The sequence below is a fragment of the Lepus europaeus genome, unplaced genomic scaffold (assembly GCF_033115175.1).
Source record: "Lepus europaeus isolate LE1 unplaced genomic scaffold, mLepTim1.pri SCAFFOLD_28, whole genome shotgun sequence".
NCBI classification, from domain to species: domain Eukaryota; kingdom Metazoa; phylum Chordata; class Mammalia; order Lagomorpha; family Leporidae; genus Lepus; species Lepus europaeus.
In genome coordinates this window covers 4902808-5028590 of record NW_026909158.1, presented here as the reverse complement: position 1 = coordinate 5028590, position 125783 = coordinate 4902808, and the positions used below count along the sequence as shown (strand labels likewise).

The window sequence follows — 125783 nt, the reverse complement described above, 5'->3', positions numbered from 1 at the left end:
TTTCTCCTCCCTCTCTTATTCCCACTCTTATTTTCTTACTGAGATCCATCCTCAATTGACTTTTTTTTTATTTGAGAGATAGAGTTACTGAGAGAGAGAGAGAGAGATAAAGGTCTTCCTTCCATTGGTTCACCCCCCAAATGGCCACCATGCCCGGCGCTGCGCTGATCTGAAGGCAGGAGCCAGGTGCTTCCTCCTGGTCTCCCATGCGGGTGCAGGGGCCAAAGCACTTGGGCCATCCTCCACTGCCTTTCCGGGCCACAGCAGAGAGCTGGACTGGAAAAGGAGCAACCGGGATTAGAACCTGGCATCCATATGGGATGCCTGCACCACAGGCGGAGGATTAACCAAGTGAGCCATGGCACTGGCTCCCTCCCATAAGTTTTGATACACTGTATTGTTGTCTTCATTTGTTTCCAGAAATTTTTTTATTTCTCTTTTGATTTCTTCTGTGACCCACTGTTAATTCAGGAGCGTGTTGTTTAGTCTCCATGTGTTTGTATATATTCCATAGATTCCTGAGTTGCTGATTTCCAGCTTCATTCCATTGTCTGAGAAGATACATAGTATGGCTTTGATTTTTTTGAATTTGTTGAGATTTGCTTTATGGCTTAGCATGTGGTGGATCCTAGAAAAAGTTCCATGCAATGGTGAAAAGAATGTGTATTTTGCAACTTTAGAATGAAAAGTTCTGTTGGTATCCGCTAGGTCCATTTGGTCTATAGTTTTATTAACTCTGCTATTTCCTTGCTAATTTTCTGTCTGATTGATTTGTCCATTGCTGAAAGTGGGGTATTGAAGTCCTCCATTACTATTGTATTGGAGTCTATGTCTCCCTTTAGATTCCTTAACATTTATTTTAAATAGCCAGTTGCCCTGTAATTAGTTGCATGTATGTTATAGTTACATCATGGGGACTGGTGCTGTGGTGTAGCAGGTGAAGCCACCGCCTGCAGTGCTGGCATCCCAAATGGGCACCAGTTCGAGTCCTGGCTACTCCACTTCTGATCCAGTTCTTTGCCATGGCCTGGGAGAGCAGTAGAAGATGGCTTAAGTGCTTGGGTTCCTGTACCCATGTGGGAGACCTGGAAGAAACTCCTGGCTCCTGGCTTTGGATTAGCTCGCGCTCTGGCCATTGTGGACAGTTGGGGAGTGGGCCAGTGGATGGAAGCCCTCTCTCTCTCTCTCTGTTTTTGTCTCTCCTCTTTCTGTGTAACTCTGACTTTCAGATGAATAAATAAATCTTTTAAAGCAATAAAATAATAGTTACATCTTCCTGTTGAATTGATCCCTTAATCATTACATAGTGCCCTTCTTTGTCTCTTTTAACAGTTTGGTGTTAACGTCTATTTTGTCTGATATTAGGATGGCTACATTAGTTTTTTTTTTTTTTTGGTTTCTGTTGGCATGGAATATCCTTTTTTGGTTTCTGTTTGCATGGAATGCCACCCTTTCACTTTCAGTCTGCATGTGTCTTTGTTGGTGGGTGTGGACACAAGCTGGCACAGCTGTTCCATATGTCCAAAATGGTGCTGGCTATATCAGCTTGTTACAGGGTGCTGTTGTAAGGTGACTGGAGAAAGAGAGAAGCATGTCCCTCCTTTTTTTTCTCCTCTAGTTTGGCATGTGCACTATCCCCCATGGGGCTCCAAGCTGGGTTCCCTCTAGGCTCTTCCTGCAGCTTTATTGTCAGTGGCTTGGGCTGCTGCAGTCTGGTCTCACCTCACTCTCCAGTGCTGGTGTGTAGGCTCTTAGCTGCTGGAGTCCTGAGTTGTGGGTGTCCATGCCCTCCATGTAGGTCCACTGTGTCCTTCTAATTTATTTAGTTTCCTTTGCTATTTTCTTCCTAAATTTTCCCTGAGACTGCATTCTCCACTTTTTAAAAACTATCTTCTCCTAGACTAGAGCAGTAAGTTCCTTCCTTACTCTGCCATCTTGGAAGCTCTCCCAGAAGTCTTTTAAGACTTTGAATATATCAACCCACTCTCTTCTGGCCTGTAGGGTTTCTGCTGAGAAATCTGATGTTAATCTAATTGATTTTCCTTCACATGTAACTTTACAAATATTTTTAAGTTATGCAAGTTTCATGTATTTCATATATACAGATTTAGGAACATAGTGATACTTCCCACACTATCCTCCCTCCTGCCCATGCTGCAACCCTTCTTCCTTCCTCTCCCATTCCCACTATTAATTTTTACAAAGATCTATTTTCAGTTTATTTAATAATTATAAAATTAACCCTAAACTAAGTAAAAGAATTCAACAAATAGTATGAAGAAAAAAAAAAAAACATTGTTCCTCAATGGAGAAGACAAGAACTGTAAACAATCATTGAATCTCAAAATATCCATTTCACTCAAACACATTACATTTTAGGTACTTTGTTAGTTACCTCAGATCAGGAAAAACATAGGGGCCAGCGCTGTGGCACAGTGGGCAAAGCCACTGCCTGCAGTGCCGACATCCCATATTGGTGCTGGTTCGAGTCCAGGATGTTCCACTTCTGATCCAGTACTATGCTATGACCTGGGAAAGGAGCAGAAGATGGCCCAAGTCCTTTGGGCCCTGCACCCATGTGGGAGACTTGAAAGAAGCTCCTGGCTCTTGGCTTTGGATGGGCCAGCTCCAGCTGTTGCGGCCACTTGGGGAGTGAACCAGTGGTTGGAAGACCTCTCTCTCTCTGCCTCTCTGTAACTCTGCCTTTCAAATAAATAAATCTTTAAAATATGGTATTTGTTTTTTTGGACCAGCTTATTTCGCTTAGCATAATGGTTTCCAGTTGGATTCATTTTGTTGCAAATGACAGGATTTCATTTTTTTACAGCTGAGTAGTATTCCATAGTGTATATATACCAAAATTTCTTTATCCAGTCAACAATTGATGGACATCTGTGTTGATACCATATCTTAGCTATTGTGAATTGTGCTACAATGAACATGAGGGTACAGATAACTCTTTCAGATGCTGATTTATTTTGGTTTGGGTAAATTTCCAGGAGTGGAATGGCTGGATCATGTTGTAGGCCTTTTTTTTTTTAAGATTTATTTATTTATTTGAAAGTCAGAGTTACATAGAGAGAGGAGAGGGAGAGGGAGAAGGGTCTTCCATCCGATGGTTCACTCCCCAATTGGCCGCAATGGTCAGAGCTGTGCTGATCTTAAGCCAGGAGCCAAGAGCTTCTTTCAGGTCTCCCATGCAGGTGCAGGGGTCCAAGGACTTGAACCATCTTATACTGCTTTTCCAGGCCATGGCAGAGAGCTGGATCAGAACTGGAGCAGCCAGGTCTCAAACCAGAGCCCATATGGGATGTCGGTGCTTCAGCGCCAGCCCCCATATGGTAGGTCTTTATATGTAACTTGATGCTTTTATCTTACTTTCTTTAGGATTCTCTCCTTTAACTTTTGACAATTTGATGACAATATGCCCTAGAGAAGACTTTTTTTGGTTGAGTCTGCTTGGGGTTCTTTGAGTTTCTTGTATTTGGATGCCCATGTCTCTTTCAAGACCTGGGAAATTTGCAACTACTATTTCATTTTGTAGGTTCTCAATGCCATATTTCTTTTATTTTCCTTCAGGAATACCTATAATACAAATATTTAGTCATTTAATCATATCCCATATTTTGTGCAGAATTTCTTCATTCTTTTTATTTTTGCCTGATTGGGTTATTTCAAGTGTTGTCCTTGAGTTCAGAAATTCATTCCTTTACTTGGCCTATTTTGTTAAAGCTCTCAAATTTTTTTTATTTCACTGATTGAAGATTCCATCTCCAAAACTCTTATTTCATTCTTCTTAGTGAGTTCTATCTCCTTTTGTAATATTTTCATTCATATCACTCATTGATTTCCTCATTTCTTTTCTTTTTTAAAAAGATTTATTTATTTGCTTGAAAGTTAGAGAGAGGTCTTCCATGTACTGGTTCACTCTGCAGATGGCTGCAATGACCAGAGCTGTGCCGATCCAAAGCCTGGAGCCAGGAGCTTCCCCTGGGTCTCCCACATGGGTGCAGGGCCCCAAGAACTTGGGCCATCTTCTGTTTTCCCAGGCCATAGCAGAGAGCTGGATCAGAAGTGGAACAGCTGGGACTCTAACCGGCACCCATATGGGATGCTGACACTGCAGGCAGTGGCTTTACCCACTATACCACAGTGCTCGCCCCATTTGATCATTTTTGATTTGATGCCTGACATAATTAATTTTACTTAGCTGTGTGCTGTGTTTGTAGTATCATATATTGTTGAGGTTTGTTGTAGAATGGAGTTACCTGGAAAAAATTTGTTCCTCTCAGGTCTTGCTGGCAAGATTTTTCAAGTCTCAACTAGGGGTGACTTTGTACCATCAACTTAGTGGGAAAATTTGGAACATTTTTGTGGTCAGAACTGGGGAGAAGGTTCTGACAATGTAGCAAGTTAAGGCCAGGGATGCTGGCAAGGTCCTACAATGCATAGGACAGCCCAAAATGGTAAAGAATATCTGGTTCAAAATGCTGACAGTGTCAAGATTGGGAAACCCTGTCTATGGCTATTTATTTATTTATTTATTTTTGACAGGCAGAGTGGACAGTGAGAGAGAGAGAGAGACAGAGAGAAAGGTCTTCCTTTACCATTGGTTCACCCTCCAATGGCCGCTGTGGCTGGCATGCTGCGGTATGGCTATTTATTTTAAACTACTGAGGTAAGTCTATTCTGGGTTACTCTACCAAATACTCTGAATCATGAAGCTTTCCAACATGCTTGAATCTGGTTGTGAGTGCAGGAGTGGCTTAACCTCTATGCCACAGCACTGGCCCCCATCCAACCATTCTTATAGAAAGGTCTAGGTTGTGCCACTATTTGATCTGAGATAGAAGTCCTTTTTGGACTGGTTAGAAAGTATATACTTCAGTTGAAATCTGGATAAGGCCTGGGGAGAACTTAAATAGGCTGTTTTTGTTACTCTAGCCTGTATAAAAACATTCTGCAATACTTAAGTCGCTTAGGATCAGAGGTCACAAGTGACTAATAATGTTTGTTGTGCCCTTGCTTTTTGTATATTTCCTCTTTGTTCCTTTTCTGCTTAACCTTGTCTGCTGCAATGCACGTTCTCTTCCATTTTGCCTTCTTTTGATCCATGTCCTTCAGAATCATTCAATTTTTAGAGAGGAAGATTTTTTTCAGAATTCTGATAAATTGGATGACAATCCTTAGAGTTTTTTTTTTCTCTGTTCTGATTAAACAATGGGTTGAGGATGACAGTTGTGGAGGCTGTGTGGTCATTTCAGGATCTTTCATTGGTTTTGGCATGGGAATTCAGACAGTCCTTCTGTCTTTTGGTTTTGAAGAAATTCTACACAGCTCAGACTATGTTATAAATCTTCACTGAAAGGATCCAGGAAACACTTCTTGGTATGTTTCCAGCGTAAGTAAAATTCCTTTATTCTATATACTTTGGCAAAATGTCATCAGAAGAAATTAGATTACAGAAAGAACTTGTAGAACAAGAAACTTGTTGTATTACTCTTAAATTTTATTAATGTTTTCAGTTTGTGCATCATTTACAACAAGACATGTGCTTTAAAAAGCATTATTATACATAAATAGACCAAGGAACAGTTAAGTAATTGACTCTTAAAACATGCACTTCAATTTTGCTCAGGTGTGTATAAGAAAGGGCAATAACCTTTAAGCCTTTGTCTTTAGACTAAAAATATTTGGAAATTATTACTTAGGAATGCCAAATGCCTTTCTAGAACAAATGTATTTTCCACAAGGAAAATGTTGATGGAGTTAAAAGGCATTAGTGTTAATAAGGATGGGAAATACTTGTGCTATGCAAGATCCACAAGGAAAGAGTTCCTGTGGTTGTAAAACAAGTGTCAAAAATGAATAAGGAAGCATGAATTTAAAGGTTAAGATGGAAGAACAGGAACCATGAACCAGATTATGGGACACATATATATTCAAGGCACATGACTAGGCTAAACAGGTGGCTAGGTTATATAGACTTACTGGTTCTCTCATTGGGATAAGAGTAACTTGTAATATAATTTCCATTTAATGGCACTTATTGATAGATAAATGCAATCAGATTCAGGACAGCAAATGTCTTCCTTTCAGATACACACCAACTACTAGATAACAGATGCCAGAGTAGCTAAGCAGTATGACCACAGTCAAATTTTCTTACACTGAAGTAGAATGGATGCTAAACTGTTTTATATGTTTATATACATCATACTGTCTATTTTCTTTCAGGTTTCACAAAATAACTCTTCAAAATTTAGGCAGATTAAAAAATTTATTAAACCGTAGAGGATGCTCAAACTATGCAACAGGAGTCAAACACAAACTCTGGAGTTGATTGCTGACGGTATTCAGTTTGGGCTTTTCCCACACTACCTCCTTTTGACTGCTAAAATGCTAGCATATCCACTGGGGTTCCCTTCTGTTTCTTTGGTGAATCTGAGGAATTTCCTTCCCTACTCTCTCTATGCCTTCGAATAACAACACAATTACCCTAAATATCCACAGAAGTAAAAGACACACACACACACACACACACACACACCTTACAACCTTCAGCAATTCTCAAATCAACTGCAATAGGGAAGTAGAGAATATCGAGCTATACACGGTATTGTGAATGATCAGCACACTTTATTCCTGAAAGTGAATACGAGAAGGACAAGGATAATTCTCTGTGCCACTAATGGGCTAGCAAAATATTCCTCATCTGACTGAAAGGAAAATGTTTAATACTTTACCTGTCTGGGCTCCTAGAAATAAGCAGCACCAACAATTTAATTATGATCCCCAAATAACAACTATTCTCCATTACATTGTTTTGAAGCACCTAAAACTCTTCAATATCACAAGACATTAAGATGAGATATTAGCAATACTATGTCTTAAATGCTTTTGAGTACACATATAAAGTTCCTTCATAATTCTATTAGACAGTTCTTAAGACTGGTGGTTTCCACCTTGGTGATAGCTTTGTGCAATTACAAACAAAAATATTTCTCTAAGTAGATGACACTAGTTAACAAACAAAAGCAGCACAAAAAAAGCCTTTTTAAGGCTACTGCTGCAATGAATGATTTAATCTGAAGTCCACTGGAATAAATTAGTTGATAGAACAAAGATAAATCTGGAGGAATAGAACAAGATTTAAAAAAAAGTGAAAAGAGGGTTGAAGAGACTGGCAGACACCATCTGTCAGTAGTGAAAGGCTTGAGTTACATGGATTGCTTTTAACTTCTTGTTCTTACACATCCTTGGTTACTGGTAATTTGTTCTTTCTTATTTCTTCACACAGTTTGGCCATGTAAATCCACCACAGAGAGTTGACACAATGATATAGATGAACACCTGGGAGAGGAAGAAGGTAATTTTATTTTCTTGAATCTATCATACACTCCTAAATAATATATAAAGGAAAATAAATCTGTATTAAGTAATTCTGATTCCATTACAATAACATTTCTATACAAACTCATCACACTGTCAAATATTTTCAAAGGCATCAATGGAATTTAAAATTTCCTTTCTCATATAACTCTAGCCTATTTGAATTCCACCATGTTTTCTTCCACGGGACAGAAAGCAGTGGGGTTCCTGATCATCACTACTAACTAGGCTGAATTAGTGCTAAAAGCAGCTCTTACTGATGCATCGTTAACAAGTCATAAAGATCACAAATAATCATAATTCTCTTGAAATCTGATTGTCATTAACTATATTTTTTATTTTATATGTAGATGTCATTTTTCATTATTAGGATGAGAATATATGAAAAAAGTATGAGAAAAGATTTCACATCTATATAAACTATGAGCAAGAATGTTGATATAAACTGTTTAGATGGCACAAACATGATTACCAAATAAAAAGATGATGGTATAAATAAAGCTATAAAAATGCCAATTGTATTATAGATGTGTTATATCTTTAATTCTAGTACTGTAATTTTAAATTAAGATATTTTCTAAAAACACTAGGCAATTTTTCATGCTATTATATTTCAAAAAATAGATTGTGGCGCAGTACGTTAATCCTCTGCCTGTGGTACCAGCATCCCATATGGCCGCCGGTTCTAGTACCAGCTGCTCCTCTTCCAGTCCAGCTCTCTGCTGTGGCCTGGGAAAGCAGAAGAAGATGGCTCAAGTTCTTGGGCCCCTGCACCTGTGTGGGAGATCGGAAGAAGCTCCTGGCTTTTGGCTTCAGATCGGCGCAGCTCCGGCCATTGTGGCCATTTGGGGAGTGAACCAGCAGATGGAAGACTTTTCTCTGTTTCTCCCTCTCATTGTCTGTAACTCTCTCTCTCTCAAATACATAAATAAAATCTTAAGAAATAGATTTAAACATTAGGTTTACTTCATTAAAGTAGTCACCTTATTGGCTTTAAGTAACAACTTTGAGATATCGAAGTAATTTATTTACTTACTCACATGCTTACAAAAAATGCTTTAATGAGTTACATGCCCACAACCCCCCTAACTAGCAAAGTGTTTTGTTTTCCCTACAAATATTGCAGGAGCAGGGGGTAGGTTATTAATAAATAGGTTAAAGTAATCACACCATATTCACACATAAACAATACTCATACATACATATATTCCCCAAATGCAAAGTTTACTAACTTGATATAAAGTTGACAATTTGCCATAGCTATAATATAGGAATTTGCCAAGCTACAGTACAGTATGTTAGGTGACAACACCTTTTTACAAAGATTGGTACCACATTTAGAGCAATACTCTGCATGTAATATAGGTAATTTATAAATATAATCCAAGTTTAACAATAGTTCAGTCACAGACATCAATTGAGATCTCCAAACCGAAGAATAAGAAAGAAGTCAGGCTCAGGAGTCTTGACTATGCCACTTGATGAACCTGAGCAAGGAAGCACTCAAGTTCATGGCAACTATTTCCATTACAAAATCTACAAAGCTATGATTGCTTGTCTTCTGTTAGATAGGTTCAGCTATTTAAAGTGGAGAAGCCTCAAGCAGAGGTCATAGAGAAGTGTAGCAGAACTTGGAGATATTTGGGGCTTCTGAAAATGACTGGAGGAAAGAGAGGACAGGCAGCTTTAACCAGCCATGAACTACCCCAGGATAAAGCACTCCCTCACCTTTAGCAGTAGCTGCCAAACTACTGTCAAACTACAAAATGGGTTCAGGACCTCATTACACTCTTAAAAATTAATGAGAACTCCAAATAACTCTTATTTAGGTTGATTATAAACATCAACAATTTACCATATTGGAAATTAAAACTTGGGGCTGGTGTTGTGGAATAGCAGGTAAAGCTGCCACCTGTGACACCAGCATTATGTGTGGGCACCAGTTTGAGTCCTGGATGCTCCACTTACAATCCACCTCCCTGTTAATGATCTGGGAAAACCAGAGGAAGATGGTCCCTACCACCCATGTGGAAGACCTGGAGGAAGCTGGCTCCTGGCTTGACCCGGCCCAGCCTTGGCCATTGTGACCATCTGGGGAGTGAACCAGTGGATGGAAGATCTCTCTGTCTCTATCTCCCACTCTCTCTGTAACATTTTCAAATAAACAATATTTTTTAAAGAAATTAAAACTTGAAAAATACATATATGAAGTAAACATTTGGTACAGTGGTTAAGTCATTGCTTGGGATGCCTGCATCCCATATCAGAGTCCCTGGATTTGAGTCTTGGCTCTGCTTCTGATTCAGCTTCCCATTAATGGAAATCCTGTGAGGCAGCTGGTAATAGAAAAGTACTTAAGTCCCTGCCACTCATGTAGGAGACCTGGAGTGAGTGCCAGGATCCTGGCTTAGGCCTGGACCAGTCCTAGCCCTTGCAGGCATTTGGGGAGTGAACCAGAGTATGGTTCCTTTCCAAAATAAATAAAATAAAAATATATTTAATTTAAAAATAATAAATGTATTAAGATGAAAATTATATTTTTATTAAAATATCTATTTCTATGAATTTAGTTTTGTATATTTAATTATATATAAAATTCTCAATAGGGAGGAAGGGCTTAAGTGGAGATAATATATATATATTTTTAAAGATTTTAATTATTTGTTTGAAAGGCAGAGTTGAGGGGGGAGAGAGACAGAGAGAGAGAGAGAGAGAGAGAAAGAGAGATATCTTTCATCTGTTGATTCATTTCCCAAATAGCTGTAACAGACAGGGCTGGGGCAGGCTGAAGCAGGAGCCAGGAACTCAACCCAGGTCTCTCACATGGGTTGCAGGGACCCAAGTACTTGAGCCATCATCTGCTACCTCCCAGTGTGCACATTAGCAGGTAGCTGGATAAGAACCAGAGCAGCCAGGATATGATCTGGTACCCATATGGGATGCTGGTATTGTAGATGGCAACTTAGCCCTCTATGCCACAACACTAGCCCCAAGATAATATTTCATAATGACTTCATAGGAAAGTAATTGCTTGGTCATGTGTTTAATCAATAAAAGACATAAATAGCCCATTTTAGATTCTTAATCACTGAGAAAAAATCCCAGCACCTACTTTCTTACAGACTGAAAAAAAGAATCATACACTAGAAGACAAAAACTTACAATTGACACAATGATGATGATGATAGTAAGCTTGAGATTCTTCATACACATGGCTCTGGCAAGATTTCTGCTGGTAGTTTTGAAGGTGACAGACTACGAAAAAAGTAGTAATTGTTTAATCTCTGCCAGTGACTACATGAATGACTTATAACAATCTACAAAATTTTACTTTCAACAATTCTGTTTAAGTACCAATGTTCTTTACCCCTTCCCTCTCTTTACAGGTAGAGACTAGCCATTCATAATCACTAGTTCCCAAAGCAGGGTCCTACCCACTGGAAAGGCTTACCTTGTTTTTCTTCTCTACAGTAGCAAAGTACATGATATTAAGCACCTGAAGTGTTTCTCTCTAGTATTACAAAAACATTTCCTCTTTATGTTTCCAATATGAAAGGCTCTTTCTAGGCCAGTTGGATGAAAGCACATTTACCTATTCTGCCCATTATAATCCTGGGATTTTGAGACATAAAAATCTAATTTTTCCATAGGATTATGTGCATTTACTTGCCAAAAGTCATAGAATTCCATCCCTTCAGTTATCCATTCATTTCTGCATCATTAGTTTCCCAATTTCTATGGAACCATTCCAAACAAGACACAGTTTGAAACAAACAACAGAACTCCTGAATGACCCAATAATTCTACTCCTAGGTATATCCCCAACAAAGATGTATGCACAAATTCACTGAGAGACATATATACTGACATTTCTAATGCCACTACCTTTCATACCTCAAACTGGAACTACCCAAATGTCCAACTGTACAATGCATAAATACATTATGGTAGGGGCACACAATGGAATGTAATAAACCAATGACAATTAACAATCTATATGGGATCGATCAACCTCATAAACACAATTTGGAAGAAAAGAAATCTGACATGTAGTAAATACTGTATTTCATTAATCTATGCAGAGAAGTTGGGGCAGTGATCATCTATAGAGGGGAGTAGTAAATAGAAGAGTAGAAGAAGGCAAGAAAGGGGCTTCTGAGATGCTAGTTATGCTCTAGTTCTTAATCTGGGAGTTGGTTCCACAGGCGTGTTCACTTTGTGAAAACATAACAAGCTGTACCCTTAATGGTTCATAGAATTTTCTATATGTAAGTTATACTTCAATAAATTGGTTTTTAAAAAAGATTTATTTATTTGTTTGAAAGTCAGAGTTACGCACACAGAGAGAAAAGAGGGAGGGAGGGAGGGAGGGAGGGAGGGAGGGAGGGAGAGGGAGAGAGAGAGAGAGAGAGAGAGAGAGGTCTTCCAACTGCTGGTTCAGTCCCTAATTAATTGCAATGGCCGGAGCTGCGCCAATCCAAAGACAGGAGCCAGGAGCTTCCTCCAGGTCTCCCACTTGGGTACAGGGGTCCAAGGACTTGAGCCATCTTCCACTGCTTCCCCAGGCCATAGCAGAGAGCTGAATTGGAAGTGGAGCAGCCGGGTCTCGAACCAGCACCCATATGGGATGCTGACGCTTCAGGCCAGGGGATTAACCCGCTGTGCCACAGTGCCGGCCCCAATAAACTGGTTTTTAAAAGCCTACGCCCTTAATCCTTACATTTACCTCCAGCCAAGTATTTCACAAAGTATCTCTTGTATAGCAGCTGACAAGGGCACCAACCTCTAGGTTTCATTTTAGTACAAAGTTGGCAAAGACCCAGCTGCTAAGTGACTAGACACTAAATACCAAAACTGATTGCACCTAGCCCTAAATACATACATTGAATAGAATATACTACATTAACTAGGGTACATGAGAAGCAGTGGTTAAATGAGAAAACAGAAAGCTATGCAATCAAAATACATAGTCCATGTAGTCACATTTGTTTATTTTTTGCTGCTGTAGTCTGAGCTTTTAGTGTCATACCTAAAAAAAAATTAATGCCCAGAACAATGTCAAAAAGATTTTCCCAGATTTCAAGATGGCTGAAGAGGGAAGACATTCTGTTTTTGGTAAGGAAGGGGAAAATAGCAAAAGAAAAGCTGAGGAAGTACATTCCCAGGGGAGAGTTGGAGAGAAGTTTGCAGTAGAAATTCTACAGGGGAAAGAGAGATTCCGTGGGGCAGCGTGGAAGGTGTGGACATATAGCAGTGAGCACAGAGACGACACATGATCCTCACAGAAAGGAGCTAGAGGAAATGCCAGCTTTGGAGAGCAAGGTAAAAACAGACTGTGTCAGGATGTGGTGATACTGCCTGAGGGAGAGCCTTGTGGACCACATTTTCTTTAAGTCCAGCCTGGAGCTCTAACTGGGGGTAGGGTACCTGCCTAATCCAGTGAAAGAAAAGCATGTTTCTTTCTCCCATCCCTCCACAAGAGTATCCAGCAATTTGTGGGGAGAAGGCATCATTTTGACACCAGTATAGGCTGTGGAGGCTCTTGCTCATTCCTATTACCAGGAGATTTTGCCAGAGGGGAAAAATCCATGTTTTTCACTGATTTTGAATCTGGCTGGGAGGGTTGACAGGGAACTGGGCACCCACTAAGGACTGTGAAGTGCCTCTACCTCAACATATCATAGGCTCTGGGGCTCAAACTGCCAAGGTAGAGCACCAACAGGCAGTTGGTTCTAGGAATGTCTCTGCTATCCATGGATGAGGCAGGCTCTTAGGGTGGAGTAGATCCTCTGCACCCCACGACTATGAGAGCCTTGGGTGCTGTGACAGTGGGGATTCTGTGACTGGACAATAGGGCATGGGGTACAGCTAGATTTCTGGGCAATCACTGCAGCTGGTATCAGAGGCTCAGAGATCTCATGGGCTGGGGTGTGTCACTGCAGAGGGTTCCTTGCTCTCACTGAGATGTACCCTTTGTTCAGCATGGATGGGGGTTGTACCCATTGTGGACTAACCCCAGTTACTGATCACCTTGGAAGAGAGGAGGTGAGGTTAAGATTATGTCAACAGGCATGATCATATCCTCTCTCCTGCTAACAATAGAGATCTACCATGCCCAACTTGGGTGTCACCCTGGATTCTCACCCCACCCTGGAGAACTGACTAGTGCTCCTGGCCACACCCAGCACATGCCTCTGGGTAGTCACTGAAAGAGCAGACACTCCACTAAGCCACAGAGGCATAGTTCAAAGATGAAATCCATTAGAGGAGAAACCCACAAATGTCTAAAAATAAATGGAAAAATTCAATAAACAACAATAAGGAAGACAACATGACTCCCCCAAAGGAACACAACAATACTTCTATATTAAATTGTGAAGATGAAGGGATTGATGAAATGCCCAAAAAGGAATTCAACAGAATGATCATAGGATTACTCAGAAGCAATGAGAAGCCAAATTCCTGAGTTAAAAAATCCGTACATGATATGGATGAAAAATTTTCCCATGAGATTGAGACTCTGAAGAGAAATCAAACTGAAATATTAGAAATGAAGAATCTAATATGTCAAATAAAAATACAGGGGAAAGCCTTAACAACAGAATTGGTGAGGCAGAAGAAACAACATTCAACCTAGAAGACAAATCTTTGGAAATATCTCAGTCAGACCAACAAAAAAAGGAGAAGGAGTTAGAAACAGTAAAAACAGTGTTTGAGATTTATGCGATACTATCAAATGACCCAACATACAGGTTGAAGGTGTGGAAGGAGAGACTGGGTCAGAAGGCCTTTTCAGTGAAATAATAACAGAAAACTTCCCTAATTTGGAGAAAGGGACATCAAGTACAGGAAGCACACAGAACTCCTAATAGACATGACCAGAAAAGACCTTCACCATAACACATTGAAGTCAAACTTTCAACAGAAAATTCTAAAGAAAAGATTCTAAAATGTTCATGAGAGAAATGCCAGATTTTTTCAGAGGATCTCCAATTATACTCTCAGCTGATTTCTCATCAGAAACCCTACAGGCTAGGAGAAAATGGAGAGACATAGCCTAATTTTTTTTTAAATTGTCAACCCAGAATGCCATACCCTGCAAAGCTCTCATTTATGAGTGAATGTGAAGTAAAGGCCTTCCTTAACAAACAGAAATTGAGAGATTTTTGTCACCACTTGTCCATCCTAACAAAAGATACTTAAAGATGTGCTACATACAAAGAATGTGAAGGCAAAAAATCTCCTAGTAAAAGTACAAAGAAAATCAATGTAGGCAATAGGAATATTTATGAAAAATCTGCAGAGCCAAGTCATTACTTATCAACAATAACCATGAATGTAAATGGAATAAATTCTCCAATTAAAAGATATAGACTAGCTGAATGGATTAAAAAACAAGACCCATCTATTTGCTGCCTGCAAGAAACACATCTCATCGACAAAGATATATCTATACTGAAGGTGAAAGGATGGAAAAAATATTCCATGCTAACAGAAAGCAAAAATGCACAGGTGTAGCCATCCCAATATCAGACAAAATAGACTTTAACATAAAAACTGTTAAAAGAGACAGAAAAGGGCATTAAGTAATGATTAAGAAATCAATGCAACAGGACAATGTGACTATAATAAATGTATATGCACTCAATGCCAGGATGGCTGGCTATTTAAAGCAAATGTTAATAGATCTAAAGGAGACACAGACTCCAATATAATGGTAATAGGGGTCTTCAACATCCCACTTTCATTTTTTTTTATTTGACAGATAGATAGTGAGAGAGAAAGACAGAGATAAAGGTTTCCCTTCCATTGGTTCACCCCCCAAATGGCTGCCACAGCTGGAGCTACACCAATCCGAAGCCAGGAGCCAGGTGCTTCCTCCTGGTCTCCCATATGGGTGCAGGGGCCCAAGGACTTTGGCCATCCTCCACTGCCTTCCTGGGCCACAGCAGAGAGATGGACTGGAAGAGGAGCAACCAGGACTAGAATCTGGCGCCCATATGGGATGCCGGTGCAGCAGGCAGAGGAGTAACATAGTGAGCCACGGCGCCAGCCCTTAACATCCCACTTTCACCAATGGGCAGATCAACCACACAGGAAATCAACAGAACTAATCTAAACTATGGATCAAATAGACCTAATTGATATATACAGAACATTTCATCCCATAGCTAAACAAAACACATTCTTTTCATCAGTGCATGTAACTTTCTCTAGGATAGACCATATGCTAGGCCATAAAGCTAGTCTCAGCAAATGCAAAAAAAATGAAATCAAACCATGCATCTTTTCTGACCACAATGGAATGAAGCTGGGAATTAACAACCTAAGAATCTCTAGAAAATATGCAAACACATAGAGACTGAACAGCATGCTCCTGAATGAACAGTGGGTCATGGAAGAAATCAGAAGAGGAACCAAAAAAACTCCTGGAAATGAATGAAGACGAAAATACAACATATCAAACTTAAGAGATATAGGAAAAGCAGTGCTAAGAGGGAAGTTCATAGCAATTAGTGCCTACATCAAGAAATTTGAAAGGGATCAAATAAATGAGCTATCAATGCACCTAAAGGACCTAGAAAAACAACAACAAAACAAACCCAAAGTTAATAGGCGGAAAGATGATTAAAATTAGAGAAGAAATAGACAGAATTGAAACAAAAATACTAAAGAACAGTGAAATAAAGATCTGTTTTTTTTTTGAAAGAAATAAACAAAGTTGATACACATTCGTCCAACTAATCAAAAAAGAGGGAGAAGACTTAAATTAATAAAATCAGAGATGAAAAAGGAGATGTAACAATGGATACCACAGAAATGAAAAGAATCATCAAGAAATACTATAGCTATATGCCAACAAGTTGGAAAGTCCAGGAGAAATTGATAGATTCCTAGACACATGCAATCTATCATGAAGACATGCAAAACCTAAACAGACCAATAACCAAGATGGAGGTTGAATCAGTAATAAAGACCCTCCCAACAAAGAAAAGCCCGGGACTGGATGGCCTTACCACTGAATTATACCAAGCCTTTAAAGAGGAACTAATTCCAATTCTTCTCAAGCTAATCAAAACAAGTGAAAGGAAGGCAATACTCCCAAGCTCTTTTTTTAAAAATTTATTTGAAATACAGAGTTACAGAGAGAGAGAGAGAGAGAGAGAGAGAGAGAGAGGTCTTCCATTTGATGGTTCACTCCCCAGATGACCACAATGGCCAGAGCTGACCTGATCCTAAGCCAGAAGCCAGGAGCTTCTTCTAGGTCTCCCATGTGGGTGCAGGGACCCAAGGACTTGAACCATCTTCCACTGCTTTCCTAGGCCATAGCAGAGAGGCAGATCGGAAGTGGAGCAGCCGAGACTCAAACCGGCACCCGTATGGGATGCTCCGTGCTGCAGGCTGGGGCTTTAACCTACTGCGCCACAGTGCTGGTCCCCTCAAGCTCTTTCTATGAGGCCAGGATCACCTTAACTCCAAAATCAGAAAAAAAGATACAACATGGCCGGTGCCACGGCTCACTTGGCTAATCCTCCGCCTGCAGTGCCAGCACCCTGGGTTCTAGTCCCAGTTGGGGTGCCAGATTCTGTCCCGGTTGCTCCTCTTCCAGTCCAGCTCTCTGCTGTGGCCCGGGAAGGCAGTGGAGGATGGCCTAAGTGCTTGGGCCCTGCACCTGCATGGGAGAGCAGGAGGAAGCACCTGGCTCCTGGCTTTAGATTGGCGCAGCGCGCCAGCTGGAGCAGCCATTTGGGGAGTGAACCAATGGAAGGAAGACCTTTCTCTCTGTCTCTAACTGCTTGTCAAAAAAAAAAAAAAGATACAACAAAGAAAGAGAACTACAGGCCAATATCCCTAACAAACATAGAATTAAAAATTCTCAATAGCACATTAGAAAGATCATTCACCTGGACCAGGTATGATTTATCCTTGGTATGCAGAGATGGTTCAATATATGTAAATCAATAAATGTGATATATCACATTAACAAACTGAAGAAGAAAAACCATATGATTATTTCAATAGATGCAGAGAAAGTATATGATAAAATACAACACCCTGGCCGGTGCTGTGGCTCACTAGGCTAATCCTCTGCCTGCAGCACCGGCATCCCAGGTTCTAGTCCCGGTTGGGGTGCCAGATTCTGTCCCGGTTGCTCCTCTTCCAGTCCAGTTCTCTGCTGTGGCCCAGGAAGGCAGTGAAGGATGACCCAAGTGCTTGGGCCCTGCACCTGCATGGGAGACCAGGAGGAAGCACCTGGCTCCTGGCTTCGGATCGGTGCAGCTTGCCGGCCGTGGCAGCCATTTGGGAGGGTGAACCAATGGAAAAGGAAGACCTCTCTCTCTCTCTCTCTCACTGTCTAACTCTGCCTGTCAAAAAAAAAATACAACACCCTTTCATGATGAAAACGTTAAGCAAATTTGGTATAGAAAGAATATCTACCAATACAATCAAAACAATTTATGACAAACCCACAGCCAGCATCATACTGAGTGGGGAAAAGTTGGAAGCATGTCCACTAAGATCCAGAACCAGACAAGGATGCCTACTTTCAGCATTGCTATTCACTATAATCCTGTAAGTTTTAGCCATAGCCATCAGGCAAGAAAAAGAAATCAAAGGCACACAAATTGGAAATGAGGAAGTCAAATTATCTGCAGATGACATGATTCTATATATAGGGGGACCAAAAGACTACACTAAGAGACCTCTAGAACTCTTAAGAGAGTTTGGTAAAGTTGCAGGATATAGTATGAATGTACAAACATCAACGACAGGCAATGCAATGGCTGAAAAAGAACTTCTAAGATCAGTCCTATTCTCAATAGCTACAAAGAAATTTAAATAACTTAGAATAAATTTAGCCAAGGAAGTGAAACATTTCTATGATGAAAATTACAAAACATTACATAAAGAAATAGAAGAAGGCACAAAAAAGTGGAAAAATCTTTCACATTTGTGGATTAGGAGAATTAATTTCATCAAAATGTTCATACTATCAAAAGTAATTTATAGATTCCATGCAACCCCCATCAAAATACCAACAATATTGTTCTCAGATTTAGAAAAAACAATGATACAATTCATATGGAAACACAAGAGACCCTGCATAGCTAAAGCAATCTTATACAACAAAAACAAAACCAAAGCTGGAGGCATACCAAAACCAGACTTGGAGACATATTACAGGGCAGTTGTAATCAAAACAGCCTGGTACTGGCACAAAAATTGAAATGCAGACCTATGGAACAGAAAAGAAACCCCAGAAATCAACCTATGCCTCTACAACTAACTAATCTTTGACAAAGGAGCTAAAATCAATCCCTGGAGAAAGGACAGTCTCTTCAACAAATGATGCTGGGAAAATTTGATATTCACAGGCATAAGTATGAAGCATAAAAAAGTCAACTCTAAATGATCAAGGATCTAAACCTATGATCTGATATCAAAATTACTAGAGGAGAATATTGGGGAAACTCTGTAAGACATTGGCATAGGCAAACACTTCTTGGAAAAACCCCAGCAAAACAGGCAATCAAAGTCACAATAGACAAATGAGATTACATCAAGCTGAGAAGCCTCTGTACTGCAAATGAAACACTCAGCAAAGTGAAGAGGCAATTGATAGAATGGGGAAAAACATTTGCAAACTATGCAACTGATAAAGGGTTAATATGCAGAATCTATTAAGAGCTCAAGAAACTAAACAACAACAAAACACACAATCCAGTTAAGAAATGGGCAAAGGACTTGAACAGGCATTTTTCAAAAGAGGAAATTCAAATGGACAGGGAAATGCAAATCAAACCACAATGAGGTTTCACCTCTCCCCAATTAGAATGGCTCTCATACATAAATCAACAAACAATAAATGCTGGCAAGGATGTGGGGAAAAAGGTAGCCTAATCTACTGTTGGTGCCAATGTAAACTAGTACAGTCATTGTGGAAGACAGTATGGTGATACCTCAGAAAGCTGAAAGTAGATATACCATATGATCCAGCCATCTCACTCCTGGGTATTTACCCAAAATTACTTCAGCATATGAAAAGAGTTATCTGTTCTCCCATATTTATTGCAGCTCAACTCATAACAGCTAAGATATAGAGTTAACTCAGAAGTTCATCACCTGATGACTGGGTAAAGGAATTATTTTATATATATATATATATATATATATATATATATATATATATATATGAGAGAGAGAGAGAGAGACAATGAGAATGAGAATGAATATGGAATACTATCCAGCCTCGAAAAAGAACAAAATCCTATCTGTAGTAACAAAATGGATGCAACTGGAAACCATTATACTTAGTGAAATAAGTCAGTCCCAAAATGACAGATACCATATGGTTTCCCTGATTTGTGGTAACTAATACAATACCTAAAATGTAAAGTATTATAGTGAAATTGACATTTGGAGATCTGATGATTGTTTACAGCCTCTGTCTCTACTGTGGGGAAACAGTGTTTGTTTCCTTTATACTATTTGTTGAACTCTTGGTAGAAGGTTAATCTTATGAATATAAAATTAAACAGAAAATAGATCTTTGTAAAAAGTAAGAGTGGGAATGGGAGAGGGAGGCAGAAGAAGGGTGGGAGCATGGGATTGGAAGAATCACTACGTTCCTAAATCTGGTTATATGAAATAAATGAAATTTGTTCAGCTTAAAATAATTTAAAAATTAAAAACAAAAAACAGATTTTCCCCTATGCTTTCTTCTAGGATTTTACAGTTTCAAGTCTTATGTTTAATCTTTAATCCATTCTAAGTAGATTTTTGTATATGGTGTAAGGGTCTAATTTTATTTCTTTGCATATGGATATACAGTTTTCCCCAAATCATTTATTGTAGAGACCATTCTTTCTCTATTGCATGTTCTTGGCATCCTGTCAAAGATTATTTTGTTATATATGCATGGGTTTATTTCTGGGCTCTCTAATCTGTAACATTAATTATGTCTCTATTTTTTAAGATTATTTATTTATTTGAGAGGCAAGGTTAGAGAGAGGGAGAGACAGAGAGAGAGGTCTTCCATCTGCTGGGTTCACTCCTCAAATGGCTGCAAAGGCCAGAGCTGGGCCGATCTGAGAGGAGCCAGGAGCTTCTTCCAGGTCTTCCACGTGGGTACAGGGGCCCAAGCACTTGGGCCATCTTCCACTGCTTTCCCAGGCCATCAGCAGGGAGCTGGATCAGAAGAGCAGCAGCTGGGACAGAAACCAGTGCCCATATGGGATGCCAGCATAGCAGGTCAAGGCTTAATCTACTATACCACAGTGTCGACCCCTATGTCTCAATTTTTATGCCAGTACCATATTACCATATTGCTTTAATTGGGCTTGGTAATATAACTTGAAATAAAAGTGTGATAGTTCCAACTTTTTTCTTCTTTATCAAATTATTTTGGCTATTTGGGGTCTTTGTTGGTCTAGATCAGTTTTACTGTTTTCTCTAGTCTGTGGAAAATCTCATTGGAATTTTGATAAGGGACTGCATTGAATTCATAGTTTACTTCATATGGATATTTTCACAATACTGATTGCTCTAATCCATGAACACAGGATATCTTTCCATTTGTGTCATCTTCAATTTCATTAATATTTTATAGTTTTCATTACAGAGATCTTCCCCTCTTTGATTAAGTTTATTCAGAGATATTTCATTTCATGATTATTGTAATTACAATTGTTTTCTTGATTTTTTTCTGATAGTTCACTATTGGCATATACTCACTATTGGCATGAATCTTAAATTTTCTTGCAAAGAAAAATAAACATTTTTTTAAAAAAAGATTTATCTATTTGAAAGGCAGAATTTCAGGGAGACAAATACAGAGATCTTCCTTCTGCTAGTTCAATCCCCAAGTGGTCAAAATGGTTAGGGCTGTGTCAGGTGAAGCCAGGAACTTCTTATGGGTCTCACACGTAGGCACAGGGATCCAGGGACTTGGGCCATCTTCTGTTGCTTTCCCAGGCATATTAGCAGGGAGCTGGATTGGAAGTAGAGCAGCTGGAACTCAAACCAGCTCCCTTAGGAGATGCCGACACTGTAGGCCAGGGCTTAACCTGCTGTGCCACAGTACTGGCCCCTAAACTTATCTTTTAATTATATTTTCCATGAACTTTTGAAAGTTCCCTCATAGAAACACATACTGATTTGCATGTTGGTGATTTTGTACAACTTGACTGATTTTTTAATTAGCTCTAACACTCTCTCTCGTGTGTGTGTGTGTAATCTTTAGGGTTTTTATATATAAGATCATATTGTCTACAAGTGGGGATAATTTGACTTCCTCCTTTCCAATTCAGATTCCCTTTATAGCTTCCTTTTGCCTAATTGCTCTGGCAGAGACTTCTTTTGGAAATGTTAGTCATTTTCTGTGTATAGGTTTTTTACCTCCTTAGTTAAATTTATTCCTAAACGGTTTTTTATGTGGGTTTTCTTGGTGCTGTTGTAAGGAAAATTTTGTAAGGGAGAGGGAGGGAGATAGAGGAGAAATTTGTAAGGGAGAGGGAGAGGGAGAGGGAGAGGGAGAGAGGGAGGGGGAGGGGGAGGAGGAGGGAGGGGGAAGGAGAGGGAGAGGGAGAGGGAGAGGGAGAGGGAGAGGGAGAGGGAGAGGGAGAGGGAGAGGGAGAATCTTCCATCCACTGGTTCACTCCCCAAATGGGCACAACAGCTGGGGCTGGGCCAGGCTGAAGGAAGGAGCCTGGAACTCCTTCCAGGTCTCCAATGCCAGTGCAGGGGCCCAAATACTTGGGTCATCTTCTGCTTCTTTCCCAGGAGCATTAGCAGGAAGCTGGATTGGAGTGGAGCAGTTGAGACTTGAGCCAGCACTCATATGTGGATGGTGGCTTAACCCACTGTCCCACAGTGTTGGCTCTGCTATTGATTTTTGTATGTTGATTATATACCTTGCCACTTTACTGAATTCATTTATTATTTCTCAGGGTTTTTTTGTGGTTATATGTATGTTTTCTACATAAATGATTGAGTCATCTGAAAACAAGATAATTTTACCTTTTCCACGTTTTATTTTTCTTGCCTACTTGTCATGACTAGTACTTTAGTACTATGTTGAACAGATGTGGCAACAGATGGCATCTTTGCCTTGTTCCAGATCTTAGAGGAAAACTTTTCAACTTTTCACTGTTCAGTGTGATGCTACCTATAGGTTTTTCATAATATTGTCTTTATTATGTTGAGATAATTCCATTCCTAGTTTGTTGAGAATTTTTATCATGAAGGGGTGCTGACATTTTAAAATGTTTTCTCCATCTATTCGTATTATAATATAATTTTTATCCTTCATTATGTTAATATAGTATGTTACATTATCTGATTTGTGCATAATGAATCAACCTTGCTTCCTTGCATTTCTGGGATAATTCCCACTTGGTCAAGATGTATGAATCTTTTAATGCACTGTTGCATTAGGCTTGATTGTACTTTATTGGAGGATTTGTGCATCTATATCCATCTGAAATACTGGTCTACAGTTTTCTTGTAGTATCTTTGTCTAACTTTGGTGATGTTAGCCTCAAAAATGAGTTTGGCAGTGTTTACTTTTTAATTTGTTTGGGAGAGCTTAAGAAGGTCTGGTGTTTTACTCAGGGCAGGGTTAACTATACGATCATTAAGTGTCCTGAAAATAGATCATTGTAAAAATTAAGAGGGAGGGAGGGAGAGGAAGGGATGGATAGTGGGTAGGAGTGGGGGGAAGTGCCACTATGTTCCTAAAATGTTATAAACATATATAAATATATAGAAGGGCTGGTGCTAATTCTTTAAATTTTTTAGTAAAACTCGTCAATGAAGCCATCTGGTCCAGGGCTTTTCTTTCTTAGAATTTTTTGACTACTGATTCAATCTCCTTATTCCATATTAGTCTATTCAGGTTTTGTATTTCTTCATGATTCAGTCTTGGTAGGTTGTATGTTGCTAGGAATTTATCCATTTATTTAGGTTAGCCAGTTTCTTGGCATATAGGTTGGCCAAGTAGATAAAACAAACAAGACACAAGTATATGATGCCTACAAGAAATGCATTTCACAGATAAAGACATAGGCTGAAAGTGAAGCGTTGGAAAAAGATAATCCATGCAAATGGAAAGCAAAAGACACCAGGAAAAGCTATACTCATACCTGATAAAACAGCAAGATTTCAGCAAGACGACATAACAACATAAATATACACACACCCAATACCAGATCACACAAATACATACAGCAAATATTATGGGATCTAAGGGATAGACTCCAATGCAATAATACCTGGGGATACCCCACTGTCATCAATGGACTGATCATCAAGATAGACAATAAACAAAGACAAGTCAGAATTGAGCTGTACTATTGTGAAATGGATCTAATAGACATTTAGAGAACATTTCATTTAACAGCTACAGAATTATACATTCTTCTTATTAGCACATGGAACATTTTCCAGGATAGACCATGTATTAGGCTACATTCTAAGTCTCAAGATTTTTAAAAATTTGAAATAATACCATGTATCTTCTCAGATCTCAATGAAATAAAACTAGAAATCAACAAAAGGAATAATAGAAAATTAAAAATATATATGGAAATTGAACATGCTCCTGAATGATCACTGGATAATTGAAGAAATTAAAAAGTAAATAAAAAATTTCCCTGAAACAAATGAAACTGAAAAACAAACACATAAAAACATGTGGGATACATAAAAATCTGTATTAACAGGGAAGTTTATAACAGTAAGTACACACATCAAAGAAATTCAAAGATTTCAAATAAGCAGTCTAACAATGCACCTTAAGGATTTAAAAAAGCAAGCAAACCAACCCTGTTAACAGGACAAGAAATAAGAACCAGAGAAGAAATTATTGACATTGAAAATTTAAAAAATACAAAAGATCAACAAAATGAAAAGCTGGCTTTTAAAAATCAGATAAACCTTTAAGCCAGAGTAACAAAGGAAAATGGGACTAATCCAAATATATACAATTGGAAATGGAAAAGGAGATATTTCAACTAATATCAGAGATATATAAAGGGTCATAAAAAACAATTATGAACAACTACATACTAACAAATTGGGAAATCCTGAAGACACAGATATGCTTCTGGACACATCAAAGTTACCAATATTAAAGCAAAAGGATATAGAAAATTTAAACAGACCAGTAACAAGTAATAAGATTACAGCAATAATTAAAAATCTCCTATCAAAGAAAAGGGCAAGAACTGATGACTTTATAAGTAAATTGTACAAAATATTTAAAGAAGAACTAATACCAATACTTCTAAAATTATTCCAAGAAATCAGAAAGGATGGAACTCTGTCACACTCTTTATAAGGCCAGCATTACTCTGATATCAAAACCAAATAGACAACACAAAAAGAAAACTACAGACCAATATCTTTAATGAGCTATATGTAAAACTTTTCAACAAAATATTAACAAACCAAACCGAACACTACATCAAAAAGATCACACATGATACACAAGTGGGATTTATCTCAAAGATGCAAGGATGGTTCAACAGTTGCAAATCAATGAATGTAATAAATAATATCATAAGAATGAATAATAAAAACCTTATTATCATCTCAGCATTGCAGAAAAAGCGTTTAATGTTAAAATTCCTTTATGATAAAAACTGTCCACAACTTAGGAACAGCACAAAACCACAGCCAATATCAATTTAAATGGGAAAAACCTAAAGTGTTTCCCTCAAGACATGGAACAAGACAAGGATGTACATTTTCACCAACTCTTATTCAGTATAGTACTGGAAGTATTAGCAAGAACAATTAGGAAAGAGAAAAATAAAGAGCATCCAAATTGGAAAGGAAGAAGTCAAAATATCCATGTTTCGGAGCCGCGCTGACCCGCACTGAGCTGTGCCGCGAACACGGGAGCCGCGAGAGTTGGAAAAACAGCGAGCCCAGCCACAGAAGCCCAGCCGCAGAATTTGAGCCCCGGCGCTGGAAGGAAAGGTACATTGGCAGGGAAGGTTAGAACGTGGTCTGAACACACGCGGGTGGGGGGGGGGGGCGGGAAATTACACCAGGCTGACTGGAGGAGAGGAAAAAAAAAGGGGGAACCAGCAGGGACACTAGCCTCTCTCTGCACTCTCCTTACAAAGCCCAGAAAGACAAAGAGCAGGGACCGCTTTACATATGTAAAACAAACTCCTTAGCCTAGGCAACCCTGAAGAACCAAACAGAGCTCTTTGGCCACACCTCCAAGATGCCAAACAAACGTAGAAACCAAGGTAACAAGAGCAAGGAAGTCACTATAATGCCCCCAAATGAAAAAGACACCCCAATTCAAGATTATGAAGATGATGAGATAGAAGAAATGCAAGAAGCGGATCTCAAATTAAGAAGCTCTCAAAAACAAATTATTGAACTACAGAAATCCTTAATGGACAAGATAGAAAATCTCTCTCGCGAAAATGAAATATTAAGGAGGAATCAAAATGAAATGAAACAACTAGTAGAACATGAAACTGTGATAGTGACGAGAAACCATAATGAAATGAAGAACACAATAGATCAAATGACAAACACATTAGAGAGCCTTAAAAACAGAATGGGCGAAGCAGAAGAGAGAATAGCGGACTTAGAAGACAGAGAACAGGAAAGGAAACAGGCAAACCAAAGAAAAGAAGAGGAAATTAGAAATCTAAAAAATATTGTCGGGAATCTACAGGATACTATTAAAAAACCCAACATTCAGGTCCTAGGAGTTCCTGAAGGCATGGAGAGGGAGAAAGGATTAGAAGGCCTTGTCAGTGAGATACTAGCAGAAAATTTCCCAGGTTTGGAGAAGGACAGAGGCATCTTAGTACAGGAAGCTCATAGAACCCCTAATAAACATGACCAAAAGAGATCCTCACCACGACACATTGTAATTAAACTCACCACAGTGAAACATAAAGAAAAGATTCTAAAAAGTGCAAGAGAGAAACAACAGACCACTCTCAGAGGATCCTCAATTAGACTCACAGCTGACTTCTCATCAGAAACCCTACAAGCGAGGAGGGAATGGCAAGATATAGCCAGGTACTAAGAGAGAAAAACTGCCAGCCCAGAATATTATATCCTGCAAAGCTCTCATTTGTGAATAAAGGTGAAAGAAAGACCTTTCACAGCAAACAGAAATTGAAAGAATTCATCACCACTCGTCCAGCCCTGCAAAAGATGCTTAAAGATGTGATACACGCAGAAACACAGAAACAAGGTCACCAATATGAAAGAAGGTAAAGGAAGGAAACCTCACAGCAAAAGATCACAGGAAACTCAAAAATGATAAGGCAAAGTTACTACTTATCGATAGTCACATTAAACGTTAAAGGCCTGAACAATCCAGTTAAAAGACACCGATTGGCTGATTGGGTTAAGGAACAAAACCCATCTATCTGCTGCTTACAAGAAACACATCTTTCTAACAAAGATGCACACAGACTGAAAGTGAAAGGCTGGAAAAAGATATACCATGCCAACAGAAATGAAAAAAGAGCGGGCGTAGCCATCTTAATATTGGACAACATAAATTTTACCACAAAAACTATTAGGAGAGACAAAGAGGGGCACTATATAATGATTAAGGGATCCATTCAACAGGAAGATATAATGATTATCAATGTATATGCACCTAATTACAGAGCACCAGTTTATTTAAAAGACTTGTTAAGGGAATTATAGGGAGACTTAGACACCAATACAATAGTACTGGGGGACTTCAATACTCCACTCTCAGAGATAGACAGATCAACAGGACAGAAGACCAACAAGGAGACAGCAGATTTAAACGACACTATAGCTCAAATGGACCTAACAGATATCTACAGAACTTTTTATCCTACACATAAAGAATTTACATTCTTCTCAGCAGTACATGGAACCTTCTCTCGGATTGACCACATACTAGGCCATAAAGCAAGTCTCAGCAAATTCAAAAGAATTAGAATCATACCATGCAGCTTCTCAGACCATAAAGGAATGAAGTTGGAAATTAGCAACTCGAGAATTCCTAGAGCACGTACAAACACATGGAGACTGAACAACATGCTCCTGAATGAACAACGGGTCATAGAAGAAATTAAAAGAGAAATCAAAAATTTTCTGGAAGTAAATGAGGATAACAGCACATCATACCCAAAACCTATGGGATACAGCAAAAGCAGTGTTAAGAGGAAAGTTTCTATCAATAGGTGCCAACATCAAGAAATTGGAAAGGTACCAAATAGATTAGCTTTCAAGTCATCTCAAGGATATAGAAAATCAGCAGCAAACCAGACCCAAAGCTAGTAGGAGAAGAGAAATAATTAAAATCAGAGAAGAAATCAACAGGATTGAATCTAAAAAAAATTACAAAAAATCAGCCAAACGAGGAACTGTTTTTTTGAAAAAAGTAAACATAATTGACACCCCATTGGCCCAACTAACTAAAAAAAGAAAAGACTCAAATCAATACAATCAGAGATGAAAAAGGAAATGTAACAATAGACACCACAGAAATAAAAAGAATCATCAGAAATTACTACAAGGACTTGTATGCCAGCAAACAGGGAAATCTATCTGAAATGGACAGATTCCTGGACACATACAACCTACCTAAATTGAGCCAGGAAGACACAGAAAACCTAAACAGACCCATAACAGAGACAGAAATTGAAACAGTAATAAAGGCCCTCCCAACAAAGAAAAGCCCAGGACCAGATGGATTCACGGCTGAATTCTACCAGACATTTAAAGAAGAATTAGCCCCAATTCTCTCAAACTATTCAGGGCAATAGAAAAAGAGGGAATCCTCCCAAATTCTTTCTATGAAGCCAGCATCACCTTAATTCCTAAACCTGAAAAAGATGCAGCATTGAAAGAGAATTACAGACCAATATCCCTGATGAACATAGATGCAAAAATACTCAATAAAATTCTAGCCAATAGAATGCAACAACACATCAGCAAGATCATCCACCCAGATCAAGTGGGATTTATCCCTGGTATGCAGGGATGGTTCAATGTTCGCAAAACAATCAACGTGATACACCACATTAACAGACTGCAGAAGAAAAACCATATGATTCTCTCAATAGACGCAGAGAAAGCATTTGATAAAATACAACACCCTTTCATGATGAAAACCCTAAGCAAACTGGGTATAAAAGGAACATTCCTCAATACAATCAAAGCAATTTATGAAAAACCTACGGCCAGTATCCTATTGAACAGAGAAAAGTTGGAAGCATTTCCGCTGAGATCTGGTAGCAGACAGGGATGCCCACTCTCACCACTGCTATTCAATATAGTTCTGGAAGTCTTAGCCAGAGCTATTAGGCAAGAAAAAGAAATTAAAGGGATACAAATTGGGAAGGAAGAGCTCAAACTATCCCTCTTTGCAGATGATATGATTCTTTATTTAGGGAACCCAAAGAACTCTACTAAGAGACTGCTGGAACTCATCGAAGAGTTTGGCAAAGTAGCAGGATACAAAATCAATGCACAAAAATCAACAGCCTTTGTATATACAGACAATGCCGCGGCTGAGGAAGAACTTCTAAGATCAATCCCATTCACAATAGCTACAAAAACAATCAAATACCTTGGAATAAACTTAACCAAGGACATTAAAGATCTCTACGATGAAAACTACAAAACCTTAAAGAAAGAAATAGAAGAGGATACCAAAAAATGGAGGAATCTTCCACGCTCATGGATTGGAAGAATCAACATCATCAAAATGTCCATTCTCCCAAAAGCAATTTATAGATTCAATGAAATGCCAATCAAAATACTAAAGGCATTCTTCTCAGATCTGAAAAAAATGATGCTGAAATTCATATGGAGACACAGGAGACCTCGAAGAGCAGAACTGTAAATTTCTAGTTAGAGATGCCCCCTGCCTTTACCTGGCCAGCTCTCCTCCCAGGCCAGCCAAGTAATGAAAGTCAACAGAGTGCCTTCCCCTAGGAGGTTCACACCTCCCTTAGGATATACCCCATGTGAAGAGATAGATAGGTCTGGGCCTCTGAATTTACAAGGCCGAAAGCCCACCCGATTATTATCAAGCCCCTTCTATCAGGTTCTATTTGCCTCTCAATCAGAAAAATTACTTGTAGCTTAGACAACACCTTTCTTAGCTCCTCTAATAATGACTCTGTCCTTTGTTCTAGGCCCTGTCTAGTGCACTTGGGCCTCATTCCTTTGTAATCATAACCTCTACTCTACCACCAATGGCTCTACTCCCAACCTGTGTGTACTGATGGTCCTCTTCCCCACTTAATGCTGTATAATTGTTCAAACCTGGTAAATGCCACTCTTAGGATCATTGGTTACTATCCTCACTCTGTCTTTTATGATCTTGTCTAAATATGATCAGAGTTGGTAAACTTGGAAGGCTTCCATAGCCTTGGCAACTCATGACGACAGCCTAGGATGGTTACTGGCGCCATAAACTAGAGTGTCAATTTGTTGGGTCAACAACAGGAGCCACTGTGCACTTGCTCCTCATGTGGGATCTCTGTCCTTAATGTGCTGTACATTGTGATTTAATGCTATAACTAGTACTCAAATAGTATGTTTCACTTTGTGTTTCTATGTGGGTGCAAACTGTTGAAATCTTTATACTAAATTGATCTTCTGTATATAAAGAGAATTGAAAATGAATCTTGATGCAAATGGAAGGGGAGAGGGAGTGGGAGAGGGGAGGGTTGCGGGTTGGAGGGAAGTTATGGGAGGGGGAAGCCACTGTAATCCATAAGCTGTACTCTGGAAATTTATATTCATTAAATAAAAGTTAAAAAAAAATACCAAAGGCATTCTTCTCAGATCTGAAAAAAATGATGCTGAAATTCATATGGAGACACAGGAGACCTCGAATAGCTAAAACAATCTTGTACAAAAAAAACAAAGCCGGAGGCATCACAATACCAGATTTCAGGACATACTACAGGGCAGTTGTTATCAAAACAGCATGGTACTGGTACAGAAACAGATGGATAGACCAATGGAACAGAATAGAAACACCAGAAATCAATCCAAACGTCTACAGCCAACTTATATTTGATCAAGGATCCAAAACCAATCCCTGGAGTAAGGACAGTCTATTCAATAAATGTTGCTGGGAAAACTGGATTTCCACGTGCAGAATCATGAAGCAAGATCCCTACCTTTCACCTTACACAAAAGTTCACTCAACATGGATCAAAAACTTAAATCTACGACCAGACACCATCAAATTATTAGAGAGCATTGGAGAAACCCTGCAAGATATAGGTACAGGTAAAGACTTCTTGGAAAAGACCCCGGAGACACAGGCAGTCAAAGCCAAAATTAACTATTGGGATTGCATCAAACTGAGAAGTTTCTGTACTGCAAAAGAAACAGTCAGGAAAGTGAATAGGAAACCAACAGAATGGGAAAAAAATATTGCAAATTATGCAACAGATAAAGGGTTGATAACCAGAATCTACAAAGAAATCATGAAACTCCAAACATCAAAACAAACAACCCACTTAAGAGATGGCCAAAGACCTCAACAGACACCTTTCCAAAGAGGAAATCCAAATGGCCAACAGACTCATGAAAAAATGTTCAAGATCACTAGCAATCAGGGAAATGCAAATCAAAACCACAATGTTTCACCTCACCCCGGTTAGAATGGCTCACATTCAGAAATCTACCAACAATAGATGCTGGAGTGGATGTGGGGAAAAAGGGACACTAACCCACTGTTGGTGGGAATGCAAACTGGTTAAGCCACTATGGAAGTCAGCCTGGAGACTCCTCAGAAACCTGAATATAACCCTACCATTCAACCCAGCCATCCCACTCCTTGGAATTTACCCAAAGGAAATTAAATTGGCAAACAAAAAAGCCATCTGTTCATTAATGTTTATTGCAGCTCAACTCACAATAGCTAAGACCTGGAACCAACCCAAATGCCCATCAACAGTAGACTGGATAAAGAAACTATGGGACATGTATTCTATGGAATAGTATACAGCAGTCAAAAACAATGAAACCCAGTCATTTGCAACACGATGGAGCAATCTGGAAAGCATCATGCTGAGTGAATTAAGCCAGTCCCAAAGAGACAAATATTTGTTTTCCCTGATCGGTGACAACTAACTGAGCACCAAAGGGTAACCTGTGGAAGTGTAATAGACACTATGAGAAATAGTGACTTGATCAGCTCTTGTGCTGACTATTGATGTACAATGCAATACTTTATCCATTTTAGTATTTTTTTTGTGAACTCTGTAATTAACACACAGTTATTCTTAGGTGTCTAAATCTTAAATGAAAAGTGATCCTGGTTAAATATAAGAATGAGAAAAAGAGAGGGAGGAGATGTACAATTGGGGACATGCTCAATTGGACTTGCCCCAAATGATGGAGTTAGAAAAGTGCCAAGGGACTCCAATACTATCCCATCAAGGTGGCATGTACCAATGCTATCTCACCAGTCCAGGTGATCAATATCAGTTCACAACTGATCACACTGATAGATCTAAGAGTCAAAGGGATCACACAAACAAGATTAATGCCTGCTAATACTAACTGATAAAACCAAAAAAAGGGAGAGAAGGATCCAACATGGGAAGGGGTAGACACAGCAGACTCATAGAATGACGGATGTCCTAAATAGCACTCTGGCCTTAGAATCAGCCCTTAAGGCAGTCGGATCTGGCTGAAGAGCCTATAAGAGTATTTTAGGCATGAAAAGCCAAGACACTCTGGGAAAAAAAAGATGAAGAAGAAGAAGAAGACCTAAATGAAGGATCTCAGCGAGTGTGATCCCAGTGGAAAGAATGGGGCCATCAATGTAGGAGGTACCTTTGTCTGAAGGGAGGAGAGAACTTCCACTTTGACTATGGCTCTGTCAGAATAGGATTGAAGTTGGCGAACCCTAAAGGCTTCCATAGCCTCAGAAACTCATGGCTAGAGCCTAGGGAGATTACTGACGCCATAAACAAGAGTGTCAAATTGTTAAATCAACATCAGGAGTCACTGTGTACTTACGTCCCATGTGGGATCTGTCCTTAATAGGTTGTCCAAGGTGAAGTAATGATATAGCTAGTACTGAAACAGTGTTTTTACACTTTGTGGTTATGTGTGGGTGCAAACTGATGAAATCTTTACTTAGTATATACTGAATCGATCTTCTGTATATAAAGATAATTGAAAATGAAAAAAAAAAAACCCTCGGTGTTAAATTGGAAATTACATAGAAAAGTAATCAATCTTTTTAAAAAAATATCATGCAGGATTTCTGTCATTAATGTGATGTACACTGTTATTTAATGCTATAACTAGTACTCCAACAGTGTTTTTTCACTTTGTTTGCTATTTGAGGGCAAACTGTTGAAATCTTTATATATACTAAACTGATTTTCTGTATATAAAGAGAATTGAAAATGAATCTTGATGGGAATGGAAGGGGAGAGCGAGTGGGAAAGGGGAGGGTGGCGGGTGGGGGGGAAGTTGTGGGGGGGGGAGCCGTTGTAATTCATAAGCTGTACTTTGGAAATTTATATTCATTAAATAAAAAAAAGAAAAGGAAGAGTGAGAAGTAAACTGATTTAGGGCACTTTCAGATTGTTCCTGAATGAAATCCGATGACATCTACACAGGAATGATCACTGCAGTTGCAGCTGGAAAAAGAGGTGAGACCAAAAACATTTGCAGAAGCACACAAGCAGCATCTGACACAAGTGTAGGTAAACTGCAGAATTTGAACTGAGTAAGAATGATGAATTTTTCCTGGAGGGAGAGGGATCAGGAGAAGTATCACAGGCAGTTCCTCAGAAAAATCCTTAAAAGTAACATAAATATCAAATGGCCAAAGGGGATGAGTATTCTAGACAGAAGGAACAATATGTATAAGACACAGTAGTTTAAAATACCAGAATGCATTTGAAGAACTAAAAGAAAAACATTAGTCCTGGAGTTGAAGTGCAGTTGATGAATTAAGAGATGTGGACAAGCTCAAAACATAACAGATAGGATAAGCTATCAGGAACTCAAATTTAGTGCCAGATTTAATGGAGAGTCATTTGAGTGGTTTCGAATAACAACAACAAAAGTAGATTTGAGAGAGGGTGTAAATGAAATTATACTGGTTAACCTTATATTTCTGAAATGATAAGATATGTTGAGGGGCTGGCGCTGTGGTGCAGTAGGTTAATGCCCTAGCCTGAAGTACCCGCCTCCCATATGGGCGCCCATTCGAGACCCAGTTGCTCCACTTCCAATCCAGCTCTCTGCTGTGGCCTGGGAAAGCAGTAGAGGATGGCCCAAGCCCCTGTACCCCTGCACCCCTGCACCTGCATGGGAGACCTGGAAGAAGCTCCTGGCTCCTGGCTTCAGATCAGCATAACTCCGGCCATGGCAGCCAATTGGAGAGTGAGCCAGCAGATGGAAAACATTTCTCTCTCTCTCTGTAATTGTGAATTTCAAGTAAAATAAATAAATCTTTAAAAAAAAATCCATGTTTCCAGATGACATGATGTTGTACATGGAAAAACTTAAACACTCCACCAAAAAGCTATTAGAACTGACAAAAACAATTTAGTAACGTTGCAGAATACAAAAATCAGACTACAAAAGTTAGCATTTTTACACATCAGTAATAATCTTGCTGAAAGGGAAGTCAAGAAAGCAATCCTATTCACAATGGCTGTGAAAAAATATTTAGGAACAGGCCGGCACCGTGGCTCACTTGGCTAATCCTCTGCCTGCGGCGCTGGCACCCCGGGTTCTAGTCCCAGTTGGGGCGCCGGATTCTGTCCCCGTTGCTCCTCTTCCAGTCCAGCTCTCTGCTGTGGCCCGGGGAAGGCAGTGGAGGATGTTCCAAGTGCTTTGGCCCCTGCACCCGCATGGGAGACCAGGAGGAAGCACCTAGCTCCTGGCTTCGGATCGGTGCGGTGCGCTGGCCATAGCGGCCATTTGGGGAGTGAACCAATGGAAAGGAAGACCTTTCTCTCTGTCTCTCTCTCTCTCACTGTCTAACTCTGCCTGTCAAAAAAAAATATTTAGGAACAAACTTAAATTGAAGAAATAAAAGGTTTCTATAATGAAAATGATAAAAGACTGATGAAAGAAATCATAAAGGACACAAAAGATATTAAATATTAAATTAATATTGTTAAAATGTTCATGATTCTCAAATCAGTCTACAGATTCAACACGATCTTTACCAAGATAATAATAACATTCTTTATAATAGTAGAAAAATAATCCTAAAATGTATATGGAACCACAGAAGACCCAAAATAGCAAATTCAAAGTATACTACAACCCTACAGTAATTAAAACAGCATGGTACTGGCATAAAAGCTGACATATACATCAATGGAACAGAACAGAGAACCCAGGAATTAATCCATGTACAGTAGTATGTCAAACTAAGATGCTTCTGCAACAAAGTAAGCAATCAACAGAGTGAAGGGACAAATGAAAGAATGAGAAAATAGCTGTAAGCTATTTATCCAAGAAGAGATCAATATCCAGAATATATAAGAAACTCAAAAATGCCAATAACAAAAATAAAAGTCAATGCAGTTAAGAAACGGGCAAAGAACACAAATAGACATTTCTCAAAAGGGGAGATATGACCAACAAATATAAGAGAATATACTCAATATCACTAGCCATCAAAGACATACAAATGGCTATTGTCAAAAAGAGCTGGCAATGATTTGGTAAAAGGGGAACTTTTACTTATGCATTAGTAGTAGGAATGTAAAGTGGAATCAACTAGTATTCATCAAAAAAATGAATGGATAAGGAAAATGTGGTATATAAACACAACAGAATAGTATTCAGCCAAAAAAATAATGAAATCCTGGCATTTGCAACAAAATTGATGGAATTACTAGACATTATGCTAAGTGAAATAAGCCAGACACAGAAAGACAAATACTATATATTCTTCATCATATGTGAAATTTAAGAAAAAACCTTCAATCTGAACAAAGAATAGTGCGTCCTAGAGGTTGGGGGAAGGTAAGGTGAAATGAGTTTGGATAACAGGTACCAAATTGTAGTTAGTTAGAAGGGATAAATTCTTAGTATTACACAGCACAGAAGACTGTAGTTCACAATAAACTAGTATATATTTTATAAGCAAATAAAGGAGAGGAACTATAAGGCTCTAATGTAAAAGTAATGACTAGGAGGGGGAAATTTTGATCGCCCTGATTTGATCAGTACACAGTGTATATATGTACTGAAATGTCACCTGAACCCCATAAATCTATAAAATTATTAATAAATTTTTTCCTGGTGTTTTAAAAAGTAGATAAAAAAATCACAATCTCTCTCTCACACACAGATACACACACACACACACACACATACACACACACACCCTATGTTGGCTAGGGAGAGACTACCAGTCCAAGGACCAGCCAATTCTTTGTTTTTTTAAAAAGATTTACTTATCTGAAAGGCAGACTGAGAAAGAGGGAGAGGCAGAGCTATCTTCCATCCCCTGGTTTACTTCAAAATGGCTGCAAGAGCTGAGGCTGGGCCAAGCTGAAGCCAGGAGCCTGGAACTCCATCCAGGTATCCCATGTGGGTGGCAGTGACCCAAGTACTTGATTTCTCAGGCTGCTTTCTCAGGCTCATTAGCAGGGAGCTGTATCAGAAGCAAAGTACATGGGACTTGAACAAGTGCTCCTATACGGAATGTCAGCATAGTAGGCGGCAGTTAACCTGCTGTGCCAGCTTCAAGACCAGCTAATTTTTAGACAGCAAAGGGCCCAGCAGGGAGTATTCCTCTGATACGTAAACTAAGCAATTCACAGCTGTACCTAACTCATTTGGCCCATAAATCTGCAAAAGGAAATAAATACTTCTCTGCCTTATACCAGGGCCAGGTACCAGGCAATTAGAGACCAATCCTATAGCTTACAGCCCACTGAAATTATTCAAACTAACCAACCCTAAACTATTTCACTCTGCTCTGTCTTGTCTTTCTTACAGAAACCCCAATCAAGTCTCTAGTCTCAGCCTTCATTTTCTCTTGACCCTTCTGTCCCTGACCACCCTGGTGTTTTCTCCTATGACCATGGTGTGGCATGTGGAGACCCTTTCTCTGGGACTTGTAAAGATAATAAATTTCTTCCTTCCAAGACTCATTCTCATCTCCTTCTGTGCTCTATCAACCTTACCATATACAACATCCAACATGTATATTCTTAGGACATTAGTCATTAGGGAAATACAAATCAAAACCATAATGAGGTACTACTTTATATCCATCAGAACAGCTATAATAAAAAATGGAAAATACAATCCCATCAAGGTTGCATGTACCAATGCCATCTCACTAGTCCAAGTGATCAATTTCAGTTCACAATTGATCACACTGATAGGGCTAAGAGTCAAAGGGATCACATAAACAAGACTAGTGTCTGCTAATACTAACTGATAGAATCAAAAAGGGAAAGAATGATCCAATATGGGAAGCAGGATACACAGCAGACTCATAGAATGGCAGATGTCCTAAACAGCACTCTGGCCTTAGAATCAGCCCTTAAGGCAGTCGGATCTGGCTGAAGAGCCCATGAGAGTATTTTAGGCATGAAAAGCCAAGATACTCTGGCAAAAAAAAAGATGAAGAAGAAGAAGACCTAAATGAAGGATCGCAGTGAGTGTGATCCCAGTGGAAAGAATGGGGCCATCAACGTAGGAGGTACCTTTGTCTGAAGGGAGGAGAGAACTTCCACTTTGACTATGACCCTGTCTGAATAAGATCGAAATCGGCAAACTCAAAAGGCTTCCATAGCCTTGGCAACTCATGACTAGAGCCTAGGGAGATTACTGACGCCATAAACAAGAGTGTCAAATTGTTAAGTCAACAACAGGAGTCACTGTGTACTTACGTCCCATGTGGGATCTGTCCTTAATAGGTTGTCCAATGTGAAGTAATGCTATAACTAGTACTGAAACAGTATTTTACACCTTGTGTTTCTGTGTGGGTGCAAACTGATGAAATCTTTACTTAATATATACTAAATCAATCTTCTGTATATAAAGATAATTGAAAACGAATCTTGATGTGAATGGAATGGGAGAGGGAGTGGGAGATTGGAGGGGTATGAGTGGGAGGGAAGTTATGGGGGGGGGAAGCCATTGTAATCCATAAACTGTACTTTGGAAATTTATATTTACTAAATAAAAGTTAAAAAAAAACACTTTGAAAGAGGAAAAAAAATGGAAAATAAGTGTTAGCAAAAATGTGGAGAAACTGGCAACCTTGTACATTGTTGGCAGAAATGCAAACTGGTAGAGCTGCTATGGAAGAGAATTTGACAGTTCCTCAAAAAGCTAAACCTAGAATTCCTTTATGACTCAGAAATTCTATGCTTAGGTACAGACCCAAAGGAACTGAAAATAGGGGTTTAAAGAGACACTATTCATAAATGTTCATTTTAGTATCATTCACAATAGCTGAAAGGTGGAAACAACTCAAGCGTCTATCAACAGATGACTGGACAAACAAAATGTGATATATACATACAGTGGAATATTATTCAGCCTTAGGAAGAAATAAGGTTCTGACACAAGCTACAATATGAATGAACCTTGAAAACATTACAGTTAATGAAGCAAGCCAGACACAAAAGGGTAAATGTTGTATGATTCTACTTATATGCAATATCTAGAACAAATTCATAGAGACAAAAGCAGATTCAAGGTTACCAGGGGTTCAGGATGAGGGGAATGAGAAGTTATTGCTTAATGGTTACAGAGTTTCTGTGATAAAAGTTTTTGAAATAGGTAGTAGTGATGGTTGTATAACACTATGGAGATAATTAATGCCACTTAAAAACTTAAAGTGGCAAAATTTATGCTATCTATATTGTTTCCATGATCTAAAAATAATGTAACAAACCAAAATCTACCAATCTGTATGCTTTAAACAGTTGATTTGTATGGTCTGTGAATTCTTTTCTTTTCTTTTTTCTTTTTTTTTTTTTTTTAAGGGAAAGAGTTTATCGGGGGAAACCCAACAGACTGGAGGGAAGGGGCAAAGAAGGAAAATAGGCAGAAGGAGAGCATAGGAGAGACAGAGATAGAGACAGAGATCAGGAGAGAAAGAGAGAGAGATTGTGAATTCTTTTCAATAAAAGTGTTTAAAAAATAGAGATAAATGAAACAATTTAAAAATACTTGAGGCCGGCGCCGTGGCTTAACAGGCTAATCCTCCGCTTTGTGGCGCCGGCATACCAGGTTCTGGTCCCGGTTGGGGTGCCGGATTCTGTCCTGGTTGCCCCTCTTCCAGGCCAGCTCTCTGTTGTGGCCCAGGAAGGCAGTGGAGGATGGCCCAAGTCCTTGGGCCCTGCACCCGCATGGGAGACTGGGAGAAGCACCTGGCTCCTGGCTTCGGATCGGCACAATGCGCCGGCCGCAGCGGCCATTGGAGGGTGAACCAACGGCAAAAAGGAAGACCTTTCTCTCTCTCTCTCTCTCTCTCTCTCTCTCTCTCTCTCTCACTATCCACTCTGCCTGTCAAAAAATAAAAAAAAAACTTGAGCAATCAAAATTTTAAAAAGACAAAAAAGCAGGGAATAAAAAACCAAAGAGCAAAATGGTTTACTTAAATCTAACTCTATCAATATTTACATTACATGTAAGTGAAATACACACTTCAAATATAAGTATATTTCATATATTCAGGAAAGCATGTACACATTAAGGAGATACATGGAATATAAAAATATCTAAACCATACTTGGAGAGATGAAAAATACACAAGGTGAGATTAACAGCAAATTTCAAGTTACAGAATATAAGTAAACTTGAAAACAGAGTAATACAAACTATTCTAAATGAAATAGAGTCCAAAAAGTGAAAACTTCAAGTGGCTTAATAAACATGTAACTAGAGTTCTACAGAGTTGAATATTTTCATAATTTGATGAAAAGTATAAATCCAAAGTTCAACAAACCTATAACTTAAGACACATTAAGAAGACTACATCAAGGCACATCATAATCAACTTTTTTAAAACCAATGATAAAGAGAAAATCTTAAAACATCCCAAGGGAAAAAAAGAACACATCATATACATCTATTTTGGTGTAAAAATTTTTGAAAATCATTGTATGGTTATTTATAATACACATTTTCATGAACTTTTCAAAGATTCCTCATTAAGCATGGATTTTAAAATTTGCACCAAAATATTTATCTTTTAATTCCATTTTTCTATGAATTTTTTAAAGTACTCATGTATGTAAGGATGACAGAAAAATTCTTATCAGAAACAATGTAATACACAGTGATGAAACACCTTTAAAGCATTGAAAGGAAAAACTTTTTTTCTGAAATTTAAAGAAAAAAATTATTGAAGATCTGAAAAACAAAATGAAAAACTACTGGCTTGGAGTCTATACTTGGCAAAAATATCTTCCAATAAAGCAAGGAAAATAGACTTTTTAGACAAACAAAAGGTGAAAGAACTCATTTCCAGCAGACCTGAACTACGTAAATATGAAAGGAAGTCCTATACACAAAGAAAAATGACACTAGCTGGAAATTCAGATCTACAAAAAAGAATGAAGAACATCGAAATGGTAACTACATGACTTTTTTTTCATATTATTTAAAACTCCTTAAAAGGCAGTCATTTAAACATAAATAGTAACAATATATTGTGAGGTTATTAATAAAAACTATGTTTAAATATGTGTTTAAAAACAATAGCATAAAGGTCAGGAAGCAAAAAGTGAAAGTATACTTTTAAGGTTCTTAATTCATGAAGGGGAATAATACCACTTGATGGTAGATTATGATAAGTTAAAGAGTTATACTATAAACTCTAAAGCAATCAGAGAATAACAAAACAAAGAATTATACCTAATAAGCTAACAAGAGGTAAAATGGAACAAAAAAGTATCAATCCAATGAAAACAAGAAAAAGACGGAGAAGGGAATGAAGAACAGATGGGAAAAACAGAAAACAAATGCAATATGATATATTTATAATCTTCCTACACAGAAAACTCTAAGCCCAGATTGCTTCATTGGCATACATTTTCTATATATCTAAGGAATAGGTAATATCAGAAGTAACTAAACTCTTTCAGAGAATAGAAAGACAATGCTTCCAACTTGTTTCAAGAGCCCAGCATATCTCTGATACTGAAACACTAAAAGAAAAATAGATTGCAGACCAATATCCCTTACGAGCACACACGCGAAACTCCCAAACAAAAGCAAATCCAAAAAAAAGCAAATCCAATAAAGTGTTATACAAAATGTAATGATTTTGTAGGAATGCAAAGTTGGTTTAACATTCAAAAATGAATAGAATTTGGGGCTGGTGTTGTGGTACGAAGGCAGGTTAAGCTATCACTTAAGACACTGGCATCCCATATAAGCACTGGTTTCAGTACCAGCTGCTCTGCTTCTGATCCAGCTCCCTGCTAACGTGCCTGGTAAAGTAGTGGAAGATGGGCCAAGTGTTTGGGGTCCTGCCACCCATGTGGGGGACTTGGATGGAGTTCCTGTGCTGCTGGCTTTGGCCTGGATTAACCCCAGCCATTGAGGCTGTTTGGAGAGTGAACCAGTAGATGGAAATAGTCCTCCTAAGACCTGCTGTTACTAGATGTGCCTATAAAATTAACAACAAACATTTAAATACCGCTAACTAGGTACCAGATTCTATGTTAGGTACTCTGTATGCATTATCGGTTTGAATCCTCAAAACGCTAGGTAGGTATATCTTCACTTTACAGATGATGACAACTGAGGTACAGAGAGGTTAATAAGTAACTTGCTTAAGGTCCTAGAACTAGTAAATGGCAGAGGTCAGATTCAAACCCAGGCAGCCTGACACTAGATTGTACTCTTAACCATTGCAATCTTATTGCCAATAACAGTGAACATGATCAATCACTGACCTATTTCAAGGTATAAACTTCTACTCTACTTTTAAGTTTGGAATTATAGAGATCCAAATTGCAACTGATCTCTGCCCTCCTTCTGTTCTCCTATCCTTTCTCTAAACTTTCATCCTTAACCACATGGAAAATGTAAAGAAACACATAACTACCATAATTGGCTCACAGGGACACAAGATCTCCTTTAATGCTTACTGGTCCTTCACAATCCATGCCTCTTGCTTGATACAGCAAAGCTCAAGCTATCACTATAAATAAGAAAGTAAACTGTCCAGTTTTCAGGATTCATAATGGGTCACAACTAGTCTGCATATTTGTTTCACTTTTTATAAATTTGTAGAGAACAGACTAGTACATACAGCCGGGGTGGTAAATCATGTTGGCATCAATTCAAAGTCTCAGAAGATTATTTTTGTATAGTATGTTTTCCAAACGAAAGTCTCCTTAATGGCTTTTTCTCCTATGCTTCATTGCTACCCTCAATATCACAATGTAATGTAATCACATAGTGGAGACAAGAAAGGAAAAAAAACTAAAAGTACTGAATTTAAGGCATTTCCTTATTGTTAGTCATCATTTGTAGTCTCTCTATATCATGAAAAATTATAATATTCCATACTTACTGAATCCACAAGATTTTCTGTTTTGTCTATCAATAATTCCAGTCTTTCTCCTCGCTGAGCTACTAGATCTGCATAGGAAAAACAGAAAAGATTATGTTTTATATTAAAAATTTGCTGTTTTTATCTTTGTCTTAATGAAAATCTTAAAAATTAATTATAATTATTATTACTGACAGCTCATATTTATTACAGAAAAGTTTAACTTTTAAAAAATACAAGGTTCCAGGTAAAGCCTTATCAACTAAATTAGAGAGTAGCAGTCTTTTATGTAAAGAGGCAGATACTAAACATTTTAGGCTTTGTGGGCCATACAGTCTCTGGTGCAAGTACTCAACTCTGTCAAATATAGAGAACATGTAAATGAATGGGCAATGGTTGTGCTCCAATGAAACTTTATGAAGAAAAACAGGCAGCTGGTCAGACTTGACTCAAGGGTAATAGTTTGCAAAAACCCCTGAATTAAGAGTGTGATTTGAAAGTAAAAAAAAATTGAATTACAAAATGAGTGAGAGTCAGACACTTGCAGAATTGCAGCACGAGAAGCTCCTCAGATATTCCCCACAAGCAACCAACCACCAAACAACCATTTAAAGTCTGTAGAAAATGTGTATTTCCAAAGGGCATACAGTAAATGGAGAAACATGTATACAAAAAAATGAACTCATTATAATAAGAACTGTGAGATTCAGTTCAGTGAGATGGAAACTCTACTCTTTTTTTAAAAAGATTTATTTATTTGAAGGCAGAGTTACAGAGAGGCACAGCCAGAGAGAGAGAGAGAGAGAGAGAGAGAGGTCTTCCACCCACTGGTTCACTCCCTCAGATGGCTGCAATGGCTGGAGCTGTGCGGATCTGAAGCCAGGAGACAGGAGCTTCTTCTGCGTCTCCCATGTAGGTGCAGAGGGACACCTACATGGGCATCTTCTACTGCTTTTCCCAGGCCATAGCAGAGAGTTGGATCGAACTGGTGCTCATAGGTATGCTGGCACTGCAGGAGGCAGTTTTACCTACTATGCCACGGTGCCAGCCCTGAAGCTCTACTCTTGACACTCTGGGTAGTCATCAGCTTTTCTCATTCCACCCCACAGCTCTGTGTTGCAGAATCTGATAGGTTTGGTGTTTCCTTCTTCCACTCAGTCCCCATTTATAGACTAGAACCTCTACCTCAGTTGGAAGGCCAAGAATAGCAGGCCCTGATTGCTCCTGCCTCAACTCATGCACACAGTAGAGTTCGCATGCTGGGAGAGCCAGGTTAAGAACAATAAGGTTACCCAGAACCTCACTGTTAAAGCAAGGCCATCACTTCAAGAGAAATAGTCCACTGTCAATACTAACAGCTCCAGAGCACTGGCTCTGATATTTTTCCCAGAGGGGAAAATTTTAACAGCTAATCATGCACCAAATCACCCTCACAAGCTTTGGAGGTCAGGTGAGACCACAGTGCTTGGTTTTAGTATAATGATTAACAAAAGGAAAGAGTTGTCTGCATAAACCAAACACATTAATAGTAGGAGACTTTAACAACTCACTCTTAGAAATATTGTCTAGACAGAAAATCAACAAACAAAGAGCAAAGTTAAATTACACCCTAGATAAACTGAACCTAACAGACATCTATAGAATGTTCCATTCAATAGCTGCATTCTTTTAACAGTACATGGAACACTCGCCAGGATAGATCATATGGTAGATCTCAAAACAGGTGTCAACAAATTTAAAAATGGAAGTTGCATTAAATATCTTTCTGACCATAATGCAATGAATGTAGAAATCAATAACCACAAAAACTTTGGAAATTACATAAATGGAGATTAAAAAACTTACTCCTGAACAACCAATGTATCAAGGAAGACACTAATACAGAAATTTTTAAAATTTCTTGAAATGAACAAACATGGAAATACAACACATCAAAACCTATGGGAGGGGCTGGCGCTGTGACACAGCAGGTAAAAGCTGCGCCTGCAGTGCCGGCATCCCATATGGATGCCAGTTTGTGTCTGCTCCACTTCCAATCCAGCTCTCTGCTATGGCCTGGGAAAGCAGTGGAAGATGGCCCAAGTGCTAGGATCCCTGCACCCGCGGGACAGAGTTACTCAGAGAAGGAGAGGCAGAGAGAGAGAGAGAGGTCTTCCATCCACTGGTTCACTCCCCAGTTGGCCACAGCAGCAGGAGCTGTGCCGATCCAAAGCCAGGAGACAGGAGCTTCCTCTGGGTCTTCCCCGCAGGTGCAGGGACCCTAGCACTTGAGCCATCTTCCACTGCTTTCCCAGGCCATAGCAGAGAGCTGGATTGGAAGTGGAGCAGACACAAACTGGCATCCATATGGGATGCCGGCACTGCAGGCGCAGCTTTTACCTGCTATGTCACAGCGCCAGCCCCTCCCATAGGTTTTGATGTGTTGTATCTCCATGTTTGTTCATTTCAAGAAATTTTAAAAATTTCTGTATTACTATCTTCCTTGATACATTGGTTGTTCAGGAGTAAGTTTTTTAATCTCCATTTATGTAATTTCCAAAGTTTTTGTGGTTATTGATTTCTATATTCAATCTTTTTTAAAAAAAATATCTTGTAGGATCTCTGTCATTAATGTGATGTACACTGTTATTTAATGCTATAACTAGTACTCCAACAGTATTTTTTCACTTTGTGTTGCTATGTGAGGGCAAACTGTTGAAATCTTTATATATACTAAACTGATTTTCTGTATATAAAGAGAATTGAAAATGAATCTTGATGGGAATGGAAGGGGAGAGCGAGTGGGAAAGGGGAGGGTTGCGGGTGGGGGGGAAGTTGTGGGGGGGGAAGCCATTGTAATCCATAAGCTGTACTTTGGAAATTTATATTCATTAAATAAATAAAAAAAAAGACAAAGAGAAGAATAGCACTCCCTACCAAAATAAATAAATAAATCTTTTTTAAAAAAAAACCCATGGGACACCAAAATAATACTAAGAGGGAAGTTTATAGAAATCAATGTCTACAACTTCATTTTAAGGAATTCAAAACAAGAATAAATCAAACCCTAAACTAGTAGGGAAAGAAATAATAAATTTTGGTACAACGCTGTCACAGAGAATTAAAAAATGTGCAACCTATCAATGAAAAAAAGAGCTAGAGTTTTTTGATAAAATTCACAAATCCTTAGCTAGACTAAGAAAAAAGAGAAAATTCAAATAAACAAAATCAGTTGACATCACAGAAATACAAATGATTATTATGAACAATTACATGGCAACAAACTTGAAAAACCAGAAGAAATGGACAAAATCCTGGACACACAAACACCTTGCCAATATTGACTTATAAAAACACAGAATACTCAACAGGCCAATAACGAGTAGTGATATTGAATCAGTAATTAAACTTCTAAAAACCCAGGATGAGAATACTTCACTGTTGAGTTCTACCATTTAAAGAAGAATTAAACTACTTCAAAAAAACAGAAGAAGGAGGAATTCTTCCTAACTCATTCTAGGAGGCCAGTTACCTTGATACCAAAACCAGAAAGGGCATGACAAAAAAAGGAAGCTGAAGGCCAATATCCTTGATGAATATAGATGCAAAAATCCTGTACAAAATACTAGCAAAGCAAACTCAACAACACATTAAAGAGATTATTCACCAGGACAAATAGGAATCATTCCAGGGATACAAGAATGGTTTAACATATGGGAATCAATAAACATGATATACCATAGTAAACAGAATGAAGGAAAACAGTTGTATCATTTCAATAAATGCAGAAAGGGCATTTGATACAATCCAACATCCCTTTATGCTAAAACTTCACGATCTATATAGAGAAGGAACATAGGTCAACATAATAAAGGTCATATATAGCAAGTCAACAGCTGACATTATACTGAATGGGGAAAAGTGGAATGGTTTCTAAGACTAGGACATGACAAGGATGCCAACTTTTACCACTTTCATTCACCATACTACTGGAAATCCTAGTCAGATCAATTAGAAAGACAAAGAAATGAAGTGTATCCAAATCGGAATGGGAGAAGTCATATTGTCACTCTGCGGGTGTCATAATCTGTTATATAGAAAATCCAAAAAATTCCAATAAAAGTATTAGAACTAATAACCAAATTTATCAAAGTGGTAGGATACAAAGTCAATATTCAAAATCAGTACTGTTATTATACAATAAAAGTGAATTATCTGAAAAAGAAACCAGGAAATTAATCTTATTTCCAATAGCTACAAATGTACCTAAGAATAAATTAAAACACAGAGGTGGAAGATCTCTGCAATGAAAGCTATAAAAGCACCGATGAAAGAAATTGAAGATGATACAAATAAATGGGAAGACATCCCATGTTCATGGATTGGAAGAATCAGTAAAGTGCCCATGCTACCCAATTGAAAATTTACATGGTACCTCATAAATATGTACAATTTCTATGTGTCAGTTAAAAGTTGTAAAAGGCCGGCGCCGTGGCTCAACAGGCTAATCCTCCGCCTTGCGGCGCCGGCACACCGGGTTCTAGTCCCGGTCGGGGCACCGATTCTGTCCCGGTTGCCCCTCTTCCAGGCCAGCTCTCTGCTGTGGCCAGGGAGTGCAGTGGAGGATGGCCCAAGTGTTTGGGCTCTGCACCCCATGGGAGACCAGGAGAAGCACCTGGCTCCTGCCATCGGAACAGCGCGGTGCGCCGGCCGCAGCGCGCTACCGCGGCGGCCATTAGAGGGTGAACCAACGGCAAAGGAAGACCTTTCTCTCTGTCTCTCTCTCTCTCTCACTGTCCACTCTGCCTGTCAAAAAAAAAAAAAGTTGTAAAAACTTATTCTTAAATAAAGGTGCTTTTTTTCTTCATACTATTTGGTGAACTCTCTACTTAGTGTAGGGTTAATCTTATGAGAATAAAATTAACTGAAAATAGATCTTTGTAAAAAATAAGAATGGGAATGGGAGAGGGAGGAGGAAGAAGGGTGGGAGTATGGGTGGGAAGGAGGTAGGGTGGAACAATCACCATGTTCCCAAATTTGTATTATGAAATGCATGAAATTTGTATTCATTGAATAAAATTTTTTAAAAAGGTCACTGATCACAAACAATGGCAGCCAGAAGATGATGAGATGACATATTCTAAGTGCTGAAAGAAAAAATTCTTTCAACCAAGAATCATATACCACCAAAAAACTATCCTTATAGAATGAAGATGAAATGAAGACTTTCCCAGATGAACAAGAACTGAGAATTCATTGCTAGCAGGCCCTCCTTGTGAGAAATATAAAAGAAACCAGATTGAAATTCGAATTTATATGCATGTGTGTGCATGCACAGTGTTGGTAAAGGTAGTTATGTAGTTACAAAAGGCAGCTTAAAATGCATATTCCTTTTTTCTCCTAATTCATTTAAAAAGCAATTGTAGAAAAAACAGTATCTAATTTTATTCTTGGTCATATAATATATAGATGTAATAAAATTTACAATAACAGCATAAAGGAGATAGATGTTTACAAACCTGTACTAGTGTAAGAAAACAATACTAGATGATAATTGGAAACCACAAAAACAAATAGAAATGGTAAGAAAGCTACTATAGCCAATTTGTTGGGTTTTTAACACTTATAGATAAATTATGTATAGGAATAATAGCACAAAAATGAGGAAGAGTGAATAGAGCTATATAGGAGTAATATTTCTATAATCATTGGAATGAAGTCCACATAAATGTGAAATAGATTATGATAAGTGAAGATGCATGCTAGAAGCCTGGGGAAACCACTGGGTAAATGAGTAAAAAGTACATGGTAAAAAATCATTAAAAGACTTAAAAATGTTCCTCTAGAAAAATGGTCACTGACTGCAAAAGAATCTAGTAGAAGAGAAACAGGAATGAAATAGGTATAAACTATATAGACAATAGCAAAACAGCAGATATAAATTAAACTGTATTGATATAACATTAAATATGAATACATTAAGCAGTCTAATAAAGATGGAGATTGTCAGACTGGATAAAAGTAAAATATGACTATATATGAGGTTTTCAAAAAGTTCACAGAAGATGCATTATGATGAAAATTATGGATCTCTAAATGTTTTTGCTCCCAAGTATCTTTTTTTATTTTAAAGATTTACTTGTTTATTTGAAAGGTAGAGTTACACAGAGAGAGAAGGAGAGGCAGAGAGAGAGAGAGAGATCTTCCATCTGCTGGTTCACTCCCCAATTGATTACAACAGCTGGAGTCACACTGATCTGAAGCCAGGAGCCAGGAGCTTCCTCTGGGTCTTCCCATGCAGGTGCAGGGGCCCAAGGACTTAGGCCATCTTCTACTGTTTTCCCAGGCCATATTAGAGAGCTGGATCAGAAGTAGAGCAGCCAGGACTTAAATTGGCACCCATATGGGATACTGGTATTGCAGGCAGCAGCTTAACTCAATGTGCCATAATGCCAGCACCTCCATGAACTTTTTGAAGTACTTTCATATGGTTTTCTAAAATGATTTTATTTATTTATCTGAGAGGCAGAGTTACAGAGAGAGAAAGAGACAGAAAGGTGTTCATCTGCTGGTTCACTCCCCAAATGGCCTCAACGCTGGTGTGTGCCAGGCCGAAGCCAGGAGTCAGGAGTTTCTTTTGGGTCTCCCACATGGGTTCAGGGGCCCAAGGACTTGGGTCATCTTCTACTGCTTTTCCAGGCCACAGCAGAGAGCTGGATTGGAAGAGGAGAACCCGAGACATGAACCAGTGCCTATATGGGATGCCAGCACCACAGGCAGAGGCTCAGACTACCATGTCACAGTGCTGGCTCTCCTTTCATATGTTTGTTAGAGGAGATATGTTTTAGATTCAAAGGCAAAAGAAAAGAAACCAGAAGAAAGCAGAGAACACAAGAGAGCTGGAATAGGCCTAACAATAGCAGACAAAATAGAATTAAAAACTTAAAAGAAGTCAGAGGTGAAAATGGACATTTTGTAAACATAAAAAGGTCCATCAAGAATCCTACAGCCAATCAAACACAAATGCACCTAAAAATGTGCTTCAAAATATATGAAGCTGGGGTGAGTGTTTGGCATAGGGTTTAGGACACTGCTTGGGATACCTGGGTTTGAGTCTTGCCTCTGTTTCCAATCTAGCTATCTGTTAATGTACACCTTGGGAAGCAGTAGATGATGGCTCAAGTATTTGTGTACCTGCCACTCATGTGGGAGACCCAGATGGAGTCCTGAGCTCCTGGCTTTGGTCTAGCTCAGCCTTGGATGTTGTAGGCATTTAGGGGTGAATCAGAATATCTGTCCATCTCTGTCTCTCTGCCTTTCAAATAAATAAAAATCTTAAAAAATAGATATGAAGCAAAAAACTAAAAGTAAAAATAGAAATAGATAATTCAACAATAGTTAAAAGCTTCAATAAAATATCAATAAAGTGTAGAACTAGATAGAAGATAAACAGACAACTTAAACAATTCGTTAAATCAACCAGATCCTAAAAGGTATCTAGAACATTCCACCAGCAAAACTAGAACAAATATTCTTCACAAGTGTATACAGAATATTCTGATAAACAATATACTTGGTCATAAAACAAGTCTCAATAAATTTAAAAGGAATGAAATTTAAAGATTATTCTCCCCAACCATAATGAGATACAATTAGAAATCTATAACAAAAAGAAATTCAGGAAATTCACAAATATGTGGAAATCAAAAATCACAAGGGAAACTAGAAAACAGTCTGAGATGAATGAAAATAAAAAATACACTGGTTTATGGGATGAAGTGAAAGCAGTGTATAAAAGAAAATTTATAGCAGTATACAGAAAGGTGCTATAGATTGAATTGTACTCCCCTGAAAGTCCTTTATTGAAGCCCTAACACCCACTATGATGGTATTTAGAGATGGAGCCTTTGGGTAATAATTTTTTTTTTGATTTTTTTTTAACTTTTATTTAATGAATATAAATTTCCAGTATACAGCTTATGGATTACAATGGCTTCCCCTTCCCATAACTTCCCTCCCACCCGCAACCCTCCCCTCTCCCGCTCCCTCTCCCCTTCCATTCACATCAAGATTCATTTTCAATTCTATTTATATACAGAAGATCAATTTAGTATAAAATACTTCAACAGTTTGCACCCACATAGCAACACAAAGTGAAACATACTGTTTGAGTACTAGTTATAGCATTAAATCAAAATGTACAGTACATCAAGGACAGAGATCCCACATCAGGAGCAAGCGCACAGTGGCTCCTGTTGTTGACCCAACAAATTGACACTCTAGTTTATGGCGCCAGTAACCACCCTAGGCTGTCGTCATGAGTTGCCAAGGCTATGGAAGCCTTCCAAGTTCCCCGACTCTGATCATATTTAGACAAGGTCGTAAAAGACAGGGTGAGGATAGTAACCAATGATCCTAAGAGTGGCCTTAACCAGGTCTGAACAATTATACAGCATTAAGTGGGGAAGAGGACCATCAGTACACACAGGTTGGGAGTAGAGCCATTGGTGGTAGAGTAGAGGTTATGATTACAAAGGAATGAGGCTCAAGTGCACTAGACAGGGTCTAGAACAAAGGACAGAGTCATTATTAGAGGAGCTAAGAAAGGTGCTGTCTAAGCTACAAGTAATTTTTCTGATTGAGAGGCAAATAGAACCTGATAGAAGGGGCTTGATAATAATCTGGTGGGCTTTAGGCCTTGTAAATTCAGAGGTCCAGACCTATCTATCTCTTCACATGGGGTATATCCTAAGGGAGGTGTGAACCTCCTAGGGGAAGGCACTCTGTTGACTTTCATTACTTGGCTGGCCTGGGAGGAGAGCTGGCCAGGTAAAGGCAGGGGGCATCTCTAACAAGAAATTTACAGTTCTGCCTGCAATGTTGCTGACCCTACTTGACCATCCCCTCAGCTGCAGTGGTCACTTTGGAAGTTGGGCTGAGTGAAGGGCTTTTCAGCTTGGAGCCAATAAGATCTGTGGCTCTGACCTGGGCATCCTTCGATTCCAGGGCAGGTCCATTTCCAGTGATCTAACTCTTGGCAGAGCTGCCAGGGCTCTTCACAAGCTGACTTCTGCTGAAGCCCAGGCTTACCACATTGAAAGCCACTGCAGTGGACTGGCCTGTTGGGTCTCCTTGAGGGCAGATCACTGCACAGATCAGCCATTAATAGGCCTGCCACCCATTGCTTCTGATGCCTAGCTTTCTTTTCCTCCTGATTTGTGTTAAAGCAGACCAGAGGATGCAAGTCAAGGGAGTGCCCGTGTCCCATGAAGATGATCTCTTTAACTAGTGAGATGGCACTGGTACATGCCACCTTGATGGGATTGTATTAGAATCCCCTGGCACATTTCTAACTCCACCATTTGGGGCAAGTCCGATTGAGCATGTCCCAAATTGTACGTAAATAAATCTTTTTTTTTTTTTTTTTTTTTTAGAGACGGTTTGGCTGTTTCTTTCTTTTTTTTTTTTTAACTTTCATTTAATGAATATAAATTTCCAGTGTACAGCTTATGGATTACAATGGCTTCCCCCCCCCAATAACTTCCCTCCCACCCGCAACCCTCCCCCCTCCTGCTCCCTCTCCCCTTCCATTTGCATCAAGATTCATTTTCAATTCTCTTTATATACAGAAGATCAATTTAGTATAAAGATTTCAACAGTTTGCACCCACATAGAAACACAAAGTGAAACATACTGTTTGAGTACTAGTTATAGCATTAAATCACAATGTACAGCACATTAAGGACAGAGATCCCACATGAGGAGCAAGTGCACAGTGGCTCCTGTTGTTGACCCAACAAATTGACACTCTAGTTTATGGCGCCAGTAACCATCCTAGGCTGTCGTCATGAGTTGCCAAGGCTATGGAAGCCTTCCAAGTTTGCCGACTCTGCTCATATTTAGACAAGGTCATAAAAGACAGAGTGAGGATAGTAACCAATGATCCTAAGAGTGGCATTTACCAGGTTTGAACAATTATACAGCATTCAGTGGGGAAGAGGACCATCAGTACACACATGTTGGGAGTAGAGCCATTGGTGGTAGAGTAGAGGTTATGATTACAAAGGAATGAGGCCCAAGTGCACTAGACAGGGCCTAGAACAAAGGACAGAGTCATTATTAGAGGAGCTAAGAAAGGTGCTGTCTAAGCTACAATTAAGTTTTCTGATTGAGAGGCAAATAGAACCTGATAGAAGGGGCTTGATAATAATCTGGTGGGCTTTAGGCCTTGTAAATTCAGAGGCCCAGACCTATCTATCTCTTCACATGGGGTATATCCTAAGGGAGGTGTGAACCTCCTAGGGGAAGGCACTCTGTTGACTTTCATTACTTGGCTGGCCTGGGAGGAGAGCTGGCCAGGTAAAGGCAGGTGGCATCTCTAACAAGAAATTTACAGTTCTGCCTGCAGTGTTGCTGACCCTACTTGACCATCCCCTCAGCTGCAGTGGTCACTTTGGAAGTTGGGCTGAGTGAAGGGCTTTTCAGCTTAGAGCCAATAAGATCTGTGGCTCTGACCTGGGCATCCTTCGACTCCAGGGCAGGTCCATTACCAGTGATCCAACTCTTGGCAGAGCTGCCAGGGCTCTTCACAAGCTGACTTCTGCTGAAGCCCAGGCTTACCACATTGAAAGCCACTGCAGTGGACTGGCCTGTTGGGTCTCCTTGAGGGCAGATCACTGCACAGATCAGCCATTAATAGGCCTGCCACCCATTGCTTCTGATGCCTAGCTTTCTTTTCCTCCTGGTTTGTGTTAAAGCAGACCAGAGGATGCAAGTCAAGGGAGTGCCCAAGTCCTATCTCTAATCTTCGGTGGCCTGAACTACAAGTCTATAGTCACAGGCATGTTCTGTAGTAGTTTTTCTAAGGTAGACAATGCCCATGAGGAAAATTATATTCTCACTTTAAAACTTTCTTTCCCTTTGGTCTGAAAGGGAGGTTTTTTCTACTTACTGTATACTTCGCTGATGGCGAAGTGAATCTAGCTATGAGATTATTATTTGAGTTCTTATTTTGGCTATGCTATTGCAGAAAAATGTTAGCCATCTCTTTTATAAGGTCTAAAGATTAAATTGTGCATCCTACAGATTCCTTCATAATAGAATTAGTTTCCTACCTTGAAGAGAATAGAGAAATGAAAGAACAAGTTGGGCTTCGAATAGAGAAATGAGGGAGCAAGTCCTAGATCGCTTGCTGACAATAGCAATATCACATGAATACTTAGCAAACCGTTTCAACCATTAGATAACAACTTAAGAAAACATTTACCAGAAGGTCCAATGCCTTCTATAAATTTTAAGAATCATGTATTTGAAAACACCTCTTAAATATCTAACATGGTGTAGTTTGTTTAGCCAGTAAACTTAAGCACAACCATCTAAAATGTTTTTAGTTTCTTTCTACCAACAAGTCTAAAACATATGATACACAGATTCAGGTCCCACAAATTAAAATGTATCTTTGATTGATTTTAGCAGCTTAAATTTATGGACAATCTTATCTATAAGCCATTTAAAATAAAACTCTTAATAAAATTTCCCCATGTGGACATACAATATGTACACACATATAATATAGCATAATAGACCAATACATCAATTTTAATAATAGCTTTTAAAATCTTTAACTCTTTTTGTAGATTACCAATTGATTTGAATTGCTTTTTCTTTTTAGTAACCTCAGTTAACCATACTTTCTCTCAGTTGGTACTGTTAATACATTATTGGCTTCATCTGTTTACAGAGCCATCCCAAAGTACTGAATACAATAAAAGTGGCTGGAAAAAGTCGATAGGAACCTGTAGGAGGACAGCTAAACACAGAACCAACAACGCTTTAGTTTTTGAGCAGCAGATATTCAAATTTTTGAAAAAAGCACATATTTAAATAACCCATTGCTCTTAATAAAAATTCAGCTGTTTTTGAACAATTAGAATTTAACAGACATCAAGAGAACATAATAGATTACTTTAACACATTGCTTTAACAGAGCATCAGAGTTTAATTCTATGTCAAAGAGAAATTGAGCTTCCTGTGATCTTTTGCTGTGAGGTTTCCTTCCTTTACCTTCTTTCATATTGGTGACCATGTTTCTGTGTTTCTGTGTGTAACACATCTTTAAGCATCTTTTGCAGGGCAGGATGAGTGGCAACAAATTCTTTCAGTTTCTGTTTGCTGTGAAAAGTCTTAATTTCACCTTCATTCACAAATGAGAGCTTTGCAGGATATAGTATTCTGGGCTGGCAGTTTTTCTCTCTTAGTACCTGGGCTATGTCTCGCCATTCCCTTCTAGCTTGTAGGGTTTCTGATGAGAAGTCTGCTGTGAGTCTAATTGGAGATCCTCTAAGAGTGATCCGACGTTTCTCTCTTGCACCTTTTAGGATCTTTTCTTTATGTTTTACTGTGGTGAGTTTGATTACAACATGTCGTGGTGAGGATCTCTTTTGATCATGTTTATTAGGGGTTCTATAAGCTTCCTGTACTAAGATGCCTCTGTCCTTCTCCAAACCTGGGAAATTTTCTGCTAGTATCTCACTGAAAATGCCTTCTAATCCTTTCTCCCTCTCCATGCCTTCAGGAACTCCTAGAACCCGAATGTTGGGTTTTTTAATAGTATCCTGTAAATTCCTGACAATATTTTTTAGATTTCTAATTTCTTCTTCTTTTCTTTGGTTTGCCTGTTTCCTTTCCTGTTCTCTGTCTTCTAAGTCTGATATTCTCTCTTCTGCTTCGCCCATTCTGTTTTTAAGGCTCTCTAATGTGTTTGTCATTTGATCTATTGAACTCTTCATTTCATTATGATTTCTAGTCACTATCAGAGTTTCTTGTTCCACTAGTTGTTTCATTTCATTTTGATTCCTCCTTAATATTTCACTTTCACGAGAGAGATTTTCTATCTTGTCCATGAAGGATTTCTGTAGTTCAAGAATTTGTTTTTGAGAACTTCTTAATGTTCTTATCAATTTTTTGAGATCTGCTTCTTGCATTTCTTCGATCTTATCATCTTCATAATCTTGAATTGGGGTGTCTTTTTCATTTGGGGGCGTCATAGTTTCTTCCTTGTTCTTGTTAGCTTGGTTTTTGCGTTTGTTGTTTGGCATGTTGGAGATATTTGGTTTCTTCACTGTGGTGTTTTTTCTTGTTACACTATGGCTCTATATTAAGTGGACTGTCTGCTTTCAGTGGAGCCTTAGAGGCTTGAGATGAGTGTGGACTGAGAGCTGTGTTTGGTTCCTCAGGGTTGAGGGTGTGTCAAGGATGACACTCCCAGGTTAGGTGTGGTAAATCTCTCTTTCTTTTTTTGATTTAAAAGGGAAGTAATTCCGCACAGCTGAACGTAATTGGAGGTAGTTAGCAGGCAAATGATATACCCACAGGAGCCAGAGATCAGAAGCTCTTTCCCAAGGACCACACAGGGAATCTCTGCTGCCCTCAGTGTGGGCTCCAATTCTCCTGCAGTCTCCCACTGGGTTGCCAAGTTAGATGCTAATCTCCTGTTATTTCACCCCTCCCCACAGAGTCAGGTTTTTCTGCTAGGCTCAGGGCTGGTGCAGACCTGAGGTCGCCCTGCTTATGATGTATGTCCAAAATGGCGCCTGCTCTGTCTTGCTCGCCTTTGAGAGGTGAGCGGAGAGAGAGAAACTTGTGTCCGTATCAGTCACTTTTTTTATTTTTTTTTTCTCTCTCTTCTAGTTAGCCTGGTGAACTTTTCCCCACGGAGTTTCAAGCCTCGTTCCCTCTAGCCTCCTCTTTCCGCTTGCCTGCTGGTATCTCGGGCTATGGAGGTTCGGCTCACCTCGCGTTCCAGCGCTGGCGCGTTGAGTCTGCTGCTGGTGTCCCGAACTTGGGCTCCCACGCTCTCCACGCAGGTCCACTGTGAATCACTAGTTCCGGAAGGGTTTCCTCTGCTGTTTCATCCCCTACTCTTCCTTGACACTGCAGTATCTCCACTTATATTAAACTTTCTCTCCCCCTTGACTAAGTGTGCTTCCTGCCTATTCCGCCATCTTGCCGCCTCTCACCTTTGGGTAATAATTAAGTTTAGATGAGGCCACCAGGGTGGGGCCCTCTTGATGGGATTAGTGCCCTTGTAAGAAGAGACACCAGACAGCTAGCCCTCTTTCTCCCTGGCATATAAAGACACAGGGAGATGTCCTCTACAAGCCAAAAAATCATCATCAGACTTAACCATGCTGGCACCCTGATCTTGGAATTCCAGCCTCTAGAATGTGGGAAAATAAACTTTGTTGTCTAAACAACCCTGTCTACGGTATTTTGTCATGGCAGCCCTGAGCTAAGACAAATTATTTCAAATAAATAACCTCACTTTCCATTTTATGGAATAGGAAACAAGAGGAAACTAAATCCAAAGCTAGCAACAGGAAGGAAATAAAGATTAGCATGGACTAGGGCTGGTGTTGTGGTATAGTGGATAAAGCTGCCACCTGCAGTACCAGCATCCCATATGGGTGCCAGTTTGCGTTCCAGCAGCTCCTCTTCTGATCCAGCTCTCTGCTATGGCCTAGGAAAGCAGTAGAAGATGGCCCAAGTCCTTGGGCTCCTGCACCTTTGTGAGAGATCCGGAAGAAGCTCCTGGCTCCTAGCTTCAGATTGGCCCAGCTCCAGCCATTGTGGCCAGCTGGGGAGTGACCCAGCGGATGGAAGACCTCTTTCTCTCTGCCTCTGCCTCTCTGTAACTCTGCTTTTCAAATAAATAAATAAATCTGCAAATAAACATTAGCATGGAAAAATTAGAGAAAAGAAAAAGAATTGGGAAAAACCAATGAAACCAAAAGTTGGTCATTTGAAAAGTAACAAAATTAACAAATCTCTACATAGAACGACCAAGAAAAAATTACTAAAATCAGGAATAAAAGAGGAGACATCACTACCCACTTCATAGACATGAAAAGGATCCTAAGGAAATACTATGAACAAGAGTATGTCAACATCATATATAACTTAGATGAAATGGACAAATTCCTAGAAAAATACAAACCACCATAACAAATTCTTGGAAAAAAAGTAGGATAACTGAACAGAGATACAACAAGAGTTTGAAGTGGTAATTTTAAAACTTTGCACCAAGAAAAGCCCAGGCCCAGATGGCTTCTAAAGTGAATTCTATCAAACATTTCAAGAAGATTTAATGCCAATTTTTCACAAACCCTTCCATAAATGGAAGAAATGGGAACACTTTTCAACTCTTTCTATGAGGTCAGTATTATCCTAGTATCAAAACCAAAAGCACACATCACAAGAAAACATAGATCAATATCTTTTATGAACAAAGACATTAACAAATCCTCAGTAAAATACTAGCAGGATGTTTCTAGAAATATAAATAAAAAGAATTATACACTAGGATAAAGTGGGATTTATTTCAAAAGCAAGGTTGGTTTACTTTCTGAAAATAAATTATCATATTAATAAAGAACAAAAATACAAAAACCACATGATCATTTCAAAAGATGGCAAAATGATAAAACCATTTTAATGATAAAATCAATTAGCAATCAGGAAATAGAAGAGAACTTCATCAGCCCGATAAAGGGCATCTAAGAAAAATCCATAGCTTGGGCTGGTGCTGTGGCTCACTTGGCTAATCCTCCACCAGCATCCCAGTGGGCACCGGGTTCTATTCCTGGCTACTCCTCTTCCAGTCCAGCTCTCTGCTATGGCACGGGAAGGCAGTGGAGGATGGTCCAAGTGCTTGGGCGCCTGCACCCGCATGGGAGACCAGGAGGAAGCACCTGGCTCCTGGCTTCGGATTGGCACAGTGTCGGCTGTAGCGGCCATTTTGAGGGTGAACCAACGGAAGGAAGACCTTTCTCTCTCTGTCTAACTCTATCTGTCAAATTAAAAAAAAAATCCATAGCTACCCTTGTGAAAGACTCCTCAAAATCTCTCTAAGAGATTCTCTCAATTAAAAACCAGAGACTGTCTAAAGAGGTCAAACAGTTATATTTTAATGATCTATGGATAATATCATCTATCTGGTTATAACTAGCCCAAACTAACCAAATTATTCTAAATTGCTAAACTATCATAAAGTTCTAGGAATTAGTCATTTTAAGCAAACTAACAAATTTAGAGTGAAGAACTATCATAAATATTAAGAAACCATTCATATAATCAATATCAAAGGAAGGTAACCTCCATATTGTATATCTGCTGACAATTAACTTCCAACAGTAAGAATAAGTAAGTGCTATTTCAGCCTCTCTGGAATAATTTGAACCCAAGTAAGTAATCCGTTATAATTTTTGCCCACATGCATGAAATTATATCACTGAAACTTACCTATGTTTCGGACCATGATTCCTTTCAGTTCATCCACTTGGGCTTGAGTCTCCATCACTTTGTCTAGGCCCTTATTCTCAGAGTGATGTTTCTATAAGAAAATACATTTTAATTTATGGTACCTAGACATTATTTAAAATATGAAAACAACAAGAGGAATGACAATTTACTCTGAAAATGCTACAGAATTATATCTCTACTGATATAAAAAATAATGCCACTTCACTGGAAAAATGTTATTACACCTAAGGGAAAATATGGGCAAATTTTTTTATGGGCTTCATTTAGAATCTAGAATCCAGGACATTGATGGTAATATATATTTTGAAATTATATATATCTAACAATATGGAGTCATCACAACATTCCAGTTGCTTAATACACAATATTTCGGTTACTTCACTGTGTTACATGTTTCAAACAGGGGATATTATTTAATCCACCTAAAAATTCTGTGATAAAGATGCCATTTATAGATGAAGAAACCAGTACAGATTTGCTCAGTCATACACAGATCTGAAGCTAACAACAGACTATCTGATTTGAATATTTTGCTGCCAGTTGACCCTATGTACTTTTTAAAAATTAATTAATTTTTAATTTGGAAATCAGAGTTACACAGAGAGAGAAGGAGAAGCAGAGAGAGAGAGAGAGAGAGAGAGAGACAGAGAGGTCTTCTATCCACTGGTTCACTCCTCAACTGGCTGCAATGGCCGGAGATGTGCCGATCCAAAGTCAGGAGCCAGGAACTTCTTCCAGGTCTCCCACGTGGGTGCAAGGGCCCAAGGACTTGGGCCATCTTATACTGCTTTCCCAGGACATAGCAGAGAGCTGGATCGGAAGTGGAGCGCCGGGACTTGAATCAGCACCCATATGGGATGGTGGCACCACAGGCGGCGGCTTTACCTGCTGTGCCACAGCGCTGGCCCTGACCCCATGTACTTTTAATTGTATATTGGTATACTTTTTGGTTGGTGAGGTTTTGTAGAGTTTCACATTTTCTAGTGAGGAATATAAAATGAAAAATTTGCACAACCAAAGTTTAAAGGTAACTAACTTGAAGTAACTTCATTCCCAGAGGAATATACACACATACATACATAATACATACGTGCGTATATATGTACATATATATCTAGAAGTATAATACTAAAAAAGTGCTATAAAGAATATTTACAGGAGAAATGAAAAGCATAAGGAGACTTCAAAATGTTTGTGGAAATTGAATTCAAAAATAAATTTATTATGGTGCAAAAATTTTAAAATCTACACATAATTTTTCATAACATATTTTTCATGAACTTTTTTGAAGACCCTTCATATTCAATTTTAGTACATCTATCTGTTTCATCATCCACAACAAAATCATATCTAGAGCTTATGTCTTTGTACTCAAATAGTTTCATGGATAAAAGGTAAGCATCTCTAGTCATTATGAAAATATACATGAAAACCACAATGAGGTGCCACTCCATACCCACTAGAATGGCTAAATTAAAGAATAAGTGTTGATAAGGATGCAAAAACACTGAAACTGTGGGTAAGAATATAAAATGGTAAATTACTTTGGAAAAAGTGATTTTTAAAAAACATTACATATCTCTCTTTCTCTCTCACTACCTCTGCCTGTCAAAAAAAAAATTACATATCACTTACCATATGACCCAGCAATTTCATTCCTAGTTATTTACCAAATAAAAACATATCCACATAAAGACTTGTATGTGGTGGTTCATAGTAGCTTTATTCATAATAGTTGAACACTGGAAGCAACCCAAATATCTAGCAATAGGGCAATGGATAAATAAATTGTAGCACAGGAATATAGTACAACTAAACAAAAAAAGGAAACAAACTATTGATTTGCACAACACAGATGAGTATCAAAAAAAGATTTACACTGAGTAAAATAAGTAAGACACAACAGAGTATATGCCGTATGATTTCATTTATAGGCAATTCTAGAAAAGACAAATTAAATGATAATGACAGAAAACAAGAGCAGTGGTTGCCTGGGGCAGAATATTGGGGAGGGAACTGACTAGGAAAGGACATGAGAAAAATTATGGAGTGATAGAAATGCTTTCTTTCTTGACTATAGGAGTACTTCAAAGGAATATAGAAAAGGACTTCAAAAAGTCTGCAGAACATGGAATTAAAAGATGTTTATTTTGGTACCAAAAAAATTCTGAAATCTATGTATATTTCTGTTAATTTTTTGAAGGCTCCTGGTATATATGTAAAGCTTCATTAAGTTAACAATCAGTTAACATACAGATGAATAGACTTTCCAATGATTAATTTGAGTTGCTCAAAAATGAAATTTGACTCATGGGAAGGTAGGAAAGTTTACGTACATGTTAAAAGGTCATTTGGTATATTGAGTGGATTTAAGCCTTAGAAGAGTAGTTGAACTAGATGACCTCCAATGTTATTCCCAATCCTGATACTCTGACCACTATTAATTCCGATTATGGGCTTTCTACCTTAACATGCCCCACCACTTTTTAATACGAACTTTTACTACATTGGATTATAGTAATTCAAGCCAAAAAGTGTATTGCAGGTCAGAGCTTCCTATATGCATGGTGGTTTAAGGTAATAAAGAACAAGGTATGACTCACAACACTTCATCCTCAGAAAGATCTTACCAGTTGTGCAGCCAAGACACTTGAGAACTCGCTATTCATGGCATATGGAAGGGCTGTCTGTGCTCTTGAACCATAAGTAGTTTGAAATCTCTTCTTTACCTCATTCAGAAAATTAAAGGCTCGGGACCGTTCAAAATCCTGAAAAGAGAACAAGGCAGAGTTCACTCTTAGAAAGTAAAAAAATATGATGTGGATGACTAACAATAATATTAAAAACAGCTAAAATTTACTGGGCATTGACTCTATGAGGAGGAACAAGCACTGTTTCCAATTTACAGAGAAAGAAACAAAGGTCTTGAAAAGGTAATTAACTTGTCAAAGATCAAACAAGTAGTAAATTAAAGAGCTGAGAGTTAAATCCAGATATATCTGATTATTGCCAACAGAAGAACAGTCTGTTATCAACTTCCTGAGATCAAGAATTGGGTTTTACTTCTATATTTTTCATAGGATCTACCAAAAGGTTCAGACACAAAGATGTTCAATAAATCTATTTTAATAATAATCTTCCACACATAAAAATAATGCTACTCACATAAACTTTGTTTTTCAAGAATGGCGGTACATTTGAAAAGATCAAGTGACATACCTTGTCTAGTCCTAGACAGTCAAAAAGTATGTGTATGTGTTTATGTGTGTAAGTGTGTACGTTTCAAATTACAGCTCAAGAAATATAAGGTTCAATTCTCCATTCCAGATTTCATATTTTTCACCTATTCCCAGCTCTTTCATATCAGTCACTTCATGACACAGCTGGATTTGTTTCTAATTTTAGAAAGTACTCTGAAATCAAGGATGAAAATCATTGTGATATTCAATGCCACTCACAGCCATTTCCACCTGCATCCAAGATGTTTAATCTAAGACAAAGATTTTTATATTGGGATCAATGGTAAAAAGTCAAGAAGCACTTGTATTTAGGAAATAAATTATATTGCTACTTTCACCAATCTTTAATTTAAATTTCAGTTGTGAATATAGATAATAAACCAGAATAGTATCAAACGGCATCTGTAATTTTCTAACTAATATATTTCTGTTTCATATGAAATAGCATAAGTTCGGAATTATAAATTAGATCCATGACTAGATCTTGTTAATGAGTTCAAAAGGAGCACATACCTTAATATATTAAACATCTTTTAATATTTATATGTATTTCAGTATTATTTATGTTTAGAATCATGTGCATATTATTTTGTACATTTAAACAGTCTGAAAGGAGCTCAAGGGTGACAAAGAGGTCTGTGACACAATAAAAATTAGGAACCCTCATCTATGGCAATCATGCCAGTTCCATGTCTCCTGTCAGTGAGCAATTTAAACAAGCATGCAGCCCAGAAATCTTTTTCTGCCAGGGGCCATTTGGATATTTAAAAAATCATTCACAGGCCATACAAAATTATTAACTTAAAAATTAGCCTGCTATAAATTTACTGAATTTCCAGTCCCACCTGCAGCCGGCTTGGCAGGGCCAGACCAAATGATTTTGCAAGCCTCATGTGGCCTGTGGGCCACACGTTCCCTATCCTGCAATAAATGAAGTTCACTTTGAAAATGAGGGGGGAGAAGGTATGCTCTGGTAAAAATTTCTTCATTAGTACAACAAGAGAATCAAAAAGGTAGTCCATCTCTTTTGTACATGAATAAATAAGTATGTAGCTCCATATAGCCATAGTGGGGAACCTGTCCAGGAAGAAGTCAACACGGAGGAAAGCAGAGGAGAGAAAGGATTGTGATGACATCATTAACTTATTCAATGTTTTGGGCCTAGAGTCTATAAATATTAAAAAGCAAAACAAAACAAAACCAACTTAACCAATATAAACTAGTATACACTTGATTGTAATATGCTATGATATTGTTTTTCCAAAGTATGTACATCTAAAATTAGAGAAATGAAATAATCTATTTAACATTCTAGTTAAACAATTTTTGGGAGGATTTGATACCAAAGAATCATAATTATGATCACCAATTCTCACCACACAATAGGACAAACATAGAAGTAGCAATAAGTTAATACTTTACTAAGACCAACCAGGTATTGTGTTTTCATGTCATGTGCTGCTCTATATGACAAATGCAAAGTTTCAGAACATTTCTAAGAAAGTTCCCATCATCTTTACTTACCATAGGTACAGATAATTAAAAACTGTATTAACCATGTACATAAATAGCATTATGTCTTCAAATTACTTACATCGTCAGTGATACAAAGATACACAATTCTGTCTTGGCAGATGTAATGAAACAAATAACTGTAGAATAAAAGATATAAAACTAGTTATAAATAACATCTTTCATCTCTACCTTCTAAGTATAAGTAAGCTTAGTACTGTCAATATCACCCTATTATTTAGATAAGTCTATTCTTCCTCTCTCTGCCTCCTTGCTCCATACATCTGTTTCTCTCATGTCAAACTAAAAGGAGTACATAAGAAATTAAAAGAACTCTCTACTCCAGTGACACAGTGCAACAGTATGTTTATTGCCTATTAGAATGATAGCTGCAAATACATAACTGGGCCTGAATAAGAGATGACAGTTTAGGAGGGATACACAATTAAGATTAAATCCCAATGGGTGCATATATTCTTCCTTGCTTTTTCCGAAGATCTCAAAGCAAATGTGCTTTCTACCAAGTATTCTACACTAACATGTTTGCATATCTACATTGAGCCAGTTACTGTGCTGGATGCTGAGTTACACGGAAACAAAACTATCAGTCCCTGCCTTCATGGGGATCAAAGTGCAGGGAATTACAGTGCAGCATGGCAATTAGGATGATGAGGAAATTAAAGGCAGTACATGGTACTCTGGGGACAAAGAGGAGGCCATAAGAGACTTGCCAAAGTGTAACAGTAAAGAATTCCTGAAAAAAATCGATGCCTGATTTGAGACTCAAAGAATATGAAGAGATGGAAATTCAGAGTTAGCAAAGGGTATTTTAGAGTGAGGAACCAATAAGTATAAGAGCCTGGAGATAAAAAGGGCACATATTGGATACAGGAAAGTAAAACTGGATAGAATGTAAGGGGAAAAAAAAAAAACAAACTGGTTGGAAAAATGAGGCTGAATAAGTAACAAATACAAGGTTTTGCAAGACTTTATAAACCATTCTATGCATAAAACCTAAGGACAATGAACAAGCATCAAAAGGTTTTAGCCTTGGAAGAATGTGATCACATTTGCACTTTAAAAAGGATGCTTTGTCCCTGCTGTGAATTTACCCAAAGGAAATGAAATCATCATATGAAAGAGTGATCTGTACCCCTACATTTATGGCAGCTCAATTCTCAACAGCTAAGATATGGAATCAACCCAGATGTCCATCAACTGATGACTGTATAAAAGAAAATGTGGTATATATACACTATGGGATACTACTCAGCTATTAAAAAAGAATGAAATTCTGTCTTGCAACAAGGTGGATGCAACTGGAAACCATTACGCTAAGTGAAATAAACCAGTCCCCAAAAGACAAATGCCATATGTTTTCACTGATTTGTGGCAATTAATATACAAAACACAAAAACATGTAATGTATATGAGCAAAATTGACATTCTGAGATTTGATTATTGTTTACAGCCTTTGTCTATATTCTTGAGGAACAGTGGTTTTTCTACTTACTACTTGCTTAATTCTTTATTTGGTGGAGGGTTAAGCTTGTTATTGTAAAATAAACTGAAAGTATGTCACTGTAAAAATCAAGAGAAAAATAAGAATGGAAGGATGAGGGAGGGTGGGAGTGTGGGTGGTAGGGAGGATGAGAAGTATCATTATGCTCAAATCCATACATATGAAATTTGTTTATTTTATATAAGTAAAAACAAAACAAAACAAAACAAAAAAAGGATGCTTTGGCAAGAATGTGAAGAATTGACTCAGGGGCCAGCAATGTGGAGCAGTAGGCTAAGCCTCTGCCTGCAGCACTGGCATCCCATATGGGTCCTGATTTGTGTCCCAGCTGCTCCACTTCTGATCCAGCTCCCTGCTGATGGCCTGGGAAGATGGTGGAAGATGGCCCAAGTCCTTGGGTCCCTGTACCAGCATGGGAGACCTGGAAGAAACTCCTGGCTCCTGGCTTTGGATGGATCCAGCTCCAGCCACTGAGGCCATTTGGGGAGTGAACCAGCAGATGAAAGACCTCTCTCTGTCTCTCCCTCTCTGTCTATATAACTCTACCTCTCAAATAAATAAATAAACTCTTAAAAAAGAAGTGACTCAAAGGAGCACCTAACCAGGTAAGAAATGATAAAGGAAATGAAAGTAGTATGGGCAATGAAGAAGAATGGAGAGTAAAGAGAAAGAGGAAGCAACATTTACAGAACTTGGTGACTGGCTACTTGGAATGAGACAGAAAGATAACTAAATTTTGCCTCCCAAATTTCAACCTTGGGCAAGTGGGTAGACAGGAGTACCTATTGAATTATATTATTAATGCTCACACAGAGGCCTGATAAGAATTATACAGAAGTATGGGAAAATACCTTTCTCCACAAATCTGAAACTGTTCATATCAATCCCATCAATGACCTCCACACTACCATATCCAGTGGCTCTCAGTGAAGACCACTTCCTTATTCTAGAAAGTGTTTTCTCTCTACTAGAATTCTTGATACCAGTTTTGCCTGGTACTCTGAACTAAATTGTGCCATTCCAAACTTCCTGTGTTGAAGCCATTACATCCAGTGTGCTGGTATTCAGAGATGGGGCTTTTGGGAGTTAAATCAGGGTTAGATTATGAGGATGGGGATCTCATGATGGAAGAACTGCTTCAAAGAGAGAGATCTGGGGCCAGCAATGTGGCGTAGCGGGTGAAGCCACTGCCTGCAGTGCCGGCATCCCATATGGGCACGGGTTTGAGTTCTGGCTGCTCCATTTCTGATCCAGTTCTCTGCTATGGCTTGGGAAAGCAGCAGAGGATGGTCCAAGTCCTTGGGCCCCTGCACCCATTTGGGAGACCAAGAAGAAGCTCCTGGCACCTACCAACTGGCTTTGGCCTGGCCCAGCCCTGACTGGGGAGTGAATCAGTGAATGGAAGATCTCTTTCTCTCTCTGTCTCTCTCTGCCTCTCCTTCTCTGTAACTCTGACTTTCAAATAAATAAATAAATCTTTAAAAAAGAGAGAGATAATTCTTTTTCTACCATGTGAGAACACAGCAAAAAGGCAGCCATTTGCAAGCCAGGAAAAGGGCCCTCTCCAGGAATCAAATTGGCTGGCACCTTGCCCAGTTTCCAGAACTATGAGAAATAAATGCCTGTTGTTTAAGCTACCCAGTCTATGGTATTATTATAGCAGCCCAAGACGACTAATATATCTGGTTTTTATTACAGTCTCTTTCTATACTTAATGTTTTTTAGCATCCTCAGACCCCTGCTTTTCTCACACACTCTCCCTGAAGAGTAACATCCATCTCATATTTTGTTGTTGATGTCTGTTTTCAGCCATCACAATTAAGGTGACGATTACCAAATCCAGCATCTCCTGAGTTCCAAGCCTATATACAGTACTGTTTACTTGATATATCCAACTAGACATACCATAGAGAAATTAAACACAATGTCAAAAATGGAAGTAATCACTTTCTCTGGATGTTTTCAGACCACAAAAGATAACACAGTATAATCCCCATATCAAGGAGCCTATGGCCAGGGGACAGAGATAAAAACTCAGGATTGCAATTATAATATAGTGTGATGAGTGATAATATGAATGAGCATTAGATGCTATATAGAAACACAAAAAGGAAGTACCTGACCTGCTTTGAAGTTCAGAGATTTTCAGAAGAGGACACATCTAAATTCAGGAAGACAGAATCAGATTTTTTAAATAAGTATGATAAATATTTCCATTAAAAGGTCACAGCTATTGCAAAGATTAAGAAGAGAAAAAGAATCCAGCACTGAAGTCTAAATAGCTAAATGTGGCTAGAAAACAAAACTGAGGGCCGGCACCATGGCTCAACAGGCTAATCCTCCGCCTTGTGGCGCCGGCACCCCAGGTTCTAGTCCCGGTTGGGGCGCCGGATTCTGTCCCGGTTGCCCCTCTTCCAGGCCAGCTCTCTACTATGGCCCCGGAGTGCAGTGGAGGATGGCCCAATTGCTTAGGCCCTGCACCCCATGGGAGACCAGGAGAAGCACCTGGCTCCTGCCTTTGGATCAGCGCGGTTCGCCATCCGAGCGCACCGGCCACTGCGGCCGTTGGAGGGTGAACCAACAGCAAAGGAAGACCTGTCTCTGTCTCTGTCTCTCTCACTATCCACTCTGCCTGTCCAAAAAAAAAAAAAAAAAAAAACTGAGGGCAAAAGTAAGTGAGAGATGGGACCAGAAAAGGGAACAGGGTGTGATCTTGAAGAATCTTCTAAATCATATTAAGGAATTTTACCCTGAAAGCAGAAGAGTACTTGCTGAAGGGAGGGATATGATCAGAAATGCCCTTTTAGAGGAATTAAAATAAAAATTAAGCAAAGTATTTCATTTGAGACCTGCAAAATGAGCAAAAGTTTACCAGGGATCTAGGAGAAAGGTATTAGAAATGAGAAACAATGAAGGCCTGAACTACACTGTGATAGTAGGGGACAGCAGAGAAGGAATGGATTGAAATACTTCTTGTAAGAATATGGCAAGAATCTGAAGAAGAAATCAAATGTGATTCTGAAGTTTCAGGTTTAGCCAACTGAGTGTTTGGTGATGCCGTTAAAGAAGAAAGGAATAACACGAGGAAGAACAGATTTTAGGTGAAGTGTTTAACATACAGTAAAATTTATTTTTGTTCTTTTTGGTATATAGTAATAAAATGTTTACTGGGATGATGGAATATCATTGTAGGAAAGAAACTAAGGCAGCAGGTTAAAAAGAAATCTCAATAATGTAACTTCACCCCAGAAGACACAGATGACTACATCAGGACACAGGTAAGGGAGACACAGTAGACAGACAACATCTCCTCCTACAAACATATTTTAATTAGATTACATGTTCTAACCTCCCTTGTAGCTAGATATGGCTACGTTACTAAATTCTGGCTCATAAAATGTGAGAAGATATATGTCCTATTTCCCCGTCTTGCCCAAAAGGGATTGTATTTCCCTTCCCTGGACATTTTCCTGGGAATTGACCAGAAACACATATATTATAAGCTTAATAAATTTTTGAAGAAACTGCAAAGTCATACTTCTATGAGGCTGAGATTATTTAACTCAACAGCAATCTCTGGGCTCACAAACCTACTGGCAGGAGGCAGACTACAAAATATTTACAGTTCTAAAATGACGTACTCCTTGACACCCATTTTAGATGTGGCCAGAATGGATAATGGACCAGGAAGAATCTCCTGGAAAGCAGAGTCATGAGTCATGGAGAAAAGAGGTAGTTTCTCCAAGAAGCAGATCCCTAACCACCCCTTAACCAGAGCAGGGAGTCTCTGAAATTGCCGTGATTTAGTTACTTGATCACTGCTAGGAAGCAGTGACCTCTATTTTCTAATCTTTCCTTTTCCAAATAGGCGTTTTCAACTCTCACTTTGGTGATCCTATTCTTATTCCACCATTACCTATTGAAGTGGGCTGGGGAAGCAGGGGAAACATATGGTTTATTTTTTAATTGATAGTGAGCCCAAAAGCCACTCCTAAGCCAAATGGAGAGGACTATCTATTACCCATACACTCTGGACTTAGACCTAGCTAGATACAGAGCTACTTTCCTCAGGGTAGAAGTATGTTCTTTGCTTGGAAAGAAGAGTTCATTCATATATTTCAGTGGCCAGACAGTAAAATGGAATACTGCAAGTCATCTCCTGATATCCTATAATTTTCTCTATGGCAACAGAGTTATAGCTGAGTCTATGACTGAACAGCCAGAGATGACATGTTCTGGAAATAATGGGCAAGAACTCAGCTATTACTTTGGCCAGAGGTGGAAGGTACTTGGCCAAACCACCTCATCACCCACAAACTGCTCATCTTTAGACTATCTCATTTTAATTCACATTACATCTTGGACTCTCTCTCTCTCCCAGTGGTTTAGACTAGATCCTAAACTGTATACAAGATAAGCCCTGGAAAATGATAAGGACCTTCTTTTGAGACAAGAATTAAGGAGGGGCCGGTGCCATGGCACAGTGTAGGTTAGTCCTCTGCTTGCAGCACCAGCATCCCATATGGGCGCTGGGTTCTAGTCCCAGCTGTCCCTCTTCCAATTCAGCTCCTTGCTATGGCCTGGGAAAGCAGTAGAAGACGGCCCAAGTCCTTGGGCCCCTGCACCCACATGGAAGACCAGGAGGAAGCACCTGGCTCCTGGCTTCGGATAGGCGCAGCTCCGGCCGTTGCGGCCATCTGGGGAATGAACCAACAGAAGGAAGACCTTTCTCTCTGACCTTCCCTCTCACTGTCTGTAACTCTACCTCTCAAATAAATAAATAAACTCTTTAAAAAAAAAGAATTAAGGAAATAGATATGAGTTAAGTGGTAAAAGTACTGATGAGGAAGGTTGAGGCCCTTTTTATCTGATTATTCAGATTTCCCACCTATGTTATCTCCCTTAAGCCACCAAAGTGATCTTTCTAAAGCAAAACCTGACATGTCAAACCATGGCTGAAAACCTCCAACGCCTCCTATTGCTCATAGGGTAACATCTAACTTCTTAGGAACCTACAGTTCTCTAAATATGCCCTATGGTTTCACGCTTTCATATTTCTCTACCTGCTGTTTCTTCTACCTGGAACATCATCCCCTTACCTACTACCTTCCCTCCTCTACTATATCTAAGGATGAGACTGTCTCCCTCATTAAACTATAACCTCTATGAGGGCAAATACCATGTTTCTTATTGTATCCCCAGCACCAAAGTGCCCAGCAATAATTAAGTACTCAGTAAATATTTACTGAAAGAATGAACAAAGGAATATTATGTATCTTAGCTGTATCATTTCACAGAGTCCCATAACAGTCATTTTTATATCTAACATTTCCATATCTTTAAAATAAAAGATCACTTCAATAATAGAGTAAAACAATTTACAACAAATCATAGAATAAAATATAAGTAATTTATAAGTAATAAAACCAGATATTTTCTAAGCTGCTGAAGGTTACTGTTCTGTCATCTTATTCAAAGTATCCATGTAGAAACTTATTTTCTAGCTTTCCACAATTCTGATTACAATAAGAGAATCCTTTTCCTTCACCCTCTACTACAGGCAGAGTAGAACTCACTTGCCGTGTGAGTAAGTTAGTTTATTATTTTCAGAAGGTATCTTGGCCAGAATCTGCTCTGTAACCTCCAGGAAGTTTCCTCCACACCAAGCATGTTTGGCAAGGATAGTGGTTCCCCTGGCAACAACAGCAAAAAGAATGGCCATGGCTTCAATCTATCAAAAGGAAAAAAAGATACAGATTTAGAGTATTTCCCTGACATGATTTATCAAAATAAACTTACTATCACTTATCAACATCTACCTGGAGATAGTAAACTTAAAGTCATAGTCTTCTACATGCTTACATATAAAGAGACATACAAAGTTGTGTGAATACAGCCTGTTGAAATCCTTGCTTAGTATATACTAAGTTGATCTTCAGTATATGAAGGTAATTGAAAATGAAGCTCGATAAAGGGCAGGATGGGAGAGGGAGAGGGGAGGGCCACGGGAGGGAGGGTGGTTGGGGGGGGGGAAGCCACAACAATACAAAAGTTGCACTTTGTAAATTCACATTTATGAAATAAAAACCAAATAAATAAATATCATTGTTCAAAAAGTAAAAAAAAAAGAGAGACATACAAAGTACACACATACACACACACGTCATTAACAGGTACATTTAAAAACTATTCATCACAAACTGAAAAGCAATGACCATAGATAGCAAATGGACATAAAGACACAATAATCATTGAATGTAATAAACCCATCCTGAAAAATTATCCTAGAGAAATAGGTCAACAGAAATTAGATTGTACATATACAAGATAGTTATTAACAGTAATAGCCCATATTAAGTGCTTACTATGTACCAGGCACCATTTTAAGTATTTTGCAATTATTAGTTCATTTAATCCTCACAACTCAATGAGATCATACACTTTTAAAAAGATTTATGTATTTATTTTTGAAAGTCAGAGTTACACCGAGAGAGAAGGAGAGGCAGAGAGAGAGAGAGAGAGGTCTTCCATCCGCTGGTTCAGTCTCCAATTGGCCACAACGGCTGGAGCTGCGCTGATACGAAGTCAGGAGCCAGGAGCTTCTTCCGGGTCTCCTATGTGGGTGCAGGGGCCCAAGGACTTGGACTATCTTCTACTGTTTTCCCAGGCCATAGCAGAGAGCTGGACTGGAAGTGGAGCATCTGGGACTAGAACCGTCACCTATATGGGATGCCAGTACTGCTGGCGGCTTTACCTGCTATGCCACAGTGCCAGCCCTAATTATACATTATTTTGATACTCTTATTATAAATGTAGAAACTGAAGTATAGATAACTTAAGTAATTTGTCCAAAATCATAGAATTAGTGATAGAGTTGTGATTTAAACCAAGCAAATATGATTCTCAAAATAATCTTATCTCTAAACAGTACAGTGTCTTTAGTATGAAGGAATTATCCATCATAGAAAAAGAAAATAATTCAAACCTTTCAAGAGAAGCATGGTTTTGCAAATTTATAGTAAGATATTTCCTAAACAAAATATTATTAAAACAGCATAATAGGAGTTTAAGATAATTTCCTTATGTTTAGCTATTAATAAGTGCTGTTTTTTCCTACACATTGGCACATTTTCTCCCATTTGAGGGCATAAACATAAAAAAAAGAGATGAAAAATACCTTATTTATCTTCAATTAACTCTTCAACTTAATGTTGTATGTTTAGCTTTATTCAATAGACCACTGGTTCTCAAATTGGACTAAGAATATGAATCTTAGGTAGCAGAATGATAGTTGCTAAAAGTTCAAATTCTTGGCATCATCCTCTAAAATTCTGATTCTGTAGGCCTGAGGTGGTACTCTGGAATCTGTATTTAAAGGTTTATTTATTTTTTATTTGAAAGGCAGAGTCAAAGCAAGAGAGAGAGAGAGAGAGAGAGAGAGATCAATCTTCCATTCACTGGTTCACTTCCCAAATGGCCATAACAGCTGGAGCTGGGACAGGCTGAAACCAGGAGTCTGGAACTCCGTGCGGGTCCTCCATGTGGGCGGCAGGGGCACAAGCACTTGGGCCATATTCTGTTGGTTTCCCATACACATTAGCAGGGAGCTGGGTCAGAAGTGGAACAGCAGGGAATGGAACTGGTGCCCATATGGGGTGTTGGAGCTACAGCTGGTGGCTTAACCTGCTGCAACACAGTACTGCCCACTGAAATCTGTATTCAAAACAAGATTGTCGGCCGGCACCATGGCTCAATAGGCTAATCCTCCGCCTTGCAGCACCAGCACACCGGGTTCTAGTCCCGGTCGGGGCACCGGATTCTGTCCCGGTTGCCCCTCTTCCAGGCCAGCTCTCTGCTATGGCCTAGGAGTGCAGTGGAAGATGGCCCAAGTCCTTGGGCCCTGCACCTGTATGGGAGACCAGGAGAAGCACCTGGCTCCTGGCTTCGGATTAGTGTGATGCGCCGGCCGCAGTGCGCCGGCCATGGCGGCCATTGGAGGGTAAACCAACGGCAAAAGGAAGACCTTTCTCTCTGTCTCTCTCTCTCTCTCTCTCTCTCTCTCACTGTCCACTCTGCCTGTCAAAAAAGAAAAAAAAAACAAGATTGTCTGGATGCAAGTGATTCACACAACTATATTTTGTGTGAAACACAGCAGCAGACTCTAAAGTGTTTAAGGTCAGGGAACCTGCTGAGTCCTGATTGGAATCCCAGCACCAAAGGACAGCACACAGAACAAAGGGAAGTAATCTGTTTCTTGGGCTCAACTCCTCTTGCAGTCTTTTGTTCATTCTTGCTCTAGAAATGAGGCTGCTCCCAGGGTGATGTCTTCAGTCAATCTCTTTTTAGAATTCTCCTTACACATATGTAGCAAATTCTAGTTTCCAAATTACTGCCTCATACTTTATCTCCCTTGATTATGTAACATGTTTCAAAAATTGTTCTATTTCTTAAAATAATTGTCTACACATTGTGTCTGCTGCTCTTCCTCCTTTTAACTCTTCAACTTACTATAATCTGGCTTTCACCTTCAACACTCCAGAAAACTGTGGTTTCTGAGACCATCAACAGCCTGTGCTACAAAATGCAGCAGTCACTTCTCTATTCTCACCTTAGTTGACCTCTCAGGAATAATCAACATCACTGACAAATCCTTCTTGAAATACTCCTTAGGCCGGCGCCGAGGCTCACTAGGCTAATTCTCCGCCTTACGGTGCCAGCACACCGGGTTCTAGTCCCGGTCGGGGCGCTGGATTCTGTCCCGGTTGCCCCTCTTCCAGGCCAGCTCTCTGCTATGGCCCAGGAGTGCAGTGGAGGATGGCCCAAGTGCTTGGGCCCTGCACCCCATGATAGACCAGGAGAAGCACCTGGCTCCTGCCTTCGGATGGGCACAGTGCGCTGGCTGCAGCGCGCCAGCCGCGACGGCCATTGGAGGGTGAACCAGCGGCAAAAGGAAGACCTTTCTCTCTGTCTCTCTCTCTCACTGTCCATTCTGCCTGTCAAAAAAAAAAAAAAAAAAAAGAAATACTCCTATGTCTCTAGCTGCATTTTGTCTTGGCTGATTCTTCTTTCGCTACCTGACCTCCCTCGGGAATTCATTCTGCATCCTTTTAACCTCAAATGAGCTCATCTAAACCTGCCATTTTAAACATGATTTATTTGAAGACGCACTGCATACAGACAAAAAAATACTGTTAGATATAAAACACAAGTCATAACCAAAAGTTGAAGAAAAGACAGATGAATAAGGACCCACAAAGATGACTGAGGAAAACCAACTGGGAAAGTGAGAAAAGTCAGAAGAGTGTGGGAGCCCAAAAACCAAAGGGGAAAAACGCCTCAACAAAGAACAGACGTCTGCTCCTAGATGTGGTCACTCACACAGAGAATGAAGACTGTAAAAACAATAACTGAAATTTTATAAGTAAGTAGGTCACTGCTTAAGGTCAGAGACATAAAGTGGAGTGAAACAAAAATACAAAGAGGAACAGATAAGAAATATGGCCTCTTGAACAGATGAAAAAGTAGCAACCTCAGTCCCTGCCAAGCTCAAGTAGAAAACTGAACTTGGGAACAATTAGCATAAAAAGATCTAGCTGTTCTAGTGGACTGTAAATTCATTATAAACCAACCACCTGGGGTAATCCGTTACAATTTACATAATCTTAAATTATATTAATGGAGCATCTTGGGGTCAGTGTTGTGCTGCAGGTTAAGCCACTGCTTAGGATACCAGCATGCCATTTGAGCACTGGTTTGAGTCCCAGCTGTTCTGTTTCTGTTCCAGCTCCCTGCTAACATGCCTGTGAAAGCAGCATTAGTACTTGGGCTCCTTCCATGTACCCGGGAGACTTGGATGGAGTTTCTGGCTCCTGGCTTTGGCCTGGTTCAGCCCTGGCTGTTGTGGCCATTTGGGGAGCAAACCAGCAGATGGAAGAGCTCTCTTTCTCTCTCTCAAATAAATAAATAAATAAATCTTTTTAAAATAGGCTGTCTCAACTTCTTTTAGTACTATTGTTATTATATTCTGTGCTGGTTAGAACATATATGGAATATTGAATGCAACTCTGAGCATAACATTTTAAGACTGGACAGGCAGAGAACAGTATGGGTGAAAGACCAGGAGATTGTGTCACCTGAAGAATGGCTGCAGGAACTAGATATATTTGACATAAAAAGACCTAGAAGGAACATGACAATAGTTTTCAAATTTATATAAGGTATAGTTGCCTGGAACAGGTAGCATATTAATGAAAATATAACTATAATCAATGGCTATAACTTATAGGGAAGCAGTGTTTTCGTTCAATGAAAGCAATTCTCAATTGAAAAAATGACTGGTAAACATTAGTCACATAGCAACAAAACCTTTACTTTTCTTCTAGATGTCACTAACAGGAACTAGTTGTTAATTTTTATGAATATAAAGATAATACATTTCATGTATTTCATAGGTACAATTCTAAGATGATCATATCCCCCTCCTTCCTTTTTTTAAATTTTTGCAAAAAAAAAACCACATAATTTCTATCCACTCTATAGGCACAGGCTTAATGCACCACTAGCCATAATATTCAACAAGTAAAAAGTAGAAAGACCACAGTTCCACAGAATAAACAAGAGCTAAAAACAAATCAGAAGATGTCTGTTTAATTCCTATACTTTTTTAAAAAATATTAATTTACTTATTTGAACATCAGAGTTACACAGAGAAAAAAGGAGAGGCAGAGAGAGAAAGGTCTTCCAACCTCTGGTTCAGTCCGCAATTGGCCGCAACAGCCGGAGCCGCGCTGATCCGAAGCCAGGAGCCAAGAGCTTCCTCCAGGTCTTCCCATAAGTGTGCAGGGGCCCAAGGACTTGGGCCATCCTCCACTGCTTTCCCAAGCCACAATCGGAAGTGGAGCAGCCAGGCCTCAATCCAGTGCCCATATGGGATGCTGGCACCACAGGCAGTGGCCTCACCTGCTATGCCACAGTGCTGGCCCCTCATTCCTATACATTTTTTATATTCTATATTAACTACCACCTATCAGAGAAAACATGGTTTTTGTCTTTTGAATTCTTCTCTCCTATTTTGCTAAATATATCATCTATAATAGAGTGTCACCTGTCCCTACTGTAATTCTTTAGCAATATAATCTGTAACATTTTAATGGGCATTGTGATAACAGAGACAACTGTGGCAGCAGAAAGAACATTGTAAAGATCTGGCTCAAAGATTAGCAGTATGTGAATCCCATAATATGTTAAATAAACATAATATTCAAGAAAAGAATTGGGGGTAGGCATGGTAGTGCAGTGGGTTCAAATGTCACTTGTGGCACTGCATTTCATATTGGGGGGCCTGAGATTGAGTTCCATCTCTGCTTCTGATCCAGCTTCCTACTATTGGGCAATCTGGGAGGCAGCTGATAATATCTCATGTACTTGTGTTCTTTTCATTCATGTGGGAGACCTGGATGGAGTTCATGACTCCTGGCTTCAGCTTCGCCCAGCCTCAATTGTTGCAGGCATTTGGGGAATGAACCAGTGGATTTAAGAGTGAAATCTCTTTCTCTCTGTCTCTCTACCTTTCAAATAAATAAAAATAAATTTTAAAAAATCTGGTATTAGTTTTCTGTGGCTGCACTAAGTACTAAAAACTGGGTGGCTTGAAAAATAGAAATTTACGATCTCATAGCTCTGAAGGCCATAAATCCAAAATTAAGGTGTTGGCAGGGCCACACTCCCTCTGAAACCTGTAAGGGAACATCCTTTTTTGTTTTTTTCCTTCTTTCTAGTTTCTGGTATTTTGCTGGCAATATTTAGTGTTCTTTTGGCTTGCAGCTGCAGCACTTCAAATTCTGCCTCTGGTATCCCATCGTGTTCTCTCTGTATTTGTGTCTTCACATAGCATTTTGTCTGTCTCTTTTTATAAAGACACCAGTCATACTGAAGCAAGAGCCCACTCTATTTCAGCATGACCTCATTTCAGCTTACATCTGCAAAGATTCTATTTTCAAATAAAGTCCCATTTTCAGGTACTGGGAGCAGGACTTAAACACAGCTTTATGGAGGGCATAATGTAATATACAACAAACTCCTGCTTTAGAAATTTACTATTCCTCCTAACTCAATCCTATTCTCTCCTTTCCATATACATTACCCCAACTTGCCTTCCTCTCGCTCCAAAACATCTATCCTATCTTTGTCTTCACTAATATTAGAGGAAGGTCCTTAGAGATATGGGCCATAACGGCAATCTACAATGGTTTGGAGTTAGAAAAGCCTGTTTCTACTGTGTTAAGGTTCCAAGAAAAAGGAATTTTTTTTCCACAAACTGGGATTGTTTTAAAGGCTACTGGAGGAATCCAATTGAGAATTCTAGATGTAGTTTTTTTTTTTTTTTAATAAAAGAGTTATTATAGGGGCTGGCACTGTTGCATAGTAGATTAAATCTCTACCTGCAGAGCTGACATCCTGCCAGTTCGAGTCCCAGCTGCTCCTCTTCTGATCCAGCTCCCTGTTTATGGCCTGGGAATGCAGTGGAAGTTGGCCCAAGTGCCTGGCCCCCTGTACCCACATGGGAGACCTGGAAGAACCTCCTGGCTCCCGGCTTCAGATTGGCCCAGTTATAGCCATTGTGGCCATTTGGGGAGTGAATCAGCAGATGAAAGACTTCTCTCTGCCTCTACCTCTCTCTGTCTATAACTCTGCCTCTCAAATAAATAAATATATCTTAAAAAAAGTTATTATAAATTGTGGAGAAGGCTTTGTAATCTACCAAATTAAAAGGTTAATAATGTGCTACTGGTTGACATAACAATGTAGATGTCATGGATAACATTATTGATAGAGAAAAATGCATACAGATTTCCAAACAATAAGCTTACAAAAGAACTTTGAGAATATGCTCATTTATAAGTAACTGCATTAGTCCATTTTTTCAATAACAAAATACCAAAGGCATGCTGTTCTATAAAGAAAAAGGTTTATTTTGGCTTATAGTTCTAGAAGTATAAAGTCTAGGGGGGGCCTCATCTGGTGATGACCTTTTTACTGGTAGTCTTGAGGTAGTACAGAACATAACATGAGAAGAGACAGAGAGTGTTCATGTTTGCCTGTTTCTTCCTCTGCTTATAATCATGGCAGCTCCAACCTAATGATCTTATCTAATCCTAATCACTTCCCAAAGGCCCCATCTCTAAACAACATAGTTGGATTAAGTTTCCAGTCTCTCAATACCTCACAATGGGGACTGAATTTCAACACATGAAGCCTTGGAGGACACTCAAAATATATCTCAACCTTAGCAGTAAGAGACTGCAAGTATAAAATAATTTAGTATCAAAATAACAAGGGCACAAATGTTTTTTCTCAGTGGAAGCATCTTCAAGTACAGGTTGAAGACAGTTTTAGGGAACTGAGTATAGGGAAAGGCCAAGTCAATGTTCCTCATACTCAAATCCATGTGTTCTGAGAAATTTTTAAATTCCATATTTTTATTTTGAAAACACTAAAGTATATAAAGAATATTCTAGATAATTTGCATGAATATCTTATAAATGAGCAAAAGTACACAAGTCAGTGATGTATTTACATTCATGTTTAGGAATGCATAAATGCCAAGAAAGTCTCTAAAATGACAGTGCTATACTCCTATTGTGTTTTTAATTTATTATAAAGACAAAATTTGTCTTTTACAGTAACAATTTACAATTGAAAAATATCTACATGGACTAAGACCTGAAGAATTGAGACTTCTATCTGCCATTCTGAAAATGACAGTGTGGCAGAATAACATTAACATGTAAATCATCTCAGGCTAAGAAGAAAATAATACTCAAAGATCTGTTTGTACCAAGTGGAAATCAAATGATAGCATAACATGCTGTATGAATAAGTGAAAGAATTAACTCATTGCACATAGTAATAGTCGATGCGAAATTAAAAGATTCTGAATCATTACTTACTTAAAGGATATTATTATGTTAATTATTGCAGCAGTTCATAAGAACTGTTTCATAGGAAATACACAATGGAAAATGTTTCCACCCCAGTATCATAAGCATACTGGCTTATTAAATAAAAGAAAGAGGTTGTGTAAGGTGATCAGGAGACATGGGAACTCATTTTAGGAGGGAGATGTGGAATAAGAGAAGGCACAGGGGTAAGAACAACTGAAGAAGGTAAATAAACTAGCCTGATATAATGGAATGCTCCACAACCTGTGAATGAAAAGGTTAAGGGATAAGGCTGATGACCTTACACAAAGAAGGCCTTGCATAAATCAGGTCATTTGAATGTTATCAAAATAGTCTTTCTATTTCTGTTCAACATGTAGGTACTGAAAGTTTACTGTATGACAGCCAAAGCAGTACACATTGGAGATACAAAGCTGAGGAAGAAGAGACTTCTATACTCAATGGAGTCATAGTACAGTGGCGGCAGACAGACATAAACATATACATCCAATAGAGTGTGATGAACAAATAATCTAAAGATGTCTCAAATTGTTCAAGAGATTTCTGAAAGGAATTCCTATGTATCAGGAGGAATTTCCTTAGTATACTCTCAGGATTATTTCTCCATGGAAAAGAGGTCAAAGTGCTATTTTACCCTCACTTTCCTAGTGCTCAGCCCAGTGCCTCAAATTTTTGCTTAATAAATGAGTATATTTTGAGATGGAGAACAAATTTATATTAAGGAGGACTTTGAAAGAATAATTTCACTTCCAAATTATCTCCCTAAGTCAGATAATGCAGTTGAACTGATAGTAATGCAATCCTTAACTCTTTTGTCTTGGTCTTAAGAGGAAATAAGCCAATGACAAATAAACCACAAATTTTAATGTAATAACGTTGGAGGAAACAGAAAACAAAGAACAAAGATTGCTATGATAGACAAGGGAAAAGGTGTTTTAAAAAGTTAGATCAAGACTATTCTTGTTGGTACTACAAATATTCTTTTTTGAGAATTCCAAGACACAATCCAATCCCTTTGACTTTATTAGGATAGAATCCAATCCTGTCAAGTCAATCATCTGCTTTATTTTGCATTTACCAAGATATAACATCATCTTAATTGTCTTCTTACCCCCACCCTCAAAGCATGTAAATTTTTGGGAGTACTGACCTATGTCTTCTTTGCAGCTGTAACTCCCGTATTTACAAGTGTGTCTAGCATATATGAGCTGTTCAAAAACTATTTGTTAAATAATCTCATATGACTAGATTTGTTCTGTTACAACTATTCAAATGGAAAGAATGTCCCAAACCTGACAATATTCTCTAGGATCAAAGATGGGCAAATGGAGGTACAGGTGGTTGGGAGCAATTAATTAGACAGAAAGAAAATGACTCGGCAATTGATTGTGGGAGTAATGGGAGAGGGAAGAGTATACTGTATGATCAGAGTTTGGTAAATATTGTTTGTTAATAAAAATAACACTAATCTGTAGCTCTGATACTGAGGAAATAGGTGTGAGCGGAGAAATAGCTCCTATCCAGCTGAGAAAGGAGAGGTCAATAATGGTGGGTGGAAGAAAGATGCACAGGGGGCTAAGAACCCACAGAGGAGCGTGAACAGCCAGAAGTAGGAAGCAAAGGAGAATATGACGTCATCGGCCAAAGGCGTCAAGTCTCGGGCGATCTCTGGGGATTCAAAAGCTACAGAAAGGTCTTGCAGAATGGGTACTAAAGAAAAGTTAGCATTTTCCTCTACTTTAACGTCACCTTAAGTGACGCATTGTGATACTCTGTAACTCGAGGCCTTTTCAGAGATAGAAAAAGCATTCCGGCAAAACTGGACCTGCCCAACAATTCGAACTGTCAACATTAGAGAAATCCAAGTCACCCTTGCGCTGCCTCCTCGCTCCCCCACCACCTTTTCATCAACAGCTCTGCGCTCCCTCCGCCGATGTCTCCCCGCCTCCCTCAGAGTGAGACCTGCTCCATTTACCTGTCTTGGCACCCTTTGTGGGCACACGGGCTCAGGACCAAGGGGCTCAGGTCAGCGTTGGGTCGCCGATTGCCCGCTCCCAGAGAAGGTTGTGACGAGACGCCGCTTACTTCCGCGTAAAGCGCCACGCCTAGCGTGGCCTCCTGGGAGTGTGAGTGCTCCTCCAATGGGCGCAGGCGGTGGGGCGGGGCCTGCTGCGTTCCCAGTCACCGGCCCTTCCCAGGAGCCGTACTGCATTTCGGGAGTGGTAGTTCCCATTGGCGTAATCCCGAGTCTGTGACACAGTCAACAACTCTCCTCGTAAATAACGTTAAATGCTATACAAGGATGCAGGAAAACTAGAGGATACAGGACTACAAAAACAATATACCAGCACTGTGTGGGCAGGATAAATGAATTGTCGAGCTTGCTCCGCCATCTCCCAGCTTTGTCTCAGCAGATTAGCATTATCGCCTATTAATTTACAAACAAAATAGAATTCATCTGACAGAACTCTCCACTTTCGCCGTGAAAATTTTCTAACTTTCTTAGACCCGTCACCAATCCTCTTTCCCCTACTTTTGCAATAACAATAATAAACTACCTTCATTTAATCTAAGACCGCCGTCTTACATCCCTATTCGTTCTTCCCAGGTCAGAGTCTAGCTTCTCAATGGTGAACCCTTCCTTCTCATGACTCAGCGGCTCCGGGCTTACTCGCTCTTTATTGTCAGCATATTTTCTCTCTTCTGAAACAGTCCGCAGTCACTTCTCTCAGTCTCACAGCCTCAGCCAGACTTAAGCCAGTGGCTTTTCTCCCATCTCTCCATTCCTGCCAAAATTATTTGTGGTATTGCTAAGATAAATACTTTGTGGCCATTGCCATACTTCTGCTCTCCAACATTTAACAATAATTATTTCCTCCGTTTTGAAGTCCCCTGGTCTCTTAGCTTTTCCTAAGATATCACTCTCTTCAGGATCCCCTCTCACTTCCGTGGCAGCTCTTCATTTTCCTTTGTAATGTTCTCATGGCATAGGGCTGTGCCCTACACTCTATCACTCCTCACACTCTTCCTGTTGGTATTAACCATTACCATTGCTTAGGTTGTAATCTGTATAGTGATGATTCCCACATAAAGGAAACCCAGACAATACTCTTGTAATTCTGTCAACTATTTAATGGCAGCTGGGAATCTCTTTCAGCCACCTAAAACTTAATATAGTCCCCAATTCACCTAATACATTCCTGTTTTCTTTTTTTCCCTAACCTGCATCCTTTCAGTGCCCACACCAGAAAGCTGGGTATCATCTTGAATGTTGTTACTCCTTCAAAGCTCACATCTAAACAATAAGTAAGCCATAGTAATTCTTTTGTTTTGTTTTGTTTTTGACAGGCAGAGTTAGATGGTGAGAGAGAGACAGAGAGAAAGGTCGTCCTTCTGTTGGTTCATCCCCTAAATGGCCGCTACGGCCGGTGTGTTGCGGCTGGTGTGCTGTGGCCAGCACACCACGCTGATCCGAAGCCAGGAGCCAGGTGCTTCCTCCTGGTCTCCCATGCGGGTGCAGGGCCCAAGCACTTGGGCCATCCTCCACTGCCTTCCCGGGCCACAGCAGAGAGCTGGACTGGAAGAGGAGCGACCGGGACTAGAACCTGGTGCCCATATGGGATGCCGGCGCCGCAGGCGGAGGATTAGCCAAGTGAGCCGCGGCGCTGACTTAAGCTGTATTAATTCTGTCTCTTAAATATCTTGTCTCACTTGTCAGTTTCAGTTTTTCTCAATTTAAAATGAGAATCATAGTAGTATCAAAGATCGTCACAGTGATTAATGATCAATATTGCAAGGCAGAGTATATAAAGCAGTCAGGGACAGTTTATTGAGCAGGTGTTATTTTTGTCATTAGTTATCCTTCATTGTGTCTTCATTAGGTCATAATGACAGCTAACATTTACTTTTATTTAATTTAGATGTAAAGAAAAGGAAAAAAATGAGGAATTGTGAAATGTTTTGTGCATGTTACCTCACTTGATTCCTCAGAACTTTTCCAAGCACTGGAAAATGTACTGGTCATGAGGCACTGTGTACATTGTTATGCTCTAACATATGCAGTATATACCAAATTTCGTTTATTGTGTTCATCTCTGGATAGATTATAGGTGAACTAAAGTACATTCAGAGAATTGTGACTAAAATAAATTGGGCACTGGAAATCAGGAATAATATTTCTGTACCCATAGTATCTCCTTCACATACTCTTTACCTCCACTTCCATTCCTCATGACTTTAGATTATTCTAAGACAAAATCTGACCGCTTTGCAATCCTGCTTAAAATCTTCATTGGATCCTCATTATATAGAAGATAAAGTCTAAGGTGCTCACAAGACATCCAGGACTTTTCATGATCTGATCATTCTCTACCTCTCCTGCTTCAAATTTTGCTTTCCCCACCACATACCCTATGTTTAAGCCTGTTCCTGTATGGTGGCTGTGATGGTTTTGTGTCAACTTCACTATGCTACAGGGTGCCTACATTGAACATCAATTTTGGGTGTGTCTGTGAAGATGTTTCTGAATGAAATTAGTATTTTAATTGGTGGACTCAGTAAAGTGAGTGAGCATCATTTACTCCATTGAGAGAGGGCCTGAACAAAAGGAGGAAAAGAAAGAATTTGCCCCCCCTTCTGTATCACTGCTTCATTTGGGACATCTTAGTTCATCTTCTGCATTTGGGCTGGGCTTTATACATGTAGCTCAATAGTTTGGTATTACTTACAGGTTTTTGTAGAAGCACTTTTATCAGGCTAAGGAATATACTTTTTTCTGTTATATTTATCGTCATTATTCCTCAGTACTTCCTTTCCTTTGTTATTAATTTCTTTTTCTTTTTGTAAGATTCCTATTGTCTAGATATCAGTACATTGGTACATCGAATTCAATTGCTGACATCTCTTAGGTTTTTTTAGATTTTATTGATTTATTTATTTGAAAGTCAGAGTTACACAGAGAGAGGAGAGGCAGAGAGAGAGAGAGAGAGGGAGAGAGAGAGAGAGAGGTCTTCCATCCGCTGGTTTACTCCCCAATCGAGCACAAAGGCTGGAGCTGCGAAGGCTGGATCCGAAGCCAGGAGCCAGGAGCCAGGAGCCAGGAGCCAGGAGCTTCTTCTGGGTCTCCCACTTCGGTGCAGGGGCCCAAGGACTTGGGCCATCCTCCACTGCCTTCCCAGGCCATAGCAGAGAGCTGGATCAGAAGTGGAGCAGTTGGGACTAGAACCGACGCCCATATGGGATGCTGGCACTTTAGGCCAGGGCATTAACCCACTGCGCCACAGCACCAGGCCCAGGTTTGGTTTTTATATATATGTTTTTGGTCTCTCTCTCTCTCTCTCTGTCTCTCTCTCTCTCTTTTTTTTTTTTTGCATTCTAGGAGAATTCCTCATTCTTATCTTCCAATTCACAGATTGACTTTTTTTAGTTGTTTGCATTATCCCATTTATCTTGATCTTCATTATTTCCATATTATTTCAAAGGCAGAGAAAGAAGGAGAGAGACACAAAGAGAGATAAAGAGACCAAGAGAGATACTTGATCAGTTTGTTCACTTCCCAAATACCCCAACAGCAGGGGCTGGACCAGGCCAAAACTAGGAGCCTGGAACTGAAACCAAGTTTTCCAACGTGAGTGAGAAAGACCTAAGTACTTGAACCATTATCTACTGTCTTCCATGGTATGCATTAGCAGGAAGCTAGAATCTGAAGTGGAGCTGGGATAAACCCAGGCATCTCAAACAGTGCCAAATGCCTGCCAGAATCTTTATCTTTTTTAATTTATTTTATTTTTTTGACAGGCAGAGTGGACAGTGAGACAGAGACAGAGAGAAAGGTCTTCCTTTTGCCGTTGGTTTACCCTCCAATGGCTGTGCCACGGCCGGCGTGCTGCGGCCGGTGCATCGTGCTGATCCGAAGCCAGGAGCCAGGTGCTTCTCCTGGTCTCCCATGCGGGTGCAGGGCCCAAGCACTTGGGCCATCCTCCACTGCACTCCCTGGCCATAGCAGAGAGCTGGCCTGGAAGAGGGGCAACCGGGACAGAATCCGGTGCCCCGACCGGGACTAGAACCCGGTGTGCCGGCGCCGCAAGGTGGAGGATTAGCCTATTGAGCCGCGGCGCCGGTTGGAATCTTTATCTTTTATGTGATCTTTCATTTCATTCTTTTTATGTTGTCTTACTTTTGTATCATATTGCTAACATCTTCTCTTACATGTTATTGTATATCTATTATGCTTATTTTAAATTCGTAGTATTCCTAATTTTAGTAGTTATGCTTCTAGTAGAGTCTGAAATCTAGATTTTCTTTTGGAATACCTATGCTTCTTCTTTATATTGTTGGCCTTTGAGCCTATATTATATCTAGGTTGCTTCAAAATGGCCAAAGTTAAGACCTGTGTCAGCTACAAGGAGGTGGGTAAGTAGAAGGAGGTGTAATGACCCCGAGGGTGAAGAGTTTATAAAGCACTAGAAGTCTGATTATCATTCTCACCCAATATGACACCTCCTCAATTCAAAGCTTTATCTTCAACCTCCCAGGAAGAAGCCTTAGAATAAAATACACATAATATTGTATTCTACTGACTTTAAGGTTAATTTACTTTCACAGCGATTCTGTGCTTCATTGATTTTACTTTCAATACTACCTGTGCCAGAAGTATGAGTTATTTATTTTAAATACAACTATATGTTTATTGAAACTTGTTACATTATTTTGAAATGTTATTTGTTTGAAGAGGAGAGAGAGAGAGAGAGAGAGAGAGAGAGAGAGAGAGAGAGAGAGAGGTTCTATCTGCTGGTTCACTCTCCAAATGTCTGCAACAACTGAGCCAGCCGGAAGCCAGGAGCCAAGAGCTCCATCTGGATCTCCCATATGGATGGCAGAGACCCAAATACTTGAGCCATCATCTGCTGCCTCCCAGAGTGCACATTAGCAGGAAGCTGAATCAGAAGAAAAGATAGGACTCAGTTCCAGGCATTCCCATATAAGATATGGGTGTCCCAAGCAATGGCTTAACTGGCTGTGCCACAACGCTTTCCCTGAAACTTATTTTAAACCAAGGCAGAGAACATACTCCTAAAGTTAGAGCAGTAAAGTATAAAACTTCCTCCCTCTGGAAGTAAGCTCTCTCACTACAACTTTGGCAGTTTCCTCAACTTCCCTATTTTTATACTCCAATATTGAACGTTAAAAAGCTTTTTAGTTTTAAGGAAGGAAATTGTAATTTACAACTGCCTTCTAGGAAGTATAGATCTTGTTAAATAAAAATGAAACAAGGTATTTTTTCTGACCTCATTGATAGCTTTGGATATACAAAGGTCAGAATGGAGTGGATTTTGGAAGTAAAAGCCAGGGATCTTTAAGAAAGGTACTCACCTGTGGAACAATAAATTTTTGTTGGAGATGTGGGTTCATGTAGAAATCCAGAGGTTCTATTCAAATCACATAGTTGGATTCACGCGAAGGACAGTGGTACTAGACAAACAAAACACTATTCACTACAGCTGAATTGCTTGTTCTTCATTTTTTATTTTTTGATAAGCAGAGTTAGACAGTAAGAGAGAGAGAAAGAGACAGAGAGAAAGGTCTTCCTTTCCGTTGGTTCACCCCCCCAAATGGCCGCTATGGCCAGCACGCTGCAGCCGGCGCTCTGCGCCAATCCGAAGCCAGGAGCCAGGTGCCTCCTCCTGGTCTCCCATGCAGGTGCAGGGCCCAAGCACTTGGGCCATCCTCCACTGCCTTCCCGGGCCACAGCAGAGAGCTGGACTGGAAGAGGAGCAACTGGGACAGAATCCGGCGCCCCAACCAAGACTAGAACCCGGTGTGCTGGCGCCGCAGGCAGAAGATTAGCCAAGTGAGCCGTGGTGCCGGCTGTTCCTCATTCTTGACTACTTTATTTTTTATTGGGGGTGTTTGTCTTATGCATTTGTAAGAATTTGTGCATGAGTTTATCCTGTATGCACAAATGTCTATTTAGGGTATTGTTAATATTTTAGTTTCGTTACAATATTTCAAAGAAATCTTAAATTTTATGCATTTTTGCCTTTTCCTTGTTTATTAGGGTAAAAGACCTTTATATATAGTTAGTTTCCAATATTTTTCCTAATTTTTTAAAATGTTGAACTTTTATATATATCTAATATATTTTGATGTACACTTACAAGGAAATGGTCAAACATTTTTACTATAGTTTATTAAATAACATTCTTTTTCATCTTGTTTGAAATTATATACTTTATTATATAGCAAATACTTGTGTATAACTGTGCCTATTTCTTCCATTCTGTTTTTTGTTTTTATTCCTTCACTGGCAACAAGTATTTTAATTATTGTAGCTTTATGCTGTTTTAATATCTGAAAGTGCAAATCACCCCCTGGTATTCTTCTCAAAATATTCTTGGCTAATTTTGTGCATGTTTTACATATGAATGTAGGGATAATTTTATCAGGTCCTTCCCTCCAAGTAATCCCATTGGGATACAAATAGAAACTGTATTAAACCTAAAAATTAAATTGGGGAGAATTAAAAACCTTTGACATTAAAACCTTATGACATTTCTTCTTTTAGGAACACAGTACTTTTGTCCATTTATGCAAATATTAAAAGTCCGTCAGGCTGGCTCTGTGGTGTAGTGGGTAAAGCCACTGCCTGCAGTGTCGCCATCCCATTTGGGTGCCAGTTCGAGTCCCAGCTGCTTCATTTCTGATCCAGCTCTCTGCTATGGCCTGGGAAAGCAGTAGAAGATGGCTCAAGTGATTGGGCCCCTGCACCTGCGTGGGAGACCCAGAGGAAGCTCCTGGCTCCTGGCTTCAGATCGGCAAAGCTCCAGCTGTTGCAGCCATCTGGGAAATAAACCAGTGGATGGAAGACCTCTGTCTCTCTCTCTCCGCTTCTGCCTCTCTGTAACTCTGCCTTTCAAATAAATAAATAAATCTTTTTTGTTTTAAAAAAAGTCTCTCAGTAAGTTTTTTTAAAATGTCTTAAATTGTGTTTTATCTTATTATTTTGAAAAAATTTTAAAATTGTTTTTTCATGTTAATGTGATATTAATACAAAGAGAACAAATTCAGTCTTCGCTAAGGTTTAAGGTACTAATGTACATTTCCTAATATGGTATAGCTATTTGCTTTGCATTGTATTGTCTTGTTTCTGAAGGAGCTACTTTTTGAGCAAATGTTCTAAATGGTTATTGTTTGTTTATTGGAAAGCTACAGATTTTAAATTTTGTTTATAATACTTTACTAAACACTCTTGTGACTTATAATAGTTTTTCAGTTAGCTTCTTTGAAATTTTCAAAATCAAATAGACAACAGTGAATTTTATAAATATTCTTACAGTATTTGGTAAACTTTATTTCTTTGTCTTATTTTATTGCATTGAAAAGAACTTTTAGGGGCCATTGCCTGCAGTGCTGGCATCCCACTTGGGCACCAGTTTGTGTCCCGATGGCTCCACTTCCAATCCAGCCCCCTTCTAATGTGCCTGGGAAAGCAGCAGAAGATGGCCCAAGTGTTTGAGTCCCTTTTGCTCCTGTAGGAGACCTGGAAGAAGCTCCAGGCTTTGGCTTGGCCAAGCCCTGGCCATTTGGAGAATTAACCAACAGATGGAAGCTCTCTCTGTCTCTGTCTCTCTCTCTCTCTCTATGTAGCTCTGCCTCTTTAAATTAAAAAAAAAAACAACACTTTTAAACCTTGTCATATTGGTAGTGGTTATCTTTGTCTTGGTTCTAAGAATTAGTTCTAATTACAAATAGTCTTTATCATGCTAAAATGAAATATACTTTTAGTGTAATTTCTCAAGTTTTTTTAAAAAAAACTGATTATCATGCATTTTTACCAAATAAATTTTTGACATCTTTTACAATTGGGAAATATTTCTTTTTTTTTTTTGACAGGCAGAGTGGACAGTGAGAGAGAGAGACAGAGAGAAAGGTCTTCCTTTTGCCGTTGGTTCACCCTCCAATGGCCGCCGCGGTTGGTGTGCTGCGGCCGTCGCACCGCGCTGATACGATGGCAGGAGCCAGGTGCTTATCCTGGTCTATCATGGGGTGCAGGGCCCAAGCACTTGGGCCATCCTCCACTGCACTCCCTGGCCACAGCAGAGAGCTGGCCTGGAAGAGGGGCAACCGGGACAGAATCTGGCGCCCTGACCGGCACTAGAACCTGGTGTGCCGGCGCCGCAAGGCTGAGGATTAGCCTAGTGAGCCGTGGCGCCAGCCAACAATTGGGAAATATTTCTTTTTTTTAAATTTTATTTAATGAATATAAATTTCCAGTGTACAGCTTATGGATTACAATGGCTTCCCCCTCCATAACTTCCCTCCCACCCACAACCCTCCCCTCTCCCGCTCCCTCTCCCCTTCCATTTGCATCAAGATTCATTTTCAATTCTCTTTATATACAGAAGATCAATTTAGTATAAAGATTTCAACAGTTTGCACCCACATAGAAACACAAAGTGAAACATACTGTTTGAGTACTAGTTATAGCATTAAATCAAAATGTACAGCACATTAAGGACAGAGATCCCACATGAGGAGCAAGTGCACAGTGGCTCCTGTTGTTGACCCAACAAATTGACACTCTAGTTTATGGCGCCAGTAACCACCCTAGGCTGTCGTCATGAGTTGCCAAGGCTATGGAAGCCTTCCAAGTTCCCCGACTCTGATCATATTTAGACAAGGTCATAAAAGACAGAGTGAGGATAGTAACCAATGATCCTAAGAGTGGCATTAACCAGGTTTGAACAATTATACAGCATTAAGTGGGGAAGAGAACCATCAGTACACACAGGTTGGGAGTAGAGCCATTGGTGGTAGAGTAGAGGTTATGATTACAAAGGAATAAGGCCCAAGTGCGCTAGACAGGGTCTAGAACAAAGGACGGAGTCATTATTAGAGGAGCTAAGAAAGGTGCTGTCTAAGCTACAATTAAGTTTTCTGATTGAGAGGCAAATAGAACCTGATAGAAGGGGCTTGATAATAATCTGGTGGGCTTTAGGCCTTGTAAGTTAAGAGGCCCAGACCTATCTATCTCTTCACATGGGGTATATCCTAAGGGAGGTGTGAACCTCCTAGGGGAAGGCACTCTGTTGACTTTCATTACTTAGCTGGCCTGGGAGGAGAGCTGGCCAGGTAAAGGCAGGGGGCATCTCTAACAAGAAATTTACAGTTCTGCCTGCAATGTTGCTGGCCCTACTTGACCATCCCCTCAGCTGCAGTGGTCACTTTGGAAGTTGGGCTGAGTGAAGGGCTTTTCAGCTTAGAGCCAATAAGATCTGTGGCTCTGACCTGGGCATCCTTCGACTCCAGGGCAGGTCCATTTCCAGTGATCCAACTCTTGGCAGAGCTGCCAGGGCTCTTCACAAGCTGACTTCTGCTGAAGCCCAGGCTTACCACATTGAAAGCCACTGCAGTGGACTGGCCTGTTGGGTCTCCTTGAGGGCAGATCACCGTACAGATCAGCCATTAATAGGCCTGCCACCCATTGCTTCTGATGCCTAGCTTTCTTTTCCTCCTGGTTTGTGTTCAAGCAGACCAGAGGATGCAAGTCAAGGGAGTGCCCGTGTCCCATCTCTAATCTTCGGTGGCCTGAACTACAAGTCTATAGTCACAGGCATGTTCTGTAGTAGTTTTTCTAAGGTAGACAATGCCCATGAGGAAAATTATATTCTCACTTTAAAACTTTCTTTCCCTTTGGTCTGAAAGGGAGGTTTTTTCTACTTACTGTATACTTTGCTGATGGCGAAGTGAATCTAGCTATGAGATTATTATTTAAGTTCTTATTTTGGCTATGCTATTACAGAAAAATGTTAGCCATCTCTTTTATAAGGTCTAAAAATTAAATTGTGCGTTCTACAGATTCCTTCATAATAGAATTCTTTTCCTACCTTGAAGAGAATAGAGAAATGAAAGAACAAGTTGGACTTAGAATAGAGAAATGAGGGAGCAAGTCCTAGATCGCTTGCTGACAATAGCAATATCACATGAATACTTAGCAAACAGTTTCAACCATTAGATAACAACTTAAGAAAACATTTACCAGAAGGTCCAATGCCTTCTATAAATTTTAAGAATCATGTATTTGGAAACACCTCTTAAATATCTAACATGGTGTAGTTGGTTTAACCAGTAAACTTAAGCACAACCATATAAAATGTTTTTAGTTTCTTTCTACCAACAAGTTTAAAACATATGATACACAGATTCAGATCACACAAATTAAAATGTATCTTTGATTGATTTTAGCAGCTTAAATTTATGGACAATCTTATCTATAAGCCATTTAAAATAAAATTCTTAATAAAATTTCCCCATGTGGACATACAATATGTACACACATATAATATAGCATAATAGACCAATATAGCAATTTTAATAATAGCTTTTAAAATCTTTAACTCTTTTTGTAGATTGCCAATTGATTTGAATTGCTTTTTGTTTTTAGTAACCTCATTAACCATACTTTCTCTCAGTTGGTACTGTTAATACATTATTGGCTTCATCTGTTTACAGAGCCATCCCAAATTACTGAATACAATAGAAGTGGCTGGAAAAAGTTCATAGGAACCTATAGGAGGACAGCTAAACACAGAACCAACAACACTTTAGTTTTATGAGCAGCAAATCATATATAACTGTGGATGACAAAAGACTTTAAGTCGCCATGTTTAAAATTATAAACTCATCAAAAAAATTATAAACTCATCAACCAACAAGAGGCACTTGCTTACTTCACAGTATTTTTGAAAGCACCTGTAGGATTTTACAAGTATTTAACCCTTTAGGCCTCTGGGGCTTTCTCATTAAGATAACTATATGTCTAGTAACACAAGATCATTAGGCTTTTTAATTCTCAAACATTTGTATTAATAGCATTTTCCATTATAGAAACTTAAAGTTTGGTACCACATCACATCTTGACAGTACTTCTAATATAATCCAAATAGCCTGATTAGTTGGTGTCTCTATAAGATGAGAGACATAGGTCCTTCGATTTTTTCAGTTGGGCCCAAACTGGAAAAACCAAAGTCCAAGATTTACTGGAAATTTTAGAGACCAGATTGTTTGAAACTTTGATTTTTTGAATGCCTGCCCAGAATGCCAAGAAGGCTCAAAATCCAAAATATTTTGTTGAAATAAGATTCCTTAAAATCATGACATAGCATAGACCAAATTTGATCATTGTTACAAGGTGATTATTCAAATCTTTGAAAATAAGCACATATTTAAATAACCCATAGCTCTTAATAAAAATTCAGCTGTTTTTGAACAATTAGAATTTAACAGACATCAAGAGAACATAATAGATTACTTTAACACATTGCTTTAACAGAGCATCAGAGTTTAATTCTATTTCAAAGAGAAATTGAGCTTCCTGTGATCTTTTGCAGTGAGGTTTCCTTCCTTTACCTTCTTTCATATTGGTGACCATGTTTCTGTGTTTCTGTGTGTAACACATCTTTAAGCATCTTTTGCAGGGCAGGATAATATTTCTAAACATATTAATGTGATGATTTATGTTACAAATTTCCTAGTATTGAATCATTTTTTCCTGGTATAAACATTACTGGGCTATGCTGTATTTAGCTTGCTAACATTTAAATTTTTAAAAATATCATTCATTTATTTATTTGAGAGAGACAGAGAGAGATATATATATATATAGATAGAAGGAGCTCCCATCCTCTGGTTCACTCCCCAGATGCATGCAATGACTGGATTGGCTAGGCCAAAGCTGGGAGCCAGGAACTCAATCTAGGTCTTTCACATGGGTGGTAGAAATCCAATTATTTGAGCCATTGCTGCTGCCTCCTAGGGTCTGCATTGGCAGGAAGCTAGAATCTGGGAAAGACCCAGGTATCAGACCTGGATACTTTGGTGTGTAACATGGACATCTTAGGATAAGTGCCCACCCCTGCTAGCATTTTTTAAAAAAGATTTTAGTCTAGGAGTGGACATCGTGGTATAGCAGGCCAAACCACTGCTTGGGACATCCATGTCCCATATCACAGTGCCAGTTAGAACTAGCTACTCCAGTTCTGATCCAGTTTCCTGCTAACGCACCTGGGAAAGCAGTGGATGATGCCCCAAGTACTTGGTTCCCTGCCATTCATGTGGGAGACCCAAATGGAGTTTCTGGCTCCTGACTTGAGCCTGGCCCAGCCCTGGCTGTTGCAGGCATTTGGGGAGTGATCCTGTGGATAGATTTTGTCTATCCCGCATTTTGCTTTTCAAATAATAAAATATATGTTTTAATTTTAATTTTGGTATTCATTTCATAGAAAATCAGGGTGTTATCTGTTGGTTTAAGTGTTCAGGAGCCATTAAAATATTATAATATCCATTCCATGGATGCTTGTAATAATTTACCTGAAAATCCCTTATTTTCCATAAACTAAATTTATTTCATGTTTCTTGATCTACCCAGATTTATTTCTCCTAAAATCAGTTTTGGTGTCATTTTCATAGGTAATATTTTCATCAATATCTTAGAATTATTACATTATATTATTATATTAGCTTTTGTTACTACAACAAAATACCTAGGGAAAGCTGCTTATGAAGCAAGGATGTTTATTTTGGCTCACAGTTTTGAAGTTTCACAGTCTAAGACTGGATGGACTCACTGGTCTGGGCAACTGGTGAGGCAGGAGGATCACAGTGGTGGTGTGTGTGTGTGCAAAGGAACAGTCATATGGTAAGCCAGAAAACCAAGAAATTGGGACTGACTCAAACGTTTATAATCAACACACTCATGGCAATGACCTTCCAAGTGCATTCTCCCAGTGACCTAAGGACTTCCTATTGGGTCCACCTTCTAGATACCATAATGGGATCAAACTTCCATCCTGTTTGTACCATTAATCCATGACTTTGAGACTTAACCTTCTGCAGCAGTTCAAGAGCTATGCTCTATTCAGGCCATTGAATTCTGCTCCTGGTGCCCCAATCTCATGTCCTTCTCACATACAACATAATTCATTCTATATCTAATAGTTTCAAAGTCTTAACTCAATCCAACATTAATTCAATATTCCAAAGTCCAATGTCTCACTTGAGACCTAAGGCAAACTCCCTTAGCTTTGAGTCCTTGTAGAATAAAAAATAAGTTAGGTACCTCCAAGATAAAATGGTGGAACAGACACAGGGGTAAACCTTCCCATTTCAAAAGAAAGTGGCTGGGGAATAGGAAAGAGGAATTGGCCAAAAGCAAGACCCAAATCCAGCAGGGCAGAGTTTAAATCCTAGAGCTCCATGTCCAATATCTGGGGCACACTGTGGCAGAAGATAAGTTCCTAAGGACTTAGACAATCCTGTCCCTGTGGCTTTGCTGGTCACAGGGCATTCTTCAGTTCTCACAATTTGGAGTCTTACCTCTGCAGCTCCACTGGACATTATCCTGGTGGGGTTTGTATGCAGCAGCTCCAATACTACATTTTCACTTGGCATTGCCTACTGGGGGTTCTCTGAAGTGGCTCTGCTACTGTGACACATCTCTGCCTGGGCCTTAGGTTGCCCAAGATATTCTTTGAAGTCTAGGTGGAGGCTTCCATGCCTCCAAAGCTCTGTTGGTCTTTACCTACATGGCTGCTCACTGATGCTAGACATTGATATTTGCTGCTTTCCCAGGTTTGCCTGACATGCTACTTGTGGCCTTCCATGGTGGATGTCTCATATTGCCAATACCTCTTCCTTTCTGGGGTCTCCACTGTGGCTTCACTCCCATGGCTTCACTAAGCATTGCCCCTGCAGGGGCTCCAGAACTCTAACTGGCATCCTAGGCTTTCTTTTGAAATCTCTCTGCTCTGCTCATTTTTGCTCTTGATTATCACTGTAAAACTCACCAATAGTAACCAATAACACCTGAAGGCTGAATGCTGCCTTGAAGTTTCTCCTGTCAAGCAAGTAGTCTGCCATATTTAAGTTCAGCCTCCTACAACACTTCAAGACATGGACATGAATAGGCAGGTTTTATGCCATGGTGTAACAAAGATGTCCTTTAATATGATTCTCAATAGATTCTTCATTTCCATCTCTTTCCTAGTTTCATTGTCTTCTGAGCTCTAATCAGAATCACCTGTAATTCTCCACTTTCAGCATTCTAAGCTTCTCCTGGCCTCATCCTCCAAACTCTTCTGACATCTTCCATTTAACCAACTCCAAAACTGCCACCACATTTTTAGGTAGTTATAGTAAGGGCCCCACTCCTCAGTACCAATTTTCTGTATTATATATTTACTACTCACTGAAATACCTAAGACAAGCTGCTTGTGAAGGAAAGAGGTTTATTCTGACTCATGGTTTTGTAGTTTCAAAGTCCAAGATCAAGTACCCCCAACTTGGTTCAGCCATTTGGTGAGGTCAGATGGCAACGACCGAGTATACATGGAGGAAAAATCACATAGTGATTTAGTGAGCTGGGAAGCAGAGAGAAAGTGGGCCTGATGTCAGGCTTTTATAGCTAACCCTCTTATAAGAACTACCTTCTAAGAGCATTCTCCCCAATGACCTAAGAACCTCTCACTAGGCCTACATCCTAGACACCATAATTGGATAAGCCTTCACCCTCTAAGTATCATCACTTCATGACTTTGAGGCTTAGCCATCTGCATGAATTTGAGAGCTATATCCTATTCAAATCATGGCAATTATTTTCAGAGAGTCATCAATAATATTCTTTCTTAAAATTTTTACTTTGTTGAATTTTCACAGTGGTTATACCTACTTCCATATTTTGAATATTGTGCAACTCTTTTATTTCTCATTTTTTTTAATCACAACTTTCAACACATGGCAGAGATTGATAGCTATGTGCCATAGTCTGTATTATATTATATTTTCTGGGCACATAACCAGACTGAAAAGCCTTTTTTTCTGGAGTAGCCAGTTTGGAGTAGACATATGACTGAGTTTTGGGCAATGAAATATTGACCAATGATATGTGTCACTTTCAAATATGACACTTAAAAATGTTCCATGCACACTCATCTATACTTGTTATTCCTTTCAATGGATTGGAATGGAGACAACCAATGCAATTTTTTTCATATATTGAAATTTTTTCATATAACAGGAATTCACAAAGAAGTATGTGCCTTCAGCATTTTAACTCTCTTGCCTATTTCACTATCCCACACTGCCACAGTTTTATCTCTGAGGAGCATACTACAATCTGTGTATAATGTTCCATCACTACTCCTCTGTGTCTCTTCAGTGTGGTGTGGTTATCACAGTCACCATAGACATTCCACAGCAGTGTCAGTTGGTCAAATCCTACAGCTGCTATTGTAGATCTACTGGGGAGATTGGGGCTTGAAGGGAGGAACGCCTCAGATGCTCCACTTGCACCAAAACTCTCAGAGTCACTTACTACTGATCTATTCTGGGGCCCAACCCTGCCACTCCCATGGTACTGCTGCTTGACTGGAACCAGTGGCAACTCGGGGCCATTTTGCTTCTGCTGCTCTACCATGGTGGCAGCCACCTTCCTCAGAATCCTGTTGAGAGTTTTTAATTATGAAAGGATGCCGTATCTTTTTAAATAGATGTTTTATTTATTTGAAAGGCAGAGTTACAGAGAGAGGGGAGAGGCAGAGAGAAAGGTCTTCCATCTGCTGGTTCACTCCCCAAATAGCTGCAATGGCCAGGGCTGGGCTAGGTGGAAGCCAGGAGAAAGGAGCTTCATTCAGATCTCCTATGTGCGTGTAGGGGCCCAAGTATTTGGGCCATTTTCTGCTGCTTTCTTGGGTGCATAATCAGGGAACTGGATCAGAAGTGGAGCAGCCAGGACTTGAATTGGCACCCATATGGGATGCTGGCACTGTATTGCAGGCAGCAGCTTTACCTGCTATGCCATAGCACTGGCCCTGCAAATATAGTATTAAGAGGGAAGTTTATGGTAATGAGTGCATACATCAAAGATTTCAAGTAAGCAGCCTAACAGAGCACCTCAAGGACTTAGGAAAGCAGGAATAAACCAAACCCCCAATTAGCAGAAGGCAAGAATCTATGGGTACAGGTTGGGAGAGAGAAGGTAGTACAGTAGAAGTAAGTATAATGATTATTTGAGCCACTTCATGTAACTTGTGCTTTCAGGACATGCTCAGGCTCAATCACATATATACCACTTTCATTTGATGATGGAGTGAATATTAGCTTTTTGTTGCCATAATTAAATATTTGAAAGAAGGTAACTTATAAAGAGAAGAGATTCAAAGTCCAAACATGGCACAGGCTCACCAAGGGCCCCCTTTTGGCTACATCACATCATGGCATGGATAGCAAGTGTGGGAGAAAGCAAACGACAACATTTTAAGACAGCAAACTGAGCGATAAGAGAGGTTTGACTACTACTACTTCAATTGTGAAGACATATCTGCAAAGATTTAAGGATCTTCCAATATGCCCTATCTCCCAAAGTTTCCACTGCCTGCCAATAGTGCCTCTCTGGATAGCAAGGCCTTAATCACAGTGAAGCCTTGGGGGGATATAAACCATATTTAAACCATAGTATGCCACTCCTGGCCGTCAAGGACTCATATCTACTTCAAAATGCAAAATTTATTCATTCCATCCATGTATTAGTTAGCTTTACATTACTTTGACTCAAAAACCTGAGGAGAGCTTCTTAGGGAGGAAGGTTTATTTTGGAGATTCATAGTCCAACAGCAAATGCCCCATAGGTTCGAGCATCTGGTAAGGCTGAAGGATGGTAGAGGGACAATCATGTTGCAATCCTGAAACCAGAGAGACACAGGGAGAACATTCTTCATCTATCCTATGATCTATTCTTATAACATCAGATGATTCAATCATGGACTCCACTCTATCAGCCAAATCCAATTTGATCACTTTCCAAAGCCTCACCTTTAGACACCATAATTAGATCAAGCCTCCACTCTTAATCTAGCAACCATTAACGCATTAACTACTAACATAATGCTTTGGGGTTTGAATATCTTGCATACAATTGTGGAGCCAAATCCTGTTCAAACTGTAACAATCTCCAAGAGTCCCAAAATCTTAACTGTTCCACAATTGCTCAAAAGTCCAAATCCAAAGCCTCATCTAAAAGTTAAGGCAAAATATTTTAGTAGGGGGGCTGTAAAAATTTTTAAACGTACATACTTTCTAGATATGTGGGAAATGTATAGGATAAACATTCCTATTATAAAGTGAAGAAATGCTAATAGAAAGGATTCAGAATTAGCCGGAAGCAATGCCAAAATCCAACAGGGCAAACATTAAGTCTTAGAGCACTAAATTGGGCATCCTGGGCACACTGCAGTGGGGAATAGGATCCAAAAGGCTTGGATAGCCCTGCTCCTACGGCTTTGCTGGTCACAGCTCATATGCTGGCTAACATGTTATTACCTCTATCTTCCTCAAGCCTCCACTTTGGAACAACTTCCACAACTCCACTTGTCATTGCCCCACCAGAGGTTCTCTGTAGGGCCTCCAAACCTACATCACACCTTTTTTCCTGGCTTCCTTTGAAATCTCAGTGAAAGCCACCATGATCTCATAATTCCTGCATTCTGCACACTGCCAAAACCAGCATTGTGCAGAGACTATTAAGGTCTGCCACTGGCAGAAATTGTGCCTGAGCCCACTGGAACCACAGCTGCAGTGGTTTTGGATCACTTTGCCAAAATCCTAAGCCAACCCTGGGCAGGCAGGGCAACCCAGCTCTTTCTCTAAACAAATTTGCATTTCTAAACTTCTGGTCTTATGCTAGGTGCAACATTAAAGATTCTATTTTCGTTTTCACTTATATACAATGCTTTTCGAGAGGAGGGGTGAAGGAAAGACAACATTTAATTTGTTGACATACTTCCAAGTCCAAAGATGACCATTCTGTGGGATGAAGATGTTTTGGGGGGCTTATAAAGGGCTTACAATGAAGGCGGTGCTGGCATGGTGAAATCACAAATGAGCTGCAGGTCTCTGGCCATGGATTGTCACTAGATCGATGACAATACATTCCTCACCTGTTCCTTGAGATCTACAGGTTCTGATATTAGATCTAGCCTGAACAGACTCCTCTGCTATGGAAAAGAAGTTGAGATGAGGGCCAAGGCAGTGTGTGCCTTAGGACCTGAGCAAGTGGAAAGCCAACAGTCTGACCCTGCAACATCAGCTTCCTGGCTTTACAATTAAGTAGTAAAAATTGTCTGTTTATGTTATTTTATACCTGTTGACATATTCCCCACTGTCAATTATAACCTTCCACTTCTGTTGGAGACACGGCAATAACTCATTTGACTGCCTCATGCTGTTGAGAGATGAAGTTGAGTATTTTCAGGATTAGAGGAGAGGAAGTTGTTAAGAAACTTCCTAGTCCTGGGTTTAGCTGTGGTGATCCTCTGCATCATGATAGCATTTGGACCAGCCACTCTTCATGCAGCTTTATCTTGCATATGCATCACCATTCCACAGCAGCAATAAAAGCAATAACATTCTAACATTTCTATATTCAGTCTTGCAGCCTGTTGACTCCCCTGCAAATACTGTTTCCCTGTACCAACAAGCATTCATAGGGAGCTGATGCCAAAGCAGGGAGAGAAGGGAGAATCCTGAAGAAAAAAATTCTTGGCAACTTCTTGGGCTGTTTCTGAAATCCCTGCTCCAGGGTCAGCTCACCTCAAGCAGCCTCTGCACATGAGAGATGGGAGATTTGATGCAGGAGACAATAAGTTTATTAGAGTAGCTACCTGGAGGAAGCAGAGTCCATGGTGCCAAATGTGCTCTTCCAGTAAATTTTAAAAGTCACAGATCAAAAAACTATACTACTATACAATTATTTTTAAAAAGATTAATTTACTTATTTGAAAGGCAGAGTTACAGAGAGGGAGAGACAGAGAGAGATCTTCTATCCGCTGGTTCACTTCCCAAATAGCTGCAACAGCTGGGGGTGGGCCAGGCTTAAGCCAGGAGCCAGGAACTCCATCCAGGTCTCCCATCCGAGTGGCAGTGGTCCAAGTACTTGGTCCATCACTGCTGCCTCCCAGTGTGCACATTAGCAGGAAACTGGATCAGAAGTAAAGCAGCTGGGACTCAAACAGGTGCTGATATGGGATGCCAACATTGTGGGCCATGGATTAATCTGCTGTACCACAATGCCAGCCATGATTCTTAACAATTAGTTTGACAAAGATATGAAACAAAATTTCACAAAACACTATATTTGCAGTAAAACTGATACACAAAGCATTTTTTTATTCTTTGATATTTAAAAAATTTTACCTCCCACTTTAAAAGGGAGTATATGTGGTATTTTTCTGTGTCCAGCTTATTTCACTCAATATGATGTCCTCAAGTTGCATCAGTTTGATGCAAGCCATAAAATTTCATTCTTTTTTATATCTGAGTAATATTCCATTGTGTATATATATATATATATGTATACATTTTCTTTCTTAAAATTTTTATTTAAGTTATATAAGTTTCATGTATTTTATATATACAGATTTAGGAACACAGTGATACTTCTCACCCAACCTTTGCTTCCACCCATGCTCCAACCTCCCTTCCTCTTCTCTCTCCCATTCCCACTCTTAATTTTTTTTCTTTTTCTATCTTCCCACTCTTAATTTTCACAAAGATCTACTTTCAGTTTACTTAATGATCATAAAGTTAACTCGACACTAAGTATAAGAGTTCAACAAATAGTATGAAGAAAAAATATGTATACATTTTCTTTATCCCTTCATCTGATGATGGGCACCTTGGTTGATTACACATTTTGGCTATTGTGAACAGTGCTGTTATAAACATGGTGATTCAGGTATATCTGACACAGTGAGTTCATGTATTTTGGATATATACCCAGTAGGGGGATTGCTGGATCAAATGGCAAATCTAGTTATAATTTTTAAAGAAACCTCCATACTGTTTTCCACAGTGGCTGCACTAATTTACATTCCCACCAACAGTATGTAAGTGTTCCCTTTTCTCCACAGCCTTTCCAGCATTAGTTACTCTCTTTGTTTTGGATAATAGCCATTCTGACAGGTGAAGTGATATCTCATTGTGGTTTTTTTCCTTCCAGAAATATTTTATGGCTAGTGATGTTGAGAATTTTTTCACATAGTTGTTGACCATTTTTATTTCTTCTTTTGTAAACTGTTGTGGTCTTTTGCCCATTTTTAAGAGATTATTTACACACACACATTACACACACACAGAGGGGAGAGAGAGAGAGAGAGAGAGAGAGAGAGAGAGAGAGAGAGAGAGAGAATCTTCTACCCACTGCACTGGTTCACTCCTCAAATGGCTGTAATGGTCAGGGCTGAGGTAGGCTGAAGCCAAGAGCCAGGAGCTTCTTCCAGGTCTCTTGCATAGGTTCAGAGACTCAAGCACTTGGGCCATCTTCTGCTGTTTTCCAAGGCATATTAGCAGGGAGCTGAATGAGAAGTTGAACAGCCAGGACATGAACTTGTGTCCATAGGGCATGCTAACACCACAGGCAATGACATAACCTACTATGCCACAATGCCCATTTTTTAAATGCAGTTTTTTTGGGGGGATGCTGTTTTTGTTGTTGAGTTTTTGAGTTGCTTGAGGTTAATCCTTTGTCAGATAAGTAGCTTGCAATTATTTTTTTCCGATTCTGTCAGATATCTCTTCACTCTGTTGGATTGTTTCCTTTGCTGTACAGAAGTTTCTGAGTTTGTCATAAATCCATTTGTCTAGTTTTACTTTTGTTGCCTATGCTTTGGGGGTGATCTTATTCAAGAAGTCACCATCTACATGAATGTCTTTTTTTTAAAGAATTATTTTATTTATTTGAAAGACAGAGTTACAGAGAGAGGTAGAGACAGAGAGAGAGGTCTTCCATCCACTGGTTCACTCCCCAGATGGCCACAATGGCCAGAGCTGTGCTGATCCGAAGCCAGGAGCCAGGAGCCAGGAGCTTCTTCCAGGTCTCCCATGTGGGTGCAGGGGCCCAAGGACTTGGGCCATCTTATACTGCTTTCCCAGGCCATAGCAGAGAGCCAGATCGGAAGAGGAGCAGCTGGAACTAGAATCGGCACCCATATGGGATGCTGGCCAGGGCGTTAACCTGCTGCTCTCGGAGCCGGCTCTCTACATTAATGTCTTTAAGTATTTTGCCTGCATTTTCTTCCAGCAACTTTAGGTCTTAAATTTAGGACTTTGATCCATCTTGAGTTGGTTTTTTTATGTGATGAGAGATAGGAATCTAATTTCATCTTTCTACATACATACATTTAGTTTCGCCAGCACCATTTGTTGAAGAGACTATCCTTACTCCACTGTATGGTTTGAGCACTTCTGTCAAAAATAACATGTGCAAAGAACATTCTTGTTTGCTATATAAGATAAAATTTATAGATTCCATGGATTAGGAATGGATTCTTCCCTAAAGCATCAGGAGGGAGTAAATACCCTGAGTTTTGTCCACTGAAAGTGATTTCAGATTTATGGCCTATATAACCAAAAGAGAGTGAATTTATACTGTGTTAAGTTACCAAATTTGTGGTAATTTGTTACAGCAGCCACAGAAAACTAATACAAGGAGAAAACTGATTTTTTAAAAAAGATGTATTTATTTGAAAGTCAGAGTTACACAGAGGGAGGGAGAGGCAGGGATCTTCTATCTGCTGGTTCACTCCCCAGATGACTGTAATAGCTGCGGCTGGGCCAGGCTGAAGCCAGGAGCCAAGAACTTCTTCCAGGTATCCCACATGAGTGCAGGGGCCCAAGCACTTGGTCTATCTTCCACTACTTTCCCAGGCCATTAGCAGGGAACTGAATTGGAAGTGGTGTAGCTGGGATACAAACCGATGCCCATATGAGATGCTGGCTTTACAGGCAGTGGCTTTACCCATTTGCCACAATGGCAGGCTCAAAGCCAATTGATTTTTTTTTAACATTTATTTAGTAAATATAAATTTCCAAAGTACAGTCTATGGATTACAACAGCTTCCCCCCCCCATAACTTCCCTTCCATCCGCAACCCACCCATCTCCCGCTCCCTCTCCCATTCCATTGACATCAACATTCATTTTCAATTATCTTTATATACAGAAAATCAATTTAGTATATATTAAGTAAAGATTTAATCAGTTTGCACCCACATGGAACATAAAGTGTAATATACTGTTTGAGTACTAGTTATAGCATTATTTCATATTGAACAAAACATTAAGGACAGAGATCCTACATGAGGAGTAAGTGCACAGTGACTCCTGTTGTTGACTTAACAAATTGACACTCTTGTTTATGGCGTCAATAATCACCCTAGGCTCTTGTCATGAGTTGCCGAGGCTATGGAGGCCTTTTGAGTTCGCCGACTCTGATCTTATTTAGACAAGGCCATAGTAAAAGTGGAAGTTCACTCCTCCCTTCAGAGAAAGTTACCTCCTTCTTTGAGGGCCCCCTTCTTTCCACTGGGATCTCACTCACTCGCAGAGATCTTTCATGTAGGTCTTTTTTTTTTGCCAGAGTGTCTTGGTTTTCCATGCGTAAAATACTCTCATGGGCTCTTCAGCCAGATCCAAGTGCCTTAAGGACTGATCCTGAGGCCGGAGTGCTGTTTAGGACATCTGCCCTTCTATGAGTCTGCTGTGTATCCCGCTTCCCATGTTGGATCGTTCTCTCCATTTTTTTATTCTATCAGTTAGTATTAGCAGAGACTAGTCTTGTTTGTGTGATCCCTTTGATTCTTAGACCTATCAGTGTGATCAATTACGAACTGAAATTGATCACATGGACTAGTGAGATGGCATTGGTACATGCCACCTTGATGGGATTGCATTGGAATCCCCTGGCACATTTCTAACTCCACCATTTGGGGCAAGTCAGCTTGAGCATGCCCAAATTGTACCTCTCCTCCCTCTCTTATTTCCACTCTAATATTTAACAGGGATCACTTTTCAGTTAAAATTTAAACACCAAAGAATAATTGTGTGTTAATTACAGAGTTCAACCAATAGTATTAAGTAGAACAAAAAAATACTAAAAGGGATAAAGTATTAAATTGTTCATCAACAGTCAGGAGAAGAGCTGATCAAGTCACTTTTTCTCATAGTGTCCATTTCACTTCAACAGGTTTCCTTTTTTGTGGTTGGTTAGTTGTCACAGATCAGCATGAACATATGATATTTGTCCCTCTGGGAATGGCTTATTTCACTCAGCATGATGTTTTCCAGATTGCTCCATCTTGTTGCAAATGACCGGATTTCGTTGTTTTTGACTGCTGTATAGTACTCTATAGAGTACATGTCCCATAATTTCTTTATCCAGTCTACTGTTGATGGGCATTTGGGTTGGTTCCAGGTCTTAGCTATTGTGAATTGAGCTGCAATAAACATTAACGTGCAGATGGCTTTTTTGTTTGCCAATTTAATTTCCTTTGGATAAATTCCAAGGAGTGGGATGGCTGGGTTGTATGGTAGGGTTATATTCAGGTTTCTGAGGAATCTCCCGGCTGACTTCCATAGTGGCTTAACCAGCTTGCATTCCCACCAACAGTGGGTTAGTGTTCCTTTTTCCCCACATCCTCTCCAGCATCTATTGTTGGTAGATTTCTGAATTTGAGCCATTCTAACCCGGTGAGGTGAAACCTCATTGTTGTTTTCATTTGCATTTTTCTGATTGCTAGTGTTCCAGAACATTTTTTCATGTGTCTGTTGGCCATTTGGATTTCCTCTTTGGAAAAATGTCTATTGAGGTCCTTGGCCCATCTCTTAAGTGGGTTGTTTGTTTTGATGTTGTGGAGTTTCTTGATCTCTTTGTAGATTCTGGTTATTAACCCTTTATCTGTTGCATAGTTTTCAAATATTTTTTTCCCATTCTGTAGGTTGCCTCTTCACTTTCCTGACTGTTTCTTTTGAAGTACAGAAACTTCTAAATTTGATGCAATCCCAATTGTTAATTTTGGCTTTGACTGCCTGTGCCTCCGGAGTCTTTTCCAAGAAGTCTTTGCCTGTACCTATATCTTGCAGGGTTTCTCCGATGTTCTCTAATAATTTCATTGTGTCGGGTCATAGATTTAGATCTTTAATCCATGTTGAGTAGATTTTTGTGTAAGGTGTAAGGTAGGGGTCTTGCTTCATGCTTCTGCACGTGGAAATCCAGTTTTCCCAGCACCATTTGTTGAATAGACTGCCCTTCCTCCAGGAATTTTTTTGGATCCTCGATCAAATATAAGTTGGCTGTAGATGTTTGGATTGATTTCTGGTGTTTCTATTCTTTTCCATTGGTCTATCCATCTGTTTCTGTACCAGTATCATGCTGTTTTGATTACAATTGATTTTTTTTTAACAAAAGCACAAAGTCAGTTCAATGAGGACATGAAATCTTCTTGACAGATGACTCTGGAAACTTTGACATCCATATGGTAAAAAAGGTTCCTGTAGGGGTGAGTGCTGTGGCACAGTTGGTAAAGCTGCTGCCTGCATCACCGGCATCCCATATGGGCACTGGTTCGAATCCCAGCTGTTCCACTTTCAATCCAGCTCCCTGCTAATATGCCTGGGAAAGCAACAGAGGATGGCCTAAGTGCTTGGGCTCCTACACCCACATGGGAGACCCGAGTGAAGCTACTGCCTCCTCACTTAAGCCTGGCCCAGGCCTGGCTGTTGGGGCCATTTTGGGAGTGAACTAGTAGATGGAAGATCTCTCTTTCTGCCTCTTCCTCTCTCTCTGTAGCTTTGTCTTTCAAATAAATAAGTAAATCTTTTAAAAAATGTTATAAGTTTTTATCCTCAAAGGAAATATAAGGGATAATTATCTGACTTAAATTGTTCATGGTGTGTACATATGTTGAAATATTGTTTGTACTGTACTCCATAAATTGTATGAGTATTTAATATTAATCTAAAATTTTAAAATAAATTAATTTAAAATCAGCCTGAGATAGATCATAGACCTAAATATAATACTTAAAATCATAAAGACTTTAGAAGAAAAGATAGAATAATATCTTCACAAGTTTGGAGTAGACAAAGATATGTGAGGTGTGTATGAAACTCCGAGTATAATGGACAAAATTATGCTTCATCTATGGGCCTGTGAACCAGAAAAACCATTATCTGTTCCCAAATACAATGCTGGAGCAAACATAGTTTAAAAGCAGAAAATGGAAGGATAATAGGCTTTATCAATACCAAGCAATTTCAAAACACAGTAAAGTAAATTCCATTGAGTTTCAAGACTTAGGAAGATTTATCTGTGGCTGGAGATTCTATCTTCTGCATTGTTAGCTCTGATCCGTGGGCCTTTGCTCTGAAGTACCTTGACTCTGCCCTCTGCTACCCATGATTAGGGTCTCTACCTCTCTGCCTAATGCTACCAACTTTAAAAATGAACATGAATCCTAATACAAATTTGAACTCCTAAACACTGAAACTTAGATCCCTAGTCCAAACCCTCCCATTAACCCCAGTAAAAACTTCAAACTGAACTATGACCCAAATCCCAACATAACACCAACACTAACCCAAATAATATACCCTAAAACTGAACTTGAACCTGATCTCAAAATCTGGATGCAAACCAAAACTTGCATCCCTAAACTCTAAAGATAAGCCCTAATCAGAGACTGAGCTGGAGAATAAAACAATAAACTGAATAAAAAAAGATTATTTATTTATTTATTTATTTGAAAGTCAGAGTTACACACAGAGAGAAAGAGAGGCAGAGAGAGAGAGAGAGAGAGAGAGAGGTCTTCCATCTGCTGGTTCACTCTACAATTGGCCGCGATGGCCAGAGCTGCGCTGATCTGAAGCCAGGAGTCAGGAGCTTCCTCTGGGGCTTCCCATATGGGTGCAGGGGCCCAAGGACTTCGGTCATCTTCTACTGCTTTCCCAGGGCATAGAAGACAGCTGGATCAGAAGTGGAGCAGCTGGGTCTCGAACTGGTGCCCATATGGGAATACTGGCACTGAAGGCAGCAGCCTTAATAAACTGAATTTTGATATCACCACTTCTGGAACCCCAAGCCCATTCTCAACATTAACATTAAAACCATAACCATAATTGCTAAACCTGAACCTGAACCCCAACCCTTAAAATTCAGCCCAAATCATATCCTGAGCTCCAATTCATATCTTCTTCAGAACCCCAACCTCAATCTTTGACTCTATCCTCTACTCTAATTCAACCATAAGCACAACCCAAACTCCAGCTCCAGCCTTAGCTCTAGAACCAGCACTTGCCAAGCCGTAGCCTTAGCCATGGTATGAGGCCTGGCCCAAGCAGGAGTCTGAAAACAAGCTTCCATCTGAACCACACCAAAATACATTACAAATTATAGCAACACTATTTGTTGTAAAATTTTTTTTCTCTTTTGAAATGCTTTTGCACTTGTTTTCAAATATTTATTTATTTATTTATTTGAAAGGCAGAGAGAGAGAGAGAGAGAGAGAGAGAGAGAAAGTCTTTCATCCACTGGTTCTCTCCCCAGATGGCCGCAATGGCCAGAGCTGGGCCAATCCAAAGTTAGGGCCATGAGCTTCCTCTAGGTCTCCCATGCAGGCACAGGGGTCCAAGGACTGGGCCATCTTCTACTGCTTTCCCAGGCCGTAGCAGAGAGCTAGATCAGAAGTAGAGCAGCTGGGACTTGAACTGGCACTCACATGGGATGCCAGCACTGCCAGCAGCAGCTTCACCTGCTATGCCACAGTGCTGGCCCCAGAAACCTAACTTTTGGTTTCATTGATTTTTCTGTTTTCAATTTCATTGATTTCTTTTTTTTTTTAGTTTTATTTATTTTTTTTTAATTAAACTTTTATTTAATGAATATAAATTTCCAAAGTACAGCTTATGGGTTACAATGGCTTCCCCCTCCCAAAATTTCCCTCCCACCCACAACCCTCCCCTTTCCCGCTCCCTCTCCCCTTCCAATCACATCATGATTCATTTTCAATTCTCTTTATATACAGAAGATCAGTTTAGTATATATTAGGTAACGATTTCAACAGTTTGCCCCCATATAGCAACACAAAGTGAAAAAAAATACTGTTGGAGTACTAGTTATAGCATTAAATAAGAGTGTACAGTACATTAAAGACAGAGATCTTTCATAATATATATATATATATATATTTTACTTTTATTTAATGAATATAAATTTCCAAAGTATAGCCCATGGGTTACAATGGCTTCCCCCCTCCCATAACTTCCCTCCCGCCCGCAATCCTCCCCCTTCCCGCTCCCTTTCCCCTTCCATTCATGTAAAGATTCATTTTCAATTCTCTTTGTACACAGAAGATCAGTTTAGTATATATTAGGTAAAGATTTCAACATTTTGCCCATATAGCAACCTGATTGGATTTATTTTGCTCTTCTTTTTCTAGTTTCTTGAGATGGAGCTTATTATATATTTGAGACCTTTCTTTTCTTTTTTAAAAAAGATTTATTTTATTTTTTTTGAAAGGCAGAGTTAGAGAGAGAGGGAGAGAGAGAGAGAGAGAGAGAGAGAGAGAGAGAGAGAATCTTCCATCTGCTGGCTCATTCCCCAAATGGTGGCAACAGCTGGGGCCAGGCCAGGCTAAAGCCAGGAGTAGGAGCTTAATCCGTGTCTTCCACATAGGTGCAGGGGCCCAAGGACTTAGGCCATCTTCTGTTGCTTTTCCAGGTGCTCCACTAGGGAGCTGGGTCAGAAGCAGAACAGCCAGGACTTTTTGAACCAGCACCCATATGAAGTCTTGGGATTGTAGGTCGCAGCCCAATCTGCCATGCCACAGTGCTGGCCCCAGACCTTTCTTCTTTTCTAGTATAGACATTTAATTCTATACATATCCTTCTAAACACTGTTTTAGTTGCATTGTAATTAGGATATTCTGTATTCATTTTCATCTATTCAAAATATTTTCTAATATTTCCTTTTGAGATTGACTAAAGTAGCTGCAATTTCTTTAGTGATCCCATCACACAGTACATACCTTTGTAAATAGTGCTTTAGTACATAAACCTCCCTCAGATTATCCTAACTTGGGTAATTCACATGCTTCCTGTTTTGCGTGGTGTAGCCTTATTGGTATAGGTGCCCAAGTAAACTTTCCTAGATCATTTATCTATCTTTGCTGATTATAAAAGTCAAATTATAATGAGAAGTTATTTATAGAACAGCCAAGAAAATGTAAATGCTGCCTACTGGATATTATTTGATTTTTAAGGAATTACTGTTAGTTATTTTTAGGTATAATTACATTATAGATACAGCTTTAAAAACACTTGGTTATTAAAGATTTAATCCTGAGGTTAGAGTTGTGGTACAGCAGGTTGAGCTGCTACCTGTGATGCCAACATTCCATATGGAAGCACCGGGTTCAGTCCTGGCTTTTCTACTTCAGATCTAGCTCCCTGCTAATGCACCTGGGAAGACAGTGGAAAATGGCCCACGCACTTGGCCCCCTAAATCCACGTGAGAGATTTTTGGGTTCAGCCTGGCTGGGCCCTAGCTGCTGTGGCCATTTGGGGAGTGAACAAGCATACAGAAATTCTCTTTCTCTCTGTCTCTCCCTCTGTGTCACTCTGCCTTTCAAACAAATAAAATAAATTTTAAAATATTTAATCTTAATCCCTTAAAGATAACTTCCTCATGATAACATAAATAATATGTTATGGTAGGTATATACATCAAGGATTATATTCAAGATCTGATCTTATATCTCTCATTACTCTGTAGTTGTCCATTGTAATGTTTTGTCCTTGAAGATATTAAAATAGTCAACTTTGAGGTTAAAATGTTTGGGCAGTAAGGAGGTGTGGCCTACTTGATCTAGGACAGCCTTAGTAATACTGTAATATGATATGGAATGGAGTTTTTTTCTCATCTCAAAGTTTTGGCTAAGGCATCAAAACTAAGAAGAATGAATGAAACATGCCCACCCATTCTTAAAAAGAGTGCTATGACATCCATTAAAGAAATCTAAACTGGTGCAGCAGTCATTTCCCATATAGACAATGTAAGAGATGATTAGTAATCTATTGAGATAATTCATCATTTGAAATGAATACATAATTCAAGAAAGGATTTTTTATGGAGAACTGGGATTGGAGAGGGAAAAGGTACTTCCCTTCACAAGCCAACTGAGGTGATCTCCTGGAGAGTACCTGGAAGATACTGAAGAGTCAATGAAGAAGGGAAATCTGCCATCTACTGTCTTGTCTAGATGTTTATTGAACTTCAGAATTATGGGTCATGATGTTGTCTGTACTTCAGCAGAAGAGATAAAGAGACAGAAAGATCAGAAATTATTCTTATGATAACCTACTTACACCTTCAAGAAATTTGAAGTAAAATTAAGCATTGAGACTGCTTTCTGCTTATTCCCGAAAGAGTTCTGTTAGTGCAAGGATGATTAGAGCATGTGTGACAGAAAGATGAAGCAGAAGAAGCCAGAAATTGATTGAACTGCATTCCCATCATTTGGCAGAGGAACATTTTCCCCCTTACGTTAAATGGATACAGCAGTGAAACCATCTGGATTTGAGTCACCTTGAAATGACTATACCAAAAGACTGACTGATTCCACATTGTTTAAGGGATGAGGTATTAACTTATTCATATTAATGGATTACCTTTGCATAGTTTGAGAAAAATCTTATAACTTCAGAAAATTCCCTGAGACCAAAAATTGGAAATGCATAGTGGGTGCCATTGAAATCACAGTTAGGATGAGGGTATGTAACATGGAGCAGAGAAAGTACCTTCTGTACTATTCCACACAGCATATTTGAAAGCAGTAATGCGAAAAATGAGCTATTTCATGATTTTGAACTTCTGAATCCTGATTATTAAGAAAATTAGTCACATCACTAATGTACTGATTGTTTCTCTTAGAAAGCAGGACATTTTATCTGTTTTGTTCACTGCTGAAGCCACAGTGCCTAGGACAATGTCTAGGTCATAATAGACATTAAATATCTGTTGAAATAAATAATTAATCATTCTGAGATCATAATTATAGTAGTTACAGATTTTGTCTGCTCCCCTGCCATTACTTCTCCATATTACCCAGCATCACTTTATTTTTTTATTTTTTTTATTAAACTTTTATTTAATGAATATAAATTTCCAAAGTATAGCTTATGGGTTACAATGGCTTCCCCCCTCCCATAACTTCCCTCCCACCTGCAACCCTCCCCTTTCCCGCTCCCTCTCCCCTTCCAATCACATCATGATTCATTTTCAATTCTCTTTATATACAGAAGATCAGTTTAGTATATATTAGGTAACGATTTCAACAGTTTGCCCCCATATAGCAACACAAAGTGAAAAAAAATACTGTTGGAGTACTAGTTATAGCATTAAATAAGAGTGTACAGCACATTAAAGACAGAGATCCTACATAATATTTTTTTAAAAAAATTAATTAATTTTCTATGCCATTTCCAATTTAACACCAGGGTTTTTTTCATTTCCAATTATCTTTATATACAGAAGATCGATTCAGTATATAATTAGTAAAGATCTCATCAGTTTGTACCCACGCAGAAACACAAAGTGTAAAACTACTGTTTCAGTACTAGTTATAGCATCACTGCACATTAGACAACACATTAAGGACAGATCCTACATGGGATGTAAGTACACAGTGACTCCTGTTGCTGACTTAACAATTTGACACTCCTGTTCATGGCGTCAGTTATCTCCCTAGGCTCTAGTCATGAGTTGCCAGGGCTATGGAAGCCTTTAGAGTTCGCTGACTTTGATCTTATTCCGATAGGGTCATAGTCAAAGTGGAAGTTCTCTCCTCCCTTCAGAGAAAGGTACCTCCTTCTTTGATGGCCCCGTTCTTTCCACTGGGATCTCACTCACAGAGATCTTTCATTTAGATCTTCTTTTTTTTTCTTTTCCATGGTATCCTGGCTTTCCATGCCTACAATACTCTCATGGGCTCTTCAGCCAGATCCGAATGCCTTAAGGGCTGATTCTGAGGCCAGAGTGTTATTTAGGACGCCTGCCATTCTATGAGTCTGCTGTGTATCCCGCTTCCCATGTTGGATCCTTCTCTCCATTTTTTATTCTATCAGTTAGTATTCGCAGACTCTAGTCTTGTTTGTGTGATCCCTTTGACTCTTAGACCTATCAGAGCTATCAATTGTGAACTGAGATTGATCACTTGGACTAGTGAGATGGCATTGGTACATGCCACCTTGATGGGATTGTATTGGAATCCCCTGGCACATTTCTAACTCCACCATTTGGGGCAAGTCAGCTTGAGCATGTCCCAAATTGTACATCTCCTCCCTCTCTTTTTCCACTCTTAAATTTAACAGGGATCACTATTCAGTTAAAATTTAAACACCTAAGAATAATTGTGTGTTAATTACAGAGTTCAACCCCTAGTACTAGAACCTGTTGAAGTGAAATGGACACTATAAGAAACAATGACCTGATCAGCTCTTGTCCTGACTCTAGATGTACAATGTAATACTTTATCTTTTTTAGTATTTGTTGTTGTTGTTGTTGTTCCAGCATCACTTCAAATTCCAACAATAACTGGTACTTGTAAGAACTTACTTCCATCACTCTACAAGACGGGAGAAAGAGAGTTTTATATAAGGCTAGTTGATCTTGTATAAAAGTTTGACGACAATGGGAAGGGATAGTATGGATTTGGTAGTTAAACTAAGTTGAGAAAGTTATATGAAAAATCTTATATGAACCTTACATGAAATAATCCATAGAACAGTCTATACTTCTATTATTTATTGTGTTACACTTTATGATAATTGCTCATCACTCATTTAATTATGATTTTGTTGAGAGCAGGACTCATTTGTGTCTTGCTCATTGCTGTATGCTGAGTGCTTAGCACAGTGTATGGCACATAAATGGACTGACTTATGAAGTTGATCAAAGGATATAATATTTCTATTGTATTTTATTGGGAATTTATTTATTTTGATATCTGGTTCTATTTTAAGCCATTCGCTAGCTACTGACTAAATGTTTGAGGGTCTATGAGAGCAGGTCAGTGCAGATCAATATATACTCTGCTGAGCTAAGTTGTCATATTTCATATGAAGATTTCTCATTTCAGACAGAAAATGGATACTTTATGCCTTCAAAATATTGTAAGACTTTAAAGTCCCAAACTCAAAGAAGAGATGCCCGTCTTAGGTGACAAATCATTAAAGTGGTTATCTATGAAAAGGGAGAGTTATTTTGAATGCTGGGTTGTGATGAAGAGGAGTATTTACTTTTTTCCCTATATATTTCTGTATTTTTCAATGTCCCTTTTTAAGAGTTTTAAAATATTTAGTTGGAATTAACAAAAAATATAGAGAGTTCTTGTGTATCCTTCACTCAGTTTCTAGCACAATAATAAACCATGAAATTGACACTGGTACCATTCACAGAGATTATTCAACTTTCACCAGTTTTACACATATTAATTTATGCATGTGTAGTTCTATGAAATTTTATCACATGTGTAGATTTAACTGCCACCATAACCAAGATACAGAACTATTCTGTCATCTGAAGACTTTCTTATACTATTTTTATTTCAATTTATTTTTACAATGTACAAATATTTATGCATTTCTTGTATGACTAAAATTGGTAATAAAATCATCACTACTCAAAAAGGAAGAAGCAAAATATTTGAGACAGAAAAGAAGAAATGTTGCATTTTTCTATTAGTTTGGTAAGGGAAGAGAATAAAGAAAGGGTGAGGAAGGAACACTTGGACAAATAAATGTAATAGAAACAAAAACGCAAGAATTTAATTTTTAGCTTTTCAGTTATTTATGGTGTCCCTTTATACTTTATTTTTTTATGTGAAAGGGTAAAACAATGGATTTGTTGAACCACAAGAGGGAGGCCTTGTACTGCATGTGTGTATTTCTTGTATTCATTTGCTATGGAGTTTTTGATTGTCCTCCTTAATAAATGTTTGCCTGTTGAAATAGCTGAAATCAACTTTCCTAGTTCTGTCTGTAGCATCCCTGTCCTTTAGTATTGTAAGTGTGAGCTCTATTAACTTAAGAATGAGTAACAGACAATTTGAAATTTCCCTGAGAATTTGTGATATTGTGATAATGAACATAAAGTGGACAATCTGATTTCCCACGTGCATATTGATTTCAGAACAGGTCAACAAAGAAGGAGGTACCTTTCTTCTTTTTTTAAACTTTTATTTAATGAATATAAATTTCAAAAGTACAGCTTATGGATTACAATGGATCCTGCCCCCCATAACTTACCTCCCAACCGCAACCCTCCACTTTCCCGCTACCTCTCCCCTTTCATTCACATCAAGATTCATTTTCAATTCTCTTTATATACAGAAGATCAGTTTAGTATATATTAAGATGAGATTTCAACAGTTTGCCCTCACATAGCAACACAAAGTAAAAAATACTGTTGGAGTACTAGTTATAGCATTAGATCACAATGTACAGCACATTAAAGACAGAGATCCTACATGATATTCTTTTTAAATAATTGATTAATTTTCTATGCAATTTCCAATTTAACACCAAGTTTTTTTTTCATTTTCAATTATCTTTATATACAGAAGATCGATTCAGTATATACTAAGTAAAGATTTCATCAGTTTGCACCCACACAGAAACACAAGGTGTAAAATACTGTTTCAGTACTAGTTATAGCATTATTTCACATTGGACAACACATTAAGGACAGATCCCACATGAAAAGTAAGTACACAGTGACTCCAGTTGTTGATTTAACAATTTGACACTCCTGTTTATGGTGTCAGTAATCTCCCTAGGCTCTAGTCATGAGTTGCCGAGGCTATGGAAGCCTTTAGGGTTCGCCGACTTCAATCTTATTCCAACAGGGTCATAGTCAAAGTGGAAGTTCTGTCCTCCCTTCAGAGAAAGGTACCTCCTTCTTTGATGGCCCCGTTCTTTCCACTGGGATCTCACTCACTCTCAGAGATCTTTCAGTTAGGTCTTTTTTTTTCCCCAGAGTGTCTTGGCTTTCCATGCCTAAAATACTCTCATGGGCTCTTGAGCCAGACCCGATTGCCTTAAGGGCTGATTCTGAGGCCAGAGTGTTATTTAGGACATCTGCCATTCTATGAGTCTGCTGTGTATCCCACTTCCCATGTTGGATCATTCTCTCCATTTTTTTTTTATTCTATCAGTTAGTATTCGCAGACACTAGTCTTGTTTGTGTGATCCCTTTGACTCTTAGACCTATCAGAGTCATCAATTGTGAACTGAAATTGATCACATGGACTAGTGAGATGGAATTGGTACATGCCACCTTGATGGGATTGCATTGGAATCCCCTGGCACATTTCTAACTCCACCACTTGGGGCCAGTCCGATTGAGCACGTCCCAAATTGTACATCTCCTCCCTCTCTTATTCCCACTCTTATATTTAACAGGGATCACTATTCAGTTAAAATTTAAACACCTAAGAATAATTGTGTGTTAATTACAGAGTTCAACCACTAGTACCTGAACAAAAAAATACTAACAGGGATAAAGTATTACATTGTACATCAACAGTCAGGACAAGAGCTGATCAAGTCACTGTTTCTCATAGTGTCCATTTCACTTCAAGAAGTTACCCCTTTGGTGCTCAGTTAGTTGTCGCAGATCAGGGAAAAAATGATATTTGTCTCTTTGGGACTGGCTTATTTCACTCAGCATGATGTTTTCCAGATTCCTCCATTTTGTTGCAAATGACCGGATTTCATTGCTTTTGACTGCTGTATAGTATTCTATAGATTACATGTCCCATAATTTCTTTATCCAGTCTACTGTTGATGGGCATTTGGGTTGGTTCCAGGTCTTAGCTATTGTGAATTGAGCTGCAATGAACATTAAGATGCAGGCAGCTTTTTTGTTTGCCAATTTAATTTCCTTTGGGTAAATTCCAAGGAGTGGGATGGCTGGGTTGTATGGTAGGGTTATATTCAGGTTTCTCAGGAATCTCCCGACTGACTTCCATAGTGGCTTAACCAGCTTGCATTCCCACCAACAGTGGGTTAGTGTTCCTTTTTCCCCACATCCTCTCCAGCATCTATTGTTGGTAGATTTCTGAATGTGAGCCATTCTAACTGGGGTGAGGTGAAACTTCATTGTGGTTTTGATTTGCATTTCCCTGATTGCTAGTGATCCAGAACATTTTTTCATGTGTCCTTTGGCCATTTGGATTTCCTCTTTGGAAAAATGTCTTTTGAGGTCTTTGGCCCATCTCTTAAGTGGGTTGTTTGTTTTGATGTTTTGGAGTTTCTTGATTTCTTTGTAGATTCTGGTTATCAACCAGAAGGAGGTACCTTTCTCTGAAGGGAGGAGTGAACTTCCACTTTGTCTATGGCCTTGTCTAAATAAGATCAGAGTCAGCGAACTCAAAAGGCCTCCATAGCCTTGGCAACTCATGACAAGAGCCTAGGGTGTATATTGACGCCATAAACAAGAGTGTCAATTTGTTAAGTCTACAACAAGAGTTACTGTGCACTTATTCCTCATGTAGGATCTCTGTCCTTAATGTGCTGTACATTGTGATTTAACGCTATAACTAGTACTCAAACAGTATTTTTCACTTTGTGTTTCTTTGTGGATACAAATTTTTGAAATCTTTACTCAATATATACTAAACTGATCTTCTGTATATAAAGAGAATTGAAAATGAATCTTGATGTGACTGGAAGCGGAGAGGGAGTGGGAAAAGGGAGGGTTGTGGGTGGGAGGGAAGTTACGGGGGGAAAGCTATTGTAATCCATAAGCTGTACTTGAAAATTTATATGCATTAAATAAAAGTTAAAAAATAAAAGAAAGAAATAGACAGCCAATTTTGAAGTTATGCTGTGAAACGCAATCCAGTAAGTGTTTGATTTTAAAAATATTGTAGTTACCATTGACCTTGAATGGATGTTTTAGTTACCATTGGCTTTGAATGAATGTACTCATCTCTAAGGACTTGGGTAAGCCTGAATGAAATAGAATATGTAAAAAGTTAGGAGTTCCCTGGAGAAATATGCACCAACAGAACATTTTGTATTATTACCAGTTTATGTTGTTTGGTCTGAAAAATTGTACTGATAAGAAAAAAACTTTTATCTACTAGACTTTTCAAATGATCACATCTTGAAGATAAATATGTAACTTTTCCAGAAGCAAAGGATTTACTAAAATGCCTAGTGGAATAGAGATCCTAGAAGTTAATACATACATCTGCAGCTAATTTGTCTTTGATAAAGATACCAAAGACACGTGCAGGAGATAGGATAGTATTCAATAAATGGTACTGGGAAAACTGGACATTCATATGCAAATGATTGAAACTTAATCCCTAACTCTTACTCAATACAAAAATCAACTCAAAACTGATGAAAGATATAAATGTAAGACATGAAACTATGAAATTTCTGGAAGAAAACATTATAAATACTCCAAATTATTGGTGTTGGCAAGGTTTTTTTTTCAATAAGGCCCCCAAAACACAGGCAACAGAGGTAGAACTATAAAAATAGGATTATATCAAACTAAGAAGATTTTGCACAGCAAGGGAAAGGATCACAGAGCGAAGAGATAACTGATTGAATGAGGGAAAATATTTACATTTACAAACTATGCATCTGACAAAGGATTAATATCCAGAGTATATAAATAACTCAAAAAAACTCAGCAACAACAGATAGTCCAGCTAAGAAATGGTCAAAATATCTTAGTAGATATTTCTCAGAAGAAATACAAATGACAACAAATATATGAAAAAATGCTCAATATCACTAGCCATCAGGGAAATTCAGTTCAAAATTACAGTGAAGTATCATCTCATTCCAGTTAAAATGTTAAAATGACTATTATAAAAAAGACAAAATATAACAAATGCTGGCAAAGATATGGAGAAAAGGGAACCCTTACACACTGTTGGTGGGAATGCAAATTAGCAGAGCCATTATGTGAAACAGTATGAAGATTCCTCAAAAAACTAAAAATAGATTAACCATATGACTCAACTATCCCATTTCTGGGTACATATCTGAAAGAAACAAAATCAGCACATAAAAGAGCTACTTGCACTCTGATGTTCATTGCAGCACTATTCATAATAGCCAAGATATGGATCAACCTAGATGACCATTGATTGAGGAATGAATAAAGAAAGTGATATAGATATGCAATGAAATGTTGATCTGTAGAAAGAAAGAAATCATGACATTTGCAGCAAAATGAATGGAATTGAAGAGCATTAAATGAAATAGCCAGACACAGAAATATGATATGTTCTCTTTCATATGTGGAAGTTAAAAAACATAGTCAATCTGAACTTAGAAAATAGATTATTAGAGTTTGGGAAAGGGACACAGAGGAAAGTTGGGTAATGGGTACCAAAATATAGATAGAAATAACAAGTTCCAGTGCTCCCTAACACAGTGTGGTGACTATAGTTCACAACATATATATTTTTTAAAGAATTGGAAGTGAGGAGCTAGTAGGCTCCGGACTCCAAGAAAAGATAAGGAAATGGAAAGACTAGTTGCCTAGTTTGACTGGTTTACATTTTGTGTATTGTTGAAATATTGCACTGTACCACATAAAAATGTAGAAATATTATGCATTAATTAAAATTTAAATAAGATAATGCAAAAATCTATCAATTAAGTTTTACTATGGCAAGAAGAAAGGTGGTATAGATTGATGTGACAATTATGGGAAAATATTTTGTGACGTGAGAAAGGAAATAAGGCTCTGGAATTTTCATTTGGTTAGCTTTAGTCATATTCAAGAAAAAAGATCTGAAGCACTGAGGAATTCATCTGTCTTGATTCCAATCAATCTTTGTTATGTGACATTCATCACTACCTTATGATGTCTAGATCCTCTTGCTTTATTACTATTGCATTCTTATCATGTGTTCTCATCATTGTGTAAGATGAATGCAGCTACTGCCTAGATCAGTTTTTATCCCATAGTTGACCCTGAATAAATACTTGCTGAATAAATAAATGAATTTGTGCACAGTTAGCCACAGTGATGTTCCTTGTCCTTTCCCAGTCTCTACTTACTCTTATCAAGTGCACTATCAAGTAGGCAAAGAATAATATAAAGGAAATAAAACTGTCTTTGGGAACTAAAGACATTTTTTAAGTGCTAGAATCTTTTGTTTAATTAACTTTATACACATATGATTAACTCTATGATAAGTAAAGAGTTCAACAAATAGTAAGAAAAAATTGTTCCTCAACAGTCAAGACAAGGGTTGTTCAGAGTCATTGCTTCTCAACATGACAATTTCACTTCTACAAATTGCCTTTTAGGTGCTCTATTAGTTAGCACAGGTCACAGAGAACATATGGTATTTGTCCCTTTGCAACTGGCTTATTTCACTAAGTATGATGTTTTCCAGTTTCTTACATTTTGTTGTAAATGAGTGGATTTCATTTTTGTTTGCTTGTTTTTACTGCTGTAGTATTCTGTGGTGTACATATCCCATAATTTCTTTATCCAGTCTTCAGTTTTCAGGCATTTGGATTGATTCCATGTCTTAGCTATTGTGAGTTTAGCTGCAATAAATGTGGAAGTACAGATAATTCTTTCATATGCTGATTTCATTTTCTTTCTGTAAATTCCAAGGAGTGTCATGGCTGGGTCATATTGTAGGCCTATATTAAGATTTCTGAGGTATCTCCATACTGTCTTCCATATTGGCTTTACCAGTTTACATTCCGACCAACAGTGGATTAAGGTACCTTTTTCCCCACATCCTTGCCAGCATTTGTTGTTTGTTGATTTCTGCATGAGAGCCATTTTAATGGGAGTGAGGTGAAACCTCATTGTGGTTTTGATTACATTTCCCTGATGGCTAGTGATCTTGAGCATTTTTTCATTTGTCTGTTGGCCATTTGAACTTCCTCTTTTGAAAAATGTCTATTTAGGTCCTTGGCCCATCTCTTAAATGGGTTGCTTGTTTTGTTGTTGAGTTTCTTGATCTCTATATATTTTGGTTATTAATCCTTTTTTTTTTTGGACAGGCAGAGTGAACAGTGAGAGAGAGAGAGAGAGAGAGAGAGAGAGAGAGAAAGGTCTTCCTTTGCCATTGGTTCACCCTCCAATGGCTGCTGTGGCCGGCGCGCTGCGCCGCGCCGATCTGATGGCAGGAGCCAGGTGCTTATCCTGGTCTCCCATGTGGGTGCAGGGCCCAAGCACCTGGGCCATCCTCCACTGCACTCCCGGGCCATAGCAGAGAGCTGGCCTGGAAGAGGGGCAACCGAGACAGAATCTGGCGCCCCAACCGGGACTAGAACCTGGTGTGGTGGCGCCACAGGCGGAGGATTAGCCTGTTGAGCCACGGCGCCGGCCTATTAATCCTTTTTTTAAAAAGATTTATGTATTTACTTGAAAGTAAGAGTTACACAGAGAGAGAAGGAGAGAGAGAGAGAGAGAGAGAGAGAGAGAGAGAGAGAAAGAATGGTCTTCCATCCACTGGTTCACTCCCCAGTTGGCAGAAACAGGCAGAGCTGTGCTGATCTGAAGCCAGGAGCCAGGAGCCAGGAGCTTCTTCCGGGTCTTCCACGTGGGTGCAGGGGCCCAAGGACTTGGGCCATCTTCCACTGCTTTCCCAGGCCGTAGGAGAGAGCTGGATCAGAAGTGGGACAGCTGGGACTCGAACCAGTGCCCATATGGGATGCCGGCACTTCAGGTGGTGCCTTTACCTGCTACGCCACAGCTCCGGCCCCTGGTTATTAATTCTGAAGCCAAGACACAGTGACAAAAAATGTCCTACATGAAGGACCTCTATGGGTCATATCCCAGTGGAAAGAAGTGGTCATCACCTTGTCTAAATATGATCAGAGTCGGCGAACTTGGAAGGCTTCCATAGCCTTGGCAACTCATGACGAGAGCCTAGGGTGGTTACTGGCGCCATAAACTAGAGTGTCAGTTTGTTGGGTCAACAACAGGAGTCACCGAGCACTTGCTCCTCATGTGGGATCTCTGTCCTTAATGTGCTGTACATTGTGATTTAATGCTATAACTAGTACTCCAACAGTATGTTTCACTTTGTGTTTCTATGTGGGTGCAAACTGTTGAAATCTTTACTTAATATATACTAAATTGATCTTCTGAATATAAAGAGAGTTGAAAATGAATCTTGATGTGAATGGAAGGGGAGAGGAAGCGGGAGAGGGGAGGGTTGTGGGTGGGACGGAAGTTGTGGGAGGGGGAAGCCATTGTAATCCATAAGTTGTACATTGGAAATTTATATTCATTAAATAAAAGTAAAAAAAAAGAATAAAAAGAAGCGGTCATCAAAGAAGGATGTACTTTTCTCTGAAGGGAGGAGAGAGCTTCCACTTTGCTTATGGCCCTGTCTAAATACTGACAGAGCTTGTGGATTCAAAAGGCTTCCATAGTCTAGGAAGATCATGTCAAGAGCCTTGGGTGTTCACTGACATCAGCATAATAGTGTTAATTGTTAAATTCATTTTTTCAAAAATTAGCAACAGGAGTCACTGTGCACTAGCTTACCATGTAGGACCTCTGCCCTCAAAGAGTTGTATTAGGGGAGTTAGGAGTAAACCTGTTTCCAAAGATTTATTCCATTTTAGTGTATTAAGTGGAGGATATTTTTATGTCTCATAAGTTTTAGTTATGCCAAATTGTCCAAATTCACTGCTTGTTTTCTTAGGTGCTTCTTTTAATTAATAGTAAAACTTGTTCGCAAAGACTTACTTTCTCTTAATGTATTAAGTGGAGGGTATTCTTTGTTTTTCATAAACTACAGTTATGTCTAAGTGCTTGCAAAAGATGTATCATTCTTGGGTGATTCTTTAAAGTTAATTACGTTTCTCAAAATAAAAGAAGTGAAATTAACCTGGAGATGCAATGACTTTGAAAAGCCCTTGTCTTGTCTGTTGAGAAAGTTTTTTTTTCCATACAATTGTTGAACTCTTTACTTCCTATAGACTTAATCTTCTATGTGTAAAGTTAATTGAAAATAGATCTTAGTATAAAATAAGACTGGGAATATGAGAGGGAGGAAGAAGAGGGGTGGGAGGGCAAGCACGTTGAAGGAATCACTATATTCCTAAAGTTGTACTTACGAAATTCATGAAGCTGGTGTTCCTTAAACAAAAGATTTCTTTGGAAAAAAAACCTGTCATTAATAGTTGCTTCTCCTCTATAAATCAGTTGAGAGAGGGATTGAACACTTGGAGATTCTGATGGTGGTGTGGGCAATCAGGGGTGTGGCCTCGTTACATTAGAACTTGCAAAATCTCTTTGGGACTGGCTTAATTCACTCAGCATGATGTTTTCCAGATTCCTCCATCTTGCTGCAAATGACTGGGTTTCATTGTTTCTTACTGCTGTATAGTATTCTATAGAGTACATGTCCCATAATTTCTTTATCCAGTCTACTGTTGATGGGCATTTGGGTTGGTTCCAGGTCTTAGCTATTGTGAATTGAGCTGCAATAAACATTAATGTGCAGATGGCTTTTTTATTAGCCAAATTAATTTCCTTTGGGTAAATTCCAAGGAGTGGGATGGCTGGGTTGTATGGTAGGGTTATGTTCAGCTTTCTGAGGAATCTCCAGACTGACTTCCATAGTGGCTTAACCAGTTTGCATTCCCACCAACAGTGGGTTAGTGTCCCTTTTTCCCCATATCCTCTCCAGCATCTGTTGTTGGTAGATTTCTGAATGTGAGCCATTCTCACCGGGGTGAGGTGAAACTTCATTGTGGTTTTGATTTGCATTTCTCTGATGGCTAGTGATCTTGAACATTTGTTTTCCCTGATCGGCGACAACTGAGCACCAAAGGGGAAACCTGTGGAAGTGAAATGGACACTATAAGAAACAATGACCTGATCAGCTCTTGTCCTGACTCTAGATGTACAATGTAATACTTTATCCTTTTTAGTATTTGTTGTTGTTGTTGTTGTTCTAGTACCAGTGGTTGAACTGTATAATTAACACACAATTATTCTTAGGTGTTTAAATTTTAACTGAAAAGTGATCCCTGTTAAATATAAGAGTGGGAATAAGAGAGGGAGGAGATGTACAATTTGGGACATGCACAATCTGACTTGCCGCAAATGATGGAGTTAGAAATGTACCAGGGGATTCCAATACAATCCCATCAAGGTGGCATGTACCAATGCCATCTCACTAGTCCAAGTGATTAATTTCAGTTCACAACCGAAGGCTCTGATAGGTCTAAGAATCAAAGGGATCACACAAACAAGACAAGTGTCTGCTAATACTAACTGATAGAATCAAAAAGGGAGAGAAAGATCCAACATGGGAAATGGGATACACAGCAGACTCATAGAATGGCAGGCGTCCTAAACAACACTCTGGCCTCAGAATCAGCCCTTAAGGCATTCGGATCTGGCTGAAGAGCCCATGAGAGTATTGTAGGCATGGAAAGCCAAGACACCATGGAAAAGAAAAAAAAAGAAGAAGACCTAAATGAAAGATCTCTGTAAGTGAGATCCCAGTGGAAAGAACGGGGCCATCAAAGAAGGAAGTACTTTTCTCTGAAGGGAGGAGAGAACTTCCAATTTGGCTATGACCCTATCGGAATAAGATCAAAGTCAGCGAACTCTAAAGGCTTCCATAGCCCTGGCAACTCATGACTAGAGCCTAGGGAGATAACTGACGCCATGAACAGGAGTGTCAAATTGTTAAGTCAGCAACAGGAGTCACTGTGTACTTACATCCCATGTGGGATCTGTCCTTAATGTGTTGTCTAATGTGCAGTGATGCTATAACTAGTACTGAAACAGTAGTTTTACACTTTGTGTTTCTGCGTGGGTACAAACTGATGTGATCTTTACTAATTATATACTGAATCAATCTTCTGTATATAAAGATAATTGGAAATGAAAAAAAAAAAACCCTGGTGTTAAATTGGAAATGGCATAGAAAATTAATTAAGTTTTTAAAAAAATATTATGTAGGATCTCTGTCTTTAATGTGCTGTACACTCTTATTTAATGCTATAACTAGTACTCCAACAGTATTTTTTTTTCACTATGTGTTGCTATATGGCGGCAAACTGTTGAAATCGTTACCTAATATATACTAAACTGATCTTCTGTATATAAAGAGAATTGAAAATGAATCATGATGTGATTGGAAGGGGAGAGGGAGCGGGAAAGGGGAGGGTTGCAGGTGGGAGGGAAGTTATGGGAGGGGGGAAGCCATTGTAACCCTTAAGCTGTACTTTAGAAATTTATATTCATTAAATAAAAGTTTAATTAAAAAAAAGAACTTGCAAAATCTAAGACCACCTTTGTGCTTCACCAACTCAGTCCATGCCCATATCACTGGAGATGTACCCAGTGGCTGAATAGCCTCTCTGCACCCAGAGAAGACCCATGGGAAAAGCAGCTGCTGGCCACACTGCTCCCCAGTCCAGCTTCTTCAAGATATCCAGATCATAGGCCTGAATTCCAGCAGGAGCCACTACTGCACTTCTTTTTTTTTTTAAATTTATTTATTTATTTATTTATTTTTATTTTTTTGACAGGCAGAGTGGATAGTAGAGAGAGACAGAGAGAAATGTCTTCCTTTTGCCGTTGGTTCACCCTCCAATGGCCGCCGCGGTAGGCGTGCTGCGGCCGGCGCACCGCGCTGATCCGATGGCAGGAGCCAGGTGCTTCTCCTGGTCTCCCATGGGGTGCAGGGCCCAAGCACTTGGGCCATCCTCCACTGCACTCCCTGGCCACAGCAGAGAGCTGGCCTGGAAGAGGGGCAACCGGGACAGGATCGGTGCCCCGACCGGGACTAGAACCCGGTGTGCCGGCGCCGCAAGGCGGAGGATTAGCCTGTTAAGCCACGGCGCCGGTGCACTACTGCACTTCTGCCAAGAGTTCAATCGAATGAGTGACACAGCCATGAATGAAGCACCAGAATTCTTCCACAGTGATGAGAAATCCATACCAGGCAGTCCTGGCTAAAAGCATTATTGTGTTTTCTCTTCTTTCCTGCCTGTTTCCTCTAGACTCATGTTATACTTTCCTTGCAAAAAATTCCTTCTTGATGACAACAACCAGACTTGTTCTTTTGCTCTTGAAAGTATCCCCTCTGTTCATGGCAGGCACTATTGATAGCCCATGTAAGAAGTGTTCTCCTTCCCTTTGTTGCTCACAGAACTCCCAGGTTTTCATTTGTTTATATGTCCTCCTGGCCCAAGTATATAGTTAGCTTCATTCCCTCCTTGGGTGATCAGTCTTGTGACCCAACTCTGGCCTCTGGCTAGAAACCTGGGGCAGAGGTACAGGGGAGTGGGGGGAGGATCTGCAAGAAGTATCTGGGAAAGCTTTTCCTCCCAGATTGTGCCCCAGTCCTCTTTCTTCCTGTTTGAGAAGCTGCCCTGTGAGAAGGGAAGCTGCAACCATCTTGCTACCATGACGGAAAATAGCAGCAGCCCTGAAGAAGGAAGAGAGAAATTAAAAAAAAAATGGGATGGAGCAAGACATCTGTTTTAGAAATGCATGATTCATACACACAGCTGAAACCTCCTCTGTATGTTCAATTCTAATCTCAGGCAGGAATGATTTAAGAAGCCCCAAACTGGCCGGCACTGTGGCATAGAGGGTTGAGCCTCTGCCTCCTGTGCTGGCATCCCATATAGGTGTCAGTTCTAGCACTGGCTGCTCCACTTCTGATACAGCTCCCTGCTAGTGTGCCTGAGAAAGCAACAGAGGATGACCCAAGTCCTTGGGCCCCTGCACTCATCTGGGAGACCCGGATGGAGCTCCTGATTCCTGGCTTTGGATTGGTCCCATACCCTACCGTTGCAGCCATTTGCAGAGTGAACCAGTGGATGGAAGATTCCTCTCTCTCTCTCTCTGCATTTCAAATAAACAAACAAACAAACAAATAAAAGACGCCCCAAACTAGAGTTTAATTGGGATTGTTGTGAAAACTTGCATGTTAAAAAGCTCTTCAGAAGATTTCATTTAATAATGACCTAGTTTAATAAACAGTTCAAGTGTATCTTTACAACAGTCTGCTTGCTGAATCTACTCTAATTTGGCATCCCACCTGTAGTACATGGTTTCCTATCTTTTTTTTTTTGACAGGCAGAGTGGACAGTAGAGGGAGACAGAGAGAAAGGTCTTCCTTTTTGCCGTTGGTTCACCCTCCAATGGCCACCGCGGTTGGCGCGCTGCGGCCGGCGCACCACGCTGATCCGAAGGCAGGAGCCAGGTGCTTCTCCTGGTCTCCCATGCGGGTGCAGGGCCCAAGCACTTAGGCCATCCTCCACTGCCTTCCGGGGCCACAGCAGAGAGCTGGACTGGAAGAGGGGCAACCAGCACAGGATTGGTGCCCCGACTGGGACTAGAACCCGGTGTGCCGGCACCGCAAGGCGGGGGATTAGCCTACTGAGCCACAGCGCCGGCCATGATCTCCTATCTTAAGT

At 39.3% G+C, this 125783-nt stretch overlaps 1 protein-coding gene across 1 annotated transcript; it reads right to left on the bottom strand.

Moving 5' to 3' along the window:
- Positions 1–5496: 5496 nt before the first annotated feature.
- VAMP7 (vesicle associated membrane protein 7) lies at positions 5497–80506 on the bottom strand. The gene is made up of 8 exons (XM_062185137.1): positions 80417–80506; positions 70057–70211; positions 63041–63098; positions 60838–60975; positions 58187–58277; positions 41930–41997; positions 10555–10647; positions 5497–7353 (listed from the first exon to the last, which is right to left on the bottom strand). Exons 2-8 carry the CDS (start codon positions 70200–70202, stop codon positions 7285–7287), a joined length of 663 nt encoding a protein of 220 aa, XP_062041121.1. The 5' UTR covers positions 70203–70211; positions 80417–80506; the 3' UTR covers positions 5497–7284.
- Between the last annotated feature and the right edge of the window lie 45277 nt (positions 80507–125783).

Bases quoted from the DNA above. Each gene is read 5' to 3' on its own strand.
- VAMP7 (XM_062185137.1), bottom strand. From the start codon at position 70,202: ATGGCCATTCTTTTTGCTGTTGTTGCCAGGGGAACCACTATCCTTGCC. The intron at 41,998-58,186 runs GTAAGTTTCAGT...TTTCCTATGCAG, and splicing joins AATCATGGTCCGAAACATAG to ATCTAGTAGCTCAGCGAGGA. The intron at 7,354-10,554 runs GTAAGTTTTTGT...TTCCTCTCCCAG, and splicing joins TCATCATCATTGTGTCAATT to GTGTTCATCTATATCATTGT.